The 144,179-nt window shown below is 45.1% G+C and overlaps 2 protein-coding genes across 2 annotated transcripts in view; one reads left to right on the top strand and one right to left on the bottom strand.

Annotated features, from left to right (window-relative positions):
• Positions 1-59,056: 59,056 nt before the first annotated feature.
• Positions 59,057-124,667, bottom strand: LOC142759125 (vomeronasal type-2 receptor 26-like). Its single transcript, XM_075861003.1, has 7 exons — positions 124,579-124,667; positions 119,043-119,207; positions 83,052-83,343; positions 79,745-80,566; positions 61,265-61,480; positions 60,990-61,113; positions 59,057-60,867 (listed from the first exon to the last, which is right to left on the bottom strand). Exons 1-7 carry the CDS (start codon positions 124,665-124,667, stop codon positions 59,960-59,962), a joined length of 2,616 nt encoding a protein of 871 aa, XP_075717118.1. The 3' UTR covers positions 59,057-59,959.
• Positions 124,668-141,338: 16,671 nt separating this feature from the next.
• Positions 141,339-144,179, top strand: part of LOC142759108 (vomeronasal type-2 receptor 26-like) — a 31,751-nt gene continuing 28,910 nt past the window's right edge. Inside the window, exons 1-3 of the mRNA XM_075860975.1 lie at positions 141,339-141,468; positions 141,586-141,712; positions 143,251-143,383. Of these exons, the coding sequence (XP_075717090.1) occupies positions 141,339-141,468; positions 141,586-141,712; positions 143,251-143,383 (390 nt within the window). The remainder of the gene's footprint in view (positions 141,469-141,585; positions 141,713-143,250; positions 143,384-144,179) is intronic.

Genomic DNA, 144,179 nt, shown 5'->3' with positions numbered 1-144,179 from the left:
AGGATATATGTAATATGTGAGGAGTACATCAGGATATGTGTAATATGTGAGGAGTACATCAGGATATATGTAATATGTGAGGAGTACATCAGGGTATATGTAATATGTGAGGAGTACATCAGGATATATGTAATATGTGAGGAGAACATCAGGGTATATGTAATATGTGAGGAGTACATCAGGATATATGTAATATGTAAGGAGTACATCAGGGTATATGTAATATGTGAGCAGTACATCAGGATATATGTAATATGTGAGGAGTACATCAGGGTATATGTAATATGTGAGGAATACATCAGGATATATGTAATATGTGAGGAGTACATCAGGGTATATGTAATGTGTGAGGAATACATCAGGATATATGTAATATGTGAGGAGTACATCAGGGTATATGTAATATGTGAGGAGTACATCAGGGTATATGTAATATGTGAGGAGTACATCAGGGTATATGTAATATGTGAGGAGTACATCAGGGTATATGTAATCTGTGCGGAGTACATCAGGATATATGTAATATGTGAGGAGTACATCAGGGTATATGTAATATGTGAGGAGTACATCAAGGTATATGTAATATGTGAGGAGTACATCAGGGTATATGTAATATGTGAGGAGTACATCAGGGTATATGTAATATGTGAGGAGTACATCAGGATATATGTAATATGTGAGGAGTACATCAGGGTATATGTAATATGTGAGGAGTACATCAGGATATATGTAATATGTGAGGAGCACATCAGGGTATATGTAAACTGTGCGGAGTACATCAGGGTATATGTAATATGTGAGGAGTACATCAGGGTATATGTAATATGTGAGGAGTACATCAGGATATATGTAATATGTGAGGAGTACATCAGGATATATGTAATCTGTGAGGAGTACATCAGGGTATATGTAATATGTGAGGAGTACATCAGGGTATATGTAATATGTGAGGAGTACATCAAGGTATATGTAATATGTGAAGAGTATATGAGGATATATGTAATATGTGAGGAGTATATCAGGGTATATGTAATATGTGAGGAGTACATCAGGATATATGTAATATGTGAGGAGTACATCAGGGTATATGTAATCTGTGCGGAGTACATCAGGATATATGTAATATGTGAGGAGTACATCAAGGTATATGTAATATGTGAGGAGTACATCAGGGTATATGTGATATGTGAGGAGTACATCAGTGTATATGTAATATGTGAGGAGTACATTAGGGTATATGTAATATGTGAGGAGTACATCAGGGTATATGTAATATGTGAGGAGTACATCAGGATATATGTAATATGTGAGGAGTACATCAGGATATATGTAATATGTGAGGAGTACATCAGGATATATGTAATATGTGAGGAGTACATCAGGATATATGTAATATGTGAGGAGTATATCAGGGTATATGTAATATGTGAGGAGTACATCAGGATATATGTAATATGTGAGGAGTACATCAGGATATATGTAATATGTGAGGAGTACATCAGGATATATGTAATATGTGAGGAGTACATCAGGATATATGTAATATGTGAGGAGTACATCAGGATATATGTAATATGTGAGGAGTATATCAGGGTATATGTAATATGTGAGGAGTACATCAGGGTATATGTAATATGTGAGGAGTACATCAGGGTATATGTAATATGTGAGGAGTACATCAGGATATATGTAATATGTGAGGAGTACATCAGGATATATGTAATATGTGAGGAGTACATCAGGATATATGTAATATGTGAGGAGTACATCAGGATATATGTAATATGTGAGGAGTACATCAGGATATATGTAATATGTGAGGAGTACATCAGGATATATGTAATATGTGAGGAGTACATCAGGATATATGTAATATGTGAGGAGTACATCAGGATATATGTAATATGTGAGGAGTACATCAGGATATATGTAATATGTGAGGAGTACATCAGGGTATATGTAATATGTGAGGAGTACATCAGGATATATGTAATATGTGAGGAGTACATCAGGATATATGTAATATGTGAGGAGTACATCAGGACATATGTAATATGTGAGGAGTACATCAGGATATATGTAATATGTGAGGAGTACATCAGGATATATGTAATATGTGAGGAGTATATCAGGGTATATGTAATATGTGAGGAGTACATCAGGGTAGATGTAATATGTGAGGAGTACATCAGGGTATATGTAATATGTGAGGAGTACATCAGGATATATGTAATATGTGAAGAGTACATCAGGGTATATGTAATATGTGAGGAGTACATCAGGATATATGTAATATGTGAGGAGTACATCAGGGTATATGTAATATGTGAGGAGTACATCAGGATATATGTAATATGTGATTAGTACATCAGGATATATGTAATATGTGAGGAGTACATCAGGATATATGTAATATGTGAGGAATACATCAGGATATATGTAATATGTGAGGAGTACATCAGGGTATATGTAATATGTGAGGAGTACATCAGGATATATGTAATATGTGAGGAGTACATCAGGATATATGTAATATGTGAGGAGTACATCAGGATATATGTAATATGTGAGGAGTACATCAGGGTATATGTAATCTGTGAGGAGTACATCAGGATATATGTAATATGTGAGGAGTACATCAGGGTATATGTAATATGTGAGGAGTACATCAGGGTATATGTAATATGTGAGGAGTACATCAGGGTATATGTAATATGTGAGGAGTACATCAGGATATATGTAATATGTGAGGAGTACATCAGGGTATATGTAATATGTGAGGAGTACATCAGGATATATGTAATATGTGAGGAGTACATCAGGATATATGTAATATGTGAGGAGTACATCAGGATATATGTAATATGTGAGGAGTACATCAGGGTATATGTAATATGTGAGGAGTACATCAGGGTATATGTAATATGTGAGGAGTACATCAGGGTATATGTAATATGTGAGGAGTACATCAGGATATATGTAATATGTGAGGAGTACATCAGGATATATGTAATATGTGAGGAGTACATCAGGGTATATGTAATATATGAGAAGTACATTAGGATATATGTAATATGTGAGGAGTACATCAGGGTATATGTAATATGTGAGGAGTACATCAGGGTATATGTAATATGTGAGGAGTACATCAGGATATATGTAATATGTGAGGAGTACATCAGGGTATATGTAATATGTGAGGAGTACATCAGGATATATGTAATATGTGAGGAGTACATCAGGATATATGTAATATGAGAAGAGTACATCAGGATATATGTAATATGTGAGGAGTACATCAGGGTATATGTAATATGTGAGGAGTACATCAGGGTATATGTAATATGTGAGGAGTACATCAGGGTATATGTAATATGTGAAGAGTATATCAGGACATAATAAGAGAGTATAATAATGGAGTAAATAATAAAACTATCCATAGATACGCTGTGAAGCAATTGCGTTATGCACAGGCCGGTGTCCCTCTGTTTATTCTTTCTTATCCCCCTATGTAACACTCTGCACCTTTTTGGGGACTTTTTATCACTTGTAGTTTGGGAAATGTTCTTGGGATTGTTGCGCTGGTATAACATGGGCGCCCTCGCTTCCAGCAGATGTGCTATGTATGTCCCTCCCCTTCCTAGTCCCTAAATACTATGGCCCTGAAACTGAAGGCATGTCTCCCTCCGGCCTGCACATCGGGATGTATTTTCATCACTGCATTTCTAGTGCAATAACTTTTTCTTTTTTTCGGTTGATGGAGCGGTGTGCCGGCTCGTTTTTTGAGAGACAAGCTGTAGATTTTATTGGTATTATTTTGGGACACATACGACTCTTTACTCACTTTTTATTTTTTTTGGAGAAGGGCATGATCAAAAACATGCAATTCTGGGATAGTTTTTTATTTGTTTTTCTTCGGCATTCATTATATATGACATGTTAACTTTATTCTGCGGGTCGATATGATTACGGCGATACCAAATTCACATCGTTTTTTTTTCATGTATTGCAACTTTTACACAATAAAATCACTTTTTTTTTTAAATATTTTTTTTTCTGTCGCCATATTCTAGGACCCATAACTTTTTTATTTTTGCGTTTACAAAGCTGTGTCAGGGATTTTTAATTGCGGGACGGTTTGTTGTTTTTAATTTATTATTTTGGCGTTTATGGGACTTTTTGATCACTTTTTATTCCATTTTTTGCGTGGAGATGTGACCTAAAAATGGGGATTCTGGCATCTTTCTTTTTTTATGTTTATGCCGTTCACCGTGCGGGATAAATGACATAATAGTTTTATAGTTTGGGTCGTTAAGAATACGGCAATACCAATTATGTATAGTTTTTTATATTTTTAAATGTTTTCCAATAATAAAAGACTTATTATGGGAATAAAGGCCGTTTGGCTTTTTTTTATTACTTGAAACTTATATCTTTTATTTTTTTTACAACATTTTTATTAACTGTTTTTTCACTTTTTTTTATTTGTCCCACTAGGGTACTTTAAGGCCTGAAGCCCTGACTGCTATTCTAATACACTGTACTACATACGTAGTGAAGTATATTAGAGCTGTCAGTTATTCACTGACAGCAAGCCAATGAGGGCCCGCTGCAGCGGGTCCTTAATGGCTTCCGTACGTACAAAGTATACATGGAGGCAATTATTTGGCAGACAAGGAGACCGTTATTGAACGTCCGATTTGCATAGCAACCCAGCGATTGCTGGAGTGCCGGTCGGGTATAAACCCCTCAGATGCTGTGTTCTCTATTGAGCGGAGTATCTGCGGGATTAATCGGACAGATCGGAGAATAGCTCCGGTCCTGGTCGTTACCAGGGGGTATCAGCTGTAATACACAGCTGACACCCGGTGGTGATGGTGCGGGCTCCACAACGTAGTGGTACTGTGGTTTGCGGGAACCCCTTCCCTAGAGTGCCGTATATATTAGGCGCATGTCGGGAAAAGGGTTAAATAGTATAACAGAAACTACATTTTAAACACACCCACAATGTACTTCTACCCCTAACATCTAACCTGGGCTTTAGCAACCAAGCCGGGGTATTTATTAAGATTTAATTTAGGAGATTTTATATATATGCCTGACGAAGACCTCAGGACGAGGATGAAACGCGTCGTACTTGTGTTTGTTTTATACATTCATGTGAATAAATTCCTATCATTTGGAAACTGACCGCGGATTTACTTAAACACCCGCACAAGAGCGCCCCACGAGGGAGTTTATTTTTTTATACCTTTCCACAAAACATATTTCAGGTTTTATAATCTGGTGTCTTGGGAGAATCAAAATTTTGAAATGATCCTTTCTATATTATGTTCTAAAGAGTTTGGGAAGAAATGAAACAGATATTTTCAATCAGTCACTTCTGTCCATTTCTCCTTGATGGAATAACTATAATCTTTCAGGGAAGTGAGATTTCAGAATTCTGGACAGAGAGGACTGATCGTTGTTGTAATGATAGGGGTAGGGAAACGGACAAGTGAGCCCTAATCTACCCGCCACTCTGTCCCTGCCTACTTGCAACGACCCGCCCTAGGCGACGGGGTACAACTGGGCGGCGGTCCCTACGCTCAGTAAGTGCACGAGACAAAACATACAAGGGAATATAAAGCAAAGGGAAAGGGGCGGTTGCCCACGGCGAACCGTGAGCAACAGAGTGGTGAACGAGCCAAGTCAAACCAGGAGAGCACGAGGTACCAAACGCAGAGCAGAAGAGTAGTCAGAAAGCCAGGGTCAGAATGGAGCAGGATCAAATTGTTAAGAGCTGTAGCTGGGCCAGGAAACCACACGGAAAGAATCACAAGCAAGGAGGAAAAGGAAAGGCAGGTATAAATAGACAGAGGGCGGGAGCTAGCTGAGTCTGGCCAGGCTGCGATAGGCTCTCCCACTCCTAAGCCTGCCAGCCTGAGTGGTGGAAGCTGGAGTCAGTCTCAGAGAGATAGACTCAGGTGAAGACTGATTACCTAAGGAAGTTAACCCCGAAGCTGTGCCTGGCAGATCCTTTACAGTACCCCCCCTTTTATGAGGGGCCTCCGGACCCTTTCTAAGCGGACCTGGTTTACTGGGGAAACGAAGGTGGAACTTCCTGACCAATACCCCAGCGTGAACATCCCGGGCGGGTACCCAAGTCCTCTCCTCAGGCCCGTATCCTCTCCAATGGACCAGGTACTGGAGGGAGCCTTGGACCATCTTGCTGTCCACAATCTTGGCCACCTCGAATTCCACCCCCTCAGGGGTGAGAATGGGAACAGGAGGTTTCCTCGAGGGAGCCAAGGACGGGGAGCAGCGTTTAAGGAGGGAGGCATGAAACACGTTGTGTATACGAAAAGATGGGGGTAACTCCAGCCGGAAGGAGACAGGATTGAGGACTTCAATGACCTTATATGGCCCAATAAACCGGGGAGCAAACTTCTTGGACGGGACCTTAAGACACAACTTCCTAGATGATAACCACACCAGATCCCCGACCATAAACAAGGGGTTAGCAGAACGTTTTCTATCAGCCTGAGTTTTTTGTACGCTCTGGGACGCCTCTAGGTTCTTCTGAACCTGGGCCCAGACTGTGCACAGTTCCCGATGAACGACCTCTACCTCGGGATTGTTGGAAATACCAGGTGAAACGGAGGAGTACCGTAGATTAAACCCAAAATTACAGAAAAAGGGGGAGACCCCTGACGAGTTACTGACCCGGTTATTAAGGGAAAATTCAGCGAGGGGAATGAATGAGACCCAATCATATTGACAGTCAGAGATAAAACACCTTAAATATTGTTCTAGAGATTGATTAGTCCTCTCAGTTTGGCCATTGGTTTCAGGATGGAAAGCAGAGGAGAAGGACAGATCAATCTCCAACTTCTTACAGAAGGCTCTCCAAAACAAAGAAACAAATTGTACCCCTCTGTCCGAAACAATATTGACAGGGACCCCATGGAGACGCAGGATGTGTTTGACAAACAAGGTAGCTAACGTCTTGGCATTGGGTAGTTTCTTGAGGGGCACAAAGTGGCACATCTTACTGAAGCGGTCTACTACCACCCACACCACCGACTTGCCTTGGGATGGAGGCAAATCGGTGATAAAATCTATGGAGATATGTGTCCAAGGTCTCTGGGGAATGAGCAACGAACGTAGTAAGCCCGCTGGTTGGGACCTGGGAGTCTTGGACCTAGCACAAACCTCACAAGCGGCGACGTAGGCCTTAACGTCTTTAGGCAAGCCAGGCCACCAATAGTTTCTGGCAATGAGGTGTTTGGTACCCAGGATGCCTGGATGACCAGATAGTGCAGAGTCATGATTTTCCCTAAGTACCCTTAGCCGGTATTGCAGGGGAACAAACAGCTTGTCCTCAGGAAGGCTCCCGGGGGCTGAACCTTGATCAGCTGCAATTTCAGAGACTAAATCAGAATCAATAGAAGAAATGATTATACCGGGAGGCAAAATACAAGTAGGATCTTCCTCCGAAGGAGGGCTGGCCATGAAGCTACGCGACAGTGCATCGGCCTTAATATTTTTAGACCCAGCCCTATAGATAACCAAAAAGTTGAATCTGGTAAAAAATAGCGCCCATCGAGCTTGTCTCGGGTTTAGCCTCCGGGCAGATTCTAGGAAAACCAGATTCTTGTGGTCGGTAAGGACTGTTACCTGGTGCCTAGCCCCCTCCAGGAAGTGGCGCCACTCTTCAAATGCCCATTTAATGGCTAAGAGTTCGCGGTTGCCAATATCATAGTTACTCTCAGTTGGCGAAAACTTCCTGGAGAAGTAGGCACAGGGGCGGAGATGGGTGAGGGACCTGGTACCCTGGGACAAGACAGCCCCCACTCTCACCTCGGATGCGTCAACTTCCACAATAAATGGCTCCATTTGGTTGGGATGAACCAGCACCGGGGCCGAGATAAAGCACTTCTTAAGGACCTCAAAAGCCTGGACAGCCTCTGGAGACCAGTGGAGGAGATCAGCACCTTAACGATGACCGAGAAGTTAGCAATGAATCTCCTGTAATAATTAGCGAACTCCAAAAAACACTGTAACGCCTTCAGGGAGGCAGGTTGGACCCATTCTGCCACAGCCTGAACCTTGGCGGGGTCCATGCGGAATTCATGAGGAGTGAGGATTTGACCCAAAAATGGTATCTCCTGTACCCCAAACACACATTTTTCGGTTTTTGCAAACAGTCTGTTTTCCCGAAGAACCTGGAGCACCTTCCTGACATTCTCAATGTGGGAGGGCCAGTCTTTGGAAAACACCAGTATGTCATCAAGGTACACTACAAGAAATATCCTCAGGTAATCTCTCAAAATCTCATTTATGAAATTCTGGAAGACCGCAGGGGCATTACACAACCCAAAGGGCATGACAAGGTATTCGAAATGACCATCGGGCGTGTTAAACGCAGTCTTCCACTCATCCCCCTCTTTGATGCGGATAAGGTTATACGCCCCCCGTAGATCAAACTTAGAGAACCATTGGGCCCCCTGAACCTGATTAAAGAGATCAGGAATCAAAGGAAGGGGATACTGGTTCCTTACAGTGACCTTATTCAGGTTACGGTAGTCAATGCATGGCCTAAGACCACCATCCTTCTTCCCTATGAAGAAGAAGCCAGCACCTACCGGAGAAGTAGAGGGGCGAATATAACCCTTGGCCAGGCATTCCTGGATATACTCTCTCATGGCTTCACGTTCGGGACAAGAAAGATTAAATATCCTACCCTTAGGTAGCTTAGCTCCTGGTACCAATTCGATAGCGCAATGGTATTCTCTATGAGGAGGTAACACTTCGGAGGCCTCCTTAGAGAAAACATCAGCGAAGTCCCGAACAAACTCAGGTAGCGTGTTCACCTCCTCAGGGGGAGAAATAGAATTAACAGAAAAACATGACGTCAAACATTCATTACCCCATTTGGTAAGCTCCCCAGTATTCCAGTCAAACGTGGGATTATGCAACTGCAACCAGGGAAGGCCTAAAACCAAATCGGACGATAATCCCTGCATCAACAGTACAGAGCACTGCCCCAAATTCATGGAGCCAACAAGGAGTTAAAAAACAGGGGTATGCTGTGTAAAATAACCATTAGGAAGAGGAGTGGAGTCGATACCCACTACCGGGACAGGTTTAGGCAAATCAATCAAAAGCATAGCAAGAGACATAGCAAATTCCACAGACATGATATTAGCAGAGGACCCTGAATCCACGAAGGCGCTGCCGGTAGCAGACCTACCACCAAAAGAGACCTGAAAGGGAAGCAAGATCTTATTACGTTTCATATTTACGGGAAATACCTGTGCGCCCAAGTGACCTCCCCGATGATCACTTAGGCACGGAAGTTCTCCGGCTGCATTCTTACGCTTAGGACAGTTGTTGACTTGATGCTTGTCATCCCCACAGTAGAAGCAGAGACCATTCTTCCTGCGGAAATCTCTACATTGATGGGGGGACACGAAGGCCCCGAGTTGCATAGGTACCTCTGAGTCTTCCGGGGAAGAACGAAGCAACGGAACCTCGGGAGGCATCATGGGGGAGTCGGAGGAGAAAACACATAAACGTTTGCGTTGTCGTTCCCTGAGACGTCGGTCAAGTCGTACCGCTAAAGCCATAACCTGGTCTAGAGAGTCAGAAGAGGGATAGCTAACTAGCAGGTCTTTCAGGGCATTTGACAGACCCAACCTAAACTGGCACCTTAAGGCAGGGTCATTCCACCGAGAAGCTACACACCACTTCCTAAAGTCAGAACAATACTCCTCAACAGGTCTCTTACCCTGACGTATAGTCACCAGCTGACTCTCGGCAAAGGCAGTCTTGTCAGTCTCGTCATAAATGAGTCCGAGAGCAGAAAAGAAAAGATCAACGGAGGAAAGTTCAGGGGCGTCAGGAGCCAAGGAGAAGGCCCATTCTTGGGGCCCGTCCTGGAGCCGGGACATAATTATACCCACTCGCTGGCTCTCAGAACCTGAGGAGTGGGGCTTTAAGCGAAAGTAAAGCCTGCAACTCTCCCGAAAGGAGAGAAAAGCCCTCAGGTCCCCTGAGAACCGGTCGGGCAACTTGAGGTGGGGTTCAGGAGTTGAGGTGAGGGGAACCACCAAGGTAGCCTCAGGCTGGTTGACCTTCTGAGCCAGGGCCTGGACCTGTAGGGAGAGACCCTGCATTTGCTGAGCCAGGGTCTCAAGGGGGTCCATAGTAGTGTCAGGGACCAGGGTAGACTAGGTATATGGGCTTGTGATTATGTAATGATAGGGGTAGGGAAACGGACAAGTGAGCCCTAATCTACCCGCCACTCTGTCCCTGCCTACTTGCAACGACCCGCCCTAGGCGACGGGGTACAACTGGGCGGCGGTCCCTACGCTCAGTAAGTGCACGAGACAAAACATACAAGGGAATATAAAGCAAACGGAAAGGGGCGGTTGCCCACGGCGAACTGTGAGCAACAGAGTGGTGAACGAGTCAAGTCAAACCAGGAGAGCACGAGGTACCAAACGCAGAGGAGAAGAGAAGTCAGAAAGCCAGGGTCAGAATGGAGCAGGATCAAATTGTTAGGAGCTGTAGCTGGGCCAGGAAACCACACGGAAAGAATCACAAGCAAGGAGGAAAAGGAAAGGCAGGTATAAATAGACAGATGGCGGGAGCTAGCTGAGTCTGGCCCGGCTGTGATAGGCTCTCCCACTCCTAAGCCTGCCAGCCTGAGTGGTGGAAGCTGGAGTCAGTCTCAGAGAGATAGACTCAGGTGCAGACTGATTACCTAAGGAAGTTAACCCCGAAGCTGTGCCTGGCAGATCCTTTACAGTTGTTTTTCAGATATATAACGGAGGGGTGATACTTTTTTTTGAGAATTTTTCTTAGCTAGCACAGATGTTTTTTAGATACAGAACTTACAAACTGCCGCTTCTTCTATTATCGACTCCAGCACAATCTTCACTTATCTTACACTTTCCAATTTCTCCTAAATCACGAAAGGTGGAACACGGGTGTCGTATAAAATAATTAATTCTTATGTCACTTCTAAATATAATTATAAGTCTATGATATGCTGGGAACACGATTTAGAGTTTCTGTCAGATGAGAGATGGCACAATATATTACCGACTACTCACATGTCTTCTCCTTGTGTTGACCACAGATCTATGTGAATGCACGGACTCTATTATTCTTCATCTTTTTTATATAGTATTGGGTTGCATCAAAGCTCTAGTTGTATGAGACATGGCTCTTTGAATGTTGATTTCATGGGTATGATCTTCACATGTTCCAGAATTGAGGGATATTAATGAATATGGTTGTGCTGTTTGACCCTTTTTGTTTGTCTCTCATGTCTGAAGTGTCCTTACACTCTACACATGAAAAGAGCCATAAGACTATAATTTCAGGCGAGGCTTCTGGTTGATGGATGTCCGTTCATGTAATAACTTGTGCAGCTTGGCCTAAATTGGAAAACAGATTTGTAATTATGAGGGTTCTTATAAACTCTGTGGTCAGTACAATCCTCAGATACGCGACCTTCACTGCGGTCCAAGTTATGGTTTTTTTCTCTCCATTACAATCCATGGGGTAGGAGGGAGGTGGAATAAGGTTTATATTTCCTTTTCTAGAAATTTGTAATGAATGCATTGTATAGTGTAATTACATTATGTAAAAGTAAAATAAAGATTATAAATAAAAATATATATGATGTTTGTGTAATTGTGGCTCTTTCTACTGTCAGTAGAGATGAGCGAACCGGGACAACCGAACCCGGTTTCGGTCCGAACTTCCGGAAAAGTTCGGTTCGCAGCGAATCCGAACTTCACCGGGTTCGGCCGAACCCGTTTTGACCGAACCCGGTCAAAAACATTATACAAATCGGCAGCCACTTATCTCTATCAATCACTGATAGAGAAAAGAGGCTGCTGATTAAAAATAAAATAAAAAGCATTTCATATGTACCCGGTCGTTGTCTTGATGACGAGTCCCTCTTCTTCCTCCTGTCCGACCTTTTCTGACGCGGCAGCCTGTGATTGGCTGCAGAGGCCTCTGCAGCCTGTGATTGGCTGCAGAGGCCGCGGCAGCCTGTGATTGGCTGCAGCGCTCACATGGGCTGCATCGTCATAATGGAATGTCGGGCTGGATATCGAGAGGGACGCGTCACCAAGGCAACGGCCAGGAGACCGGACTGGAGGAAGCAGGGAGTTCCCGGTAAGTATGAACGTCTTTTTTTTTACAGGTACTGTGATCGGTATTCACTGTCCAGGGTACTGAAACAGTTACTGCCGATCAGTTAACTCTTTCAGCACCCTGGACAGTGACTATTTAGGGTATGTGCACACACACTAATTACGTCCGTAATTGACGGACGTATTTCGGCCGCAAGTACCGGACCGAACACAGTGCAGGGAGCCGGGCTCCTAGCATCATACTTATGTACGATGCTAGGAGTCCCTGCCTCTCTGCAGGACAACTGTCCCGTACTGTAATCATGTTTTCAGTACAGGACAGTAGTTCCACGGAGAGGCAGGGACTCCTAGCATTGTACATAAATATGATGCTAGGAGCCCGGCTCCCTGCAGTGTGTTCGGTCCGGTACTTGCGGCCGAAATACGTCCGTCAATTACAGACGTAATTAGTGTGTGTGCACATACCCTTACTGACGTCGCCTAGCAACGCTGCCGTAATGACGGGTGCACACATGTAGCCACCCGTCATTACGGGGCCTCATGCACACGACCGTAAAAACACCCGTTATTAAGGGTCGTAATTACGACCCGAAATAGCGGGCCCATAGACTTCTGTTAGCCACGGGTACCTTCCCGTTTTCTCACGGGAAGGTGCCCGTGCCGTTAAAAAGATAGAACATGTTCTATTTTTTTATTTTACGGGCCGTGCTCGTAATTACGACTCGTAACTACGAGCACGGCCGGCCGGCCACGGGCAGCCGGCCGCTTTTGCGAACCGTGCTGTCATTATAATTATAGCAGCACAGCCTGTAAAATAGAAAAATAGAACATGTTCTATTTTTTTAACGGCACGGGCACCTTCCCGTGAGAAAACGGAAAGGTACCCGTGGGTAACAGAAGTCTATGAGCCCGTTATTGCGGGTCGTAATTACGACCCGCAATAACGGGTGTTTTTACGGTCGTGTGCATAATGGGAGCACGGCTCGGAAAAACGAACGGCTGCCCGTGCTCATCTCCTGAAATACTCTGTGGACAGGTCAGGATACTGTTTCTTTTAAATGCTGCTGGGGAACCCGCTCGATCCACTATATAAGGCTGCGCTACAGTGCAGCATTTAAAAGAAACAGGATCCTGACCTGTCCACAGAGTTTAAGGCAGCACAGAGTATTTCAGGAGATGAGCGTGCAGATTCAGTGCTGCTGTGAACTCTGCTCTTACCATTACGTAGCTCTCAGTCTGTTACCTCTCCTCCACTACTGTCCTCAATAACACCTTCATGATTGGCAAGTCACCATGTAACGGTAAGAGCAGAGTTCACAGCAGCACAGAGTATTTCAGGAGATGAGCGTGCGGATCTTGTGCGTGGTGGTGACTTGCCAATCATGTGAACGTGTTATAGAGGACAGGAGTGGAGGAGATGTAACAGACTGAGCTACGTAATGGTAAGAACAGAGTTCACAGCAGCACAGAGTATTTCAGGAGAGGAGCGTGCAGATTCAGTGCTGCTGTGAACTCTGCTCTTACCATTACGTAGCTCAGTCTGTTACCTCTCCTCCACTCCTGTTCTCAATAACACCTTCACATGATTGGCAAGTCACCACCCCGCACAAGATCCGCACGCTCATCTCCTGAAATACTCTGTGCTGCTGTGAACTCTGCTCTTACCATTACGTGGTGACTTGCCAATCATGTGAAGGTGTTCTGGAGGACAGGAGTGGAGGAGAGGTAACAGACTGAGAGCTACGTAATGGTAAGAGCAGAGTTCACAGCAGCACTGAATCTGCACGCTCATCTCCTGAAATACTCTGTGCTGCCTTAAACTCTATGGACAGGTCAGGATCCTGTTTCTTTTAAATGCTGCACTGTAGCGCAGCCTTATATAGTGGATCGAGCGGGTTCCCCTGCAGCATTTAAAAGAAACCGCGTTTGTGTATGTGTGTGTTTGTGTATATATGTGTGTTTGGGTATGTGACTTTGTCTGTTTTTGTTTTTATATGTGTGTTTGTGTATATGTGTGTGTATATATGGGTGTTTTTGTGTATATGTGTTTGTGTATATGTTTGTGTATATATGGGTGTATTTGTGTATATGTTTGTGTGTAGATGTTTGTGTGTGTTTTTGTATATGTGTGTTTTTGTGTATATGGGTGTGTTTGTGTGTATATATGGGTGTGTTTGTGTATATGTGTTTGGGTATGTGTGTTTTTGTTTGTATATGTGTGAGTTCGTGTATATGTGTGTGTTTGTCTGTTTATGTGTGTGTGTGTATATCTTGTTGTGTTTGTGTATATATGTGTGTGTCTGTGTATGGTTGTTTGTTTGTGTGTGTGTGTATATCTTGTTGTGTTTGTGTATATATGGGTGTGTTTGTTTATATGTGTGTTTGTGTATATGTGTGTGTTTGTGTATGGTTGTTTGTGTGTGCGTGTATATATGTGTGTAGGTGAGTAGAAGTATTGTTATTGTTCACATTGATAACTGTTTTTTTATGTTGTTGCAGATTTTGATGTACCGATTGGACTACATCTTCGATTCGTTGGACTACTGCGTAGATCTACGTTTTTTCAAATTTTAATAAAATGGTTAACGAGGGTTTTGTTGGGGATTTCTTATTTCAATAAAAAAGAATTGTCTTTGTGTTTTTTTTTAAACTTTATTAGTGCCTAGATAATGGCAGTTGGCTGATTGACAGCGTCCATTATTAAGGCGGTACTTAGTGTTAGCCGGTGCAGAGGCTAGCACTAACCACCCATTATTACCCCGGTACCCACCACCACCAGGGGTGCCGGCAAGAGCTTGGTACGATCCAGTACCCGACCATCTGTTGTGATGGTCGGGCTCTGGGGCGGCCGTAGGCTGGTATTATGAGGCTGGGAAGGGCCAAAAACAGTGGACCTTCCCACCCTTGTAATGCTAGGCTGCTGCTGCTGTGTTGTATCGGGCTGGTTATAAAAATGGGGGGGACCCCCACGTCGTTTTTTTTTTTTGAATTTAACAAATTTAGCAATAGACGGGTCCCCCACATTTTTAATAACCAGCCATATACAAGGCCGCAGCAGTCTGGCATTACATTGGTGGGAAGGGCCACTGGTTTTGTCCATTCCCAGGCTAATAACACTGTGTTGTATGTGGCTGGTTATGATAAATTGGGTGGAACCCCATGTCTTTTTAAAAAAAAAAAAATGTAAATAAATAAATAATTTAAAAAAATGACGTGGGGTCCCCCCCACTTTTATAACCAGCCAGATACAACACAGCAGCAGCAGCCTAGCATTACAAGGGTGGGAAGGTCCACTGTTTTTGGCCCTTCCCAGCCTCATAATACCAGCCTGCGGCCACCCCAGAGCCCGAACATCACAACAGATGGTCGGGTACTGGATCGTACCTGGCTCTTCCCGGCACCCCTGGTGGTGGTGGGTACCGGGGTAATAATGGTGGTTAGTGTTAGCCTCTGCACCGGCTAACACTAAGCCTCGCCTTAGTAATGGATGTTGTCACTCAGACAGCGGCCATTACTAAAGTGGTAGTAATAAAATTTGAAAAGAAAAAGACAAAGTCATAGATAAAATATTTTATTGAAATAAAGCACCCCCAACACAACCCTCATTAACCATTTTATTGTAGAAAAAAAAAACGTCATCGAAGTAGTCCTCGAAACCGACGTAGTCCAAACACTAAACCTGTAAAAAAAAAAAAAAATGAAATAAAACATGTCGTAGGCTTAGATTCAGTTTAATGTGTGATACTGACTGTTATACCATGTATAGAAGCCTGCCGCGAAGTTGACTTAGATACAGGGCGCCAGCAGACAGTATCATACATGGCCATACATACATATATACAAACAAACATACATGCAAACATACATACATACATATATACAAACATACATACAAGCATGCACATATATACATGCAAATATACATACATGCAAACATACACACATATATACATGCAAACTATCATACATACATGCATACACACACACATGAAAACATACATACATACAAACAAACATGCAAAGATACATACATATATACAAGCATGCACAAATATACATGCAAACATATATACATGCAAACATAATTACATACATGCACATATATATAAACATACATGCAAACATACATGCAAAAATAAAAACATGCAAACATACATACATGCACATATATACATACATACATGACAACATACATACATACATACATACATACATACATACATACATGACAACATACATACATGCAAACATACATACATACATGCAAACATACATACATACACACATGCAAACATATATACATGCAAATATACATACAAACATGCACATGTATACATACATGCCAACATACATGCAAACATACATGCACATATATACATACATACATACATACATACATGACAACATACATACATGCAAATATATACATGCAAATATACATACATACACGCATGCACATATATACATACATGCCAACATACATGCACATATATACATACATGACAACATACATACATACATGACAACATACATACATATATATATATATATATATATATATATATATACACACATGCAAATATACATACAAACATGCATACATACATACATGCAAACATACATTCATGCAAACACACATACATGCAAACATACATACATACATTCATGCAAACATACATACATACAAATATACATACACACATGCACATATATACATACATACATGACAACATACATACATACATACATGACAACATACATGCAAAAATACATACATGCAAACATACACACATGCAAACATACATACATACATGCAAATATATACATGCAAATATACATACAAACATACACATATATACATACATGCCAACATACATGCACAGATATACATACATGACAACATACATACATGACAACATACATACATACATACATACATGCCAAAAAATAATAATAATACATTCATACTTAGTTTCCTCCTGTCCGGCCTCCAGCGATGACGTTTCATCCGTGTCGCCGCTGCAGCCTGTGATTGGCTGCAGAGGCGGTCACGTGGGATGAAGCGTCATCCTGACGTGCGTGACCGCCACTACAGCCTGTGATTGGCTGCAGCGGCGAAAGGGATGAAACGTCATCGCTGGAGGCCAGACAGGAGGAAAGTAAGTACGAACGTATAATTTTTATTTTTTTATTACATTTAAATTGTATTTTCCGCGCGCCGAGCATGAACTGTCAAGGTTGCTGAAAGAGTTAGTGCAGCCCATTAACTCTATCAGCACCCCGGACAGTAGCATGCTCGGCGCACGTAAGTGACAGGTTCGGTCAGAACTAGTTCGGTCCGAACCGAACTTTTTTGTGAAATTCGGCGAACTAGCCGAACCGAACTTTTGATAAGTTCGCTCATCTCTAACTGTCAGTGTAGGGACTAGTAACGCTGGACACCATGGAGGAGAAAGCTAAACTGGCAGTATTGAGTAAGAGGCAAGGATGAAGCAGCAGTCGTCTACCACAGGTCACCACCAGCCGTCTCTGCGGGTATTTTTGTCCTATAAATGGCAGTACACCTCCAGCCTGCACCGGCCTGTCAATGGAACGCCAAACTAGCTGGGTTGCTGGTGGATCAGTTCCAGCATGTATACACCTTCCACAGATTGATGACACTGGCTTAGCCAACATGGAAGAGCCACAAAGGCCACTATTTATCTAACAAGCTCATTCTCTCTGTAGGGAATACAGTAAAGGAAATAAGTATTTGATCCCTTGCTGATTTTGTAAGTTTGCCCACTGTCAAAGACATGAACAGTCTAGAATTTTTAGGCTAGGTTATTTTTACCAGTGAGAGATAGATTATATAAAAAAAATTAAAAAAAATCACATTGTCAAACTTATATATATTTATTTGCATTGTGCACAGAGAAATAAGTATTTGATCCCTTTGGCAAACAAGACTTAATACTTGGTGGCAAAACCCTTGTTGGCAAGCACAGCAGTCAGACATTTTTTGTAGTTGATGATGAGGTTTGCACACATGTTAGATGGAATTTTGGCCCACTCCTCTTTGCAGATCATTTGTAAATCATTAAGATTTCGAGGCTGTCGCTTGGTAACTCGGACCTTCAGCTCCCTCCATAAGTTTTCGATGGGATTAAGGTCTGGAGACTGGCTAGGCCACTCCATAACCTTAATGTGCTTCTTTTTGAGCCACTCCTTTGTTGCCTTGGCTGTATATTTCGGGTAATTGTCGTGCTGGAAGACCCAGCCACGAGCCATTTTTAATGTCCTGGTGGAGGAAAGGAGGTTGTCACTCAGGATTTGACGGTACATGGCTCCATCCATTCTCCCATTGATGCGGTGAAGTAGTCCTGTGCCCTTAGCAGAGAAACACCCCCAAAACATAATGTTTCCACCTCCATGCTTGACAGTGGGGACGGTGTTCTTTGGGGCATAGGCAACATTTCTCTTCCTCCAAAAACGGCGAGTTGAGTTAATGCCAAAGAGCTCAATTTTAGTCTCATCTGACCACAGCACCTTCTCCCAATCACTCTCAGAATCATCCAGATGTTCATTTGCAAACTTCAGACGGGCCTGTACATGTGCCTTCTTGAGCAGGGGGACCTTGCGGGCACTGCAGGATTTTAATCCATTACGGCGTAATGTGTTACCAATGGTTTTCTTGGTGACTGTGGTCCCAGCTGCCTTGAGATCATTAACAAGTTCCCCCCGTGTAGTTTTTGGCTGAGCTCTCACCTTCCTCAGGATCAAGGATACCCCACGAGGTGAGATTTTGCATGGAGCCCCAGATCGATGTCGATTGACAGTCATTTTGTATGTCTTCCATTTTCTTACTATTGCACCAACAGTTGTCTCCTTCTCACCCAGCATCTTACTTATGGTTTTGTAGCCCATTCCAGCCTTGTGCAGGTCTATGATCTTGTCCCTGACATCCTTAGAAAGCTCTTGGTCTTGCCCATGTTGTAGAGGTTAGAGTCAGACTGATCATTGAGTCTGTGGACAGGAGTCTTTTATACAGGTGACCATGTAAGAGCTGTCTATAATGCAGGCACCAAGTTGATTTGGAGCAGTAACTGGTCTGGAGGAGGCTGAACTCTTAATGGTTGGTCGGGGATCATATAATTATTTCTCTGTGCACAATGCAAATAAATATATATAATTTTGACAATGTGATTTTCTTTTTTTTTTATATATATATAATCTATCTCTCACTGGTAAAATTAACCTAGCCTAAAAATTCTAGACTGTTCATGTCTTTGACAGTGGGCAAACTTACAAAATCAGCAAGGGATCAAATACTTATTTCCTCCACTGTATGTGTTGGTCCTGAGATGTTTTTTTCTTTCTATGCTAAGGTGAGGGCCACTGTTAACACCTGGAGCAGTCCTTATGAACAGAATCAATTCATGTTTGTATTGCCGTTAGGTTCAACTTAGAGAAGACCACTTGTGGGAATTCACCTCAAGGTCAAGGCTATGGAGCTGGTCATATGGCTGTAGATTGCTTGATAAGCCACTTCTGATATCTGTATATAAACACGCTTTGGGGTCCACAATTTCAAGACTGTAATTCCTTTGAAGAAGTCCCAAAAGCCCAGTAAAAAATGAATTATTTACTTTGAAAGGAGGGTGAAATAATTGCCCCACTCACTCTACCCCCAACTACAGCCCATGGACTGAGACATGTATTATTTTATAAATAGGATACCTTTATAAGTAGGAGGCTGTCTGGACGCCAGGTGTGGTGTAATATGTTTTTGTGTTTTTTTTCTTGTCTGTGTATGTCCTGGAAGGTGCAGGCCGTGATATTCTGCGGGGCTGAGCCCGGTGGTGCTGTCATTAGGAGGCAGGTGACTGAAGTGAGGACAGGGAAGAGGTGAGGCGCTGATAGGCACTGAAAGAGCCTGGTACTGGCAGAAGGGAACGTGGAGACGTGATACGCTGCACCACCACGATGTTAGGAAGGGAAAGTACAAGAGCACAAAAAAGGAAGGGGATTTTGTCACCCAAAGGGAGAGAGGACAGTGGAGCTCAGTAAGGAGTGAGCGCGTATTGAGACAGAGGATCTGGTGAACGAGGCGGCTTGTCTTGGGCCAGAGCAGTAGAAAGCTGGAGGCTGTGGATAAAGGTGGATGCCGGAGGGTGACCAAAGCCTGTGTGGTACTGAGACAGGGACTGTTGTGGTGTAAAGTGCAGTGAGAGGCAGAAGTCATGGGGTAGACGGCGTTCTGTCAGACTATTTCTAGGTGTGTAATAGAAAAATACTTTATTAACATACATAATATGAGACAATAGACAATGCATAAAAACAGAAACCATTTTATTTTATTTATTTATTTTCACTTTTTGGTTTTTACACACTCACATACATACACACACATTTTTGCCATATGCATTTTCTTATCCTTCACTTGTTCCATAGATATTTTTCCACTGCTTCATGTCCTTTGTATATATATGCACGCATGCCTTTTTCATACATGGGTGTGTATGTATATATATATATATACATATATTCTTTTTCACAATTTACAAATGTATAAATGCATTATTACACATGTTGTGTTCTCTCTTATTTTGACTAATTTGCAAAAGGAATGTGTATATATAAATTGCAGTGATGACCGTCTTACGATCTTGTCTAAATACTGATGCCTTTGATAGTTCTGATGGATTTGCGTCCACATTGGATGTATTAATTAAATGTAACAACACGGATGCTTTTTCCCTCATGACAGCATATTGTTTCCCCAAATCGCCTACGCTCTGAAGTATTCTACCTCACTGTGTCGCTCTTTCATTGGTTAGTGGTGACCGGCCCCTGTTTCTCGTCACCCTTGATGCGTCGGAATTCGCATTCACGTGACCGGGTCTTGTGACGCGGTGACATGCTTCCGATTCCGGCGCTTCGCGGCTGGCGTCTCTCGGGGGCGTGGCCACTTCACGGTCCAGGATACAGCGACCGATAATTAGGCAGTGAGATTGTTATCTACGGAACATCATGCAGGTGATGCAGGCTTTCTCCTATTGGCCCTGTCTCATTTAAATGGCCTTTGTTTATGTTCTAAACGCCACCCCCAGACAAAGGCATTTGCGCCAAAACGCGCGTTGGGGTGGACGTTGGCTGTGTGTCTCTCCTGGCATTTCATTATGGGTATGGTTTATCCTCTGTAAATACGCCACCTTCATTATGCATTTATTGACTTTTTCTTCTAGTCTATATTTGATGACATGCATGTAGACCACATTTGTACTATATATTGCTGTATCTCTCTTGCTGTATTTATTTACATTTTGACCATATTTATGGTCTATTTACCCTTTCTCTTTGTGCTTATGTAGTTTACTAACACTTTGCATAAATGGTTTGTCGCCATCTTATTTAGTGCTACATTTATATATGGCTTTTTGATAAACCACTTATCCTACTGTGGACCCCACCTGGATCCGCAAGCTTATAAGATATATACTTCCTATTTTTTGGTCTCATTATATATGCTACTTCCTGGAAGTCAAATCACAGATATTAATTTGCTATTTATGAGTATTTGACAGACACACAGCTCACTGTCCCTTTTTTAACTGTTGGTCTATGGATTATTTCTGTTTTTATGCATTGTCTATTGTCTCATATTATGTATGTTAATAAAGTATTTTTCTATTTCTTCATACATTACGTGTCTTTGCAGCATCCTTCTTTTTTAGGTTATATATTCTATTGTGATGCTCTTGGGTGAACACCCTTGGATCAGCCCGTGTGACTTTGTTTAACATTTTTCTACTTCGTATATATAGTGGGCTATATTGATCCATGCTGTATTTTCGGTTTGGTTATTTCAAGGTGTGGTAGCAATGGAGGGTCTGATATGGTGGTGGGAATAGTCAGCCCTCAGAAGAGGACAATGAACGGTAGAGTGTTCACACCCGGGGCAGTTCTGTAAGTGGCCTGGTAGGGAGAATCAGGGGTTTCCTATAGGTGGGTCTGGAAAGGAAGCTACAGTGGGTCTGGAGGTCTGGAACGTGGCCTGGTATTGGTAATCCTGGGAAAGGCTGGGTTACTGACATTTATGGGTGTAGTAGCAGTGGGTGTCCCTTCGAGAGTATGACCCTGGTGAGAAGCAATTAGATGATTTTGTGTTCAGTAAAAATTATTTTCTACATTTATTAGTAGCGATTCTATTTTTATTAAAGGGGAACCACTCGAGAAAACCCAACATTACAGCTTCACCTCCAAGTATCTTTAATGTTAAACAGAGTATATCAGGAGAAGATGTGGGAACCAGAGACAAACTCATCACTGCACCTCCAGGAGAATAACGAGAAAGAAATCTTATTGCATCTTTCTATCCACAATAGTAATAATTTCATACAAGACTAAAAAGCAATAACGATGTTACTGTAGTACTACAAGACCCAGGAGGACAGATCAACTTTATTGTATCAGGTCTATATCATGACAGAAAATAACAGCGACCTTGTGCAGTGCGGCTTTATATATACTACTTTATTACGGTCCTGTATACAACAATAACACGCGGCGCTCATTACTACAGATGTAGAACATAAAAAGGTTTAAATATTTCAAGATTTCAGACCAGACTCAAAAATGAATTCAAACCCCAAACCAGACCTTCAAATTAATTTAGACCCCAGTCCAGACCCCTAAATAAATGTATACCTTAGACTAGACCCCAAAATGAATCCAAACCCCAGACCAGACCCTAAAATAAATTTAGATCAGAGACCAGACTCTAAAAGAAATCGAGACTTCAGACAAGACCTCTAAATTAATGTAGACCTTACACTAGACCCCAAAGTTAATCCACACCCCAGATTAGACCCCAAAATGTATTTAAACCCCAGACCTTAAAATTAATTCAGACTCTAGACCAGACCCCAAAAATTAGACCTCAGGCCATTAACTTACTGTTCTTTACTGACTGAAAGTCTCAACCCCTAATTCTGGCCTTGATCTCTGCAATGGAGCTTTGGTTAGTTACTTTATTACAATGTATTAAGAAACGCGCATTGGGCACACGGTCACCCCTGGTTTGTATTTGTACTTTTTTACTAAGCTGTTATATGTATTAGACATGATTGTATCTTGCACTGTATGGATATATGTCAGTGGTCACACTTTATATGTCTGTATACATTGAGTTATTGACTCCAGGACGTGACTGCTTCCAGAGTGATATTTTATCTCCTGTTATAATTCCAGTATTTTTACTGCGATTTTGTGATTGATGTTATAATAAAGATTATGTGAAGACTTTGAACTGTGCGGCTCTTGTAGGTTGTTATTATTATTATATATAAGAGATGTAGAAAACAGAGTCCTCATCAGTGATCATCAGGAGACTGGAGTCCCGAGCTGCATGAGAGGCCCCCAGGGATGTCACCTCTCCTGATTCTGTAGAGCAATTATTATATAGAAGAGATGTAGAAAACAGCGTCCTCATCAGTGATCATCAGGAGACTGGAGTCCCGAGCTGCATGAGAGGCCCCCAGGGATGTCACCTCTCCTGATTCAGTAGAGCAATTATTATATAGAAGAGATGTAGAAAACAGCGTCCTCATCAGTGATCATCAGGAGACTGGGGTCCCGAGCTGCATGACAGGCCCCCAGAGATGTCACCTCGCTGCCGGATATTCCCGGTCTAGTGTCCAGAAAAAAGATTCCACCTGCGCAAATTTATTTTTATAGATAAACCTGCAGAAATACATCACAGAGAAACCTCGTAGAAAGAATCTCCAGATGAAATGATTGTAACAGAAATGTCAGCAGAAGCCGGAATATAAAGATGTCTGATGTCTGTCTATATTACTACTAGATAACAGTCACTAGTTACACACTATAGGGCCAAAAGTATGTGCACCCCCTCCTAATGATTGAGGTCAGGTGTATGAGACACAACCATTGCTTAGCACGTACATAAAATCCAGCACACAGTCATGTCATCTCCATAGACAGACATTGCTAGTAGTAGGACTGAACTACCCAGATTGTCTCTTTCCATAAACACAGGGTTATATACCAGCGTATAAGCAATTGAGAGGAATTTTCTTGAATCCTAACACAGCCTGAGAATCTGTAATGACAGTCGTGGAGAATTGCACGTCCAGCTCGCTCTCCTACGCCCTCACAAAATAAGGCTTTGCATTTGATGTCTGTAGTAGAAAAAGGGAATAAATATAAGATTTTGACTTAGCATTGGGGTAGATGGCAACAGCTTCTCTAACCAATCCGAGTTCCTTAGTGGCAATTTTTCATACCTCCCAACCGTCAAGGATTCAGCAAGACAGTCCCGGATTCTGTGTGCTTTAGAGAGTAAGAGGCAACTAATGGTACAGCCAATCAGTAAGTGTGGGAAGGTAGGTAAGATAATGTAATGCCCATGGCCACGGGCCACCAGGTTACTTACCTCCTGACGGCCGCAGCCATGGATCAGTGAGCGCTGGCCCCAATCTCCTCCTCAGGAGATGCCAGCGCTCACTTCCACTTCACTCTGCTGTGGTCCGTAGGATGCGCACACACACTCGTACCTGCTCTTAAAGGGCCAGTGTGCAACATAATTAAAGAACCGAATTAGCCCATGAGCACCCTGGACTATAAGAGGGGCCCTGCCCCATCCTGCATTGCCTGAGAGTTGTTGTCATTATCTATGTTCGTCTCTGCAAATGGTTCCCTAAGTGTCTTCCAGTTCTTAGTGTTCCCGTTCCTGCTACCTGTAACCTGTATCCCGTGCTATCCTGTTCCAAGTGCAGTATTGAGTTGGCGTTGTGCTGCGCTGAGTACCACGCCTGTCCTCCTACACCACGCCTGGTGCCTGCCTGCTGCCTAAGTCCCATCCGAGCCTGTCTTGCTACTGTCTGAAGCTACCACAGGTACACCTATACGAACTATAGACTTTGACCTGTGTCCTGTTGGCCAGCTGCCATACCGTTAAGGCGGTACAGCCCAGTGTATCCAAGCACCCTACATTACAGTACACTCAGGCCATGGACCCCGCTAGTTAATCTAAGACCATGATGACCTCACAAGTGATGCAGGCAGATATGCTAGACCTCCGGTCTCGACAGGACCAACTCCTCCTGGCATTGAACATTATTGCACATCGGCTGGATGTGCAAACTGCTGTTCCTCCTACTATACCTCTTGGCAGTACAGACCCTCAAACTACACATCCTGGCAGTGCTGATCACTGATTTTCTTTGCCGCTACCTCATCGCTATGATGGAGACGCGAAGACCTGCAGGGGATTTTTGAACCAGTGCCAGATCCACTTTAGTCTGTATGCAAGGGCATTTTCGACTGATGGCGCAAGGGTTGCATGGGCGTACCCTATCTGGGAGAGAAAAAGGACCAGCGACCCGTGACTTCCAGGGGTTCCAACGGACATTTAGTACAGTGTTTGAGGAGCCTGGACGAGTCTCTTCGGCAGCTGCCTCCTTGCTGAACCTACGCCAGGGAGACTCTTCCGTGGGCGAGTATGCCAACCACTTCAGCACTCTCCTAGCGGGAGAATTGTTGTAAAACAATGAGGCCTTGGTGGCTACATTATGGCAGAGACTGTCTCCTGAGATTTAGGACTAGATTGCCAGTCGAGATCTGCTGTCTACTCTGGATGACCTCATCCATCTGGCCGCCCGGATTGACATAAGGATCCGAGAACGGTTTCACGAGGCTCGTCGGGAGGGAGGACACCCTAGCCTGTTTCTACTTTGCAGCAAACTCTGCTGTCCTCATCAGATGTTTCTCCAACAGAGTTTTTAAGGTGGGACCGTTTCAAGCTGTCTACCCTGGAGAGACAACGCAGACGTACTTCGGGACTCTGTCTATATTGCGGCCTCGGAGGCCATCTTGTGTGTCTATGCCACCAGAGCCTAGGGTTGGTTGGAGAGGCAACCTTGGGTGAAGAAGGTCTCTCTTCTAAATTGTCCATTCCCAAGACCATAGTGCGCGGCAAAAAGACGCATCGGGACTCTGCCTATCTGGACTCAGGATCTGCAGCTAACTTCATTCGGAGAGACGTGTTGGATCTTCCCCAGTTGCCCACAACCCCTCTGAAGAGGCCTTTGATTGTTGCCTCAGTGAATGGACTACCTCTGCCAGACCCGGTTGTCGCTGTGACCAAGCCGCTGAAGCGCCAAGTGGGAGCCCTTAATTCCGAGCTCATCTCATTTTTTGTCCTGTCTAAGGCTGTCAACCCTGTGCTGCTGGGCCTGACCTGCCTCCCGACTACATGCCCCAGTCCTGGACTGGAATTCTGGAGAGGTTCTCCAGTGGGGTTCCGAGTGTCTCAACCGCTGCTGGGTACAGATTCATCTGGCTTAGGCTCCTCTGCCTCAGTCCTTGGAAGGATTGCCTTGTCATTATTCTACGTTCTCGGATGTCTTTTAAGAAGAGGCGGAGACGCAGCCCCCACTCCGGGCGTATGATATCCCAAACCTCACAAATGGAGAGAATATAGCACTAAAATAATTAACGGAGTTCAATCATATTAGAATTAGAAGTTCGAACAAAGGAGGATCAGTAGTGATTTTAGACTCTGGCCTCTATGAAAGGGAGATTATGTCCATGCTGAGTGACACACAGACATATACGAAACTGTCTACAGACCCCACAAATATTCTCAAAAAGCAATTAGGTGATATCCTACAAGAGGGGTTAAGTTTAGGAGTCCTGACAGATAAAGAAATTAAATACTTGAATAGTGATCATCCCATTATTCCAATATTTAATGCGTTGCCCAAGGTGCATAAGGACAGATTTCCCCCTCCTTTAAGACCTATAGTTTCTAGTATAAGATCACTTAACCCCTTAATGACCAGGTCATTTTGTGCGTTAATGACCAAGGATTACTTTTTGTTTTTTTCACAGTTTTTTTGCATTCTAAGAGTAACTTTTTTTTTATTCCGTCGACATAGCCGTGTAAGGGCTTGTTTTTTGCAGGACGAGTTGTATTTTTTAATTGAATCATTATATATTGATTAACTTTTATTTACTTTATTTTAGGAAAGAATTTAAATTACATAGTTACATAGTTACATAGTTAGTACGGCTGAAAAAAGACACATGTCCATCAAGTTCAACCAAGGGAAGGGAAAAGGGAAGGAAAAATTTCTACACATAGGAGCTAATATTTTTTTGTTCTAGGAAATTATCTAACCCTTTTTTAAAGCCATCTACTGTCCCTGCTGTGACGGCTCCTGCGGTAGGCTATTCCATAAATTCACAGTTCTCACTGTAAAGAAGCCTTGTCGCCTCTGCAGCTTGAACCTTTTTTTCTCCAGACGGAGGGAGTGCCCCCTTGTTTTTTGAGGGGGTTTTACAAGGAACAGGATTTCACCATATTTTTTGTATGTGCCATTAATATATTTATATAAGTTAATCATGTCCCCCCTTAGTCTTCTTTTTTCAAGGCTAAATAGGTTTAATTCTTTCAATCTTTCCTCATAACTTAAATTCTCCATGCCCCTTATTAGCTTCGTTGCTCTTCTTTGTATTTTTTCCAACTCCAGGGCATCCTTTCTATGAACTGGAGCCCAGAACTGAACTGCATATTCTAGATGAGGCCTCACTAATGCTTTGTAAAGTGGCATTATTACATCCCTGTCCCGCGAGTCCATGCCTCTTTTAATACACGACAATATCCTGCTGGCCTTTGAAGCAGCTGATTGACACTGCATGCTGTTATTGAGTTTATGATTTACAAGTACACCCAGATCCTTCTCAACAAGTGAATCCGCCAGTGTAGCGCCCCCTAGGACATATGATGCATGCAGGTTGTTGGTACCAAGATGCATAACTTTACATTTATCTACATTAAACTTCATTTGCCAAGTGGACGCCCAAACACTTAGTTTGTTTAAATCTGCCTGTAATTCATGAACATCTTCCATAGTCTGAACTATATTACATAGCTTGGTGTCATCTGCAAAAATAGAAATAGTGCTATTAATCCCTTCCTCTATATCATTAATAAATAAGTTGAATAATAGTGGTCCCAGCACTGAACCCTGGGGTACACCACTTATAACCGGGGACCATTCAGAGAAGGAATCATTGACCACAACCCTCTGGATACGGTCCTTGAGCCAATTCTCAATCCAATTACAAACTATATTTTCTAAACCTATAGTCCTTAATTTACCCATTAGGCGTCTATGGGGGACAGTGTCAAATGCCTTTGCAAAGTCCAAAAACACTAAATCCACAGCGGCCCCTCTGTCTAGATTTCTGCTCACCTCTTCATAAAAACAGATTAGGTTAGTTTGACAACTTCTGTCCTTAGTAAAACCGTGCTGGCTGTCACTTATAATGCTATTTATTGTCACATAATCCTGTATATAGTCCCTCAATAGCCCCTCAAACATTTTCCCCACGATGGATGTTAAGCTTACTGGTCTATAATTACCCGGGGAAGACCTAGAGCCCTTTTTGAAAATAGGCACCACATTTGCCCTGCGCCAGTCCCTTGGCACTATACCAGTCACTAGAGATTCTCTGAATATTTTGAAAAGGGGGACAGAAATAACTGAACTAAGCTCTTTAAGAATTCTAGGGTGTAACCCATCTGGTCCCGGAGCCTTGTGCACATTTATTTTATTTAATTTAGCTTGGACCATCTCTACATTCATCCAATTCAGTATATCAACTGATATATTAACAGCACTGGCACCGGCTACATCAGCTGCTCTTTCTTCTGTTGTATATACAGAGCTAAAGAACCCATTTAGTAACTCTGCCTTCTCTTGATCCCCTGTGATCAACTCCCCATTACCATTATCTAGGGGTCCTACATGTTCAGACCTTGGCTTTTTTGCATTTATATGCTTGAAGAATTTTTTAGGATTTGTTTTACTATCCTTGGCCACCTGCCTTTCATTTTGTATTTTTGCTAATTTTATTACATTTTTACAGATTTTATTAAGCTCTTTATATTTTACAAAGGCTACAGCTGTACCCTCAGATTTGTATTTTTTAAATGCCCTTTTTTTGTCATGTATTGCCCCTTTCACAGAAGGTGTAAGCCATGTGGGGTTTAATTTGAGTCGTTTATACTTATTACCTGTAGGAATAAATTTTGCACTATAATAACGCAAAGTAGATTTGAAAATCTCCCATTTATCATTTGTTCCATTATTTGACATTAGTTCTTCCCAGTCTATATCCTGAATTGCAGCCCTCATCCTGGGGAAATTGGCTTTCTTAAAATTAAATGTTTTTGCCCTCCCAGCCTGCGTTTGTTTTTTACAGTATAGGTAAAATGTAACTATATTGTGATCACTGTTACCGAGGTTTTCACGAACATTGACATTCCCAACAAGATCTGCATTATTAGAAATGACCAGATCCAACAGAGCTTCACCTCTAGTCGGGTCTTCCACAAACTGGCCCATAAAATTTTCCTGCAACAGGTTGAGGAAATGTCTCCCCTTTGCAGTTGAAGCCGAACCATGACACCAATTAATATCCCGGAAATTAAAATCTCCCATTATCACTACAGTACCCGCCTGTGCAGCCCGCTCCATCTGTTTATATATCTGACCTTCCATCTCCTCAGTTATATTGGGGGGTCTATAGATTACACCAAAAGTAATTTTTTCAGTGTTTACCTCCCTTTCTAGTTCCACCCACAAGGTTTCAACCTCCTCACAGTCTTCACCCACTATTGTCTCTTTCACACTCGCCTTCATATCACTTCTCACATACAGACATACACCACCACCTTTCCTATTTGTCCTGTCTTTACGAAAAAGTGTAAAACCCTGTAGATTTACAGCCCAGTCATGTGAAGAGTCCAGCCATGTTTCAGCAACACCAACTATATCTATATTTTCTTCCAGTATCAAGGCCTCCAGCTCCCCCATTTTGCTTGCTAGACTTCTGGCATTTGTGAACATACACTTTAACTTGCCTGTCAGTTTTTCACTTTTATTATCAGAAATGTGATTTGACATTAATCGGTCCTTTTTATTTACACTGATGTTTTGTAACGAAAGGATCTCCTTATCTTGTTGTCTAGTCCTCTCCCCACATTCTGTTTCTCCCCCCACCAATATAGTCTGACCCCTCTCTAACCTGGCTACCCCTTTTTTTTCTACATTGACCTCCCTCCTCAGCCCTAGTTTAAATACTCCGCCACCCCAGCTAGAATTCTCTCCCCCAGCACAGCGGACCCCCTTCCATTTAGGTGCAAATCATCTGCAGAATACAGTTTGTACCCCAATGAAAAGTCAGCCCAGTGCTCTAGGAACCCAAATCCTTCTCCTCTACACCAAGACTTCAGCCATGCATTTAACTCCCTAAGCTCCCGCTGTCTTTCCTGTGATGCGCATGGCACAGGCAGTATTCCTGAGAATACAACCTTGGAGGTCCTTCCCTTCAGCTTGTAGCCTAGTTCTTTAAAATTATTCTTAAGGCTCCTCCACCTACCATTTATTCTGTCGTTGGTACCGACATGGACCACGACAGCTGGATCATCACCAGCCCCTCCCAGCAATTTGTCCACCCGTTCCACCACATGCCGAACCCTGGCACCAGGGAGACAGCAAACCATTCGGTTGAGGCGGTCTTGGCGACAAATTATTCTATCCGTCTTCCTGATTATAGAATCCCCTACAACTATCAATTGTCTTGGCTTGCCTGCATTACCATCCCGCCGACTACTAGCTGGGCTGTTCTCCCGGCTGTTAGGGAGATCAGTATCCACTAGGGCTGCCTTTTCTGAGACTGACACCCTCGCATCATCACCCAACCTGGCAATTTTGCTTGGAATGCCAGAAACCGGATCGGCCTTCCTTGTCTTTGACCCCTTTCTATTGCCCCTAACTACATTAACCCAGCTACTTACCTGATCCTGCTCACCCATGTCTTCACCCTCCAGTTCTAACCCACTAACTGCATGCTCTGTGAGCAGCAAGCTCCGCTCAAAATTGTCTATCCTCCTCAGTGTTGCATTCTGCTCCTCCAGATCTCTAATACGAGCTTCCAGGTGAACAACATGCTCACATCTGCCACAGAGATATTCACCCTGGAACTCCGGCTCCAGTCGTGTATACATATGACAAACTGTGCACTGAAGAAAACCTCCAATCTTGCTATCCATTATCCAAGTTACACCAAAACAGCGAACAATTGTCAAAGAAAAAGAAGAGTACTTACTGGGGCTTCAACTCCTCTTTTCAACTCCGGTTTTAGAACTCCACTTAGTTCACAAGCCACTTAAACCACCAAGCTCAGAAAGAGCAAGCTCAAAATGAGGTCTGCTGACTAATTTATACCACCTGTGTCCAGTTAACCCCTTCCCCCTCGTCAGCTGTTCAGCTGGAACGAATCTGCAAGGGAAAAAAAAAAAAAAAAAATTTACAAATTTTTTTTTTTAAATTGTGTGAGTTTTTGCCATCTTCTATTTGCTAGCAATCAAAACAGATTCACAAACACAGAAATACAGCAACACAATACAGAAGTACAGCAACACAATCCGGTTTTAGAACTCCACTTAGTTCACAAGCCACTTAAACCACCAAGCTCAGAAAGAGCAAGCTCAAAATGAGGTCTGCTGACTAATTTATACCACCTGTGTCCAGTTAACCCCTTCCCCCTCGTCAGCTGTTCAGCTGGAACGAATCTGCAAGGGAAAAAAAAAAAAAAAAAATTTACAAATTTTTTTTTTTAAATTGTGTGAGTTTTTGCCATCTTCTATTTGCTAGCAATCAAAACAGATTCACAAACACAGAAATACAGCAACACAATACAGAAGTACAGCAACACAATCCGGTTTTAGAACTCCACTTAGTTCACAAGCCACTTAAACCACCAAGCTCAGAAAGAGCAAGCTCAAAATGAGGTCTGCTGACTAATTTATACCACCTGTGTCCAGTTAACCCCTTCCCCCTCGTCAGCTGTTCAGCTGGAACGAATCTGCAAGGGAAAAAAAAAAAAAAAAAATTTACAAATTTTTTTTTTTAAATTGTGTGAGTTTTTGCCATCTTCTATTTGCTAGCAATCAAAACAGATTCACAAACACAGAAATACAGCAACACAATACAGAAGTACAGCAACACAATCCGGTTTTAGAACTCCACTTAGTTCACAAGCCACTTAAACCACCAAGCTCAGAAAGAGCAAGCTCAAAATGAGGTCTGCTGACTAATTTATACCACCTGTGTCCAGTTAACCCCTTCCCCCTCGTCAGCTGTTCAGCTGGAACGAATCTGCAAGGGAAAAAAAAAAAAAAAAAATTTACAAATTTTTTTTTTTAAATTGTGTGAGTTTTTGCCATCTTCTATTTGCTAGCAATCAAAACAGATTCACAAACACAGAAATACAGCAACACAATACAGAAGTACAGCAACACAATCCGGTTTTAGAACTCCACTTAGTTCACAAGCCACTTAAACCACCAAGCTCAGAAAGAGCAATTCCAGCATTGTTTTTCACGTTATAAATTTACGCCGTTCACTATGCAGCATAAATAACATGTTACCTTTATTCAATGGGTCAGCATGATTATGGGGATACCAAATATGTAGAGGTTTTATGTTTTCCTACATTTGCAGAACAAAAACCCTTTTAAAAAAAATAAATACTTGTTTTTGCATTGCCGCATTTCAAGAGCCGTAACTTTTTTTTTCTCCTTCAATTTGACTGTATAAGGTCTTGTTTTTTGCGCAAAAAGGTGTCGTTTTCATTGGTAGTATTTTGGGGTACATGGAACTTATTTGATGAATTTTTATTTTATTTTTTATGGTGGGAATGGAAGAAAAAAAAGGAATTTTGCCATTGTTTTTTGTGTTTTTTTTTTACGCCAGTCACCCGGCGGTTTAATTAATGCGTTACATTTATTGTTCGAGTCGTTACGATCGCTGTGATACCATATATGTGTATGCATTACCTTTTTTTTACACATTTACTTAATAAAACAACTTTTTGGGAAAAAAAGTGGTTTTATTTACCAGGGGACTTCACCATGCGATCTACTGATCGCTTATATATACTTCGTATACCAAAGCATTATTGCCTGTCAGTGTAAAATTGAAAGGCAATCTATTAGGCTGTTACTATGCCTATATGAAGAACACCAAGAAAGCAAATGTAATTAATTAATAGTCCCCAAAAATATCTTAGGAATAAGGGGAAAAAAGGGCTTACAAACCCATAATGAGCATGGTGGTAGTGATGAAAACACCCTCCAAATGAAACAAAAACCTAAAGATCGGAGTCTGACACACAGAGAATCAATTAAAAAGTGAACATTTTATTGAAACAAATATACAAAAAATGACAAAGGACACATTAGAAATTTAGAGATGATTGCCACAGTGTGAGTAAATACCAGACAGTGATGTGTGCAAATATAATGCACAGGATGTATATAGAAGATACCATATCAATATTAGAAGGACAAAACTGTGATGCATAGTACCTTGCGTCTATATGTATTTGGTAGAGATCATAAAAGAGCAACAAAATATTAGTTGGATCTAAATGCAAAAGGATGCAAACACAGCAGCCAGATACATCCAATGGAAGGTAAACAGAAAAATTAACATGGTAGGGTAACAACAAGGAAGGCAAAGAGAGCCTATATTGTGATAACTCTAAATTAGAGCACCTTACCCATGTCACGGTCCACACTATCTGACATCAACCCCAACGAGCATTTCGGCCCTGGAGCCTTCGTCTGGGGGTGGTGTCAGAGAGTAACGATGAGCCATTTAAACCTCCCTAAACCAATCGTGGGTAAGGAGCTCAGCTGTGCCTGCTAAAAATTAGGCAATGCACCGCAGCCCGCGCGCCAGTCCAGCGTATCAACATCCGGGGCACAGAACCAGGAACCAGAAGATGCTGATCACGTGTTCCGCACTCCAGTCCGGCCGGGGATGCAGAGACCCGGACTGAAAAGCCGCGCATGCGCACCAGGGAGAAAGAAACAACATCAAAAACCGAAAAAGTGGCACAATACGATCACAGGTTAAGTTTGTACACAATACACTGTATACATCGGGATATTGAACCAGGGAGAATATTCTAAAAAATCAAATTTAGGGTAGTACATGAATGAGTATATGCATAAAAAATTATTTACACATACATCTTTTTTGTTGTTTGTTGTTTGTTTGTCTATCTCTACACTTTCCCTACTGCAATATTTAAATTATGCAAAATTCAAATTCCTCTCCATATAAACACATAGTCTGAATGACTGATGTGTACTGTATTGTTAGACAACTTGACACATAGGGTGACGTGCGCATGCGCTTGATTGGCCCTTCACATGTTGTGCCGGAAGTTGTCAGAGTGAGGGCGGAAGTGCAGATGATGGGGGATCCCACCACTGCACTGGACGCTCCTGATGTAGAAGACACACGTGGGAGGGCTTAATGAATGGCTATGCGCCATTGGTCACCGGTATACAGGTATAGTATTTAAATCACATTCTTTTACACTATCATCACCTCCTGATGAAGGGTGCGAAACGCGCGTCGAATGGTCTCTCTTCTGAGACCATCAACAGCCATCATGTCAGCCACAGGTAATAGATATGCAACATGCTCAATACTTACGTATGGTAGTTAGTACCACATCTTTGACAGACTTTACCTAGGTAGAGAGGAGGCAGATACTATGAGGACTTCATATCATTATTGTAGATTATATACTCTTCCCTGGTGCTTGTATTTACCTGCTGTATACTATGCATTATTAGAACATATAGGCTATTGTGGTTATTTGATGATCTCGGATTTTGTGTAATTTTAAATATGTTTTAATCCTGTATGTATTTGTATGGGTATCTTTGGGAGGGTATTCTATTTGTGGAAAAATAAAATTTATATCTTTGGACTAACATATGTCTAAAATACCTTTTTTCTGCATACATTAATATGAGGCGTATATACAGTGAAGGAAATAAGTATTTGATCCCTTGCTGATTTTGTAAGTTTGCCCACTGTCAAAGACATGAACAGTCTAGAATTTTTAGGCTAGGTTAATTTTACCAGTGAGAGATAGATTATATATATAAAAAAAAAGAAGAAAATCACATAGTCAAAATTATATATATATATTTATTTGCATTGTGCACAGAGAAATAAGTATTTGATCCCTTACCAACCATTAAGAGTTCAGCCTCCTCCAGAACAGTTACTGCTCCAAATCAACTTGGTGCCTGCATTATAGACAGCTCTTACATGGTCACCTGTATAACAGACTCCTGTCCACAGACTCAATGATCAGTCTGACTCTAACCTCTACAACATGGGCAAGACCAAAGAGCTTTCTAAGAATGTCAGGGACAAGATCATAGACCTGCACAAGGCTGGAATGGGCTACAAAACCATAAGTAAGACGCTGGGTGAGAAGGAGACAACTGTTGGTGCAATAGTAAGAAAATGGAAGACATACAAAATGACTGTCAATCGACATCGATCTGGGGCTCCATGCAAAATCTCACCTCGTGGGGTATCCTTGATCCTGAGGAAGGTGAGAGCTCAGCCGAAAACTACACGGGGGGAACTTGTTAATGATCTCAAGGCAGCTGGGACCACAGTCACCAAGAAAACCATTGGTAAAACATTACGCTGTAATGGATTAAAATCCTGCAGTGCCCGCAAGGTCCCCCTGCTCAAATAGGCACATGTACAGGCCCGTCTGAAGTTTTCAAATGAACATCTGGATGATTCTGAGAGTGATTGGGAGAAGGTGCTGTGGTCAGATGAGACTAAAATTGAGCTCTTTGGCATTAACTCAACTTGCCGTGTTTGGAGGAAGAGAAATGCTGCCTATGACCCAAAGAACACCGTCCCCACTGTCAAGCATGGAGGTGGAAACATTATGTTTTGGGGGTATTTCTCTGCTAAGGGCACAGGACTACTTCACCGCATTAATGGGAGAATGGATGGAGCCATGTACCGTCAAATCCTGAGTGACAACCTCCTTCCCTCCACCAGGACATTAAAAATGGCTCGTGGCTGGGTCTTCCAGCACGACAATGACCCGAAACATACAGCCAAGGCAACAAAGGAGTGGCTCAAAAAGAAGCACATTAAGGTCATGGAGTGGCCTAGCCAGTCTCCAGACCTTAATCCCATCTAAAACTTATGGAGAGAGCTGAAGATCCGAGTTGCCAAGCGACAGCCTTGAAATCTTAATGATTTACAGATGATCAGCAAAGAGGAGTGGGCCAAAATTCCATCTAACATGTGTGCAACCCTCATCATCAACTACAAAAAACGTCTGACTGCTGTGCTTGCCAACAAGGGTTTTGCCACCAAGTATTAAGTCTTGTTTGCCAAAGGGATCAAATACTTATTTCTCTGTGCACAATGCAAATAAATATATATCATTTTGACAATGTGATTTTCAGTTTTTTTAAATATAATCTATCTCTCACTGGTAAAATTAACCTAGCCTAAAAATTCTAGACTGTTCATGTCTTTGACAGTGGGCAAACTTACAAAATCAGCAAGGGATCAAATACTTATTTCCTTCACTGTATACGGGTAAATCTCATACTGTGTATATGGCTCCTCCTAAAAACCACCCTGGTGCCACGCACAACTCTGAAAGTGAGGAAGACTGGCTATGATTCAACCCAAACCTACCGGTATCAAGGTACTTCATCACCAGGGCCCTTACCAAAGCCCTTGATCCAGTGCTTAAAGATTTACAAGACATCAAACAAGAAGTCAAACAGATGGGAACCAGAGTTAAAAGTTTTGAGGCTACCCGGTCACGAATCATTTCCTACACTACAGCTTCTACTGAATCCTTCCGTGCCTGCCAAACGCATCTCAATTCTGTAATGGATCTCCTAGAGGACCAAGACAACATGGGCAGGAGGAAAAATCTATGCATTAAAGGTTTATCCGAGTCTGTCGAACCCGAATCCCTGTTCTCATCTGTCAAGCAATTATTCATCACAATCCTAGGGGACACTTACCCAGAAGAAATATCTATTGAAAGAGCCCACAAGGCACTCAGGGCCTCCTAGAGACATCATCTGCAGGTTATTCAACTCGAGAGTATGGGATGACATCCTGAGGAAGTTCAGAGACATGGAACACCTATAATTTGAAAACTTGAATGTCTCCATCTGCCAGGACCTTTCCAACATCACACTCTCTAAAAGGAGGACCCTGAAGCCGCTCACAGAGGCCCTTAGACGGCCAATATATCCCCTACAGATGGCTTTTTCCCTTTGGGATAACCTTCCATATCTCAGGAAAACGATTCCTCATTTGCCTCCATGTGGACCTTCCTGCAGCTTTAGAAGCATCGAACAAGCAAGACTTGTCCATTCCAGACTGGGCTGGAGTCCAAGACCTGGCCTCACTTCCCACGCTTCTGCCTCCTACCCCCTGGGAGGTTGCCAGCGTGGGCAAAGCTGGCAGATCCCACAAGAAATCTGGGAAACTGACCCCGAAGAGGTTGCACATGGACACTACCTGATTTTGTGAGACATATCTTTCACTAATTGATATTGTTATTTTAACTTTTGATTTACAGGTTGTGGCTGGAATAAGTGTCTCTTGCTAGTTCCTAGTTTATATTTGATGATCTTGCATTCATCCTGTCCTGACCATTGCTGCTCTATTTTTTCTGTTTATATTCACCGATGTACTATGTTACAGTCTATGTAGCCTTTCCTTTGGATTGGGGCTATGCTGACCTATCTTTAGATCTTTTAACATAAATGACAACCCTAGACATTTTTACCCCCCCCCCCTAGCAGTTATCTGCGCTCACCTCGAATGTGGGTAGACAAAATGGACCACCTATGTGGGATGGAGGAACTTGCCAGCTGGGAGGATAGGAAACACCCCAGATTTATCAGAATTTGGGGCTCCTGGAGGGAGGCTAGATGTGTTATTGTTGTAGATTGTAGACATCCCTTCAGGGGCGTAGCTAAAGGCTCATGGGCCCCGATGCAAAAGTTCTTATTGCCCCCCCCCCCCGCAAACTCATCATGGCCGACGGTCCGCAGCTTTCAGCTGCATCGCTGGGTCTCCTAAGTGACCCAACAATGCAGCACTAGCAGCCGGGGCATCACTAAGGCTGGGTTCACACACCCTATTTACGGATGTAGTTTGGGCGTTTTAGCATTGCATTACGTACGAAAATGCGGCTCAAAAGCATTGACAAACATCTGCCCATTCATTTGAATGGGTCTTACGATGTTCTGTGCCGACGGTCATTTTTTTTACGCGCCGCTGTCAAAAGGCGGCGCGTAAAAAAGACGCCCATGTCAAAGAAGTGCCTGTCACTTCTTCAGACGTAAATGGAGCCGTTTTCCATGGACTCCATAGAAAAACAGCTCCAATTACGTCCGTACTGGACGCAGCGAAAGACGCCTGCACATGCCATTATGGCTGAAATTATGGTGCTCTTTTCTCCTGAAAACAGCACCGTAATTTCAGCCGTAACAGACGCTGCCGTGTGAACAGACCCTCAGGGCTTAAAATGTCAGGGAAATAGCCCCAATACATATGTGTCCGCCCCAAAAAATGTGTGTATAGGAGACAGCATAGCTATATATAGCATATCTATAGCGCTACGACCCTATAAACTATGGATAGGATTAGATACATTGGCTGAGCAGACAGTATCACACATGATAGGATTAGATACAGGGCTCAGTAGACAGTATCACACATGATAGGATTAGATACAGGGCTCAGCAGACAGTATCACACATGATAGGATTAGATACAGGGCTCAGCAGACAGTATCACACATGATAGGATTAGATATAGGGCCCAGCAGACAGTATCACACATGATAGGATTAGATACAGGGCTCAGCAGACAGTATCACACATGATAGGATTAGATATAGTGGTTCAGCAGACAGTATCACACATGATAGGATTAGATATAGGGCCCAGCAGACAGTATCACACATGATAGGATTAGATACAGGGCTCAGCAGACAGTATCACACATGATAGGATTAGATACAGGGCTCAGCAGACAGTATCACACATGATAGGATTAGATATAGGGCCCAGCAGACAGTATCACACATGATAGGATTAGATACAGGGCTCAGCAGACAGTATCACACATGATAGGATTAGATATAGGGCCCAGCAGACAGTATCACACATGATAGGATTAGATATAGGGCTCAGCAGACAGTATCACACATGATAGGATTAGATACAGTGGTTCAGCAGACAGTGTCACACATGATAGGATTAGATACAGGGCTCAGCAGACAGTATCACACATGATAGGATTAGATATAGGGCCCAGCAGACAGTATCACACATGATAGGATTAGATACAGTGGCTCAGAAGGCAGTATCACACATGATCTGATTAGATATAGGGCCCAGCAGACAGTATCACACATGATAGGATTAGATATAGGGCCCAGCAGACAGTATCACACATGATAGGATTATATACAGGGCTCAGCAGACAGTATCACACATGATCGGATTAGATACACTTCTCAGCAGACAGTATCACACATGATAGGATTATATACAGTACAGCAGACAGTATCACACATGATAGGAATAGATACAGTGGTTCAGCAAACAGTATCACACATGATTGGATTAGATACAGGGCTCAGCACGGACCTGGCTGCAGCTTCTTGCTTTTGTGATATCTATATGGTATCCACTACCTAAGGTGAGCAATTTTCTTGGCCTATTATTGCTCACGTTTGCTCCATCTCGTTTATTGCACTATGTGGCGCCGTGTCTCTTTTTATCTCTTTATTTAGTGCATTGTGCTGGGCGATTCACACCAAGTCCGTAGGTGTTTCGTCTCGGGTTTCTCAAGGATTTCTACTATTGGATACAGTCACCGCTGTGTAGAACCTTGGACACAGGCTGCCTATTTGTTTCATCTACAGAACCCACAGTACTGTTGCAATAATTTTTTCTTTGACTCATAAGACTTTTGTGGTTACCTATCTGCATGGTCATGTTGGAATCCATTGCGATGAGGGGAAAATCCCGAGATTCGTTGATAACACAAATGACGAGTATAAACTCAAGCACTGTTGATGCAACATTATTGAACGAACCTATAAACTTGGAACAAACTAAGATCATGACTGAACTTTTCTTGCGTTTGGAAGATCTGCTCAAAGAGGAAGCACTGTGAGTATAGATTGCCATTTTTTGAATTTATATATATCCGAAAAAATGGCCCCTAGGGGTTTGAGATTACTTTTCAATTCACCTTATCTTGCTGACCAGGATTTTAGTGTAAATTGGTTTAACTATATTGAACATTGTAGTATGGGATTCATTGACCGCCTGGTATACAAAAGGTCTGAGTTATGTCTAGCACTTGCCTCTACCATTGAGGGTCTTATTAGTCAGTTTGATCCTTTTTGTCATCACCCCGATTTTAAAAAGCTAGAATATTCTACTTTGGATCGATTGAAAGTGTTTGAGAAAACACTTATCTCCAAAAAAATGCGTAAATTAGCAAGGGATAGGAAAGATTATTTAAATAATAAGCTTGGAGATTGGACCTACTCAAGTCCTATGACCACCAAACTATTCCCTCCTATCAACACTCCAAAAATGTCAAATAATACAATAGGCGTTCCTTTATTAACTAAAAGACCCTTGACAAAACTGCTAAACCAGGATAATCGTGCTACGGCACTATCCAAACTAGACCAAAAGCAAGGCACTAAGGAGTTTTTCTCTCCTAGGCGGCCCAAATCCAGACTTGATCACCCAGCTACAAGTAATTGTGCTCCTCCTCCTAATATTTCACTTTTGTCTAGTCCCATTAGGTCTGGTTCTTGTGTATTTCCTGCTTCGATGTCTAGTCCCAGTACATTGGTTCCTCATGCTAAAAATACACCTTACTCATTGCCTTTGGGCACAATTCCACAGCATGCATTTAGGTCTCATGATTTAGATGCGCATCTGAAACTACTTAATCTTATTCCAGATACACCTCCGGGTTTCTCAACTGACACATCTATTTTTAATGATTCCATAGACCTTACTGTTTGTTCCATTAATCCCTCTTGTTCCATTGAACCCACTCTCTACCCCATTCCATCTGCTTCACATACCCTCTCTCACACTGTTTCCAATCCTGATGATCTTATTTTCTTCCCTGATTCTACTAATCCTACGAGTTCTTTTTTAGGTTTGTCTGCTCACCTCACAATTCCCCCCATCACTCCCAGCCTTCCAGCTCAGGACGGCAATCTACTAACATCCAAATACCCAAAAACCCAGAATATCAGCACTTATTTCCAAAAAATTCAGAAACTCTCATCCAAAAGAAAACTAGAAGTAGATTTAGAGGTTGCAGAGGGGGTAGAAGTCATCACAAGGACCCTACCCCTATCACCAAAGAGAAAACACAGGCTGACACAGTAAAAATCTTTAATTTATCAAAACATATTTTTAATGACAATGAATTAAGTTTGCTCTCTAAAGGATTATCTTTTGCCCTACTTCTTCTCCTGACGAATTTGATTTGTTCATGGATCTTAATTTTAAATTTTTGCGTAAACTGACCCTACTACGCCATTTTTCAATATCTCCCTCTGTGCCCCCTCTGGCTACTACTCCATTGGACAATACTATGCCTGTGAGAACCAATGTACAACCTAAGTCTTGTTTTTATCCTCTACATCATCGTGGTCCGGCAATTGAAATCTTTTCAAATTTGATCAGTGACGAATTTAAGACTGTAGAGCACTGTTCCAATATTCCTGACAACTTGTCTAGGCCTCAGCGTACAGCATTGAAAAATTTACAAAAAATGCCTGAGATAGTTATACGCTCTGCGGATAAAGGGGGTGGCATTGTGGTACAAGACAGAGGAGATTATGTTAATGAAGCATTGAGATTATTATCGGACACATTATTTTATGAAAAACTAACCTTTAATCCCATTCCTAAATATGAGCTTGAATACAAAATCCTTATCGAGTCGGCTTTTAATGATGATCTATTATGCAAAAAAGAGAGGAGTTTTCTTACTGTTCCTTTCCCTGCTACTCCCTATATGTACCATCTCCCAAACATACATAAGTCCTTGTTTAACCCTCCGGGTAGACCTATCATCTCTGGAATAGGATCCCTCACTAATAATTTGTCCCATTTTATAGATATTCACCTCCAACCGTTTGTTTTGAAATGGCCTTTCTTTCTCAAAGATTCCACTCACTTGATCAGGGATCTCTTTGAATTACAATCCAATTGCGATATATCTGATTTTAGTTTTTTAACTGCTGATGTGTCCTCCTTATATACTAACAGTCCGCACACACAGGGTATGGAAGCCATCTCTTCGTTTCTCACATCAGACCCACGGTTTTCAAATAAGCAGCTTAATTTCATCATTGAATGTATTGATTTTATTTTAACACACAATGCTTTTACATTTGACAATCAATTTTACAGACAGATAAAGGGGTGTGCAATGGGGTCGCGTTTTGCACCCTCTTATGCAAACCTTTACATGGGTTGTTTTGAGGAATCTCACATTATGAATGTACATAATTTTGCCAACAACATCGTCTTTTATAAACGCTATATTGACGATTTATTTTTTATCTGGAAGGGAGACGTATCTGCTGCTAATGCTTTTATAGATTTTTTAAACAATAACAAGTTTGGTCTCATTTTTACGCACACACTTTCGGTGACCACTATTGATTTTTTAGATCTGACGATAAAGAATAATGGGAGTCACTTTTCTACTAATACTCATTTTAAAAGTGTTGATGTAAACAGCTATTTGGATTTTAAGAGTGCGCATTACACGCCTTGGCTGAAGAATGTCCCGTTTGGCCAATACCGCAGAATAAGGAAGAATTGTTCTGATGATTTCAGTTTTAATAGAGAGTGTGGGATCCTAAATAAAAGGTTTGTAGAGAAAGGCTTCCCTAGGAGTCTGATTAAGGGGGCAGAATTAAGAGCTAGGGGCATGACACAACTCGAATGCATCCAAACAATAACACCTACCGATGGTGACGATAAAAAAGTTAAATCCAGTAAGCATAATTTTAATTTTATTACGTCCTTTAATAAAGGTAGCAAACATATTAGGTCCATTTTTATGAAACATTGGCACATTTTAACCAGTGATCCTTTTGTAAAACCATTGCTTCCATTAAAACCGTTAATAACGTTTCGAAGATCAAAAACACTGAGGAACCTATTAGCTCCTAGCAAACTGTCTAATAATAAAAAGAAAACTTTAGATCCTCTAATAAGAAAAAAGGGGTCTTTTTTCCTGTGGGCATAAGAGATGCCTTTGTTTTGATAATATCTCTAATAAAGTTATGGAATTTTCCTCATTTAAAACTAGTGCAAAATTTCCCATTAAAAATCATCTAGACTGTGGTAGCTCTTATGTGGTCTATTTACTACACTGTGCATGTAATTTACAATATGTGGGTCGGACCACCCAAACATTGAGAAATCGGGTTAATAAACATCGTTTTAATGTTAGGCAGGGTTTCCTTAAACATAGTGTGTCCCGCCATTGTGCACTCAAACATGAGTGTAATTTTGAAAATATAGTCGTGACACCAATTGAACAAATTCCAGTGGATGTGCCCAATAGGTTCAATAGGCTGAAGCAAAGAGAAAATTTCTGGATTTTTAAACTTGAGACTTTACACCCTGGTGGTCTAAATGACCTTACCGAAACGTCATTGGAATAATAAATATCTGCATATGACATGGAAATGTGCTATTTCTCATATTATTTATTTAATATCCATATATACTTTGAATATATACGTTCTTGTCTGTTTCTTCCTACATGCATTTAGTTTATTCTTTACATAAAGAAAGATTTCATACTGTAAATATACTAATTTTATTGTCATTTTACATTCACATATATTTATCATTTACAAGTATTACACTTGTTATCAAGTTCTTTCTAACTTACATTCTTGTAGTACTTTCGTTTCCGTCCGCTTTGTTGGGGGAATTGTTCCGGCTTTGTTGTGGTTTCTTGCGTTTCATCTGCGACTCATTGCCCATATGATGGTGTCAGGTCAGCTATGCGGTCCATTATGCGGTTCATTATTCAAAATGTCCCAGCTCGGCCACCGTATTTTTTGCGTTACCTAGTTACTTAGGGACGCGATGCATTTCTTTTTGGTATTACGGTATTCCCCTTCTTTTGGAACATATCTCGTGTAATCCTTTTTTCCTTGCATCAACTGTTTATTTTCAGCGTGCGCAATGTGAGTAATAATACAAATAATTTTATACGTCCTTTTGCAGCATATATTTTCTAAACATGCCCTTTTAGTGTTTTTTGATTTGTCTTCTATCTTAATTATTCATGTGTTATTCATGTGTAATTTTATGTATATGTTTTATTGTTTTAAATAAGTTATGTGGTGTTTGTGTCTTTGCAAAAGACGCTTATTTAATCTGTATTGTCTGACCCCTGACCCGCCCGTATTGGCGTTTTTTTTCTCCCTCCTTTTTGTGTTGAATGCTAATCAGTCCTCATTTCACTTGTGTATTTAAACGTGCGTGTATCGCACAATGTGTATTGGCCTGATGAAGACGCCAGTCCGGCGTCGAAACGCGTAGCCCTGTCTCATTGGAAATAAATAGTCAATTCATCTCTCTTTTGCTTTGACATCAATTATAGCAGCGCCGGTGGTCTTTTTTCTGATCTACCAGATTCATCAGCGTTGGACCCAGGAAAGGTAAGAATAATAATTTTGCTTCTTTATGTGTTACTGATTATTTTTGTGTGTTTGTGTTTTTTTACAGGTTCGGTTGTTGGACTTCAGATACGAGGACTTCAATGACGGCGTTTATTTTATTCTCAATAAAATGGTTAATGAGGGTTGTGTTTTTTTATTTCAATAAAACATTTTTTCTATGCGCTTGTATCTTTTTAAACTTTATTATCACCGCCTTAGTAATGGCCGCTGGCTGATTGACAACCTCCATTACTAAGGCGGGGCTTAATGTTAGCAGGTGCAGAGGCCAACACTAACCCCCATTATTACCCCAGTACCCACCGCCACCAGGGGTACTTCGAACAGCCGGGGACGAGCCAGTACCCGACCATTTGCAGCCTAGCATTACCAGGGTGGGAAGGGCCACTGTATCTGGCCTTTCCCCTCCTGATAATACCAGCCTGCGGCCGCCCCAGTGGCTGGCCATCACTACAGATGGTCAGGTACTGGATCGTACCCGGCTCTTCCCAGCACCCCTGGTGGCGGTGGGTACCGGGGTAATAAAGGGGGTTAGTGTTCGCCTCTGCATCGGCTAACACTAAGCCCCGGCTTAGCAATGGATGCTGTCAATCAGCCGGTCGCCATTACTAAGGCGGTAGTAATATAGTTTAAAAAAAAAACACAAAGACATAGAAAAAATATTTTATTGAAATACAAAAAAAACCCACACAACCCTCATTAACCATTTTATTGATAATAAAAAAAAAGCCGTAATCGAAGTAGTCCTGGAATCCGCCGTAGTCCAACGACCGAACCTGTAAGAAAACACACAAAAAAAACGATTAGTAACACATATGTTAGGCTTAGATACAGGGCCCATGTGTGATACTGTCTGTGGGACCCTGCATCTAAGCCTACCACAAGGTAGGCTTAGATTCAGGGTCCAGCAAACAGTAATCTTATACAGTATAAGATTACTGTCTGCTGGGGCCCTGTATCTGAACCTACACTCATTTCTCCATGCTTCCTCCTCCCACCCTGTGCAGACAATACGTGCAGTACCAACGGGCCAGTTTCTGAGAATGAGGAGGATTTGTTCCTCCATTGAGGTCTTTGAAAAGCAGGCCTACGATCTTACAAACCGTTTTTTGGCTAGGGGTTATAGTAGAAGATCTATCAAGAAAGCCTACCATCGTGCTAAACATACCCCAAGAGAGCAGCTTCTTTTTCCTAAGCCAAAAGTCAAGTCTGAATTACAGGTTAGATTCACGACCGATTACCACTCACGTTGGTTCCATATGAAGGAAATAATGAAGCAATTCTGGCCAATTCTATTAACAGACCCTACAATTGGCAAATACATAACCAAATATCCCAGTATCTCTGCCCGCAGATCACGAAATCTTAAAGACTTCTTGGTCAAAAGCCATTACCAACGCGGAAATTCAAAATTCCCGTTTGGCACTAAGGGTCCAAAATGGGGCTGCAAGGCCTGTGGGCATTGCGTCGCATGCCCAAATATTGAAAGAGCGACCTCTTTTGTTGACTCGGTAGGTAAGAAAACCTTTACCATCACACACTCTATCTTGTGTTCTACAAAAGCCGTAATTTATTACGCTACCTGCCCTTGCCCCAAAATATATACTGGCTTAACAACGAGGGAGTTGAAAGTTCGGGTCAGAGAACACATGAGGGATATTTTGGGAGCAGCAGAGATAGATACATTAGAAATTTTAAAACCTATTGTCAGACATTTCAAAGTCCATCATGCATGTGATCCGACAAAATTAAAAGTGAGAGGCATTGACTGCATTGAACCCAATATCCAAAAAACTGGCCCAACATGAATCCAAATGGATATGGACTCTGGGGACTATGCGCCCCCTCGGGCTCAATGAAAATTTGAGTTTTGCTCCATTCCTCTGACCATTGACCTCCAGTGGGCCAATTTTTTAATAATATGTGATTTTTAGTTTTATTTGTATTGTTAATTAATGTTTTTAATGACCTTCATCTTCTTGCAGCTATATATAGATGCTAGTGTTTATACTACATGGAGACTTCGGAGACGATGGATGGTGGAGGAGAGGGGACTCTGGACAATTATATGGAATTTTACTTCAGAACAATAAACACATGGAAAACCCGGAGCCCACTTCCTCTACTTTCATCTTGTATTTTATTTTTTCAGATTCACGCACCGTGTGTGTCTACGCACACGTGGCGTATTTTTTGCCATATGGGCATGGACACACATACTTACAATATGAACAGCAATGTCGTATATATATGGATCATTTCTGTATTTTCTCTATATTTTTGTAATCACATCTAGATATTACATATGTTTGTTTTTCTGCATAGAGATTCAGATATTATATGTACCTCTTTTTACATATATATATACACATTTGGTTCTGCATGCACATATATCATTTTCATTATTCTTTATGGTTTTTATTTTTTATTATTTTTTATTATTTATTTGTTGACACCATTGTGACCTGTTATGATGTTTGATGCATTTGTACCAATTAATATGGGTTAATATGGGTTAATTTATTATATCACACATATGATTGCACACATATCTTCTTATTGCATTTATTCACATATGAGCAGGTCTCATATTTTACACATACTTATTAATGCACTTGCAATTATTTATTTATTCATTCATGTATTCACCATGAACCTATTTTAATATAGATATGTTTTTTCACTCACTTACTCATTGTTTCTTTTCACAATTTTTGCATATAAGCAAATTTTTTATTATTTATTCACATTTATTGTTTTTCATGATATATATTTGCCACATTATCTTTCATGTGTCCACAACTGCAAATTATGATATAGTATTCAGTCTAAAGTATATGTGCAGTAAAAGATCAATCTGTTTAAATAGTTCTTCTCACTAACCAATCAATCGGACATACTTCTATTTATACGTACCTTATATTCAGGCATGGTGACTGTGCGCTCACGCCGGGGGGAGTGGCTGGTTTGTGCTGCGGTCCGGGCGTCTGTATCTCGGTGGGCGCGGCTTGACGATGTCAGACGTCGTTGATCCCCGCCCTCGTTGATGACGCTCGGCCGGAGACACGCCTCCGGCAATCTCCACACCTGACGTGTGACGCCCTTAACAGCACACACATGACCGTGGATGGTAACGCCTTCCTTATGTCTGATTGGCTGTTTCTTTCTTTTAATGTTGGTCCCCATTGGAGAGACGCCACCCCCGGACGAAGGCATTTCCGCCGAAACGCGCGTCGGGTCTGGCGTCTCTCTCCAGCAGGTTTAACCACATGGGTATGTAATAGCAGCTTCAATGTTTCCATGCACTGTTGCATCTTGCACATGTTACTAGCAGTTGATATAGTTTGGGACTTGCTGCTGATATAATACATTTTGCACCTTGTGCTCTATTTACTCATTCAGTTTTTCATTCATGCCCATGTACTACATAGTCTTGTGTACATATTATTCCTGCAAAGAGCGACGCCTTGTTCATGCTCTGCATGACTCATCTTTTAATCAAGATTGTTACAGTTTTTTGTGAATAAAGTTTGTATTTTCTCCATAATATATTGTCATGTGTTAATTAAACCCCACACCCTGTAGGTTTTTATAGTGTGGTAGGCTTATATACAGGGCCCATCAAACAGGATCACACATGGGCCATGTATCTAAGCCTACCATGTGATTGGCTTAGATACAGGGCCCAGCAGACAGGATCACGCATGGGCCATGTATCTAAGCCTACCTTGTGATTGGCTTAGATACAGGGCCCAGCAGACAGGATCACACAATCTGTGATCCTGTCTCATGGGCCCCCTAAGCCTGCTACATCGTAGGCTTAGGGGTTGTGCAGTCCCTAAACATTGATGGCCTATCCACAGGATAGGCCATCAATAGCTGATGTGTCGGGGTCCATCTCCCGGGACCCGCCAATCAACTGTTTTGAAGGGGCCGCAGCACTCGTACGAGAGCTGCTTCCCCTTCATTTCACTACTAGCTCACACTGTGAATCGCAGACACCGATTCACAGTGTGACCGGAATGAAGGGGAGCAGCTCTCGTACGAGTGCTGCGGCCCCTTCAAAACAGCTGATTGGTGGGTCCCGGGAGTCGGACCCCACCAGTCAGGGCTAATCTTACCTTCCTCTTCAGCCGCGGCGGTAGTTCTGTCGTCTCGATGCTGTGCGCGGCGCATAGCGCTGTGTCGTCATGCGCTGCACACAGCGCTTGACGTCAGGAACTCCTCTGCGATCCGGAACCAGGAAGGTAAGTACAGTCTGTTACTATAGTAACAGGGGCCCGCGGCCCGAGTTACTATAGTAACTTTTTATTGATGTGGTGCGGGGGGCTGTGGGTCCCCCTGGCTTTGGGGCCCGGTCACAATTGCGACCGCTGCGACCCCTATAGCTACGCCAGTGCATCCCTTACATTGGTCTCCCTAGACAAGCACAGATTCTTCTCATGTAAATAGTTCCTGTCACTTTTTTTTTCCTTTCCTTTTCTTTCCTTTCATTTCTGTGTAACCACAGACATTTGCGATCTGACCTGTTGTACTCATGACATATTTTGTACTTATATATGCTTAAATATGTAATACTTTTATACAATTTTGGGTATAAATAAGCATGTTTATTGCTTTGTTTTAAGTGTTTATACTTGATAAACTTTGAGAAATAAAGAATTAAAAAAAATAAAAAAATAAAAACCTGCGGGGTCAAGATGCTAAATATACCCCTCAATAAATTCTGTCAGAGGTGTAGTTTGCAAAATGGGGTCACTTTTGGGGGGTTTCCACTGTTTTGGCACCACAAGACCTCTTCAAACCTGACATGGTGCCTAAAATATATTCTAATAAAATGGAGGCCCCAAAATCCTCTAGGTGTTCCTTTGCTTCTCAGGCCGGAGTTTTAGTCCATAACCGCACTAGAGTCACATGTGCACTACACTAATACTGACACCCATTTATCGCACACTTGTGAGCACTTAGTTTGCAACACCCCTCAAGACTAGTGGGAGTGGCTATCACTATTTAATGCACTCTCCTTCTGAAGCATTTTTGACCTGTCTGCGTCCTGCTGGGAACGGGTTTTCACCTACCCACTTAGTAAGTATGTCCCTTTCTGTGTTTTTGAAGTTTATCTATGTCCCATTTTTTCTGCTGGTCTGCTAATATAGGGACCAGGGCAGCATCCACATCAGAGATCAGACAGCAATAAGGAGCGGTCAGAAGGATGGACGTAGAGGAAACACCGGCGACCCCAGACACCAAACCAAAAGGCAGATACAGAAGCTCACAGTTCAGAGCTCGCAGTTCAGAGCTCGCAGTTCAGAGCTCGCAGTTCAGAGCTCGCAGTTCAGAGCTCGCAGCTTACAGTGAAAGACTACAGGAGCATAACAGCACAATACGTAAGTAATAGGTAAAGATCACCTATCGCACAGAAATAATGTGACAAAAAGACCACAATGGTGTGCACCACCAAATTGAGCAGAGAATTGAGTAAGGGGAGGGAAAGGGGAAAGTGTATGGTCTATTGATTACTAAATAACTTTTATTGATTCGTTTAAGATAGGGGTGACCCCTAGAAGAAGCCAGAATGCTGGCGAAACGCGCGTCGGGAGTATAGTCCTTTTTAAATCTACCTGAGTGCAATCTAATGGCTTTCCTGTCCTAACTTTCAATTGCAGTCTATACGTACCTGCAGTTGAAGCTGTCAGCCGCTCTGCCGGAAGACTAGCAAGATCCCGCGATACCTCATGGGAACACATGCTGTCCCGGTCTGTCAGCAGAGCGAGACCTGGCGCTCAGTGAGCGCACTGCTGTCTGTTTTCCCGGTGGGATGCTTTGTCCTTGCCGGGCAACTTGCAGGGCCTGGTTCTACCAGCTGAGAGATACTCGGAGATCCACAGCACTAACCAATTAAACGCTGCTCTTTCCCGAACGGGACAATTTCTTTGTCCCTCCCGATTTACAACCAGGGATCTCTCTGCTTCATTCTCTACCCTGACCGGGTGGAGTTAGTAGCACTCATACCCTGCTGATTTTTCAGGGTCTGTCTGCTACAAAGTCTATAATACATGAACATACCATAGTGACGTCCCAGTAACACACTTGGGCTTTGCTTTACTAAATCTAAGTGCCATCAGACACAGCACATGATAGACAGCTTCCCTACTTTTACATTTTATATAGCAGTTCAATCTACTTGGCAGTTTGACACAATTTGGTATATTCCTTATTGGCCCTAAGGTATGTGAGTTTGGGGGTCACTCACACATACCCACTGTAATGAAGGGGATGGAAACAGACAAGTGAGCCCTAATCTACCCGCCACTCAGTCCCTGCCTACTTGCAACGACGCACCCTAGGAGACGGGGTACAACTGGGCGACGGTCCCTACGCTCAATAAGTGCACGACAGACAAACAGACAAGGGTACACAAAAGCAAGGGAAAGGGTCAGTTGTCCACGGCAACACCGTGAGAAACAAGAGTGGTGAACGAGCCGAGTCAAACCAGGAGTGTACGAGGTACCAAACGCAGAGCAGGAGAGTAGTGAACAAGCCGAGTCAAACCAGGAGTGTACGAGGTACCAAACGCAGAGCAGGAGAGTAGTCAGTAAGCCAGGGTCCATATGAAGCAGGGTCAAATGGTTAAAGAAGCTGCAGCAGGACCAGGAAACAAAACGAGAAGAATCACAAGCAAGGAGGAACAGGAAAGGCAGGTATAAATAGACAGAGGGCGGGAGCTAGCTCCGTCTGGCCAGGCTGTGATAGGCTCTCCCACTCCTAAGCCTGCCATCGAGTGGTGGAAGATGGAGTCAGTCTCAAAGACATAGAAGCAGGTGCAGACTGATTATCTGTGGGCGTGGATACAGAAGCTGTGCCTGGCAGATCCTTAATAGTACCCCCCCCTTTTTTGAGGGGCCACCGGACCCTTTATAGATGGACCTGGTTTATTGGGGAAACGAAGGTGGAACCTCCTGACCAATACCCCAGCGTGAACATCCCGGGCGGGTACCTAAGTCCTCTCCTCAGGCCCATATCCTCTCCAATGGACCAGGTACTGGAGGGAGCCTTGGACCATCTTGCTGTCCACAATCTTGGCCACCTCGAATTCTACCCCCTCAGGGGTGAGAACGGGGACAGGAGGTTTCCTCGAGGGAGCAAAGGACGGGGAGCAGCGTTTAAGGAGGGAGGCATGAAACACGTTGTGTACTCGAAAAGATGGGGGCAACTCCAGTCGGAAGGAGACAGGATTGAGGACTTCAATGACCTTGTACGGCCCTATAAACCGGGGAGCAAACTTCTTGGACGGGACTTTAAGGCGCAAGTTCTTTGACGATAGCCACACCAGATCCCCGACCATAAACAAGGGGTTAGCAGAACGTCTTCTATCTGCCTGAGTTTTTTGTATGCTCTGGGACGCCTCTAGGTTCTTCTGAACCTGGGCCCAGACTGTGCACAGTTCCCGATGAACGACCTCTACCTCGGGATTGTTGGAACTACCAGGTGAAATGGAGGAGAACCGTGGATTAAACCCAAAATTACAGAAAAAGGGGGAGACCCCCGACGAGTTACTGACCCGGTTATTAAGGGAAAATTTGGCAAGGGGAATGAATGAGACCCAATCATATTGACAGTCAGAGATAAAACACCTTAAATATTGTTCTAGAGACTGATTAGTCCTCTCGGTTTGGCCATTAGTTTCAGGATGGAAGGCAGAGGAGAAGGACAGATCAATCTCCAACTTTTTACAGAAGGCTCTCAAAAACAAAGAAACAAATTGTACCCCTCTGTCAGAAACAATATTGACAGGGACCCCATGGAGACACAGGATGTGTTTGACAAACAAGGTAGCTAACGTCTTAGCATTGGGTCATTTTTTGAGGGGCACAAAGTGGCACAACTTACTGAAGCGGTCTACTACAACCCACACCACCGACTTGCCTTGAGATGGAGGAAAATCGGTGATAAAATCCATGGAGATATGGGTCCAAGGTCTCTGGGGAATGGGCAAAGAATGAAGTAAGCCCGCTGGTCGGGACCTGGGAGTCTTGGACCTAGCACAAACCTCACAAGCGGCGACGTAGGCCTTAACGTCTTTAGGCAACCCAGGCCACCAATAGTTTCTGGCAATGAGGTGCTTGGTACCCAGGATGCCTGGATGACCAGATAGTGCGGAGTCATGATTTTCCCTAAGTACCCTTAGCCGGAATTGCAGGGGAACAAACAGCTTGTTCTCAGGAAGGTTCCCGGGAGCTGAACCTTGATCAGCAGCCATTTTAGAGACTAAATCAGAATCAATAGAGGAAATGATTATACCTTGAGGCAAAATACAAGCAGGATCTTCCTCCGAAGGAGGGCTGGCCATAAAGCTACGCGACAGTGCATCAGCCTTAATATTTTTAGACCCAGCCCTATAGGGTAACCAAAAAATTGAATCTGGTAAAAAATAACGCCCATCGAGCTTGTCTCGGGTTTAGCCTCCGGGCAGATTCTAGGAAAACCAGATTCTTGTGGTCGGTAAGGACCGTTACCTGGTGCCTAGCCCCCTCCAGGAAGTGGCGCCACTCTTCAAATGCCCATTTAGTGGCTAAGAGTTCGCGGTTGCCAATATCATAGTTACTCTCAGTGGGCGAAAATTTCCTGGAGACGTAGGCACAGGGACGGAGATGGGTGACGGACCTGTTACCCTGGGACAAGACAGCCCCCACTACCACCTCGGACGGGTCAACCTCCACGATAAATGGCTTCATTTGGTTGGGCTGAACCAACACCGGGGCCGAGATAAAGCACTTCTTAAGGACCTCAAAAGCCCGGACAGCCTCATGAGGCCAGCAGAGGAGATCAGCACCCTTGCGAGTGTGGTCCGTAAGAGGCTTAGCGATGACCGAGAAGTTAGCAATAAATCTCCTGTAATAATTAGCGAACCCCAAGAAGCATTGTAACGCCTTCAGGGAGGCAGGTTGAACCCATTCCGCCACAGCCTGGACCTTGGCGGGGGCCATGCGGAATTTATGAGGAGTGAGGATTTGACCCAAAAATGGTATCTCCTGCACCCCAAAAAAGGCCATACTCACTAGGTAGGTGGGTGGGTGAAAACCCGTTCCCATCAGGACGCAGACGGGTCAAAGAATGCTGTAGAAGGAGTGTGCATTAAATAGTGATAGCCCCTCCCACTAGTCTTGAGGGGAGTGGCGGACTAAGTGCTCAAAGGTGTGCGATAAATGTGTGTCAGTGTAGTGCTAGGGTGTGAATGGATGGTAAAAAATAAATATGTATGTATGAAAGTGTCAGAACTGTGTAATAATGTAATAAAAATAAATAAATAAAATAAATGTGATGAATAGGGGTCAGTGCTGTGAATAGTACATGGGGTGTCAGTACTATGTGTAATACGTGGAGGGATAATGTGCTGGTCGTCAGGCATGGCGTATCTTGCCGAATAACAGCCTATTTGTAACGCCGCTAGTGTTAGCTAAAGCGGGCTGCTCTGCATTCCAAACCAAACGCCAGCACATCATGCCCTCCCAGCATATAAGACCCGGCTGCGTCCTGAAAAAAAGTGTAGTATACGTAGTAAGAAATATCCATGAAACATGGGGTATTAGTTGTTATTTTGGCCAAAATACGCAAAGCTCGCAACCCAACGTCAAGGGTCCCCAGTGCCTTGCGAGTCCCTAACCAGAACTTTTCGTTCCTAATTTAAAAACACAAACAGAAAAAATGGGACATAAATATCAAAACCACAAAAAAGGCCATACTCACTAGGTAGGTGGGTGGGTGAAAACCCGTTCCCATCAGGACGCAGACGGGTCAAAGAATGCTGCAGAAGGAGTGTGCATTAAATAGTGATAGCCCCTCCCACTAGTCTTGAGGGGAGTGGCGGACTAAGTGCTCAAAGGTGTGCGATAAATGTGTGTCAGTGTAGTGCTAGGGTGTGAATGGATGGTAAAAAATAAATATGTATGTATGAAAGTGTCAGAACTGTGTAATAATGTAATAAAAATAAATAAAATAAATGTGATGAATAGGGGTCAGTGCTGTGAATAGTACATGGGGTGTCAGTACTATGTGTAATACGTGGAGGGATAATGTGCTGGTCGTCAGGCATGGCGTATCTTGCCGAATAACAGCCTATTTGTAACGCCGCTAGTGTTAGCTAAAGCGGGCTGCTCTGCATTCCAAACCAAACGCCAGAACATCATGCCCTCCCAGCATATAAGACCCGGCTGCGTCCTGAAAAAAAGTGTAGTATACGTAGTAAGAAATATCCATGAAACATGGGGTATTAGTTGTTATTTTGGCCAAAATACGCAAAGCTCGCAACCCAACGTCAAGGGTCCCCAGTGCCTTGCGAGTCCCTAACTTAGCCCCTCCCACTTAGTCCGCCACTCCCCTCAAGACTAGTGGGAGGGGCTATCACTATTTAATGCACACTCCTTCTACAGCATTCTTTGACCCGTCTGCGTCCTGATGGGAACGGGTTTTCACCCACCCACCTACCTAGTGAGTATGGCCTTTTTTGTGGTTTTGATATTTATGTCCCATTTTTTCTGTTCCTGCACCCCAAACACACATTTTTCGGTCTTCGCAAACAGTTTGTTTTCCCGAAGGACCTGGAGCACCTTCCTGACATGCTCAATGTGGGAGGACCAGCCCTTGGAAAACACAAGTATGTCATCAAGGTACACTACAAGAAATACCCCCAGGTAATCTCTTAAAATCTCATTTATGAAATTCCGGAAGACCGCGGGAGCATTACACAACCCAAAGGGCATGACGAGGTATTCGAAATGACCTTTGGGCGTGTTAAACGCAGTCTTCCACTCATCCCCCTCTTTGATGCGGATAAGGTTATATGCCCCCCGTAGATCAAACTTAGAGAACCATTGGGCCCCCTGAACCTGATAAAAGAGATCAGGAATCAAAGGAAGGGGATACTGGTTCCTTACAGTGACCTTATTCAAGTTACGGTAGTCAATGCATGGCCAAAGACCACCATCCTTCTTCCCTACGAAGAAGAAGCCAGCACCTACCGGAGAAGTAGAGGGGCGAATATAACCCTTGGCCAGGCATTCCTGGATATACTCTCTCATGGCTTCACGTTCTGGACAAGAGAGATTAAATATTCTACCCTTAGGGAGCTTAGATCCTGGTACCAAATCGATAGCGCAATCGTATTCTCTATGAGGAGGTAACACTTCGGAGGCCTCCTTAGAGAAAACATCAGCGAAGTCCTGAACAAACTCAGGTAGCGTGTTCACCTCCTCAGGGGGAGAAATAGAATTAACAGGAAAACATGACGTCAAGCATTCATTACCCCATTTGGTAAGATCCCCAGTATTCCAGTCAAACTTGGGATTATGCAACTGCAACCAGGGAAGGCCTAAAACCAAATCGAACGATAATCCCTGCATCAACAGTACAGAGCACTGCTCCAAATGCATGGAGCCAAGCAGGAGTTCAAAAACAGGGGTATGCTGAGTAAAATAACCATTAGCAAGAGGAGTGGAGTCGATACCCACTACCGGGACAGGTTTAGGCAAATCAATCAAAGGCATAGCTAGAGACCTAGCAAATTCCACAGACATGATATTAGCAGACGACCCTGAATCCACGAAGGCACTGCCGGTAGCAGACCTACCACGAAAAGAGACCTGAAAGGGAAGCAAGATTTTATTACGTTTCATATTCACGGGAAATACCTAGCAGATCCTTAAAGAGGCTCTGTCACCAGATTTTGCAGCCCCTATCTGCTATTGCAGCAGATCGGCGCTGCAATGTAGATTACAGTAACGTTTTTATTTTTAAAAAACGAGCATTTTTGGCCAAGTTATGACCATTTTCGTATTTATGCAAATGAGGCTTGCAAAAGTACAACTGGGCGTGTTGAAAAGTAAAAGTACAACTGGGCGTGTATTATGTGCGTACATCGGGGCGTGTTTACTACTTTTACTAGCTGGGCGTTGTGTATAGAAGTGTCATCCACTTCTCTTCACAACGCCCAGCTTCTGGCAGTGCAGATCTGTGACGTCACTCACAGGTCCTGCATCGTGTCGGCACCAGAGGCTACAGATGATTCTGCAGCAGCATCGGCGTTTGCAGGTAAGTCGATGTAGCTACTTACCTGCAAATGCTGATGCTGCTGCAGAATCAAGTGTAGCCTCTGGTGCCGACACGATGCAGGACCTGTGAGTGACGTCACAGTGCTGCACTGCCAGAAGCTGGGCGTTGTGAAGAGAAGTGGATGATACTTCTATACACAACGCCCAGCTAGTAAAAGTAGTAAACACGCCCCGATGTACGCACATAATACACGCCCAGTTGTACTTTTACTTTTCAACACGCCCAGTTGTACTTTTGCAAGCCTCATTTGCATAAATACGAAAATGGCCATAACTTGGCCAAAAATGCTCGTTTTTTAAAAATAAAAACGTTACTGTAATCTACATTGCAGCGCCTATCTGCTGCAATAGCAGATAGGGGCTGCAAAATCTGGTGACAGAGCCTCTTTAACACCCACCTTTGCACTTCAGGCAACTTAATCCTATTTGTTTATTTTAATCTAACCAATAAAAGTTATTTATTAATCAATAGACCACACACTTTCCCCTTTCCCTCCCCTTACTCAATTCTCTAACAGCACAACACACAGCACACCACGATGCAGAGTGATGTGTATGGAGGGAGGAATCTGTGGCTTCTCAAAGTGACTAAAACACACCATATCACGTAACTCCGGAACCTTGGAACAGGAAGCCTCGGAACTCCGGTATAATTGGTTAATCATACACCTGACTGTAATCCTACAAAATCCATGACTGTGTGCATGTGTACCTCGTAGAAATTATGCTGTTTTAAAGGCAAAGGGTGGCCATAACAAATATTGATTTGATTTAGTTTTCTCTTATATTATTTCACTTAGCATTTTGTTAATTGATAAAAAAAACTATTAACACTTCTATATATGAAAACATTCTTACTTTACAGCATTTTTACACAACTGACGAAAACTTTTGCCACCACTGTAATGCTGCCTCCCTGGGATCATACAATATTCAGTCACCACTGCTGCCTCCCTGGGATCATACAATAATCAGTCACCACCGCTGCCTCCCTGGGATCACACAATACTCAGTCACCACCGCTGCCGCCCTGGGATCATCCAATACTCAGTCACCACTGCTGCCTCCCTGGGATCATACAATAATCAGTCACCACCGCTGCCTCCCTGGGATCACACAATACTCAGTCAACACAAAGTTTAATTACCGATAAAACATAACCAGCTTTAATAGAATATCCAATGCAAATACAGCAATCGAGCCAATACAATACACCCGAGTGTTCCCCATTTAGTCCCCATTACTCCCTTTCCGGTCCCTATATTCATTCTTCCTGCTGATTTACCTTCTGGCCGAGATCACAAACCTAGACCAAACTACAAGTCCCACATCAGCACTGTCCACTTCCCCTTTTTCATGTCCCCAGAGTTTTGACCTAGCACATAAATCTTTCCAGGAAGGGAGTCAGATATGGTCAAATTTCCTCATGAAAGGGTTTGCCCAGTCCCAAGAAAATTCACAAACTGACTTGTGGCAAAAGTGGCAACCTACAACAATGCCAAGTGTAAAGTCACTGATATCTACAGTCAGTCCTACTATTAGCAATGTCTGTCTATGGAGATTACGTGACTGTGTGCTGGATTTTATGTACGTGCTAAGCAATGATTGTGTCTGACACTCCTGACCTCAATCATTAGGAGGGGGTGCACATACTTTTGGCCCTATAGTGTGTAACTAGTGACTGTTATCTAGTAGTAATATAGACAGACATCAGACATCTTTATATTCCGGCTTCTGCTGACATTTCTGTTACAATCATCATTTCATCTGGAGATTATTTCTACGAGGTTTCTCTGTGATGTATTTCTGCAGGTTTATCTATAGAAATAAATCTGCGCAGGTGGAGTCTTTTTTCTGGACACTAAACCAGGATTATCCGTCAGCGAGGTGACATCCCTGGGGGCCTCTCATGCAGCTCGGGACCCCAGTCTCCTGATGATCACTGATGAGGATGCTGTTTTCTACATCTCTTCTATATAATAATTACTCTATAGAATCGGGGAAGGGGGGGGGCACTATAACAGTCACAACCGTCCTTACTGCATTGTAATAAAGTCTTAGCTGCACTGAGATACTGCCCGTACTGCCCGGGGTAATTAGGCTGCAATCACACATGCAGTTTTTGTGGCAGTTTTTTAAGCCAGACAGAGCAATGGAATGAACAGTAATGAAAAGTATGAGGCCAGGATCACACACACAGTTTTGATGCAGTTTTTGTGGCAGTTTTGAACCAAACAATGAAGTGAACATAAAAGAAAGGAGCTGCATCAGAGTTTTCTTTATTCCTTTTGTTTCTTATGGATCCACTTCTGGCTTTGGTTAAAAAAAACTGAGCTGAAAACTGCAATAAAAAAACTGTGTGTGATCCTGGCCTAATACTGATAATGATCCCTATTACATGTTATTATTGTGTTCCTAGTCTATACTATTAGGAGTTATTACATATTCTTATAGATTTACTGCGGTGGTTTAACCCCTCACTTATTACTCAACGCCTCACTGTTGGGTTATATCACCGCGTCTTTCTGACTATTGAGTCTAATGCCTCTATACTGATCTATCTATAGAGGGATGTGTCAATCTAATAAAGTCCATCATTTCCAGACCTCAGATCAGCCGGATTTTCATTGTTTGCCTTCTCTCTACACTTGATAAAACAATCTTGGCTTCCAACCTTGTATGAGCTTCATCAGCACAGTTGTGTTTTGTGGTTATTGATGTCATAGATAGTTTTGACTTTATACATTCCTATGGCATTAAACAGGCTCTGATAGATGAAGAATGACCTCATGTTCAGGGAAGTATAGGAAAACAACTGAAGCTGGAAGAATAAATGACCCCAAATATTGTCCAAAACCTTTCAGCCCCATCATAGAGAATATGTTTTAAGGGGTGAAGCCGAAGTGTTATATCTAACATAAGTAAACCACGTGTTCTTTATGTAGGATCATCATTGAACATAAAACAATAGTCTCATCTGGTTCCTCCCTCCAGTAAATGTGTTCTTGAGTTCAGTTCTGGTCTCCATAGGATAATGTAGCATTTTGGGAAGAATATACACCCTAAAAGTCCAACACTAGAGGTTAATATGGCAAATATCTCCACAGCCACCATGTATTTCCCTTTGGTACTCAGATAAGCCGGGATCATGGCTATCCAGACACTGCAGAACACCAGCATGCTGAAGGTGATGTACTTGGCCTCATTAAAACTGTCCGGTAAAGTCCGAGCTAAAAAAGCTGTAATAAAACTAACAGCCACTAAGACCCCCATATATCCCAGGACAGAGTAGAACCCAATAACGGAGCCCTCATTACACTGCACAATGATCTTTCCCTGATAGGAGTGTATGTCCAGCTCCGGGAAGGGAGGTGCTAGAGTCAACCAACCCATACAGATCATTACTTGGATGGACAAGCAGAACAACACCAGATAATTTGACCACTTGCTTCCAATCCAGCGTTTCCAGGCACTGCCAGGCTTGGTGGCTCTGAAAGCGATGCAAACCATGACGGTTTTGGCCAAGACACAAGAAACGGCTACTGAGAAGAGGATTCCAAATGAGACCTGACGTAGCAGGCAAGTGAGGTCCACTGGCTGGCCAAGGAACAAGAAGACACAGAGGAAGCTCAGCATGATGGAGACCAGGAGAAGGAAGCTCAGGTTTCTGTTATTGGCTTTCACAATGGCCGTGTCTTGGTACAAAATAAAAGTCACAAGAATCATGAATGTAAGAAAACAAAATATAATAGAAACCAGACAAATAACCAGGACGATTGCGTCATCTGTGTAGGAGAGAAATTCCAGCAATCTGGGAACACAACGATCCTTCTTCTCATTGGGCCATTCGAGGTCTGTACATTTCATGCAGCTTTCACTGTCTGGGAAATAGAAGAATAAAAAAACATCAATACTACAGCATATTCAGTATCCAAAATGTTGTTTAATATACCTTCCCTCTATAATGATCAGTGGAGAACACCTATTTCTCATGTCTGCATACCTGTCAAGTTGGAGATTTCTCCCGGGGAGCACTGGACACAATCATAGCAGCAGGAATAGATTCTGGACTTTGAGACTTTCCGGGTTCCTGGTAAACAATTCTCTGAACACTGAGATTTGGGGACCTAAGGAAAAGACAATCAGAACTTATTGTTTGCGTAGATATTTCTAAGATCCTTCTAAGATCCTGAGAACATAATACATTGATCATCTATGATGGAAAGATAAATAGTTTACTGCACATCCTACACTGACCCAGAGCCGCCTTCATCTCACCTTTTTGATGTTGTTCTTCCAGAAGATCCTCTGTACGTTGATATTAAATGTAGAATGGTTTTGTATTCTGTTTGTAGATCCAACATATATTAATACAAGCGATCCGTTTTCTAAAGTGTGCCAATTCACAATGGAATATTGTGCAGCGAAATCTCCATTTTCATAGAAGAGACGATTTCCATTAATATCTTTTTGGCTTCCCAGATAATGGTGAAGCTGTGAGAATGAAAGAAGGAAATGTGTCTTGTTACTCCCAGGAAACCATCAACATTCATGTTTAATGTCTATTTTTACTGAAGTGCAAAGAGTTACTGATAAACCAGAGGGGAACTGTACATGTCCCATAAGACTTACTGTAAAGTAACTGGACAATAAAGAGGCCACTGGTTTGTCTATGTCCATATATGAAAGTCAAAGAAAAAACTGCAATCAGAGGACTCGTCTCAGGGCAGCAAGTCTTAACATGGAAATAATAGGGGTACAGATCACTTCCAAGTCCTGGAAAAGTTTTGTTTTTCTCTTGGGATAAGAGTAAAATTGTCTTCTGTGTTTTGTCCCTAATCAAATGGACAAACCTCTTCAATGCTGCTTCTTCTCTGTTCTTCTTTGTGTTAACTCAACATCCACATGTTCCTGTTCCTGTGCCAACTATTTCTAAAGTGCCTGCAGCCAATTCTTCTTTGGGAAGTTTCCTACAAATCTGGCGACAAACTAAGTCCACGATCTTTCAGGCAGTTGATAGCATTAAGACAGATGCCACTAGGAAAAGCAAAGTTCCTCCTCAGTTTCCTCCAGGAGTCAGTGTCTGGTTGTCCTCAAAAAATATTTGTCTGAAGATCCCTTCCGAGAAATTTTCTCCCAGATTCCTCATTTCCTTCGAATTTTTGCAACAAATTAAACCTGTGTCCTATAAGTTTCGGCTACCTCCAACCCTGAAAACTCCTAACTCGTTTCAAGTGTCCCCCCTTAAAGCCTGTGGTCCTGAACCGATACAGAAAATCCTCTGGTTCTGCAGTTTCTCCATGTGGATCTTTTGACATCTTTCAATTAAAATAGATCCTGGACTACAAGAAGGTAGGAAGGAAGACCTTCTACTTAGTGGACTGGATAGGGTTTTGTCCTGAGGAGATGTCTTAGGAGCACTACTCCAGTCTGGAGCTCTAGCCTGTAGTTATCATCTTGCACAGACCTGCTTCCCCCTGGCTAACTGGAATTTACCCACTTCTGACATTCCAGGTACTTTAGCATTACTGACTCCCACAGACTCTGTTGATCAGCAGCTGCTCCGTTATAACAGAGTGACCCAGTGGGTCTACATACCTGCAAGTCATTGCATTGAGCTTTGTTCTGGTCTGTTTTATGTACTGAGCTTGGTTCTCATGCTGTATATATATGCTAAACTTTGTCCCGGTGCTTTATATATGTACTGAGCTTGGTTCTGGTGCTGTTTATATGTATTGAGCTTAGTTCTGGTGATGTATTTATGTACTGAGTTTAGTTATGGTGCTGTATGTGTGTACTAAGCCTGGTTCTATTGCTGTATATATGTACTGAGCTTCATTCTGGCGCTGTATGTATGTTCTGATCTTGTTCTGGTGCTGTTTATATGCATTGTGCTTGGTTATGGTGCTATATGTATGTACTGATATTGATTCTCTTGCTTTATATATGTGCTTCGGTTAGTTCTGGTACTGTATTTATGTACTGAGATTGCATCTGGTAATCTATAAATTTACTGAGCTTAGTTATATATATATATGTACTAAGCTTTGTTCTGGTGCTGTATATATGTACTGAGCTTCGGTCTGGTGCTGTATATATGTACTGAGCTTAGTTCTGGTGTTGTATTTATGTACTGAGCTTGGTTCTCTGTATAAATGTACTTTGCTTGGTTCTCTGTATATATGTACTTAGATTGGTTATCTGTATATATGTATAGAGCTTAGTTCTGGTGCTGTATGTATGTACCGAGCTTGGTGTAGTATATATGTACTGATTTTTTGTTCTAGTATATATGCGCTGAACTCGGTTCTGGTGCTATATATATGTATTGAGCTTGGTTCTGGTGTTGTATTTATGTACTGGGTTTGGTTCTCTGTGTATGTGTACTAAGCTTAGTTCTGGTGTTGTATTTATGTACTGAGCTTGGTTCTCTGTATATATGTACTGAGCTTGGTTTTCTGTATATATGTACTGAGCTTAGTGCTGGTGTTGTATTTATGTACTGAGCTTCGTTCTGGTACTGTATATATGTACTGAGATTTGTTCTGGTGTTGTATTTATGTACTGAGCTTAATTGTCTTTATAAATGCACTGAGCTTGGTTCCAGAGCTGTATATATGTGCTGAGCTTGGTTCGGTTGCTGTTTTTACGTACTGGGCTTTGTTCTGGTGCTGTTTTATATGTACTGAACTTTGGTTCTGGGGTTTTATATATTTAATGAGCTGTTTTCTGGTGCTATATATATGTACTGAGCTTGATCCTGGTGCTGTATATATGCACTCAGTCTGGTTCGGTGGATGTATATACATACTGAACTTGGTTCTAGTGCTGTATATATGTACTGAGCTTGGATCTCTGTATATAGGTACTGAGCTTGGTTCTGGTGCTGTATATATGTACTGAGCTTCACCCTGGTAATGTATTTATGTACTGAGCTTTGTTCTGTTGCTGTATATATGTACTGAGCTTATTTTTGGATATGTATTTATGTACTGAGTGTGGTACTGGTGCTATATATATGTGCTGAACTTTGTTCTGGTGCTATATATATATATATATATATATATATATATATGTACTCAGCTTGGTTCTTGTGCTGTATATATGTACTGAGCTTGGTTCTGGTGCTGTATATATGTACTGAGATTTGGTTCTGGTGCTGTATATTTGTACTGAGTTTGGTTCTGGTGTTTTATTTATGTACTGAGCTTAGTTCTCTGTATATTTGTACTGAGCTCTGCCAGGTGCTGTATATATGTACTGAGCTTTGTTATGGTGCTGTATTTAGGTACTGAGCTTAGTTTTATTGCTGTATATATGTACTGAGCTTTTTCTGGTGCTGTATAGATGTACTGAGCTTGGTTCTGGTCATGTATATATGCACTGAGCTTAGTTCTGGTGCTGTGTTTAAGTACTGAGCTTGGTTCTCTGAATATATGTACTGAGCTTAATTCAGGTGCTGTATTATTGTACTGAGCTTTGTTCTGGTGCTGTATATAAGTACTGAGCTTAATTTTGGTGATGTATTTATGAACTGAGCATGGTTCTGGTGCTACATATATGTGCTGAACTTTAATCTGGTGCTGTATATATGTTCTAAGCTTAGTTCTTGTGCTGTATATATGTACTGAGCTTTGTTCTGGTACTGTATATATGTACTGAGCTTTGTTCTGGTGCTGTATATATGTACTGAGCTTCGGTCTGGTGCTGTATATATGTACTGAGCTTAGTTCTGGTGTTGTATTTATGTACTGAGCTTGGTTCTCTGTATAAATGTACTGAGCTTGGTTCTCTCTATATATGTACTGAGCTTGGTTCTCTGTATATACAGTGAAGGAAATAAGTATTTGATCCCTTGCTGATTTTGTAAGTTTGCCCACTGTCAAAGACATGAGCAGTCTAAAATTTTTAGGCTAGGTTAATTTTACCAGTGGGAGATAGATTATATAAAAAAAAAATACAGAAAATCAGTTTGTCAAAATTATATACAGGGTGGGCCATTTATATGGATACACCTAAATAAAATGGGAATGGTTGGTGATATTAACTTCCTGTTTGTGGCACATTAGTATATGGGAGGGGGGAAACTTTTCAAGCTGGGTGTTGACCATGGCGGCCATTTTGAAGTCGGCCATTTTGTATCCAACTTTAGTTTTTTCAATGGGAAGAGGGTCATTTGACACATCAAACTTATCGATAATTTCACAAGAAAAACAATGGTGTGCTTGGTTTTAACGTTACTTTATTCTTTCATGAGTTATTTACAAGTTTCTGACCACTTATAAAATGTGTTCAAAGTGCTGCCCATTGTGTTGGATTGTCAATGCAACCCTCTTCTCCCACTCTTCACACACTGATAGCAACACCGCAGAAGAAATGCTAGCACAGGCTTCCAGTATCCGCAGTTTCAGTTGCTGCACATCTCGTATCTGCACAGCATAGACAATTGCCTTCAGATGACCCCAAAGATAAAAGTCTAAGGGGGTAAGATCGGGAGGCATTTCTTCTGCGGTGTTGCTATCAGTGTGTGAAGAGTGGGAGAAGAGGGTTGCATTGACAATCCAACACAATGGGCAGCACTTTGAAAACATTTTATAAGTGGTCAGAAACTTGTAAATAACTCATGAAAGAACAAAAGTAACGTTAAAACCAAGCACACCATTGTTTTTCTTGTGATAAGTTTGATGTGTCACATGACCCTCTTCCCATTGAAAAAACTAAAGTTGGATACAAAATGGCCAACTTCAAAATGGCCACCATGGTCAACACACAGCTTGAAAAGTCCCCCACCTCCCATATACTAATGTGCCACAAACAGGAAGTTAATATCACCAACCATTCCCATTTTATTTAGGTGTATCCATATAAATGGCCCACCCTGTATATTTATTTGCATTGTGCACAGAGAAATAAGTATTTGATCCCCTACCAACCATTAAGAGTTCAGCCTCCTCCAGACCAGTTACACGCTCCAAATCAACTTGGTGCCTGCATTATAGACAGCTGTCTTAAATGGTCACCTGTATAAAAGACTCCTGTCCACAGACTCAATGAATCAGTCTGACTCTAACCTCTACAACATGGGCAAGACCAAAGAGCTTTCTAAGGATGTCAGGGACAAGATCATAGACCTGCACAAGGCTGGAATGGGCTACAAAACCATAAGTAAGACGCTGGGTGAGAAGGAGACAACTGTTGGTGCAATAGTAAGAAAATGGAAGACATAGAAAATGACTGTCAATCGACATCGATCTGGGGCTCCATGCAAAATCTCACCTCGTGGGGTATCCTTGATCCCGAGGAAGGTGAGAGCTCAGCCGAAAACTACACGGGGGGAACTTGTTAATGATCTCAAGGCAGCTGGGACCACAGTCACCAAGAAAACCATTGGTAACACATTACGCCGTAATGGATTAAAATCCTGCAGTGCCCGCAAGGTCCCCCTGCTCAAGAAGGCACAGGCCCGTCTGAAGTTTGCAAATGAACATCTGGATGATTCTGAGAGTGATTGGGAGAAGGTGCTGTGGTCAGATGAGACTAAAATTGAGCTCTTTGGCATTAACTCAACTCGCCGTGTTTGGAGGAAGAGAAATGCTGCCTATGACCCAAAGAACACCGTCCCCACTGTCAAGCATGGAGGTGGAAACATTATGTTTTGGGGGTGTTTCTCTGCTAAGGGCACAGGACTACTTCACCGCATCAATGGGAGAATGGATGGAGCCATATACCATCAAATCCTGAGTGAAAACCTCCTTCCCTCCACCAGGATGTTAAAAATGGCTCGTGGCTGGGTCTTCCAGCACGACAATGACCCGAAACATACAGCCAAGGCAACAAAGGAGTGGCTCAAAAAGAAGCACATTAAGGTCATGGAGTGGCCTAGCCAGTCTCCAGACCTTAATACCATCGAAAACTTATGGAGGGAGCTGAAGATCCGAGTTGCCAAGCGACAGCCTCGAAATCTTAATGATTTACAGATGATCTGCAAAGAGGAGTGGGCCAAAATTCCATCTAACATGTGTGCAAACCTCATCATCAACTACAAAAAACGTCTGACTGCTGTGCTTGCCAACAAGGGTTTTGCCACCAAGTATTAAGTCTTGTTTGCCAAAGGGATCAAATACTTATTTCTCTGTGCACAATGCAAATAAATATATATAATTTTGACTATGTGATTTTCTGTTTTTTTTTTTTAAATATAATCTATCTCTCACTGGTAAAATTAACCTAGCCTAAAAATTCTAGACTAATCATGACTTTGACAGTGGGCAAACTTACAAAATCAGCAAGGGATCAAATACTTATTTCCTTCACTGTATGTACTGAGCTTGATTCTGGTGCTGTATATATGTTCTGATCTTTGTTCTGGTGCTGTATATATGTACTGAGCTTTTGTTCTGGTGATGTATATATGTACTGAGTTTGGTTCTGTTGTTGTATTTATGTACTGAGCTTATTTATTTGTATATATGTACTGAGCTCTGTCAGGTGCTGTATATATGTACTGAGCTATGTTCTGGTGCTGTATTTATGTACTGAGCTAAGTTTTGTGCTGTATATATGTACTGAGCTATGTTCTGGTTCTGTATATATCTACTGAGCTTTGTTCTGTTGCTGTATAGATGTACTGAGCTTGGTTCTGGTTTTGTATATTTGCACCGAGCTTAGTTCTGGTGCTGTATTTATATACTCAGCTTGGTTCTCTGTATATATGTACAGAGCTTCGTTCCGGTGCTTTTTTATGTGCTGAGCTTTGTTCTGGTTCTGTATATATGTACTGAGCTTAATTTTGGTGATGTATTTATGCACTGAGCATGGTACTTGTGCTATATATATCTGCTGAACTTTGTACTGGTTCTGTATATATATATATACTCAGCTTAGTTCTTGTGCTGTATATATGTACTGAGCTTGGTTCTGGTGTTGTATTCATCTACTGAGCTTAAATCTGTGTGTGTGTGTGTGTGTGTGTGTGTGTGTGTGTGTGTGTGTGTGTGTGTGTGTGTGTGTGTGTATATCTCTCTCTCTCTCTCTCTCTATATATATATATATCTAATGAGTTTAGTTCTGGTGATGTATTTATGTACTGAGCTTGGCTCTCTGTATATAGGTACTGAGTTTGGTTCTGGTGCTGTATAAATGTACTGATGTCAGTTCGGGTGCTGTATATGTGTAATAAGCTTGGGTCTGGTGCTGTATTTATGTACTGAACTTTGTGCTGGTGCTGTTTAAATGTGCTGAGTTGGGTCTGGTTCTGTATAAATGTACTGAGCTTAGTTCTGGTGTTGTATTTATGTACTGAGTTTGCTTCTCTGTATATATGTACTGAGCTTGGTTCTCTGTATATACATACTGAGATAGGTTCTGGTGCAGTGTATTTGTACTGAGCTTTGGTCTGGTGCTGTATATATGTACTCTGGTTTGTTCTGGTGCTGTATTTATGTACTGAGCTTGGTTCTGGTGCTGTATATATGTTCTGAACTTTATTCTGGCGCTGTATATTTGTACTGAGCTTAGTTCTGGTACTGTGTTTATGAACTGAGCTCTGTTCTGGTGCTGTTTATACAGTGCAGGAAATAAGTATTTGATCCCTTGCTGATTTTGTAAGTTTGCCCACTGTCAAAGACATGAACAGTCTAGAATTTTTAGGCTAGGTTAATTTTACCAGTGAGAGATAGATAATATAAAAAAAAAAAAAATAGAAAATCACATTGTCAAAATGATATATATTTATTTGCATTGTGCACAGAGAAATAAGTATTTGATCCCTTTGGCAAACAAGACTTAATACTTGGTGGCAAAACCCTTGTTGGCAAGCATAGCAGTCAGACTTTTTTGTAGTTGATGATGAGGTTTACACACATGATATATGGAATTTTGGCCCACTCCTCTTTGCCGATCATCTGTAAATCATTAAGATTTCGAGGCTGTCGCTTGGTAACTCGGATCTTCAGCTCCCTCCATAAGTTTTCGATGGGATTAAGGTCTGGAAACTGGCTAGGCCACTCCATGACCTTAATGTGCTTCTTTTTGAGCCACTTCTTTGTTGCCTTGGCTGTATGTTTCGGGTCATTGTCGTGCTCGAAGACCCAGCCACGAGCCATTTTTAATGTCCTGGTGGAGGGAGGGAGGTTGTCACTCAGGATTTGACGGTGCATGGCTCCATCCATTCTCCCATTGATGCGGTGAAGTAGTCCTGTGCCCTTAGCAGAGAAACACCCCCAAAACATAATGTTTCCACCTCCATGCTTGACAGTGGGGATGGTGTTCTTTGGGTGATAGGCAGCATTTCTCTTCCTCCAAACACGGCGAGTAGAGTTAATGCCAAAGAGCTCAACTTTAGTCTTTTCTGACCACAGCACCTTCTCCCAATCACTCTCAGAATCATCCAGATGTTCATTTGCAAACTTCAGACGGGCCTGTACATGTGCCTTCTTGAGCAGGGGGACCTTGCGGGCACTGCAGGATTTTAGTCCATTACGGCGTAATGTGTTACCAATGGTTTACTTGGTGACTGTGGTCCCAACTACCTTGAGATCATTAACAAGTTCCCCCCGTGTAGTTTTCGGCTGAGCTCTCACCTTTCTAAGGATCAAGGATACCCCACGAGGTGAGATTTTTCATGGAGCCCCAGATCGATGTTGATTGACAGTCATTTTGTATGTCTTCCATTTTTTTACTATTGCACTAACAGTTGTCTCCTTCTCACCCAGCGTCTTACTTATGGTTTTGTAGCCCATTCCAGCCTTGTGCAGGTCTATGATCTTGTCCCTGACATCCTTAGAAAGCTCTTTGGTCTTGCCCATGTTGTAGAGGTTAGAGTCAGACTGATTAATTGAGTCTGTGGACAGGAGTCTTTTATACAGGTGACCATGTAAGAGCTGTCTTTAATGCAGGCATCAAGTTGATTTGGAGCGTGTAACTGGTCTGGAGGAGGCTGAACTCTTAATGGTTGGTAGGGGATCAAATACTTATTTCTCTGTGCACAATGCAAATAAATATATATCATTTTGACAATGTGATTTTCTGTTTTTTTTTAATATAATCTATCTCTCACTGGTAAAATTAACCGAGCCTAAAAATTCTAGACTGTTCATGTCTTTGACAGTGGGCAAACTTACAAAATCAGCAAGGGATCAAATACTTATTTCCTTCACTGTATGTACTAAGCTTGGTTCTGGTTTTGTATATATGTAATCAGCTTGGTTCTTGTGCTGTATACAGTGAAGGAAAATACCAGCTACCTGCTTCTTCCCTAAATAGTTCTTGCATCATTTGGAGGTGGCTTTGGGTCATTGTCCTGTTGTAGGATGAAATTGGCTCCAATGAAGCGCTGTCCACAGGGTATGGCATGGCGTTGCAAAATGGAGTGATAGCCTTCCTTATTCAAAATCCCTTTTACCTTGTATAAATCTCCCACTTTACCAGCACCAAAGCTACCCCAGACCATCACATTACCTCCACCATGCTTGACAGATGGCGTCAGGCATTCTTCCAGCATCTTTTCAGTTGTTCTGCTTTTCACAAATGTTCTTCTGTGTGATCCAAACACCTCAAACTTTGATTCGTCTGTCCATAACACTTTTTTCCAATCTTCCTCTGTCCAATGTCTGTGTGCTTTTGCCCATATTAATCTTTCCCTTTTATTAGCCAGTCTCAGATATGGCTTTTTTTTTTTGCCACTCTGCCCTGAAGGCCAGCATCCCGGAGTCGACTCTTCACTGTAGACGTTGACACTGGCGTTTTGTGGGTATTATTTAATGAAGCTGCCAGTAGAGGACCTGTGAGGCGTCTATTTCTCAAACTAGAGACTCTAATGTACTTGTCTTGTTGCTCAGTTGTGCAGTGGGGCCTCCCACTACTCTTTCTATTCTGGTTAGAGCCAGTTTGTGGTGTCCTCTGAAGGGAGTAGTACACACCGTTGTAGGAAATCTTCAGTTTCTTGGCAATTTCTTGCATGGAATAGCCTTCATTTCCAAGAACAAGAATAGACTGTTGAGTTTCACATGAAAGCTCTCTTTGTCGAGCCATTGGGAGAGTTTAATCGAACCCACAAATGTAATGCTCCAGATTCTCAACTAGCTCAAAAGAAGGTCAGTTTTATAGCTCCTCTAAACAGCAAAACTGTTTACAGCGGTGCTAACATAATTGCACAAGGGTTTTCAAGTGTTTTCTAATCATCCATTAGCCTTCTAACACAGTTAGCAAACACAATGTACCATTAGAACACTGGAGTGAAGGTTGCTGGAAATGGGCCTCTATACACCTATGTAGATATTGCATTAAAAACCAGACGTTTGCAGCTAGAATAGTCATTTAGCACATTAACAATGTATAGAGTGGATTTCTGACTCATTTAATGTTATCTGCATTGAAAAAAACTGTGCTTTTCTTTCAAAAACAAGGAAATTTCTAAGTGACCCTAAACTTTTGAACGGTAGTGTATGTACTGATCTTTGTTCTGGTGCTGTATATATGTGCTGAACTTTGATCTGGTGCTGTTAATGTACTGAGCTTAATTCTGGTGCTGTATTTATATGCTGAGCTTGGTTCTGGTGTTCTATTTATGTACTGAGCTTGTTTCCCTTTATATATGTACTGAGCTTAGTTCTAGTGTGGTATTTATGTACTGAGCTTGGTTCTCTGTATATATGTACTGAGCTTGGTTCTCTGTATATATGTACTGAGCTTGGTTCTCTGTATGTATGCACTGAGCTTGGTTCTGGTGCTGTATATACATATGTATTGAAACCACAGAAAAAGCCATACTCACAGATTAGGAGAAGGGTAAAAAACACCATACGCAGTACTTTATTATTTTTTCCATTACACATTTGCTTCCATACCCAACACACCACTCTCCTCAGGGTTAGAGGGAGTGGCTATAATTATTTAAACACACCTGGGCACTTCCCTTCATCAGCATTCTCTGACCTGGTCGCGTCCTGTTTGGAACAGGTTTTTTACCCTCCTCCTAATCTGTGAGCATGGCCTTTTGTGTGGTTTAAATTACATTCTATGTCCCAATTTGTTTGCATTTTTTTTGTGTATATATGTATTGAGCTTGGTTCTGGAGCGGTATATGTCAAAGATTTTTTATGGAGCTATAGTTATATAGGATACATTTCTTATAAAATTGCAGGGCAGATGGAATTGTTTTCAATTCATTGTTTATTTAATGGAAATCTTTTATGGAAGTTTTAACCCCTTGATCTACCACCATGCTGTAATACTCGACCTTACAATATTTCCAAACATTTTCCTGTATGCAATCAGAGCCTTTCAACGACGCAAGCGACGCTATGACAGCAACGTGCCACTTGGGTGGTTGAATGGCACTGATTGGCAGGGTGCCTTGCTTTGTTATTCAATGATGCAAGCGGCGTGATGACGTCATTGCACCGCTTAAGTCATTCAAAGGCGCTGAATAAAATCCCGCCATTCAGAGCTTATGCATGTAATTGTATCTGCATCCTATAGACGCAGGAGGGTGTGGCGGTTGGCTGGTTTCAGTGGCGCAGCCGCCTTCTCATCCCAGGGGGATGTCAATCAAGATCTGGGGGCGCCATTTAAATTTTAGTGTCAGGCAGCAGAAAAGCTAGAATCGGCCCTTGTGTCCATTTACGTAGATAGTGCAACAGTGCTCATGGAGATAGTGGTCTTTGTAGATACAGTAGTACCACACAATGCACACTGTTGAAAGTGCCACAGTGTCCCCTGTAGGTAGTTCCATGAAAACGACTTTCCCCAAACCACGCCATCCTCTCCTGCGAGGCAGGACTGTTCTCTTCTAACCGAGCCTGCTCCAGTGGAGCGAGGCAGGCGGCAAGATGATGTCATCGCGCCTGTAAATCCTGTGGTCGCTGACTGCCGGCATCCCTCACTTACCGGCAGCAGCGACCAAGGGACTCTTAGATTCCGCCAGCGTCTCCTTCTCTAGAGATGCCGGCATACACTGCTCTCTCCTCCGGCCGATGCATGTTAAGCGAGTGTGCACGCTCGTCCCCGGTCTTAAAGTGCCAGCATGCACATTATGAATAGCCCCCCAAAACCAATCCTATCACACCTGGGACCTTAAAAAGAACTCTGCCCACTTCCTGATTGCCTGAGCAATGTTGTGTTTAACCCTGGGTTAGACACAACTGCATTATTCTGTATCCTGTATCCTATCCGGTGTACATACAAGTCCACTGTCCGTGACAAATTCGGCATCTGTGTCCGGTGTCCGTACCAAATCCAGAGTTTTAATGAGTTAATTATCCGTGTCTGGTCTCCGTGCTAAGTCCGGTGTCCATGACGACTTCAGTATTCATGTCCGGTGTCTGTGCCAAATCCAGTGCCCGTGACTAATAATGACAAAGGCATATCTCTTTTGTTGATATCTGTTTTTATTGTCCAATACTTGACAAACCTCTAATGAAAATAAAAATATAAATAACTTTCTGAGACCAAGAAGTGGAATCCTGTTTTTCATTGCTCTCTTTTTAAGACACTTCAGGAAAATATTTTCCTGGGCTGCAATTTGCCTCCTCCACAACCAGTGAATGTGCAAGGTGAAGAATATATTGTTGATAAGATATTATAATCCATAAATTATCTGAATAAATTAGATATCCTGTCTAGCCAGCCCCTGGAACGTCCAGAGGACATACTGGAAGAAGGGGAGTACTGTCAGGATTTAAACCTAAAGACTCCTTTGTCCCAGACACTAGCTCTTCTCATTGAGCCACTGGTGCTGCTGGACAGCTCTAGTGCTGGATTTAGTGTCTAGCTTTTCTATGATTCCTGCTTCTCTAGATTCCATTCCCTTGATTGCCTAATTGGTCTCCCTATTGTGGTTCCTATAAAAGCCTGGGCCTTGCAGTACCTCTTTACTAGACTATTAGGTTTCCTGCTTGTGGTCCAGTTCCTATCTGCCTTATGTTACTACAAATTGCCATATATTTGTGTACTAAACTTGGACTGTTTCCTGACCACGTCTCTGCCTCATGTAACTACCTAGTGCTGTTTATATGTGTACAGAAGCTGGACTGTTACTTGATAACTCGAGTTCTTTGCAAACTCCCGCCTGATTATTTCAGCCACTGGACTTTGAATCTGCTAAAGTCCTCGACACTAGCTGCAGGTTCCTTAACCCCTTCCCACTCCTGGACGTACTATTAGGTCATGGTAGCTGTATCGTTCGCGCTCCATGACCTAATAGTACGTCACGGGAGTAACGGCCGTTTGGCCGTCCTCCCGACACATACAAGAGCTTTGACAGATGCTGTCTCGTACAGCAGCTGCCGCAGCTCCTACAGCGGGGACCGATCGCTGTGTCCCCGCTGATTAACCCCTTAAAAGCCGCGTTCAATAGCGATCACAGCTTTTTAGGGGATAAACTGCAATCGCAGGCCTGCTACACGATAGCGGCTGGCGATTGTAACTATGGCAACCGGACACCAAACAATGGAGTTCGGCTATGCCATCGACGGAAGCCTAATGGGTTCTGACAAAGTCAGGACCCACTATGCTTGCTGTCAGTGAGTAGCTGACAGCTCTAATACACTGCACTACGCATGTAATGCAGTGTACTAGAATAGCGATCAGGGCCTCCTGCGCTCAAGTCTCCTAGTGGGACAAAGTAATAAAGTAAAAAAAAAAAGTACAAAAAAGATTTGTAAAAATAAGAAAATAAAAGTTTTAAAAGTAATAAAAGTAAAAGTCCCACTTTTTCCCTTATTAGTCTTTTATTATTAATAAAAATAGATAAATAAACAAATAAACTATACATAATTGGTATCGCCGTGTCCGTAACGGCCTGAACTACAAAATGATTTCGTTATTTATCCCGCGTGGTGAACGCCGTAAAAGAAAATAATAATAAACCGTACCAGAATCACAATTGTTTGGTCACTTCACCTCCCAAAAAATGGAATAAAAATAGATAAAAAATTTGCATGTACCTAAAAATGGTACTGATTGAAACTACAGTTCGTTACGCAAAAAATAAGTCCTCGCACGGCTTTATTGATGGAAAAATAAAACAGTTATGGCTCTTAGAATAAGGTAACACAAAAAGTAAATGATTTTTTACAAAACATATTTTATTGTGCAAACGCCATAAGACATAAAAAAAAACTATAAACATCTGGTATCGCCGTAATCGTATCGCCCCGCAGAATAAAGTGAATATGTCATTTATAGCGCACGGTGAACGCTGTAAAAAAAATAGAATAAAAAAACAATAGTAGGATTGCTGTTTTTTAGTCACAACGCCAGCTAAAAATAGAATAAAAACTGATCAAAAAGCCGAATGCACCCCAAGAAAACTGCAATGGATTCCTCAAGGGGTCTAGTTTCCAAAATGGGGTCACTTTTGGGGGGTTTCGCACCACTGTTTTGGCACCACAAGACCTCTTCAAACCGGACATGGTGCCTAATAAAAAAGAGGGCTCAAAATCCTCTAGGGGCTCCTTTGATTCGGAGGCCGGTGCTTCAGTCCATTACCGCACGAGGGCCACATGTGGGATATTTCTCAAAACTGCAGAATCTGGGCAATACGTATTAAGTTGCGTTTCTCTGATAAATCCTTTTGTGTTATAAAAAAAATGGTATAAAAAGGATTTTCTGACAAAAATAAATATGTAAATTTCACCTCTACTTTGCTCTAAATTCCTGTGAAACACCTAAAGGGTTCATAATCTTTCTAAATGCTGTTGTGAATACTTTGAGGGGTCTAGTTTCTAAAATGGGGTATTTCATAGGGGTGTCTAATATATGGGCCCCTCAAAGCAACTTCAGAACTGAACTGTAACCTAAAAAAAAATAAAAATGAGGCAATACTTCGCTTCTCCTAATGAGCATTGCCAACTCCAAGATGACCCCAGTTTTGACCGTTTGTATAAACGGAGACCCCTATTAGACCGTTTCAGTGCCCGGTTTTCCGAAGCATAAACCCCCGAGAAGTGTATTTCTATTGATGAGTCCCTGGTACATTTTAAAGGGAGGCTTCAATTCCGCCAGTACCTGCCGAGTCAGAGGGCAAGGTATGCCGTGAAGATGTATAAGCTGTGCGAGAGTGCATCAGGGTATACCTACAAATTTAGGATATATGAAGTGAAGGACACCAGTATTCAGCCCCCAGAATGCCCCCGCCCCCTTACTGGGAGTTAATGCAAAAATTGTGTGGGATTTGGTGCACCCACTGCGGGACCAGGGTTACCACCTCTACCTGGTCCAGAAGTCCTGCGGCATGCAGCATAGCTAGAAGAAATCTGAGAGGCCTCCCTAAGACTCTGCAGGGCAAACACTCAGAAGGGGTGAGAGCAGGGTACAATCTAGCAGCAACATATTGTGTGTCAAGGACAAGAGAGATGTCACACCAGTACCCATGTACCTGTACGAGGTACCAGTACAGAGACCCCCAAACCAGACTGCATCCTGGACTACAATAGGTACATGGGAGGGGCGGACTTGTCAGATCAAGCCCTGAAGTCCTACAGCGCCATGCGGTGTGGTATAAGAAGCTGGCCGGGCACATCATACAGATGGCATTGTACAATGTGTACGTGCTACGTCGATGTACAGGCCAGAGGGGAACTATCCTGAAATTTCAAGAGGTGGTTATCAAGAAACTAATTTTTAGGGACCAAGATGGGGGGGGGCACTCAGTACTTCTGGAAGCGGGGCCACACGCATCGTACCAGGGCAACTCTTTCCAGGAGAAGTTCCCCAAACTGTCAAGAAAGGAAAAAGTCAAAAGAGGGACAAAGTCTGCTATAAGAGGGGCATAAGGAAGGACACAATATAACAATGTGACACATGTCCCGAAAAACAAAGGCTCTGTATGAAATAGTGCTTCAAAATGTATCATACATCCCTTGATTTTTAATCTACCCCAGTTTTACTTACCCTGATGCACTCCGCACAGCTTATCCCCCCTCGTCTTTCCCTTCTGAGCCCTGCTGTGTGCCCAGGCAGCTGATAACAGCCACATGTAGGGTATTGCCATACCCGTGGGAACACACATTACAGTTTATAGGGTGTATGTCTCCGGTCAAAATGCTCACTACACCTCTAAATGAATGCCTTAAGGGGTGTAGTTTTTAAAATGTGGTCACTTCTTGGGGGTTTCAACTCTACTGGTACCTCAGGGGCTTCTGCATACATGACTTCGCACTAGAAAATCCCCAGTAGGCCAAATGGTGGTCCTTTCCTTCTGAGCCCTCCCATGGGCCCAAACGTCAGTTTATCACCACAAATTGGGCATTGCCGCACTCAGGACAAATTGGGCAACAAAATGGGGTATTTTATTTCTAGTGAAAATAAGAAATTTTCGGCCAAAACTACATATTATTGGAAAAAAATAATTTTGTTTGAATTCCCAGCCCAATTCAAATAAGTTCTGTGAAAAAACAATGGGGTAAAAATGGTCACAACACCAATAAATGAATTCCTTGAGGGGTGTAGTTTCCGAAATGGGGTCACTTCTGGTGGGTTTTCATTGCTTTGTTACCTCTGGGGTTCTGCAAATGCAACATGGCACCCGAAAACCAATCCAGCAAAATCTGGACTCCAACAAACACATAGCGCTCCTTTCCTTCTGAGCCCTCCAATGGGCCCAAACGGCAGTTTATCACCACAAATGGGGTATTGCCACACTCAGGACAAATTGGGTAACAAAATTAGGTCTTTTGTTCCCTGTGAAAATCAGAAATTTTGATAAAAAATGACATCTTATTGGAAAAAATTACATTTTTTTAATTTCACAGCCCCATTCAAATATGCGCTGTGTAAAAACTGTGGGGTCAAAATGGTAACAACAACCATAAATGAATTCCTTGAGGGGTGTAGTTTCCGAAATGGGGTCACTTTTGGGGGATTCCTACTGTTTTGGCACCTCAACACCTCTTCAAACCTGACATGCAGCCTAAAATATATTCTAATAAAAAAGAGGCCTCAAAATGCACTAGGTGCTTCTTTGTTCTGGGGCTTCTGTTTCAGTCCATTGGGACACTAGGGCCACATGTCGGACATTTCTAAAAACTGCAGAATCTGGACAATACATATTTAGTGGTGTTTCTCTGGTAAAACCTTCTGTGTTACAGAAAGAAATGTAATACAATTGAAATTCAGCAAGAAAAATGAAATTTGCAAATTTCACCTCCACTTTGCTTTAATTCCTGTGAAATGCCTGAAGGGTTAAATAAACTTTCTAAATGCTGTTTTGAATACTTTGAGGGGTCTAGTTTTCAAAATGGGGTGTTTTATGGGGGTTTCTAATACATAGGCCCCTCAAAGCCTCTTCAGAACTCAAGAGGTACCTTAAAAAAAATGCTTTTGAAATTTTCTTAAAAATATGAGAAATTGCTGTTTATGTTCTAAGTCTTGTAACGTCCAAGAAAAATAAAAGAATGTTCAGAAAACGATGCCAATCTAAAGTAGACATATGGGAAATGTGAGCTAGTAACTATTTTGGGTGGTATAACCGTCTGTTTTACAAGCAGATGCATTAAAATTCTGAAAAATGCTATTTTTTATAAATGTTCTCTACATTTTGCAATTTTTCACCAATAAACACTGAATATATCGTCCACATTTTACAACTAACATAAAGCCCAAAGTGTCACGAGAAAACAATCTCAGAATCGCTTGGATAGGTTTAAGCATTCCGACGTTATTATCACATAAAGTGAAATATGTCAGATTTCAAAAATGGTCTCTGAGCCTTAAGGCCAAAACAAGGCTGCGTCCTTAAGGGGTTAATAAATGTAAAGCTGCAGGTACCACTGTTATTACCAGCCACAGGTATCCCTGTTATAACCAGACATAGTTACCCCTACATTTACCAACCACAGTTCATACCACAATTCAAAATCACAGTTCAATATAATTACCAGCGCTGGGGACTGACTAGAAAAGGTGTGAGGAGGGGTGGGGACTGACTAGAGAAGGGGTGAGGAGGAGTTGGGTCTGACTAGGAAAGGGATGAGGAGGGTTAGAGCCTGATTAAAGGAGGGATGAGGAGGGGTGGGGTCGGCCTAGAGAAGGGGTGAGGAGGGGTGGAGTCTGACTAGAGAAGGGGTGAGGAGGGGTGAGGAAGAGTGAGGAGGGGTGAGGAAAGGTGGAATCTGACTAGAGAAGGTCTGATGAGTGGTGTGGACTGTCTAGCGAAAGGGTGAGAAGGTGGGGTCTGACTAGAGAAGGGGTGAAAAGGGGTGGGGTCTGACTAGAGGAGGGGTGAGGAGGGATGGGCTCTGACTAGGGAAGGGATGAGGAGGGGTGGAGTTTGACTAGATAATGGATTAGGAGGGTGGGGTCTGACTAGAGAAGCGGTGAGGAGGGGTGGGGTGTGACTAGAGGACGGGTGAGGAGGGGTGGGGATCTGACTATAGGAAACTCTTTGGCTGCTGGCTGGAGTTTTTTTTTACTTGATCAACTACCCATGATCAGGGAGAGGTTAGTGGAGAACATTAGTCTTTATATGTTACTTTTTACAACGTGTTGGTGTTTGTGTCAGCACCGAACTCAAACTTACTTTGACCTTACCAGGATTGTGCTACATGCTGACACTTCTAATAAGACATGTTGCCCTTTTCCTCACCCAAGTAACTGAAAATCTAAAATCCTAATACATGGTCAGTAAACACCTCAAACATTGACTACATGGTGAAGGTATCAACACCAAAACCAAACCAAGAGCATTGGGGTCTGTGCCCATCAATGTTATTACTTTTCAAAATCATCTTATTGCAATTTGTTCTATCAAGTAATTACCCGTTGTCTGTATTTCTGGAGAAGAGCGGTCTTATCATCAGATCGTCTGTCTGTAGACATGTGTAGATCGTGTAGAGCTTGAGCCAATAAGTAAACAGCTTTATACACTCGGTCAGAGAGTCCTTCGCCAGCAAAGCTAAACAAATCTTTTTTCAGTTGTGTCTCAGAACAGTTATGAAGAGATATATTGTATAAGGATTGATGAATTTCATTCATTTGATGATCTCTTGATAAACAGTGCAGAATAAACAACCATATATGAGCCAGTAACATATCTTCTGGATGACTTATGGTCTGGAAACTTTCATAGAAGCTTCTCATATCTGGTACAGGCAGTGGAGAAGGTTCAAGAGCCAAGCTCCCATTAAATTCTTCTCTGTATCTCTCCACAAGAAATTTCAGTGAAGCAAAAGCCGGACCAAAGACCAGAGTCTTATCATGGAGCACACCTTGTATTGCCTTCAACCGATCTGAAAGATGTGGAGTATATGTCCCACAGAGTATAATAACCCGGGCTGATGACTGTCTAATAATCTCAGAGGTACTTCTTCTAATATTATCTATAAAATCTAGGTGCACATACTGTACTTTTATGGTGTAGGCCACACAGATTCCATTCATGGTCAGATATTGTGTCAAAAGCTGCATCTCTTCAGTACCACTCTCATCATCTGAAAATAGGATTCCAACCCATGTCCATCTAAAGAACTGGATCATCTTAGATAACAGCAAGTAAAACTTCTGGTCACTTTGAATTGTTCGGTAAAATGTTGGGTAAAGATTTCGATTGTTTAGAACAGAACTTGTAGCTCCGAAGCTGATCTACAGAAGATGGTGACACGTAAGAAATCAATAGAAGAAAAGTTATATGATGTCATCGGTACAACAGCTAAAATATGTTTAGAAAAGGTCAGAAGAGTGAACACAATTTATATTAAGAAAAGGGTCTGGAACATAAGGATCGAACCAAGGTATATGAAATCCCGGGTGTACGGACAAAGACTAAGACTGTTCACATCTGCATTCAGAGCAGGTTACAACATATGTCACAACACAATGGTGAATGCAGTGCTACTTTTGGACAATGTGACGGAACCTGATGGACCCCATTATAGGTCAATGTGGGTCCAGTAATATCCTTGGTGTAAAGAGACATATAGGTATATATATAATCAATACCAGGATAAGTCATGCCGGCCACAGGTAAGTCATTCATCCTGGCAGTGATTATATAAATACTTTTTGGTCTCTTTACACCGAGGATCTTGTTCTAGACATTGAACCTCGTCTGATGGGCCACTAATATATAGACTGTGACTTGATATTTATGTGGCTGGGGCTGTGGTCGTCTTCATCTCAGGTTGTTTCTAAGTATCTTTTTTAACTCTTTGTATATACAGCTTTTGTAGGGGGGGTTCTCCAAATGTATGGAATAATAGAGATTGTTACTTTTGGACTATTTGGTCTGTGTGGTTTATAATTGTTTTGAGCTCTGATATATATTTTGGTCTTACTTGTGAAAATATTTTTGTGTCTTGCTTTTCAAGTGATGCTCCGGATATAAACAGTGGAGTCCCATTATTATGATCAGCAGCTAATATCCAGAGTAACCGCCGTGTGCAGCACGGACAGCAGCTAGACAGGCTGGGAGTGATCAATAAGGTGCTGGTCGGTGGTCTCAGGTATCTGGAGCCGTGCTGACTGCAGAGCATCCCGCATTAGCTGGAGGTTGCGTGGGGGAGGATCCATGGAGACGACAAGATGATAAAAGATACAGCCACCTTGTGATTCGTCAGTTCTTACCATGTGATCGGGACTAGTTACACAGCTCTTCTCTTTATGAATAAGCTCTTTATACGCTCTCCTTTTGGATGGATCACATCATGTGATCGGCTTTGGTTACATAGTTTCCCCTGCTTATGAATTAGTTCATCTTCGTTCCTTTCTGGATGGATCCTACCCCCCGATCCTCTTACTCTGGTATCGGGATATTTGTAGTTCTTTTTAGTGGCATTTACTTATAGAGGTCATTGCTTTGTACTATATGGATACATCATGTTTGTCATTTTGATAATATTTTGTACATTCATTTAGGGGATCTCTGAACATCAATTATGTTTCCTCTGCATATGTCGGTATTTTTATATTATTTTATATTGTTTTATATTTATTTTTTTATAATGTTGTTATACCGCACCTGTTTGTTAGGGGATAATACAATTACATTGAATTTTATTCATTTTTAAATGGTTTAAAAGACATCTGTGATACCCGCCTTACGTGCCCCAAAATAAGCCGATACAGTGAAACCCAGGGTCGGGCTGACTTGGCATGCCACGTTTTTTTACTACACGTTATTTTATAACTCTTGTTTGTGAGTACAAATAAACCTTCCATTTTTACACTTTACTGGCAGGATTACTCTATTGTGGGAGTGGCTATTATTATTTAAAGCACCTGCTCACTCCTTCATCAGAGTTTCTGACCTGGCTGTGACCATTTGTAAGTATGGCCTTTTTCGGTGGTTTTGTATATGTCCCCTTGTTTTTATCGGTTCTGTCTGTACATCAGGAACATTCTGTTCCATTTAAGGAGTTAGGGACTCGCAAGTCTGGGGATCCTTGTCGTGGATTGCGAGCTTGCGTCCTTTTGGCCAAAATGATTACTCATACCCCAGGTATTTTTCATTACTACGTATATTTGCTTCACTTGGACACAGTCGGGTCTTTGATGCTGGGAGAGCATGGTGTGTTGTTGTTTGGCATAGCAAGCAGGGTAGCCCGCTCTATGAACTATCAAGGCGTCACAAATAGGCTTCTACTTGGCTATACACGTTGTGCCTCATGACGTACACACTATCCCTCCATGTTTCACACACTTGCACCCCATTATCCATTTATTTCTATTGAGGCACTTCACTCATTACTGCCCCCTATATTTCACTTATAGTATTACACTTGCACACACACTATTCATTTATTATTTCTTACTACACATCCCATGCACCACACACCACTCCCCTCAAGACCAGTGGGAGTGGCTATTATTATTTAAAGCACCTGCTCACTCCTTCATCAGCGTTTCTGACCTGGCTGTGACCATTTGTAAGTATGGCATTTTTCGGTGGTTTTGTATATTACTCTATTGTTGTTGGCTGATTTGAAATATCTTAAAGGAGCCGGGACGGCTGTAGAACTATTGATCCCAGCAGTTCTTACAAGTGTTCCTTCATGAATCTCCAGGACCTGATCCTACCAATTCCTTAGTATTGACCAGTCATTATAATATGTAAGGGAATGCCACCTACTTGTGAGTATCCGTATAATGCCAGTATCTGAGCCATGGACACGGTAGTTTCTGAACTGTGATCTCCAATAAAACCAGCTACCTTTCTCTGCCCGGTACAGGAATAATTGGGGACAGTCGTTCTCGGTCCTGATAAAATCTGTAGGACACTTTTCACCGCTTTCTTGCTATCGGAGCACGAGTCGTATACGTGATATCCGAGGGAGATATTAGGTAAAATTGTCTGATCTCGGTTAATTTCCTCAATGGCGAAACGGAAAGTCAGAAGATACTTGTAATACAGAGGCACGGGTCTGTGGAGATGATAGAAAATGATATAAAAGGTGACTGTGATAGTGTAAGAGGTTCAATCACACACAGACCAGAGAAAAATAGAAATTAAGATCTGCGGTCAAGGATGATAGACACGGACTCTAATAACAGTATAGAAATCCTGGTAGATCACAATGTGACCCGAAAACTACCGGCTCCCCTAAGTAACCAACCCCCATGACCAATGTGTGTCCAGGAGTCAGTGAGACAGTCCCCAATACCTGGCACCTCCCAGAATGCAACACGTGTCCTGATAGATAGGATCAATCATAGATTGTTTGTGCCTGGACTTCAGTGCTGACCTACGACATGAAATTGGCACAAGATGGAGAACTAGACTGGAGTAGAGAACAGTGGAGGACAATGGGGAGACAACCTGATACATTTCACTGAGACGTCCTGACGTCTGCTGTAAACCAAAGCTCTAGAACTGCAGCAGCTCAGACAAGATGGCCGCCCCATAACCATGTAAAGACAATAGAATAAAAATAGCAATAAAAAAAAATACACAGATTAGAAATAAATTCTTCAATATAGATTCATAATTAGTAAATAAAAAATGATGCATCTCCTTTAAGATCAAGTTGGTATTGGAGGTGTGGCCAGAGTAATAATGGGTGGGGCCAGGCTGGCGCCTATGTCTGGTACATTTTCTGTAGAGTGTGTTCCTCCTCTGGCTTTTTGGTTGGGGCTCCTCCATAGCTAGTCATGATAGTGACCACTAGTGTAATAACAGGTGCCTCTAGCAGCGGCGGGGCGGCTACTTCTACTCCTTAGCTGGTATCTGGGTTTGTCTGTCTGCTGTATCCTCCATAGCTGTGGTTCTGGGTAGTCCTGCTGTTCCTCTCTGTTGTCACCTGCTGGTCCAGGCTTGTGTATATACAGGATCTCATGTCTCCTGTTGGCTCAGTAATCATGGCGTGTGCGGAGGTTCGTTGCTTTCAGCGACCTGCTTTGGTTTACGTTATATTCCATGATATTAAACAAGGCTAATACATAAATGAAAAATAAATTGTCTACACACTTCCAGGTACCAGTCATAGTCAGGAAACACACCGTGCCCAGGCAAGTCCTATACAAGAAGTACTAAACAACACACTGAACATTTCCTTAAAAAAGAAAGTGTGGGCATAAATGAATTTCCTGAAAAAAATGATGGTTACACTGACCGGTTACACTTAACACGCGTTTGATGGCTGATCGCCGTGCTGACATATTTTTTAAAAGGGGGTTGTATTCATGAGACAAATAGAGAGGAAATTTTGTCTGTAATGATCACTTGGATAATTTTGTCTAAACTTCTAATAATTAAATTACCCTCTTAAAAAAATGGTGTTTGGTCTGTATCTGGGTGGGATAGAAATGGGTTAAATACATTATAATAACAACAGTATTAGAATATGCACTAGAGGAGTGAAATATACCACAATGGAGCTGGGAATACGGAAAAGAGAGTACAAGTTTTTTTGTTTTTTAAACCTTCTTTTTCATCAATAGGTGTAAAATATTGTCTGCAGTTTCTCCCATCCCTTCCCTTTATCCCATCCCTTCCCTTGCTCCCATCCCTCCCCTTTCTCCCATCCTTTCCCTTTCTCCCATCCTTTTCCTTTATCCCATCTCTTTGCTTTCTCCATCCCTTCCATTTCTCCCATCATTTGCCTTTTAACCATCCCTTCCATTTCTTCCATCCCTTCCCTTTCTCCCATCCTTTGCCTTTCTACCATCCCTTATCTTTCTCCCATCCCTTCTATTTCTTCCATCCTTTCCCTTTCTCCTATTGCTTCCCTTTCTTCCATCCCATCCCTTTCTCTCAGCCTTTCCCTTTTTCTCACCCTTCCCTTTCTGCCATCCCTTGGTTGATCTTGCCATCTTTTTTTTACCGTACTATGTGACTATGTAAGTCCACAAATGTCCTCCCAATAGTAAAATGAAGACAATACACATTCTTACCGCTCAATGTTTGGCTTAAGAAATGCAACGTCCAGGTGGCATGGCTACGACGATGGTGGGTGCAGACTTGTCTTGCAGGAGCTCCGCCGAGCCAGACACGATCGGCTGCCATTCTCCCACTCATTACCGATGGAGGCGATATCGCCAGCTGGGTTGAGTTCCCCTCCCCTACGGGAACAAAAAGACCCCGGGTTGACACGAATCCGGGCTACTAAAGTGTTGGGGCCTAGTGAGGAGACTGGATCCCCGGCCTCAATTTTTGCAGTGGTTGCCCGCCGATTCCCATCGATACCGGCCTGCCTTCCACAGGTAACGGAGCCCGATGTAGAGGGGCGACCTCACCTCTGTGACCTGCTTCCACAGCAGCTGCCACACTCCGGGACGAATCGGAGCTCCAGTTCTTTGCGGCCTGGTAAGAGGGCCGAATGCCCGGCCTTGATTTTGAACCGGCGGCCGGCAGGAGCATACTGCAGCGGACCCAACCTGTACTGGGGAGTGATTCAAAGGAGGCTGCAATACCATTCTGCTCCTACAAGGCCTGGAAGTCCTCAGCATATGCTAGTAAGCCTCACCTGGAGCTGTGCCCCAGGTCAAGGGCCTTCATACAGCAAATACCCCATCTGCTCAGATTCCCTCTGCCTGCTAGCGACACCCCAAAGGGACTTCCACTTCTGCCCTTGTATGAACTTGGCGGTCCTCCAACAGGCACTACCTGTCAAACCCGGATCTCCCTATCTCACTCGCCGCTCCCTGCCTCACAACACCTGACTGACATGCCTTGCCTTCTACATTGGCCCCCGCACGCTGCATGGCTCTCCTGCCCCCTGGTAGCTGGACTACCCTCCCGCAATTCAAAACTGGCAATTCCAGGCAGATCCAGGCAATTGTACAACTGTATAACTTTGCTTTCCAATACCGTCCTAATTGTATAACTATCCATAGCTGTTCTTACTTCAACATACACGTCTAAACTTTTAACAAATGTGATTGCAACGCAGACTTTTCATACCCGGCTCACTCTGCGGTATCTACAAAGCAATATGGTGAAAATTGGTCAGGCAAAACACGGAGACCCTCCCTCTACCCCCAAACAGAAGAAATCCCTACCTGACATGGATAAATTCCTGAAAAGGCACTCGCCCCAGCGATCTATACCTTCCACTAAAAAGACATGTGTGTCCACTGAACACTGCAACACTTCAGATGCGCAGAAGAAGAGGTGGCGCCTGACCCACCTTCAATGATCTCCATTTCTACTAAAGTCATACAAAAGATTATTGAGAAAGCCCTACAACCCGTGATGCGGGAATTTGCCGATATTAAACAGGAAGTCCAACACATTGGAGCTAGGGTTGAGCTTCTTGAAGAAACCCAAACCACTCTTCTAACTCATGGCGATGCGACCTCTTCTGCTCTCATGGCGTGTCAGACTCACCTCAATTCTCTACATACCTATTTGGAAGATCAGGACAACAGGGGGCGATGCAAGAATCTCAGGATAAGTGGAATGCCTGAAAATTTCCCTCCGCATGAGACCTTGTCCATGACTAAGAAAATCCTGGACTTTGTCTTTAGCCCAGAATCACCCTCAGACCTACAGATTGAAAGAGCTCACAGGGCCCTCCGCCCACAACCAAAGGAAGGTGAACCACCAAGGGATATCGTATGCAAACTGCTGTCCTTCCATGTTAAAGAAGCAGTACTCTGCAAGGCAAGAGACATGCCAGATCTTATATTTGAGGGACATAAACTGTCTTTTTTTCAGGATATTTCCCCGACCACACTGTCCAAACGAAGGTTGCTGAGAGTTGTCATGGAACGAATACGGAACCTAAAAATACCATATAAGTGGCTCTCCCTTTTGGCCTATCCTACCATTTCCAAGGTCAGCTGTTCATTGTCCGTTCGCCTGAAGATTTAGAGCAGGCTTGTCCTCCACTTGACCTCAACCACACCGCCATCCCATTTTGACAACCATATACAGATATAGCTTCTCTTCCCTCTCTGCCTAAACCTGATGTCTGGATGAAACCCAGATCCCGCCCACGGAAGAAGAGACCGGCAAACAATCCATCATGATAGACTTGCTGCCCAGTCTATGAATGTCTTCTATTCGTATACATAATCTGTCTGTCTAAGGGGAGAGAAAAGACATGGACCGCACATCCACTGTATACAATGATCAATTGCGGCTAGGCAAAATATATAAATATGAACGAGAGGTTCTTTGTAACATTTTGATCAAATTGTATGCAAGCCCACTTGCCACTTCACGGCGGCCTCTGAAAGTGGGTCCCTACTCTAACGGTTGCAGCACCGCATGGCGGCTACCGCCACCGCAGCGCCGCTCCTGCAGAGGGAGCAACCCAGGGGCCCAAAAGCACCCATGCCTTCAGACCGTGCCAAGCCTCCTTGGCTCTGGGCCACGTCCCCCCACAAGTGCAGCACTACAGCAACAGACACCACCACACAGCACCACAACATGTGAACAGATGGAAATGAGCTCACCTTGCCATGCGCCCCCAGTGGCCAACTGAGAGTACAAGCAGGAGCAGGAACACTTATCAGGTCATTCCTAAATTAAAATCAGCTGGGCCAAAAATGTGGAGTGCTGGTACCAAGTAAAACAAAAAAACAGAGGGGATAGACTCTGTATAATGATATCCAAGGGGAGAGAAAAGACATGGACCGCACATCCACTGTATACAATGATCAATTGCGGCTAGGCAAAATATATAAATATGAACGAGAGGTTCTTTGTAACATTTTGATCAAATTGTATGCAAGCCCACTTGCCACTTCACGGCGACCTCTGAAAGTGGGTCCCTACTCTAACGGTTGCAGCACCGCATGGCGGCTACCGCCACCGCAGCGCCGCTCCTGCAGAGGGAGCAACCCAGGGGCCCAAAAGCACCCATGCCTTCAGACCGTGCCAAGCCTCCTTGGCTCTGGGCCACGTCCCCCCACAAGTGCAGCACTACAGCAACAGACACCACCACACAGCACCACAACATGTGAACAGATGGAAATGAGCTCACCTTGCCATGCGCCCCCAGTGGCCAACTGAGAGTACAAGCAGGAGCAGGAACACTTATCAGGTCATTCCTAAATTAAAATCAGCTGGGCCAAAAATGTGGAGTGCTGGTACCAAGTAAAACAAAAAAACAGAGGGGATAGACTCTGTATAATGATATCCAAGGGGAGAGAAAAGACATGGACCGCACATCCACTGTATACAATGATCAATTGCGGCTAGGCAAAATATATAAATATGAACGAGAGGTTCTTTGTAACATTTTGATCAAATTGTATGCAAGCCCACTTGCCACTTCACGGCGACCTCTGAAAGTGGGTCCCTACTCTAACGGTTGCAGCACCGCATGGCGGCTACCGCCACCGCAGCGCCGCTCCTGCAGAGGGAGCAACCCAGGGGCCCAAAAGCACCCATGCCTTCAGACCGTGCCAAGCCTCCTTGGCTCTGGGCCACGTCCCCCCACAAGTGCAGCACTACAGCAACAGACACCACCACACAGCACCCTGGGTTGCTCCCTCTGCAGGAGCGGCGCTGCGGTGGCGGTAGCCGCCATGCGGTGCTGCAACCGTTAGAGTAGGGACCCACTTTCAGAGGTCGCCGTGAAGTGGCAAGTGGGCTTGCATACAATTTGATCAAAATGTTACAAAGAACCTCTCGTTCAAATTTATATATTTTGCCTAGCCGCAATTGATCATTGTATACAGTGGATGTGCGGTCCATGTCTTTTCTCTCCCCTTGGATATTATTATACAGAGTCTATCCCCTCTGTTTTTTTGTTTTACTTGGTACCAGCACTCCACACTTTTGGCCCAGCTGATTTTAATTTAGGAATGACCTGATAAGTGTTCCTGCTCCTGCTTGTACTCTCAGTTGGCCACTGGGGGCGCATGGCAAGGTGAGCTCATTTCCATCTGTTCACATGTTGTGGTGCTGTGTGGTGGTGTCTGTTGCTGTAGTGCTGCACTTGTGGGGGGACGTGGCCCAGAGCCAAGGAGGCTTGGCACGGTCTGAAGGCATGGGTGCTTTTGGGCCCCTGGGTTGCTCCCTCTGCAGGAGCGGCGCTGCGGTGGCGGTAGCCGCCATGCGGTGCTGCAACCGTTAGAGTAGGGACCCACTTTCAGAGGTCGCCGTGAAGTGGCAAGTGGGCTTGCATACAATTTGATCAAAATGTTACAAAGAACCTCTCGTTCAAATTTATATATTTTGCCTAGCCGCAATTGATCATTGTATACAGTGGATGTGCGGTCCATGTCTTTTCTCTCCCCTTGGATATTATTATACAGAGTCTATCCCCTCTGTTTTTTTGTTTTACTTGGTACCAGCACTCCACACTTTTGGCCCAGCTGATTTTAATTTAGGAATGACCTGATAAGTGTTCCTGCTCCTGCTTGTACTCTCAGTTGGCCACTGGGGGCGCATGGCAAGGTGAGCTCATTTCCATCTGTTCACATGTTGTGGTGCTGTGTGGTGGTGTCTGTTGCTGTAGTGCTGCACTTGTGGGGGGACGTGGCCCAGAGCCAAGGAGGCTTGGCACGGTCTGAAGGCATGGGTGCTTTTGGGCCCCTGGGTTGCTCCCTCTGCAGGAGCGGCGCTGCGGTGGCGGTAGCCGCCATGCGGTGCTGCAACCGTTAGAGTAGGGACCCACTTTCAGAGGTCGCCGTGAAGTGGCAAGTGGGCTTGCATACAATTTGATCAAAATGTTACAAAGAACCTCTCGTTCAAATTTATATATTTTGCCTAGCCGCAATTGATCATTGTATACAGTGGATGTGCGGTCCATGTCTTTTCTCTCCCCTTGGATATAATCTGTCTGTCTGCCTAAAGAGATATTGCCTTAACCTTCTTTTTTTTCTCAGGTTGTTTGAGATGTGTTTTCTTCCACTGCTTTGCTACATTCTGTCTTGAAACATAGATGTCTGAGCGCCAGGAAGACACGAGTTCACAGGTGCATATCCTTATACACTTGTTCACACTTCTCCCCGCCACCTCACCTCTCCACCAGTTCTTAACTGACTGATATGGCACTGTAGATCAGTGCAAAGATTCTTACCTAAACATTTGGAAGTCGTTTATTTGTCATTGTTATTTTTTCTGTATTTCTCATTTTCATTTTTCCATTGTGTACTTATGTCACGTATTCTAATCACAACACTGAACGTCAAGGGCTTCAACTCACCTACTAAGCACTCCCAAGTTATCCACCCCCTTAAGAGAATGGATTTGTCTGTGCTCCTGCTGCAGGAAACCCACTTTTTGAAATGTAAAGTTCCAAACCTTCCTAAATCACCTTACACTACATGGTTCCACTCATGCAATGATAGTGGCAAACATAATGGAGTCAGTATAGCCCTCCGATCTGACATCCCCTTTGAACTGATTTCCCAGATTTCTCAGTTCTCCGAGGGCCTAACACTTCTGGGGGGGGGGAGACTTTAACATTACCCTTGAGCCTCTTCATGACTCCTCCACGGGAACCTGAGGGGCTATTGAGGGACTATATACAGGATTATGTGACAAAAAAATAGTATTATAAGTGACAGCCAGCACGGTTTTACTAAGGCCATAAGCTACCAAACAAGCCTAATTTGTTTTTATGAAGAGGTGAGCAAAAGCCTAGACAGAGGGGCCTCTGTGGATATAGTGTTTTTGGACTTTGCAAAGGCATTTGTCACTGTCCCCCATAGACGTCTAATGGGTAAATTAAGGACTATAGGTTTAGAAAGTATAGTTTGTAATTGGATTGAGAATTGGCTCAAGGATCGTATCCAGAGAGTTGTGGTCAATGATTCCTACTCTGAATGGTCCCCGGTATAAGTGGTGTACCCCAGGGTTCAGTGCTGGGACCACTATTATTCAACTTATTTATTAATGATATAGAGGATGGGATTAATAGCACTATTTCTATTTTTGCAGATGACACCAAGCTATGTAATATAGTTCAGACTATGGAAGATGTTTTTAAATTGCAGGCAGATTTAAACAAACTAAGTGTTTGGGCGTCCACTTGGCAGATGAAGTTTAATGTAGATAAATGTAAAGTTATGCATCTGGGTACCAACAACCTGCATGCATCATATGTCCTAGGGGGAGCTACACTGGGGGAGTCGCTTGTTGAGAAGGATCTGGGTGTATTTGTAGATAATAAACTAAATAACAGCATGCAATATCAATCAGCTGCTTCAAAGGCCAGCAGGATATTGTCGTGTATTAAAAGAGGCCTGGACTCGCGGGACAGGGATGTAATCTTACCACTTTACAAAGTATTAGTGAGGCCTCATCTAGAATATGCAGTTCATTTCTGGGCTCCAGTTCATGGAAAGGATGCCCTGGAGTTGGAAAAAATACAAAGAAGAGCAACAAAGCTAATAAGGGGCATGGAGAATCTAAGTTATGAGGAAAGATTAAAAGAATTAAACCTATTTAGCCTTGAAAAAAGACGACTAAGGGGGGACATGATTAACTTATATAAATATATGAATGGCACATACAAAAAATATGGTGAAATCCTGTTCCATGTAAAACCCCCTCAAAAATCAAGGGGGCGCTACCTCCGTCTGGAGAAAAAAAGGTTCAACCTGCAGAGGCGACAAGGCTTCTTTACAGTGAGAACTGTGAATCTATGGAATAGCCTACCGCAGGAGCCGTCACAGCAGGGACAGGAGACACCGCAGGAGCTGGTCACAGCAGGGACAGGAGACACCGCAGGAGCCGTCACAGCAGGGACAGGAGACACCGCAGGAGCCGTCACAGCAGGGACAGGAGATGGCTTTAAAAAAGGGTTAGATCATTTCCTAGAACAAAAAAATATTAGCTCCTATGTCAATGTGTAGACATTTTTCCCTTCCCTTTTACCGTCCCTTGGTTGAACTTGATGGACATGTGTCTTTTTTCAGCCGTACTAACTATGTAACTATGTAACTATGTAACCTCTGCTCACGGCTACTCAGGTCTGGGGAAAATCTGCAGACTGCTAACCTCTTTGCGACTGATAGATGTATGGAGATCCTATTACCCCAGTACTAGGGATTACACCTTCTACTCCCAACCCTAACATTCTTACCAAAGATTAAACTACCTATTTATCACGAATAACCAACTCTCTATAGTAGACTCTCCCTCTATAGGCAACATTCTCGTGTCAGACCACGCCCGGATGCCCATGTTTCTCATCATACACACTCTTTTGCCTAGGCAATATAACTGGAAACTTAATGAAACTCTCCTCTACTCTCCACGGAATAAGCAGCAAATTGAGTTAGCGTTGAGATCTTACTTTGCAGAAAATTATACGCCCAATGTCTCCTCCAGCACTATATGGGAAGCTCATAAACCAGTGATCAGAAGGACCCTCATAAGCATGGGTTCGTTTTTGAAGAGAGAGAGGAACAGGGAAATTGATGGCCTCCTTTCCCAAATATCAGACCTTGAAATTCAACAGAAACGCTCCGCAGCTCAGGGGGTTCTCTCCTCGCTTATACTTTGCAGGGAAAAGCTAAAACAATGTTTGAACTTACGCACGGCAAAGGCGTATACCTCTGCTACTCATAAATATTATATGGCATGTTTAGCTAAAAAGAGATGACTGCAAAGCTTTGTGCCCCAAATCCACTCCCCTACTGGAGCTATGCTCGAGCACACTAATGGCATTGCAGCTGAGTTCTGCTCCTTTTATCAACCATTGTATGATCTATGTCCTGAGGAGACACCCAAGGAGCTGGTGGACATAAGCATTATGATTTAGTCTTTCCTAGACTCCCACTCTCTTCGCACCTTATCTAATACAAAAAAAACACGATTTGAATCGCCTTTTACAAGAACTTTGTGACACGCTTTGAAGTATGCCTGCTAGTAAGTCCCCGGGACCTGATGATCTTCCCGCCTCATACTATAAACAGTTTGGAGACATCCTGCTGCCTTTTTTTTCTCAAACTGTGTAACTCGAAGCACATATTTCGCTTATACCAAAAGAGGGTAAAGACCCTTCGTTATGCGGTAGCTATCGCCCATATCACTTTTAAATGTGGATGTTAAATTGTACGCCAAAATCATATCTAATAAGATGCAACCATTACTACCATTCCTGATCGACTCGGAGCAAACTGGTTTTGTTAAGGGTAGAGAGGGTAAACACAACACTATGCGACTTCTCCATTTGATCCAGTACACCACACCAGGTCGAGAAAGATTCCATTAGTTCTGTTGTCTACTGATGCAGAGAAGCCCTTTGATCGGGTGGACTGAACCTATATGGTCTGAGCGCTTTCCCGTTTCAGCTTTCCACAACTCTTCATTCACAGAATCCTATCTCTGTACACTTCCCCACACGCCAAGGTTAGAGTAAATGGCCACCTATCGGGCCTCTTCCAAATCAGGAATGGCACAAGGCAGGGTTATCCGCTCTTTCCCCTGCTTTTTGTCCTCACTATTGAGACCTTGATCCAGAGCATGCGTCAGGAGCCACTTCTTCAAGGGGTCTCCATTGGTGACCGAGTGCACTCCACAGCTGCTTTTGCTGATGACTTGCTTATTTTCTTCACTAACCCCTCCATAGCTCTACCCCGACTTAAAGAGATATTTACCCAATTTGGTGATCTATCCAACTTCAAAATTAATTCTAGCAAGTCCGAAGGTCTTTGTGTCTCCTGCACTCCGGCTCTGTTAACGTCTCTGAAACTGAACTCCCCATTCTCACTGCGTTCGGTCAGCATAAAATACCTGGGAAATAATTTAACTCCCTCACCTGACCACTGGTATCACAATAACTACACACCCTTGCTCTCTGATATTAAAACCACCATCTTGTCTTGGCAAGTCCCATATATTTCTTGGATTGGTAGATCCAACTTACTGAAGATTCCCCTTCCAAAAACCTTTTTTTGCAGGCGTTAGACAACAGTTTTCTCAATACATTTGGAACAATACTAAACCAAAAATAGCATTTATCACCCTTGTCCTTCCTAAACGCTCAGGTGGGATAGGGCTTCCGGATATAGAATCCTATTATCACTCAATACAACTAGCCAGAATTACTGAGTGGTTTAACCATTCGTCAAGTGGACTTGGGGTTCCCGTGGAGGAGGCTACCATAGGCATCCCCCTTACCTTCCTTTTGGGGCTTGACATACATAATGCAGCCCCCTTTTTGTCTAGTAACTCACTTACCGCTGCTTCTTATCAGATGTGGACTAGGGGTGCAGGGATGAAATCCCTGCACCAAATTCCGTCTCCCCTGATGGCGGTTCGAGACCTTGTGCAGTCGCAGTCTGAGAGATTTGGGGAATGCTCTTCCCTTCCTACTGCAGCACATACGATTCCATACTGACTAATGGCTCCGTTCCTACCCTCCATGAATTGCGGTCTCAGCCTGGATTCTCATCCCTCAATTTCCTCTCTTACTTTCACCTCAGAAGATGTTACCTGGAAGCGCTTAGACAGGTACCACTTGACCGCCTGTCATCTTGGATGGAAACAACCCTCCTCCTTTGCTTTTCCTCCTTTTCTGACAAAGACGCCAAGGACATTTGTAGAAACTCCCTTGGGACCTCTAGATGTATTAAACTACAAAAATACTCGTATAAACTGACCTCTAGATGGTAAAAGACTCCTTGGATATTCAATAAAATATGTAGCAACATCTCCCCTGATAGTTGGAGGTGTCATAAAGCCCCGGGAACCTATCTGCATATATGGTGGGACTGTGAAAACATCTCCCCCTTTTGGGATCAGATACAAAATACCCTTAACGCCATTACTCATTCCCCGGTTGTTATTTCCCCTCGAGCAGTGTTTCTCAATCACTTGCCAACATTCCCTAGGGGGGCTCCCAGGGAGCTGTGGTTGCAACTCTTTGCAGCAGCCAAATCTTTGATTCCACTGTATTGGAAAACCGAAGCTGCGCCACCAATAAGCCACTGGCTTAGGAAGGGAGCCCAGCTTTCGTGGATGGAGGAGCTCTTACATCTTCAATATCATTCTCATGCCAAATACCAAAATAATTGGGAACCATGGTTTGCGTTCTGTAAAAATGACTCATTTAACTCCTTCCCGCTATGTGACGTAATAGTCCGTCACAGGAGTTGTACTGTTAATGAAAATTGATGGACTATTACGTCATGTGGTTAACAGGCACCTGTGTCTACAGACACAGGTTTAAGCAGTGATAGCTGCTGTCCTGGACAGCAGACTATCACTGCTCAACGCTGAGGGTCCCTCAGCGGCAATCATCGTGACAGGTCAGTCATTACTGACCGTCGCCATGTTGGAGGTGGCAATCATGCCTCGAGAGGGATGGTGACAAGTGATTGGCTGCTGTCATGGACAGCAACCAATCACTATACATCACTGAGGGACCAATCAGACTAGTTCCTCCTCGGCGATTGCTATGAATGGTCTGTCTATCGTGGCAGACCAATCATATTACACTGGAGGCCATTTTCATTATGAAACCACCCTGTATCCCTCATTGCTGTTGCTGGGAGGGAGAAGAGCGTTTGTGTTGTAGAAAGCTGTGTGCATAAATATATATATATATATATATATATATATATATATATATATATATTTATCACATACTACTACCCCCATCTTCCACCCTTTACCCCCTGATCACTCACCCTAGTGATTACTTTCACTTTGCTGTGATTTTTTTGCTGCTGTTGATCAGTAACTGAATAAGCTGCTGATCACTGTTCAAAACCCTTGCTACAGGGTTTTTCTTTCTTTTACTTTACTTGTAAACCCCTGGGATGAGTATTGCTGTCCTGTGTTCTGATCAGTGACTTAGTTGTCACCGATCGCTTAATACAAGCCTTGCTCTAGCACTTTTTTTGTTTGTTATAAAACAAAATCTTGCTAGTGACGCAAACTCGCCGTCCCCTGGCGGATCAGTGACATCGCCATAACTGATTGCCTAATACAAGCCTTGCTCTAGGTTTTTTACGAGCACTTGTTTTCTTTCTATTGTTATAAAAAAATATATATATATAGAGGTTTCGTTAGGTTGGTTTTGCTAGTGACGCAAACTTGCCTTCTTGCATCCCCTGGCGGATCAGTGACATTGCCCTAACTGATTGCCTAAAACAAGCCTTGCTCTAGGTTTTTTGCGAACACTTTTTTTCTTTTGTTATAAAAAAAACTCCAAAAAACTCCCCAAAAAAAAAATCAAAAAAATATAAAGCTCAAAAAAAGATATAGGAGTTTATTTAAATACATATCTGATAAAGAGCATAATGGCCCATAAAGTATTTACGGCTGAGGAGGCATAAGCCATTATTGCTTCAGACAGCGAGTCCGGGAGTGACCCAGAAGCCCTCTTCTATCTCTCCTCTTCCTCCTCTTCCTCATCAAGTGAGGATGCGGAACCGCCAAGAAGGCGCCCCCGGTCATCTAGTACACCAGCCCCTGAGAGTAGTGACCCCATGTGGATCGCAATCCCCGAGAACTACGAGCCCCAGGTCCCTGAGTTTAGAGGCACCCCAGGGATTCAATTTGAAACGGCAGGGTTACAGGAAATATACTTTTTTAAAGTTTATTTCACTGACGAATGTATTGACCTAATGGTGACCCAAACTAACCTCTATGCCCAACAGTTTATGGCCAGAAAGCCTCATCTAGTTACGCCAAGCCTAACAGATGGACCCCTGTAGACACCATGGAAATGAGGAAGTTCTGGGGTATTGTGCTCAGTATGGGGCTTCTGAAAAAGCCATCCATAAGAACATACTGGAGCACAGATATCTGTACCACACCCCCATGTACCGCATGGCGATGGCCAGGACTCGTTTTGAGATAATTCTCAGATTTTTGCATTACTGCGATAATGCACAGTGCCCACCCCAAAGGGACCCCAGCTTTGACCGCCTATTTAAAATTAGACCACTATTAGAACATTTCAGTGCCAAATTTGCCCAGGTATACTTCCCCAAGAAGTGCATTGCTGTTGACGAGTCCCTAGTTAGTTTTAAAGGGAGGCTTCGATTCCGCCAGTACCTGCCGAATAAGAGGGCAAGGTATGGCGTGAAGATGTACAAGCTGTGCGAAAGTAAATCAGGGTAGACCTACAAATTGTAAAATATATGAAGGGAAGGACACCAATATTCATCCCCTAGAATCCCCCCCCCCCCTTCATGTGAGTTATCGGCAAGATAGTGTGGGATCTGGTGCATCCACTGCTGGACAAGGGCTACTACCTCTACCTGGATAATTACTATACCAGCGTACTACTTTTCAAGAGCCTCGCTTCCAGACGTACAGTGGCATGCGGCACAGTTCACAAGAACCAGAGAAACCTCCCTAAGTCATTGCTCGGGCAAAAACTCAGAAGAGGTGAGAGTTGGGTACAATGCAGCGACAATCTATTGTGTGTTAAGTATAAGGACAAAAGGGATGTCCATATATTGACAACAATACATGGTCATGGCAGCACACCTATCCCTGTATGAGGTACCAGTACAGAGACCCTCAAACCCAATTGCATTATTGACTATAATAAATACATGGAAGGGGTTGATCTCTCAGATCAAGTGTTGCAGCCATACAATGCCATGCAGAAATCAAGGGTGTGGTACAAGAAGCTGGCCGTGCACATCATGCAAATAGCATTGTATAATGCTTACATGCTATTCAGATCTTCAGGCCAGCGGGGAACTTTCCTGGAATTTCAAGAGGTGGTAATAAAGTCCCTTATATTTGGCGATCAGGAAGGGGAGGGACCCAGTAATTCTGGAAGCGAGGCCACGCGCATTGTACCAGGGCAACATTTCCCCAGTGAAGTTCCCCAAACTGGCAAGAAGGGAAAGAGCCAAAAACGGTGCAAGGTATGCTTTAAAAACAGCATAAGAAAAGATACCATCTATCAGTGCAACACGTGCCCTGAGAAGCCAGGACTGTGCGTGAAGGAGTGTTTTAAAATATACCATACGTCTCCGAAATTCTGATCTTGTTGTTGAACCGCCTTTTATATTTACCCTGATTTACTTCGCACCTCCACAGTAGTATTATGCCGCATGCCACTCCTTCCGTTCTTAGGACTGCCGAGTGCTCAAGCCGTACCTGGCAAGACTAGCTGAACACAGCTGCACATATATCAATCCTGCAGATGTTGCCAAGACTAATTTTTAATCCAGGACTTTCTCCCCAAAATGTTATCCAAACTTTCTAATAAAATGTCTTCTTAGCTCTGGTGTGTGCCTAGGCCATACCCAGAAAGACCAGCTGAACACAGCTGCACATATATTAGTCCTGTATTCCTGTGGCTGATCAGTGACATTCATCCAAATGATTCAGATTTCCAACTTTATCCAAATTTGATGCAAATTTATACAAAGTTATATACATTTTTCAGTATAAATGAATACAAATTTTTATACTTAAATCCATTCCAGCAAAATCTAAGCTCCAAAAGCTAACTGGTGCTCCTTCCCTTCTGAGCTCTGCCATGTGCCCAGGCAGCGGATAATAGCCACATGTGGGGTATTGCCGTACTAAGGAGAACCTGCGTAACAATTTATGGTGGAAGTACCTCCAATAATACAAGCTGGGCACAAAATATTGGGCACTGAAATGGCATAATTGTGAAAAATTTGTACTTTTTAATTCTTTGCATCAAATTGTGTAAAACTCCAGTGTAGAGATGAGCGAACCGGGACAACCGAACCCGGTTTCGGTCCGAACATCGTGAAAAGTTCGGTTCGCAGCGAATCCGAACTTCACCGGGTTTGGCCGAACCCGTTTTGACCGAACCCGGGTACATTTTGGCGCCTGCCACATGTAAGATGTAAAATGGAGGATTTCACAATATCACCTGACATCAGGCTACCCCATAATGCCTTGCAAACGGCTCTCCCAGCCAATCGGGAGGCAGCACAGGGGCGGGCTCAAGCCTGCAATAAAAGTCTACGCACGGAGCTCAGCGGCCATTTTACAGACAGGAGCTGTAGGGATAGCATCTCTGTGCAGTTAGGGAAAGCTTTAGGAATCCAGCAATCGAAGGGGCTCATCCACTACAGCGGGAGTCTACTCTCAACATCAAAAATGCAATACAAATTCTCATTTGCCAAGTCAGTGTGTGAATAAGCTTTTAGAAGGGGCTCATCCCCGTTACCGTTAACATAATAATCCAACTTGCAATACAGGCAGCCTTTGTAGTACTACAACACCCAGCATTCCCGGAGTGCACCGCGGCGTGGCTGATAGAAATTCTCATTCATTGCCATTTGCCAAGCCAGTGTGTGAATACGCTTTTAGAAGGGGCTCATCCCGGGCCGTTGCATCCAGCTTGCAATACAGGCAGCTGAGGCAGCCTTTGTAGTACTACAATGCCCAGCATTCCCTGAGTGCACCGCGGCGTGGCTGATAGAAATTCTCATTCATTGCCATTTGCCAAGCCAGTGTGTGAATACGCTTTTAGAAGGGGCTCATCCCCGGCCGTTGCATCCAATTTGAAATACAGGCAGCTGAGGCAGCCTTTGTAGTACTACAACACCCAGCATTCCCTGAGTCAGTGCAGTGGCTGATAGAAATTCTCATTCATTGCCATTTGCCAAGCCAGTGTGTGAATACGCTTTTAGAAGGGGCTCATCCCCGGCCGTTGCATCCAATTTGCAATACAGGCAGCTGAGGCAGCCTTTGTAGTACTACAACGCCCAGCATTCCCTGAGTCAGTGCAGTGGCTGATAGAAATTCTCATTCATTGCCATTTGCCAAGCCAGTGTGTGAATACGCTTTTAGAAGGGGCTCATCCCGGGCCGTTGCATCGAACTTGCAATACAGGCAGCTGAGGCAGCCTTTGTAGTACTACAGCGCCCAGCATTCCCTGAGTCAGTGCAGTGGCTGATAGAAATTCTCATTCATTGCCATTTGCCAAGCCAGTGTGTGAATACGCTTTTAGAAGGGGCTCATCCCCGGCCGTTGCATCCAGCTTGCAATACAGGCAGCTGAGGCAGCCTTTGTAGTACTACAATGCCCAGCATTCCCTGAGTGCACCGCGGCGTGGCTGATAGAAATTCTCATTCATTGCCATTTGCCAAGCCAGTGTGTGAATACGCTTTTAGAAGGGGCTCATCCCCGGCCGTTGCATCCAATTTGAAATACAGGCAGCTGAGGCAGCCTTTGTAGTACTACAACACCCAGCATTCCCTGAGTCAGTGCAGTGGCTGATAGAAATTCTCATTCATTGCCATTTGCCAAGCCAGTGTGTGAATACGCTTTTAGAAGGGGCTCATCCCCGGCCGTTGCATCCAATTTGCAATACAGGCAGCTGAGGCAGCCTTTGTAGTACTACAACGCCCAGCATTCCCTGAGTCAGTGCAGTGGCTGATAGAAATTCTCATTCATTGCCATTTGCCAAGCCAGTGTGTGAATACGCTTTTAGAAGGGGCTCATCCCGGGCCGTTGCATCGAACTTGCAATACAGGCAGCTGAGGCAGCCTTTGTAGTACTACAACGCCCAGCATTCCCTCAGTCAGTGCAGTGGCTGATAGAAATTCTCATTCATTGCCATTTGCCAAGCCAGTGTGTGAATACGCTTTTAGAAGGGGCTCATCCCCGTTACCGTTAACATAAAAATCCAACTTGCAATACAGGCAGCCTTTGTAGTATTACAACGCCCAGCATTCCCTGAGTGCACCGCGGCGTGGCTGATAGAAATTCTCATTCATTGCCATTTGCCAAGCCAGTGTGTGAATACGCTTTTAGAAGGGGCTCATCCCCGTTACCGTTAACATAACAATCCAACTTGCAATACAGGCAGCCTTTGTAGTACTACAACGCCCAGCATTCCCGGAGTGCACCGCGGCGTGGCTGATAGAAATTCTCATTCATTGCCATTTGCCAAGCCAGTGTGTGAATACGCTTTTAGAAGGGGCTCATCCCCGTTACCGTTAACATAACAATCCAACTTGCAATACAGGCAGCCTTTGTAGTACTACAACGCCCAGCATTCCCGGAGTGCACCGCGGCGTGGCTGATAGAAATTCTCATTCATTGCCATTTGCCAAGCCAGTGTGTGAATACGCTTTTAGAAGGGGCTCATCCCCGGCCGTTGCATCCAATTTGAAATACAGGCAGCTGAGGCAGCCTTTGTAGTACTACAACACCCAGCATTCCCTGAGTCAGTGCAGTGGCTGATAGAAATTCTCATTCATTGCCATTTGCCAAGCCTGTGTGTGAATACGCTTTTAGAAGGGGCTCATCCCCGTTACCGTTAACATAACAATCCAACTTGCAATACAGGCAGCCTTTGTAGTACTACAACGCCCAGCATTCCCTGAGTCAGTGCAGTGGCTGATAGAAATACTCATTCATTGCCATTTGCCAAGCCAGTGTGTGAATACGCTTTTAGAAGGGGCTCATCCCGGGCCGTTGCATCCAACTTGCAATACAGGCAGCTGAGGCAGCCTTTGTAGTACTACAATACCCAGCATTCCCTGAGTCAGTGCAGTGGCTGATAGAAATTCTCATTCATTGCCATTTGCCAAGCCAGTGTGTGAATACGCTTTTAGAAGGGGCTCATCCCCGGCCGTTGCATCCAATTTGCAATACAGGCAGCTGAGGCAGCCTTTGTAGTACTACAACGGCCAGCATTCCCTGAGTCAGTGCAGTGGTTGATAGAAATTCTCATTCATTGCCATTTGCCAAGCCAGTGTGTGAATACGCTTTTAGAAGGGGCTCATCCCCGTTACCGTTAACATAACAATCCAACTTGCAATACAGGCAGCCTTTGTAGTACTACAACGCCCAGCATTCCCTGAGTGCACCGCGGCATGGCTGATAGAAATTCTCATTCATTGCCATTTGCAAACCATTGTGTGAATACGCTTTTAGAAGGGGCTCATCCCCGGCCGTTGCATACAACTTGCAATACAGGCAGCTGAGGCAGCCTTTGTAGTACTACAACGCACAGCATTCCCTGAGTGCACCGCGGCGTGGCTGATAGAAATTCTCATTCATTGCCATTTGCCAAGACAGTGTGTGAATACGCTTTTAGTAGGGGCTCATCCCGGGCCGTTGCATCCAACTTGCAATACAGGCAGCTGAGGCAGCCTTTGTAGTACTACAATGCCCAGCATTCCCTGAGTCAGTGCAGTGGCTGATAGAAATTCTCATTCATTGCCATTTGCCAAGCCAGTGTGTGAATACGCTTTTAGAAGGGGCTCATCCCGGTTACCGTTAACATAACAATCCAACTTGCAATACAGGCAGCCTTTGTAGTACTACAACGCCCAGCATTCCCTGAGTGTACCGCAGCGTGGCTGATAGAAATTCTCATTCATTGCCATTTGCCAAGCTAGTATGTGAATACACTTTTAGAAGGGGCTCATCCCCGTTACCGTTAACATAACAATCCAACTTGCAATACAGGCAGCCTTTGTAGTACTACAACGCCCAGCATTCCCTGAGTCAGTGCAGTGGCTGATAGAAATTCTCATTCATTGCCATTTGCCAAGCCAGTGTGTGAATACGCTCTTAGAAGGGGCTCATCCCGGGCCGTTGCATCGAACTTGCAATACAGGCAGCTGAGGCAGCCTTTGTAGTACTACAGCGCCCAGCATTCCCTGAGTCAGTGCAGTGGCTGATAGAAATTCTCATTCATTGCCATTTGCCAAGCCAGTGTGTGAATACGCTTTTAGAAGGGGCTCATCCCCGGCCGTTGCATCCAATTTGCAATACAGGCAGCTGAGGCAGCCTTTGTAGTACTACAACACCCAGCATTCCCTCAGTCAGTGCAGTGGCTGATAGAAATTCTCATTCATTGCCATTTGCCAAGCCAGTGTGTGAATAAGCTTTTAGAAGGGGCTCATCCCCGTTACCGTTAACATAAAAATCCAACTTGCAATACAGGCAGCCTTTGTAGGACTACAACGCCCAGCATTCCCTGAGCGCACCGCGGCGTGGCTGATAGAAATTCTCATTCATTGCCATTTGCCAAGCCAGTGTGTGAATACGCTTTTGGAAGGGGCTCATCCCCATTACCGTTAACATAACAATTCAACTTGCAATACAGGCAGCCTTTGTAGTATTACAACGCCCAGCATTCCCTGAGTGCACCGCGGCGTGGCTGATAGAAATTCTCATTCATTGCCATTTGCCAAGCCAGTGTGTGAATACGCTTTTAGAAGGGGCCCATCCCCGTTACCGTTAACATAACAATCCAACTTGCAATACAGGCAGCCTTTGTAGTACTACAACGCCCAGCATTCCCGGAGTGCACCGCGGCGTGGCTGATAGAAATTCTCATTCATTGCCATTTGCCAAGCCAGTGTGTGAATACGCTTTTAGAAGGGGCTCATCCCCGGCCGTTGCATCCAACTTGCAATACAGGCAGCTGAGGCAGCCTTTGTAGTACTACAACGCCAAGCATTCCCTCAGTAAGTGCAGTGGCTGATAGAAATTCTCATTCATTGCCATTTGCCAAGCCAGTGTGTGAATACGCTTTAGAAGGGGCTCATCCCCGTTACCGTTAACATAACAATCCAACTTGCAATACAGGCAGCCTTTGTAGTACTACAACGCCCAGCATTCCCGGAGTGCACCGCGGCGTGGCTGATAGAAATTCTCATTCATTGCCATTTGCCAAGCCAGTGTGTGAATACGCTTTTAGAAGGGGCTCATCCCGGGCCGTTGCATCCAGCTTGCAATACAGGCAGCTGAGGCAGCCTTTGTAGTACTACAATGCCCAGCATTCCCTGAGTGCACCGCGACGTGGCTGATAGAAATTCTCATTCATTGCCATTTGCCAAGCCAGTGTGTGAATACTCTTTTAGAAGGGGCTCATCCCGGTTACCGTTAACATAACAATACAACTTGCAATACAGGCAGCCTTTGTAGTACTACAACGCCCAACATTCCCTGAGTGCACTGCAGCGTGGCTGAAAGGAATTCTCATTCATTGCCATTTGCCAAGCCAGTGTGTGAATACGCTTTTAGAAGGGGCTCATCCCCGGCCGTTGCATCCAATTTGCAATACAGGCAGCTGAGGCAGCCTTTGTAGTACTACAACGCCCAGCATTCCCTGAGTCAGTGCAGTGGCTGATAGAAATTCTCATTCATTGCCATTTGCCAAGCCAGTGTGTGAATACGCTTTTAGAAGGGGCTCATCCCCATTACCGTTAACATAACAATCCAACTTGCAATACAGGCAGCCTTTGTAGTACTACAACGCCCAGCATTCCCTAAATGTGCACCGCAGCATGGCTGATAGAAATTCTCATTCATTGCCATTTGCCAAGCCAGTGTGTGAATACGCTTTTAGAAGGGGCTCATCCCCGTTACCGTTAACATAACAATCCAACTTGCAATACAGGCAGCCTTTGTAGTACTACAACGCCCAGCATTCCCTGAGTGCACTGCGACGTGGCTGATAGAAATTCTCATTCATTGCCATTTGCCAAGCCAGTGTGTGAATACTCTTTTAGAAGGGGCTCATCCCGGGCCGTTGCATCCAACTTGCAATACAGGCAGCTGAGGCAGCCTTTGTAGTACTACAATGCCCAACATTCCCTGAGTGCACCGCGGCGTGGCTGATAGAAATTCTCATTCATTGCCATTTGCCAAGCCAGTGTGTGAATACGCTTTTAGAAGGGGCTCATCCCGGGCCGTTGCATCCAACTTGCAATACAGGCAGCTGAGGCAGCCTTTGTAGTACTACAACGCCCAGCATTCCCTCAGTCAGTGCAGTGGCTGATAGAAATTCTCATTCATTGCCATTTGCCAAGCCAGTGTGTGAATACGCTTTTAGAAGGGGCTCATCCCAGTTACCGTTAACATAAAAATCCAACTTGCAATACAGGCAGCCTTTGTAGGACTACAACGCCCAGCATTCCCTGAGTGCACCGCGGCGTGGCTGATAGAAATTCTCATTCATTGCCATTTGCCAAGCCAGTATGTGAATACGCTTTTAGAAGGGGCTCATCCCCATTACCGTTAACATAACAATTCAACTTGCAATACAGGCAGCCTTTGTAGTATTACAACGCCCAGCATTCCCTGAGTGCACCGCGGCGTGGCTGATAGAAATTCTCATTCATTGCCATTTGCCAAGCCAGTGTGTGAATACGCTTTTAGAAGGGGCTCATCCCCGTTACCGTTAACATAACAATCCAACTTGCAATACAGGCAGCCTTTGTAGTACTACAACGCCCAGCATTCCCGGAGTGCACCGCGGCGTGGCTGATAGAAATTCTCATTCATTGCCATTTGCCAAGCCAGTGTGTGAATACGCTTTTAGAAGGGGCTCATCCCGGGCCGTTGCATCCAGTGTGCAATACAGGCAGCTGAGGCAGCCTTTGTAGTACTACAACGCCCAGCATTCCCTGAGTGCACCGCAGCGTGGCTGATAGAAATTCTCATTCATTGCCATTTGCCAAGCTAGTGTGTGAATACGCTTTTAGAAGGGGCTCATCCCCGGCCGTTGCATCCAATTTGCAATACAGGCAGCTGAGGCAGCCTTTGTAGTACTACAACGCCCAGCATTCCCTCAGTCAGTGCAGTGGCTGATAGAAATTCTCATTCACTGCCATTTGCCAAGCCAGTGTGTGAATACGCTTTTAGAAGGGGCTCATCCCCGTTACCGTTAACATAACAATCCAACTTGCAATACAGGCAGCCTTTGTAGTACTTCAACGCCCAGCATTCCCTGAGTGAACCGCGGCGTGGCTGATAGAAATTCTCATTCATTGCCATTTGCCGAGCCAGTGTGTGAATACTCTTTTAGAAGGGGCTCATCCCTGGCCGTTGCATCCAATTTGCAATACAGGCAGCTGAGGCAGCCTTTGTAGTACTACAACGCCCAGCATTCCCTCAGTCAGTGCAGTGGCTGATAGAAATTCTCATTCATTGCCATTTGCCAAGCCAGTGTGTGAATACGCTTTTAGAAGGGGCTCATCCCCGTTACCGTTAACATAACAATCCAACTTGCAATACAGGCAGCCTTTGTAGTACTACAACGCCCAGCATTCCCTGAGTGCACTGCGACGTGGCTGATAGAAATTCTCATTCATTGCCATTTGCCAAGCCAGTGTGTGAATACTCTTTTAGAAGGGGCTCATCCCGGGCCGTTGCATCCAACTTGCAATACAGGCAGCTGAGGCAACCTTTGTAGTACTACAGCGCCCAGCATTCCCTGAGTCAGTGCAGTGGCTGATAGAAATTCTCATTCATTGCCATTTGCCAAGCCAGTGTGTGAATAAGCTTTTAGAAGGGGCTCATGTCCGTTACCGTTAACATAAAAATCCAACTTGCAATACAGGCAGCCTTTGTAGTACTACAACGCCCAGCATTCCCTGAGTGCACTGCGACGTGGCTGATAGAAATTCTCATTCATTGCCATTTGCCAAGCCAGTGTGTGAATACTCTTTTAGAAGGGGCTCATCCCGGGCCGTTGCATCCAGCTTGCAATACAGGCAGCTGAGGCAGCCTTTGTAGTACTACAACGCCCAGCATTCCCTCAGTCAGTGCAGTGGCTGATAGAAATTCTCATTCACTGCCATTTGCCAAGCCAGTGTGTGAATACGCTTTTAGAAGGGGCTCATCCCCGTTACCGTTAACATAACAATCCAACTTGCAATACAGGCAGCCTTTGTAGTACTTCAACGCCCAGCATTCCCTGAGTGCACCGCGGCGTGGCTGATAGAAATTCTCATTCATTGCCATTTGCCAAGCCAGTGTGTGAATACGCTTTTAGAAGGGGCTCATCCCGGGCCGTTGCATCCAACTTGCAATACAGGCAGCTGAGGCAGCCTTTGTAGTACTACAACGCCCAGCATTCCCTCAGTCAGTGCAGTGGCTGATAGAAATTCTCATTCACTGCCATTTGCCAAGCCAGTGTGTGAATACGCTTTTAGAAGGGGCTCATCCCCGTTACCGTTAACATAACAATCCAACTTGCAATACAGGCAGCCTTTGTAGTACTTCAACGCCCAGCATTCCCTGAGTGCACCGCGGCGTGGCTGATAGAAATTCTCATTCATTGCCATTTGCCGAGCCAGTGTGTGAATACTCTTTTAGAAGGGGCTCATCCCCGGCCGTTGCATCCAATTTGCAATACAGGCAGCTGAGGCAGCCTTTGTAGTACTACAACGCCCAGCATTTCCTCAGTCAGTGCAGTGGCTGATAGAAATTCTCATTCATTGCCATTTGCCAAGCCAGTGTGTGAATACGCTTTTAGAAGGGGCTCATCCCCGTTACCGTTAACATAACAATCCAACTTGCAATACAGGCAGCCTTTGTAGTACTACAACGCCCAGCATTCCCTGAGTGCACTGCGACGTGGCTGATAGAAATTCTCATTCATTGCCATTTGCCAAGCCAGTGTGTGAATACTCTTTTAGAAGGGGCTCATCCCGGGCCGTTGCATCCAACTTGCAATACAGGCAGCTGAGGCAGCCTTTGTAGTACTACAGCGCCCAGCATTCCCTGAGTCAGTGCAGTGGCTGATAGAAATTCTCATTCATTGCCATTTGCCAAGCCAGTGTGTGAATAAGCTTTTAGAAGGGGCTCATCTCCGTTACCGTTAACATAAAAATCCAACTTGCAATACAGGCAGCCTTTGTAGTACTACAACGCCCAGCATTCCCTGAGTGCACCGCGGCGTGGCTAATAGAAATTCTCATTCATTGCCATTTGCCAAGCCAGTGTGTGAATACGCTTTTAGAAGGGGCTCATCCCGGGCCGTTGCATCCAGCTTGCAATACAGGCAGCTGAGGCAGCCTTTGTAGTACTACAATGCCCAGCATTCCCTGAGTGCACCGCGGCGTGGCTGATAGAAATTTTCATTCATTGCCATTTGCCAAGCCAGTGTGTGAATACGCTTTTAGAAGGGGCTCATCCCGGGCCGTTGCATCCAACTTGCAATACAGGCAGCTGAGGCAGCCTTTGTAGTACTACAATGCCCAGCATTCCCTCAGTCAGTGCAGTGGCTGATAGAAATTCTCATTCACTGCCATTTGCCAAGCCAGTGTGTGAATACGCTTTTAGAAGGGGCTCATCCCCGTTACCGTTAACATAACAATCCAACTTGCAATACAGGCAGCCTTTGTAGTACTTCAACGCCCAGCATTCCCTGAGTGCACCGCGGCGTGGCTGATAGAAATTCTCATTCATTGCCATTTGCCGAGCCAGTGTGTGAATACTCTTTTAGAAGGGGCTCATACCGGGCCGTTGCATCCAACTTGCAATACAGGCAGCTGAGGCAGCCTTTGTAGTACTACAACGCCCAGCATTCCCTGAGTCAGTGCAGTGGCTGATAGAAATTCTCATTCATTGCCATTTGCCAAGCCAGTGTGTGAATATGCTTTTAGAAGGGGCTCATCCCCGGGGTTTTGATTCAACTTGCTGCACTCCAGCAGTGAAATGTCTGGTAAAAAAAAGGTTGTGAAAGGAAGGGGTAGAGGAAAAAACACCCATGCCGTGTCCTCTACCAGTCCAAATGTTGGATTTGTTGGTGTCAGACCCAGTACCAGCATTTGTGGCACAAGACATGTGCCCAGTTCCACTAGTAGCAGCAGCCATGTGCCTGCTGGTAGTAGTAGCAGTATCAGCAAGCCAGACTTGTCCATCTCCTCCGGTGGGCGGCTTACTTTAGACAATACGGCCACTGTGGACTGGTTGGCTGGCTCGCGGTCATCTCAGCAGGAAGACTCTGACGATCTGGCTTCAAGCCAGGTTTCGTTGGATTCCAGATCCTCTACAGTTCCTTGGCACAGTGACAGTAGTAATATAGGTATTTCTAGCGTTTCCATTCCATCATCTATGTCTTCACTAACCCCTTCCTAGCGAGAAGCCATCTTTCCTAAGAGACATCTCCTCGGGTGCGAAGGAAGATACTGAACAACATAGTGATGAAGATTTGTTTTCCGCGAGTCAGCCAACGGAGTGTGTTGCAGCGGTGGTGGAGGTGGAAGCGGTGTCCGAGACGCATAGCTGTGGTAGTGGGGGAGTTGGTGGTAGCCGTGGTGGCAGACGCAGTTTAGAGGGGGGGCATGGAGCCCGCGATGATGTCACAACACAGTGCCAGAAGTGGCGGGGATGATGAGGAGGGCTATGATGATGTTGTTTTAGACAGGACGTGGGAACCAGGTGACGAGGTGATGACGGTGTCAGAGGAGGAGGGTAGTAGTGGCGGCACTGGCAGTAATAAACAGCCAAGCCGAGGTAGGGGCAGAAGTAAATCTGCAATACGTTGCAGCGGTAGGGTCAGCTCAGAAGCCGGTGACGGCGACACTGCTGCTACTGGTGTAGGCTCCCGAGAAAAGCCTACCAGACAATGGGAAAGCTCGGGTGGTGGTGGTGGACGTGGTACTACCTCTTTACGGTACTCTGCCGTGTGGCAATTTTTCTGTACCTTCCCGGAGGACGAAAACATGGCACAGTGCCGTATCTGCAAGCAGAAAGTAAGGCGTGGGCAGGGCAGCAATGTAGGATCTACCGCTCTACGTAAACACATGGAGCGGCATCACAAGGCCATGTGGGACAATCGACATGCCCCACCATCATGTACATCTAATGAAGACCCCTCTGCCGCTGCTGCTGCTGCTCGAGTCCCTGTCATCTAAGTAGTAGCCAGGCCTTATCCACCATGTCGTTGTCATCAACATCATCACTGTCATCTAGTGCTCCTCCTACGTCCCATCAGTTATCCATTACGGAATCGTTGTCCAATAAGCAACAATATATACCCAGTCATCCACTTGTCGTGCGGCTTAATTCACACCTGGCTAAGTTGTTGGTGGTGCAGTCGCTGCCGTACCACCTGGTCGACTCCGCCGGCTTCAAGCAATTGATGGCGTGCGCTCAGCCTAGGTGGTGAATACCTAGCCGCCATTACTTCTCCAAAACAGCTGTCCCTGCCTTGCACAAGCACGTGGAGGAAAAGGTGGGCCAGTCCTTGCAATTATCCGCGTGCAGCAGGGTACATGCCACCGTCGACACGTGGAGCAGCAACTATGGGCAGGGACAGTACATGTCTTTCACGGCCCACTAGGTCAATATTTTGCAGTCCGATGCACCACCGCAGCAAAGCCAGGCATTACCACCTCCACGCTTGTATATTTCTGGTTCAACTCCGGACACCAGGCGCCTACCATCCTCCTCCTCCTACTCCTCCTCCTTGCCCTCCTCAATGGAGGTCTTCCCGTCCCCGACAGGACATAGCGTATCTTACACTCCTCCTCCCTCCTCTTTTCATAGGTGCAAGGTGAAGCGCCACAACGCTGTCTTACACCTGCTGAGCCTGGGCGAGAAAAGCCACACAGGGCAGGAGCTGCTGCTGTGCATCAAGGAGGAAATCGCATGCTGGCTGTCTCCTCTGAAACTCACACTGGGCAATGTTTTTCTCTGACAACAGGAAGAACGTTGTGGCTGCACTGCGTCTAGGTCACCTGACACACGCTCATTGCATGGCACATGTGATCAATCTGGTCATAACACGATTCTTAAAGTCATATGCTGGTTTGAAGGGTGTGCTGGCCATGTCCAGGAGGGTTTGCGTTCGCTTTAGACGTTCGTATGCATTTAAGCACGCCCTCCTGGACTTGCAGCGTCAAAACAATCTCCCAGAACACAGCCTAATTTGCCACGTTCCAACACGCTGGAATTCCACCCTGCACATGTTGGACCGTCGGTACGAACAGCGTAAAGTCGTGAATGATTTCCTGATGCAGCAGACGGGCAGCGTTTGGAGCCAGTGTAATTTCGAGCTCAGGCACTGGCAGCTGGTTAGAGATGCATGTCGCGTTTTGAGGCCCTTTGAAGAGGCCACACGATTTGTGAGCCGTGACGCTAGCGGAATGAACGATGTTATGCCGCTGATATTCATTATGGAGCAAACGCTCACAGCGATGATTCAGCAAAGGATGGAGGAAGGATCACATCTGGCTATGGATGTTGAGGAGGAGGATGAGGATGAGAATGAGGAAACAGGACCTGAAGAGGAGCTGGATTTGGAGATGGAATCACAGGAAGGGATAGGGGACGAGGCAGCCGCACAACATGACAGTGATGGTGATGACGAGTCTGATGACGACCTTGATGATGGACAACCATGGCAGTATGGGGCGGAGATGGAACCAACCGGGCCCTCTGAAACGTTGGCCAGGATGGCGAGCTGTATGCTTCGTTACTTGCGCTCTGACTGTCGTATTGTTAGCATGAAGCAAAGAGATGAGTACTGGATAGCCACACTTTTAGACCCTCGGTATAAAGCCAGAATGGGGGAGTTTTTTTGCACCTTCCGAGAGGGAGGCAAAATTGGCTTATTATCAAGAGAAGCTATGAAGCCAGCTTGTCACGGCTTTCAAACGGCAAACACCTGCTGCAAGCATGTCTGACCAGGGGGCCATTCTCCGCTCCCCACTGTCTCATCGTTCCACCGCCTCTGGCAGAGCTACCTCTGCAATAGGCGGCAGCAGCGGCAGCAGCAGCAGCAGCAGCCAATTCAGTTTGGAAAATATGATGACAACATTTTTACATCCAATACCCCGACCTGACAAACATCGTAGTCACCAAAGGGATGTTCACCATCACCAGCACCTAAACAACTAGGTTCACTCGTACCTGGACTGTGCCCTTTCTCCGTCAGAAATCCTGATCCCAGACTCCATGGACTTCTGGGTCAGCAGATTGGATGATTGTCAAGAACTGGCCCAGTTTGCCATGGGTGTACTGCCTTGTCCACCCTCCAGTGTAGCGTCAGCGCGGCAGGGGGCTTCGTCACCCCTAAGCGAACAAGATTGTCCGCCAACAGCTTGGAAAATCTCACGTTTCTGAAAATGAATCAAGCGTGGATCGGTGAGGATTTTAAAACCCCTGTGCCTGATGCCACTGATTAGATCTGACATTGCTGCTGCTGCTGCCGCTGCCGCCTGCTACTGCCGCCTGCTACTACGGGATTCTGTCCTGTCCACTCTTTTTTTAATGTGCCGCTGTTGGTGCTGCTACTACTTCTACCAATCCACCCCCGGTGCCGTCTGCTACAAGCAGGCCAGCCCCACCACAGGGCTTTGTCTGTGACTGTCCAGTCTTTTTTAATGTGCTACTACTACTACTACCACCACCCGTGCTGTCCGCTGGCTACCTCTACTACCACCAATACACCTCCACTGCCGTCTGCTACAAGCAGGCCTGCCCCACCACAGGCCTTTGTCCTGTGACTGTCCAGTGTCTTTTAAAGTGCTGCTACTACTACTACTACCACCACCCTTGCTGTCCGTTGGCTACCTCTACTACCACCAATACACCTCCACTGCCGTCTGCTACAAGCAGGCCTGCCCCACCACAGGCCTTTGTCCTGTGACTGTCCAGTTTCTTTTAATGTGCTGCTACTACTATTACTACCACCACCCGTGCTGTCCGTTGGCTACCTCTACTACCACCAATACACCTCCACTGCCGTCTGCTACAAGCAGGCCTGAGGCCAGCCCCACCACAGGGCTTTGTCCTGTGACTGTCCAGTGTCTTTTAATGTGCTGCTACTACTACTACTACCACCACCCTTGCTGTCCGTTGGCTACCTCTACTACCACCAATACACCTCCACTGCCGTCTGCTACAAGCAGGCCTGCCCCACCACAGGCCTTTGTCCTGTGACTGTCCAGTTTCTTTTAATGTGCTGCTACTACTATTACTACCACCACCCGTGCTGTCCGTTGGCTACCTCTACTACCACCAATACACCTCCACTGCCGTCTGCTACAAGCAGGCCTGGAGGGCTTGTGAAAAGCCATTGCTTGTTGCTTTTACATCCATGTATGGAAGAACCCCGGCAGGCATCTGCCAATAAAAAGGGTACATTTTTGGAGGGCTTGTGAAAAGCCATTGCTTGCTGCTTTTACATCCATGTATGGATTAACCCCAGCAGGCATCTGCCAATAAAAAGGGTATATTTTTTGAGGGCTTGTCAAAAGCCATTGCTTCTTCTTTTACCACCTTATATGTATGAAACCTGGCAGGCATCTGCCGCCAAAAATGGTTAATTTAAGTACCTTTTTTAACAATGCATTAAGCATACAACATGCACAAGTGCAATGGTTTCTGTTAGTTATCACCGTGTCCCATCCGTTTTCCTATAGCCATATATGTTGGCGTAACTTTGACACTAACTTTGCCTTAAAGACAGCTCAAAAGTACTTGGATACACTCATTGGTGACCTAAGAGTGCTATACAGGGCTTCTAGGGCTTTTAAACAGTGTTATACACCATTTTTAGGGGCTTTCTTGAATTACAGGTTCGGTCAGAACTAGTTCGGTGCGAATCAAACTTTTTCATGAAATTCGGCGAATCAGCCGAACCAAACTTTTCATAAGTTAGCTCATCTCTACTGATAATAAGCAGCACCCACCTTGAGATGACCCCAATTTTGGCCGTTTGTATAAACGGAGACCCCTATTAGACCGTTTCAGTGCCCGGTTTTACCAAGCATACACCCCTGAGAAGTGTATTTCTATTGATGAGTCCTTGGTAGATTTTAAAGCGAGGCTTCAATTCCGCCAGTACCTGCCGAGTAAGAGGGCAAGGTATGGCGTGAAGATGTATAAGCTGTGCGAGAGTGTATCAGGGTATACCTACAAATGTAGGATATATGAAGGGAAGGACAGCAGTATTCAACCCCCAGAATGCCCCCCCTTACTGGGAGTTAATGCAAAAATTGTGTGGGATTTGGTGCACCCACTGCTGGACCAGGGTTACCACCTCTACCTGGATAATTTTTATACCAGCGTCCCACTGTTCAAGTGGCTCGCTTTCAGAAGTCCTGAGGCATGCGGCATAGCTAGAAGAAATCTGAGAGGCCTCCCTAAGACTCTGCAGGGCAAACACTCAGAAGGGGTGTGAGCAGGGTACAATCTAGCAGCAACATATTGTGTGTCAAGGACAAGAGAGATGTCACACCAGTACCAATGTACCTGTACGAGGTACCAGTACAGAGACCCCCAAACCAGACTGCATCCTGGACTACAATAGGTACATGGGACGGGTGGACTTGTCAGATCAAGCCCTGAAGCCCTACAGCGCCATGCGGTGTGGTAGAAGAAGCTGGCCGGGCACATCATACAGACGGTATTGTATAATGTGTACAGGCCAGACGGGAACTTTCCTGGAATTTCAAGAGGTGGTTATCAAGAACCTAATCTTTAGGGACCAAGAAGGGGGGCACCCAGTATTTCTGGTAGCGAGCCCACACGCATCGTACCAGGGCAACATTTTCCAGGAGAAGTTCCCCAAACTGGCAAGAAGGGAAAAAGTCAAAAGAGGTGCAAAGTCTGCTATAAGAGGGAGATAAGAAAAAACAGAATATATCAATGTGACACGTGACAAGCGTTTTAAAATTTATCATACATCCCTTGATTTTTAATTTACCCCAGTTTTACTTACCCTGATGCACTCCGCACAGCTTATCCCCCTTATCTTTCACTTCTGAGCCCTGCTGTGTGCCCAGGCAGCTGATAACAGCCACATGTAGGGTATTGACGTACCCGGGAGGACCCACATTACAGTTTATGGGGTGTATGTCTCCAGTTAAAATGCTTACTACACCTCTAGATGAATGTCTTTAGGGGTGTAGTTTTTAAAACGGGGTCACTTCTCGGGGGTTGCAACTGTACTGGTGCCTCAGGGGCTTCTGCATACATGACTTCGCACCAGAAAATCCCCAGTAGGCCAAATGGTGGTCTTTTCCTTCTGAGGCCTCCCATGGGCCCAAACGGCAGTTTATCACCACATATGGGGTATTGCCGCACTCAGGACAAATTGGGCAACAAAATGGCGTATTATATTCCTTGTAGAAATAAGAAATGTTAAGCTAAAACTGCATCTTATTAAAACAAATTAAGTTTTTTTTTTTAAATTCACAGCCCAATTCAAATAAATTATGTGAAAAAACTGTGGGGTCTAAATGGTCACAACACCCATAAATTAATTCCTTGAGGGATGTAGTTTCCAAAATGGGGTCACTTCTGGTGGGTTTCCATTGCTTTGATACCTCTGGGGCTCTGCAAATGCGACATGGCACCCAAAAACCAATCCAGCAAAATCTGGACTCCAAGGAACACATAGCGCTCCTTTCCTTCTAAGGCCTCCCATTTTTTTTTATTTCACAGCCCAATTCAAATACGTGCTGTGAAAAAACTGTGGAGTCAAAATGGTAACAACAACCACAAATTAATTCCTTGAGGGGTGTAGTTTCCAAAATGTGGTTTCCACTTTTGGGGGATTCCTATTGTTTTGGCACCTCAACACCTCTCCAAACCTGGCATGCTGCCTATAATATATTCTAATAAAAAAAGAGGCCCCAAAATGCACTAGGTGCTTCTTTGTTTCTGGGGCTTCTGTTTCAGTCCATTGGGACACTAGGGCCACATGTCGGATATTTCTAAAAACTGCAGAATCTGAACAATACATATTTAGTAGTGTTTCTCTGGTAAAACGTTCTGTGTTACAGAAAAAAATAAACTAAAATTGAAATTCAGCAAGAAAATGAAATTTGCAAATTTCACCTCCACTTTGCTTTAATTCCTGTGAAATGCCTAAAGGGTTAAAAAAAACTTTCTAAATGCTGCTATGAATACTTTGAGGGGTCTAGTTTTTTAAATGGAGTGTTTTATGGGGGTTTCCAATTCATAGGCCCCTCAAAGCTACTTCAGAACAGAACAGGTACCTTAAAAAAAGGCTTTTGAAATTTTCTTACAAATATGAGAAATTGCTGCTAAAGATCTAAGCCTTGTAACATCCAAGAAAAATAAAATAACGTTCAAAAAAATGATGCAAATCTAAAGTAGACATATGGGAAATGTGAACTAGTAACTATTTTGGGTGGTATAACCATCTGTTTTACAAGCAGATGCATTTAAATTCAGAAAAATAATATTTTTTCAAAATTTTCTCTAAATTTTGCAATTTTCCACAAATAAAGACTGATTATATCGACCAAATTTTACCACTAACATAAAGCCCAATGTGCCACGAGAAATCAGTCTCAGAATCGCTTAGATAGGTAAAATCATTACAAAGTTATTACCACATAAAGTGGCAGATGTCAGATTTGAAAAAAATTGGCTGTGTCCTTAGGGCCAAAACGGGATGTGTCATTAAGGGGTTAAACATCTTCGGTGTGATGACCCATTCATGTCTGATAATGTCAATTGATGTTTTTTGTTTTTTTTGTTGATTCCCTTCTCTCCTATTCTGGACTAAGTTCTGACAGACCTACCAGACCTGGTGTTTGTTGGAGACTTCTCTCCTTGTACGTTTTCTCTACCCCCCCCCCTGATGTTCGGTGATTGTGACAAGACCAAACACCATATCGTTATAATACATTATTGAAATGTTTTTATTGTTTGAATTGTCTATTGTAGAGATTCCGCTTTGTACATGAATGTCCTCTAATTGTGAGTCCTAACAATTATCTGTATATTATGTACACGGTTGCTCTTGTACATGTTGTAATTGCATTATTGCCTGTAAGAAAAACCTCAATAAAAAAGTTATTGACAAAAAAAGAAATGAAATGCTGCGTCCAGTATAGAATAATCTCCGACCTTCCACCTGAGGTAAAGCCGTCGATGTCGCAGTCAATGTTGCGATGTCGCAGAAGAATCCACAGTTTGCACAGCTAAAGAACGGAAAACCTGGGACTTTACATCTCACTTGTCGTTCCACAGGAATGTCTGAGCCTCCTGTACACGGGGCAGGTATTTATAACTGCAGATAATTGGCAGAGCCCAACATTGTGTAAGACTGTAACACTTTATCCATAAAAGGAAGCTCTTACTGTACCCACAAATTGTTACTCAAATAAAGCGTTCTAACTGGAATTCTTCATCCTGTTTGTTTTCATTCTCACACCTAACATGTGCCACCAGCAGATGTGGGGTCACGATGTTCTTCTTCCTTAAGTTGTTGTTAATGTTTCCATCTCCCCCTCTTCCTCATCCACCTCCTGATAAACCAGCAGAGCTGTCTCCGCTTCCAGTCCCTCCAGCCCAGAGGTCCTGACCTGCCTCCTGCAGCAGCACATGGTACAGAGCAAGACTGACCAACAGATCTGCCCATCATGTGTGGCATGGAGATGAGAGACGCCAACCAGAGGAGTCCAGCACAGGAACTCCCTAACACTTGTGGGGTTAAGAAGGATTTTTTACTTCTGTGAGACAAGCTCGGTCTGAGAAAGACTGAACCTGAAGGACATCATATAACTGTGTGGAAGCCCAAGAAGATTTATAGCATCAGAAGATCTATAAAATGGGATGACCCTCTACTGGACAGTGTCAGGAGCCGTCATCTCACTGGGTAGACTGCTCTGGAGCCTCTGTCATCACAATGATGACTTGTCATATGAGCTGACATCCACTGCTGAGTAATAGTAAATGTGAGAGACTGCAGCATGTCAATGAATGAATCTATTATTCCATTATAACTCATTCCCCCCATCATAATATATAACGGACATCAATGTAGGTAACGAGAAAACCTCCTTTATGCTGTAAACAGTGTAAACATCTCAGCAATTTTTGGCCACAAATTGAACTGACTGACTGGATTCCCATAAATGACACTACAGCACATCTCTGCAAATAATGGAGTAAGGGAGCGACAAGTGTAGGTTCTTACATAGTTACATAGTTACATAGTTATATAGTTACATAGTTTGTACGGTTGAAATAAGACACATGTCCATCAAGTTCAACCAAGGGAAGGGAAACATTTCTACACACAGGAGCTTATATTTTTTGCTCTAGGAAATTATCTTTGCCTTTTTTGCAGCATCTCCCGTCCCTGCGGTGACTATTCCACAGATTCACCGTTCTCACAGTAAAGAAGACTTGTCGCCTCCGCAGGTTGGACCTTTTTTCTCCAGACAGAGGGAGCGCCCCCTTGTTTTTGGAGGGTGTTTTACATGGAACAGGATTTCACCATATTTTTTGTATGTGCCATTAATATATTTATATAAGTTAATCATGTCCCCCCTAAGGCCTCATGAACACGACCGGAAAAACTCCCGAAATAACGGGCCCATAGACTTCTATTGGCCACGGGTACCTCCCCGTATGCTTACGTGAAGGTGCCCGTGCCGTTGAAAAAGATAGAACGGCACGGGCAGCCCATAGAAGTCTCCCAGCACGACATCCCTGGATGATGTTTCAGCCCATGTGACCGCTGCAGCAAATCACAGGCCAATCACATGCTGCAGCGGTCACATGGACTGCCGCGTCATCCAGGGATGTCGGGCTGGATGTCAAGAGAGGGACGCGTCACCAAGGCAATGGCCAGGTAAGTATGAATTTCTTTTACTTTTACCTTGGAAAGGGCTGCTCCTTCTGTCTATTCTGCACTAATAGAGAGAAGGGGCTGCCGATTAGTGCAGTGCAATTTTGCATCAAAAACGTGCCCGTAAATACGGGTGGAATACTGGTGACACCGGAACCGTATTTACGCCAGTATTTACGGGAGGGAAAAAATACGTTCGTGTGCATGAGGCCTTAGTTGTCTTTTTTCAAGGCTAAATAGGTTTAGTTCTTTTAATCTTTCCTCATAACTTAGATTCTCCATGCCCCTTATTAGCTTCGTTGCTCTTCTTTGTATTTTTTCCAATGCCAGGGCATCTGTTCTATGAACTGGAGCCCAGAACTCAACTGCATATTCTTGGCTGCCTACATCTCCTAATACTGACTGTACATGAGGGTCCTGGATATTGATCCGTTCACACTTACCCCGCGCAGATGTAACTATGAAAACTGCCACCCCACCTCAATCCATTCATAAAATAGTTGACAGTGAAAACTCCTCCGATAATGATGTCTCCATCCTGAAAATATTCATAATCCTCAACAGTCCTGGATAGGAGCAGATGACAGGCTGGTGGAGGATTCTGGGATCTACAATGTGTCACATACAGAATCAGTACAAGTAACAGGGCAGTCCTGGTGTGTGCTGAGAGTAGAGGTCTGTGCATGAGGCTCCCAAATAACACAGAGCGCCCCCATATAACACAGAACAGGAGCGGGTGACTGTAGAGCGCAGGGTCATGAAGCATGGTGTAGGACAGGGGACAATGTACTAGATGTCAGCATCTCCCCCCCCCTTTTATACACTTCAGTATAATACATCTCAGTGTGGCCTGGATTTAGCTGCAGCCGGGGTGTCATATGTTCTTTATATATAATAGTTGTTATCTGCTTCTTATTTCCATTACCAGAAATAAGGGACAATCATTTATAGCAGAGACTCGTTACAGAAATATTACACAGCATTTATTGTCCAGTAGATAAGTGCCCCAGTCTCCGGTGTCCAGTGGATAAGTGACCCAGTCTCTGGTGTCCAGTAGTTTAGTGCCCCAGTCTCCGGTGTCCAGTGGTTTAGTTCTCCAGTCTCTATTGTAAAGTGGTTTAGTGCCCCAGTTTCTGGTGTCCAGTGGGTTAGTGCCCCAGTCTCTGGTGTCCTTTGGTTTAGCTTTCCAGACTCTGGTATAAATTGGTTAGTTCTCCAGTCTCTGGTGTCCATTGGTTTAGTGCCTCAGTCTCTGGTGTCCAGTGGTTTAGTGCCCCAGTCTCCGGTGTCCAGTGGTTTAGTTCTCCAGTCTCTGGTGTAAAGTGGTTTAGTGCCCCAGTTTCTGGTGTCCAGTGGGTTAGTGCCCCAGTCTCTGGTGTCCTTTGGTTTAGCTTTCCAGACTCTGGTATAAATTGGTTAGTTCTCCAGTCTCTGGTGTCCATTAGTTTAGTGTCCCAGTCTCTGGTGTCCATTGGTTTAGTTCCCCAGTCACTGGTGTCCAGTAGTTTAGTTATCGGGTCTCTAGTGTTTAGTGGTTTAGTGCTCCAGTCTCTGGTGTCCACTGGTTTAGCTCTCCAGTCTCTAATGTTTAGTGGTTTAGTTCTCAATTCCTTGGTGTCCAGTGTTTTTTTTTTTGTCCCAGTCTCTTCTGTTCATTTGTTTAGTGCCCCAGTCTCTTGTGTCCGGTGGTTTAGTTCTCCATTATCTTGTGGCAATTGTTTTTTTTTATTCTCCAGTTTCTGGTGTCCAGTGGGTTAGTTCTCCAGTCTCTAGTGTCCATCAGTTTACTTCTCCAGTCTCTGGTGCCCCGTAGTTTAGTGCTCCAGTCTTTGGTGTCTATTGGTTTAGTTCTCCAGTCTCTGATGTCCAGTGTTTTAGTTTTCTAGTCCCTGGTGTCCATTGTTTAATTCTCCAGTCTCTGTTGTCCAGTGGTTTAGTGCCCCATTCTCTGGTGTTCATTAGTTTAATGCCCCAGTCTCTGGTGTCCATTTATTTAGTTCTCCGGTCTTTGGTGTACAGTGGTTTAGTCCCCCAGTCTCTTGTGTCCAGTGTTTTTGTACTCCAATCTCTGGTGTCCAGTGGCTTAATGCCTCAGTCTCTGGTGTCCAGTGGTTTAGTTCTATAGTTTATGATGTGCATTGGTTTAGTGCCCAAGTCCCTGGTGTCTAGTGGTTTAGTGACCCAGTCTCTGGTGTCTATTGGTTTAGTTCATCAGGATCTGGTGTCCAGTGGTTTAGTGCCCCAGTCTTTGGAGTCATGTGGTTTAGTGCACAATTATCTGATGCCCAGTGGTTTTGTACTCCAGTCTCTGTTGTCCAGTGGTTTAGAGCCCCAGTCTCTGGTGCCTAGTGAATAAGTGTCCCTTTCTCTGGTGTAGAGTAGTTTAGTGCTTTAGTCTATGGTATCCAGTGGTTTAGTGCGCTGGTACTTGGTTTCCAGTGGTTTAGTTCCCCAGTCTCTGGTGTCTAATTTTTTAGTGCCCCAGTCTCTGCTGTCCAGTGGTTTAGCGCCCTTGTTTCTGGTGTCTAGTGGTTTATTGCCCCATTCCCTGGTACCCAGTGGTTTTGTTCTCCAGTTTCTGGTGTCTAGTTTTTTAGTGTCCCAGTCTCTGGTGTCCATTGGTTTAGAGCCATAGTCTCTGGTGTCCAGTGATTTAGTTCTCCAGTCTCTGATGTCCAGTAATTTAGTTCTCCAGTCTCTGGTGTCCAGTGATTTAGTACTCCAGTCTCTGTTGTCCAGTGATTTTGTTCTCTTGTCTCTGGTGTCTAGTCAATAAATGTCCCTTTCTCTGGTGTCCAGTGGTTTAGATAACTAGTCTCTGGTGTCCAGTAGTTTAGAGCCCTAGTCTCTGGTGTCCTATGATTTAGTTCTCTGGTGTCCAGTGGATAAGTGCCCCAGTATCTTGTGTCCAGTGGTCTATTTCCCCAGTTTCTGGTGTCCAGTGGTTTAGTGCCCAAGTCTCTGGTGTCCAGTGGTTTAGTTCTCCAGCTTCTGGTGTCTAGTGGTTTAGTGCCCCAGGCTCTGGTGCCCAGTGGTTTTGTATTCCAGTCTCTGTTGTCCAGTGGTTTGGAGCCCCAATCTCTGGTGTCCAGTGGTTTAGTGCCCTATTTTCTGGTATCTAGTGGTTTAGTGACACCTTTCCACATTCTGCTATTTCTCCCGTGTATGGTGATACCAAATATGTGTGTCTAATCTATTATATGGACCCGTTATAGGGCATATCATAGAAAGAGTCCATTTTAGGCTTTGGAGGCTTTTTTACGCCAGAGCTGATTTTAGGGAACCCCGCTATATTTGCCGTGGTACTGCAGGTCATTTTGACAAGTATAAATGTCCTGCTAATATTCATCTAGGGGTAAAGTGAGGATTTTTAATAGGCGGAAAGAAATAAAAAATAGTTTTTCCCAGAAAATACAGTATTGATGAATTTTTACAGTGAAACATTATCCAATAAGTAACCTTCCCTTTTGGTTCTCCCTACAAAAACAGTGTGAAAGTAAATGAGTTAATAATGTGGGTAATATCACGGTCTTTGCTGTCATAGATTCTAAAGGCAGATGTGTAGCCTGTACCGCTCTCACAGAGCTTGTAGATTTTAACCCCATATTTTGCTCTTTTTGAGGGGATGTACTGGCGGAATGAGAGCCTTCCTCTGTAACTCATCAGCGATTCATCCACCGCTAGGTTTTATTCGGGGTTGTACACCGGCATAAATGACGCCTTCAACATTTTTATCAGGGGCCTTATTTTATACAGGCGGTCACGGCCTGGATCACTACGGGGGGAGGGGGGACCCTGGTGATTGTGGTTAAAATGAGGGAAGCGCATTAGCACCTCATATCTGCTTATGATCATAACGGCTGGAAAAACGGAAAAACAGGTGTGGCATGTGTAGGGCTTGTTGCTCAATATGTCCGGATTGAGGGCTTTTTCACTAACCCCGTGTTGAGGATGAGCCCCAAATTTTTTTTAAGTTCACCAGTATTTGTGGGGTGCCACTGCTTTGCATAGGACGTTGGCTTTTCAGCAAAGAATTGGCGAACGTACGGATTGGTTTGGTTGACAACCAGCTCCAATAGTTCATCTGTAATGAATATTTTAGAAAAAATTGGGGGCTGTGAAATTTTCCACATTAATATTTATCCCTGGTGTGGCAATAAATTCTGGGATATTAGGGGAAAATGACTCTGTGGGTACCCACTCAATATATTCTGGGGGAATATAGTGGGCCTTTTTTTGTGGTACTCCTGCGACATGCCCTTGAATTGCAGAAAACGTATCACTGTCGTCGCTATCACTGGCAGACATTTCTACCTTCTGTATCGCTTTCATCAGAGTCAGAAATTAACATGGCGTATACCTCTTCCACCGTGAACCTTCTATGGACCATTTTAATTACACACAAGTACGACAAAGACTGTAACCAGACGCACACGCAGACAAATGTTATTATTTTTTCTTTAACTTTTTTTTTTCACAAAAATACACGGATATCACAAAAACACACTTTACAAAAAACTGATGTCGAACAAACACGTAGACTATAAAACTTTTTTTTTTTACATATATTTTTTATTACTTTTTTTTTTGCACAAAAAAAAATACACAGACGTCACACACGTATGCTACACAAAAAACCCTAGGCTAAACCTGGTCTAAACCTAGGCTAACCCTAGACTAAACCTAGGCTAACCCGAGACTAAACCTAGGTTAACCCGAGACTAAACCTAGGCTAACCCAAGACTAAATCTAGGCTAACCCGAGACTAAACCTAGGCTAACCCGAGACTAAACCTAGGCTAACCCGAGACTAAACCTAGGCTAACCTGAGACGAAACCTAGGCTAACCCGAGACGAAACCTAGGCTAACCCTAGACTAAACCTAGGCTAACCCTAGACTAACTCTAGAATAGAACCTAGAATAACCCTAGACTAATCTTAAGGGCACGTTCACACGTGGCGGAATTGCTGTGGAATTCCGCTGCGGACAGTCCGCAGTGGAATTCTCCAGCAGCCATTTTTTACATTTGATTCTATCCATTTTTAGGAAAGTTAGTTCAGACATTGTTGAAAACTCAGCTGCGGACCATAGGCTGTGGTGCGGAATTTTCCCTCCCAGCATGCACTGTCTGTTGCGGAGAAGAAGCGGAATTTCACTGCGGATTTCAACCTTCAATGCAAAAACTGAAATCTGTGGCAAGTCCGCTGTGTTTTCTGCAACGTCTGAATTACCTGTCAAATATGCAAATGTTGGTGCAGATTCATTGCGTAAATCCCCCAAATCTGCACCAACATTTGCAGCAGAAAAACTCTGCCACGTGTGAACGTGCCCTAAGGATAACCCTAGCCTAGGTATACAATTGAAGTTTATATAAAGTTTATGTATTAGATGTTTTGTAATTTTGTGTCTTTGGTGTCACAGTAACATTCTCTCTCCGTCTCTTCTCATACAGAGAGTGTGAGGAGAGACAGAGGGACAGGTAGGAGAAACACTTTGTTTTTCATTTTGTGATCACTGTTAATGGTTCTCACAGTGAATACATGAACAGAGACCACTGTTATTGGTCTCCGATCATCACTCTGAAGCCAAGGTTGTTGCTAACATGCGGCCGGCACTTGCTATTGAATGCCGCATCTGAGGGGTTAAATACGATCGGAGACCACTTCTAGTGGTCTCCAATCATTGCCCTGAAGCCCGAGGCTGTTACTAACTGCCCGGTCTTCAGGAGATCCCAGCGAAAACCGCTCCGATGTGGCCCCCTCCCTCGCAAACCACTCAGATGCGGCACTTGCTATTGAGTGCCGCATCTGAGGGGTTAAATACAATCGGAGGACACGACTTCCGGTGGGCGGGACATCCAGGATGGCCACATTTTACTAATGCTCCGGAGCAGAGTATCCAATCTGACCTAAATAAACGGCATCACGGCACAGACGAACACAGGGGATACACAGGAGTCGAGGGCAGTGAGAGACCTACCCTTGGAGCACCATATTAAGAGACCGGAGTCCGCTCTGACAGAGAGCACACGGATAGCCGCCGGAACAACAAGGACAGGAGGCCGCCATCTTGCCACCATAGTCTGCCGGGAGCAGAGCCGCTCTGTAGCGCGGGAAAGCGAGGTGTGGAGGCTCGGATTGTGGGAGAGTGAGGAGATCGGGCGTTCTCCTGAAGCACCGGGGGAGCTGAGACACGCGGCGGTGGAGCGCGGCCCTAAAGCCGACAGACACGTGGTGCAGGGCAGCGCGTGGTCCAGACAGGGGCTGTTGCATAGCTGCAAAGGAGACCATTGGGAACACCTCCCAGAAGCACCGGACGACACAACAGCGTGGGACAGATAAGTACCACACCGATACATAACTGTGGAATGCTTTAAAAGAACCCTGAAGGGGGGATAGCTTGCCGGGAGCAGCGGTCGGAGAGGACAGGCTGTGAAGTTTTGAAGGAGGGCCGCTGTCGCTTGTACCCCGCTTTCACATAGACGCGGCAGGACCGGCTGTGGAAGGGGGACGTACAATAGCTTAAAACAGAACTGTCTGGACATATGGTGCATAAGGTGCGCAAGTTATCAGAGTGTCACTGACTTACTAGCTACGGGCTTAAATGCAAGAGACTGTTTTCTCTCCTTTGGACGCTGCCCTGTTGATACGTATGTGAAAGCATAATTAGTTCCTCCACAGATTATACATACCTAAACCGCCTCATTACAAACCGCATTGTCGCGGGTCACTGAGTTCATGGACAAATACCTGCATACCTCTGGGACACCTAGGTCTACATGCTCCTCTGCAATGCCACACACATCTGCTGGTCACTCTTCTGCTGCCGCCTCCACGCAGAAGAAACAGGGGAAAGGACTGTCTAAGGGCACAAACATAGATAACTCCTCACAAAAAAGTGACTTATCAGCGGCAGTTTCAGCATCCGGAGACATAACTCCACCAAACCTTTCCAGCCCACCTAGCCCGACATCCGTGCATCTTGCAATACAGTCTCAGGAGGCAGAGGTGGCACAGGAGGTTTTGCGTCTTATTGTACCGATCTTTTGAGAGGCGTTTGGATCTTATACAAACCTCTATAAATACCATGCTGGCGCAGCTGACCACAAATTCACAGAAAATTGGGGAGTTGGAAAACAAATCTGTGTCGTGTGAGATGGAGGTTACCCGTTTGGAAACACTAACGACGGAACAAGGCGGACTAATACAAACGCTACGGGAGAAATTGGATGATCTTGAAAACCGGGAGCGGCGCAATAATTTGCGATTTATGGGGATTCCGGAGGATGTCACAAATGAGGCACTTACCACATATCTGTCTACAGCCCTACCTTGGGCTTTGCATGTACAGCTACCAGAGGACCCGCTATCCATAGAAAGAGCTCATCGCTTGGGAGTCCGGAGAGAAAATGAAAATGGCTGGAGACCTAGAGCAGTCATAGCCAAATATCATAATTGGACGGTGAAGGAAAAAATTCTGAAGGCCTTCAGACAAATCCCGGAGCTTAGGATAAATCGGCATAAGATCTTGCTGTTCCAGGATTTTTCCATACAAGTATCCCAAAAGCGTAAAGCTTTTACGCTAGTATGCAAGTACTTGCATGAGAATAACATCCGATTCCAATTGCTGTACCCGGCGAAGCTGAAAGTCACGGAGAATGGCCGAACCAGACTGTAATGACGGGGTAGGGAGTCAGAAAGGTGAGCCCTAATCTACCCGCCACTCAGTCCCTGCCTACTTGCAACGACCCATCCTAGGCGACGGGGTACAACTGGGCGACGGTCCCTACGCTCCGTAAGTGCACGACAGACAAACAGACAAGGGTACACAGAAGCTAGGGAAATGGGGCAGTTGCCCACGGAGACACCGTGAGCAATGAGAGTAGTGAACGAGCCGAGTCAAACCAGGAGTGTACGAGGTACAAAATGCAGAGCAGAAGAGTGGTCAGTAAAGCCAAGGTCAATAACAAGAAGAGGATCAGTAGTTCAAGCAGCAGCAGAGCCAGGAAACAAGCAGAGCAGAATCACAGGCAAAGGAGGAACAGGAAAGGCAGGTATAAATAGACAGTGGGCGGGAGCTAGCTCCATCTGGCCAGGCTGTGATAGGCTCTCCCACTCCTAAGCCTGCCATCCTGAGTGGTGGAAGATGGAGTCAGTCTCACAGACATAGGAGCAGGTGCAGACTGATTACCCACGGGCGTCGACACAGAAGCTGTGTCTGGCAGATCCTTTACTCCAGGAGCAGGAGGTTAGTGTTAGTGGGTTCCCAGAGTCCATTCGTCCTAGGTCTACCACATTTCCACCCTTGTCACTGAATCCATCTGTGGAGATGTTTGTCAGAATGGTAGTGGATGAACTCTGCATGCTACCACAACAACGTAGTTTTGATAACTTGTCATGGGCACAGCGCAAGGCACTGCGTGAATTAAAACAAATGTGTGACATTGTGTTTAAACCAGCTGACAAGTGTGGCAATGTGGTACTATGGCCCATTGGTATGTATGATTTGGAGGCATACTGGCAATTACGGGATGCAGATTGCTATACGCGGTTAATGCATAACCCTACCAATTTGTTAAAGGGCCAGTTGGATACGTTATTGTCGGAAGCCTGCGATAATAACATCATTGATAAGAAAATCATGGATGGTCTCATTGTAAAATTTCTGATCACTCCAACACTATATCTTTTACCTAAAGTGCATAAGGATTGTAAGAAACCACCCGGACGGCCAATTGTGTCAGGATGTGGTAGTTTATGTGAGGCCACCTGTCGCTATCTTGATTATTATCTCCGCCCCTGTGTCGAGAGTCTTCAATCTTATGTCAAAGATTCTACTGATGTATTGAAGCGTCTTGATGGGGTTACCATTAAGCAGGATATGTATCTTGTATCCTGCGATGTGGAATCCCTGTATACCTGCATCAACCACGAATTGGGTCTCCATGCTGTCCAATATTTTTTGCGCTCATGCAATCTTGACCATGAATTGGTCGAATTTTTGATTCTTCTCATGCGTTTTGTCCTTGAGCACAACTACTTTGTGTTCAGGGACAAACATTATTTACAACTACGTGGGACCGCAATGGGCGCGACCTGTGCGCCATCATATGCTAACTTATTTTTAGGCTTCTGGGAACAGGAAATTGTACGGGAGGCTATGGATATGGTGTCGGGTTGTGTTGTAGGTTGGATACGCTTCATTGATGACATCCTTTTCATCTGGCAGGGTACTCGTATAGAATTGGATCGATTTCTATCTATCCTGAATACCAATACACTTAATATCAAATTAACAAGCGTTATTAGTCAAACCACCATGGATTTCCTGGACATTAAAATAACAGTACAAGATACAGGTAAGCTGAGCACTACTATTTCTAGAAAGTTGACAGCTGTCAACTCTCTTCTACATGCATCGTCTTTTCACCCCACCCATACAATACGTGCTATTCCAACTGGGCAATTTTTAAGGGCAAGACGTGTATGTGACTCTGACTCCAATTTTGAAATTGAATCCCAATGTTTGAGGACTCGCTTTTTACAACGCGGGTACCCTAATTTTGATATTGAGAAGGGATACCAGAGAGCACGCCATACTAATCGCAACAATCTTCTGACCCAATATAAACACAAAAGAAAGGATGACACGGTGAGACTCATTACTCCCTATAAAACACAATGGGTGGAGATGAGAAAGATTGTGACCCGTTTTTGGCCCATACTTCTCAGTGATCCTGATCTTAAGAAGTTTCTACCCTCTAAACCTCAACTCACCGCCAAAAAAAGTAAAACTCTGGGTGACCATTTGGTCCGTAGTCATTATAGTATTCCTAATCCAAAGACCTTTTTGTTTGGGTCCAAAGGGCCCACATGGGGATCTTTCTCCTGTGGCCACTGCTCAATCTGCAAATTAATTTTAAGAACTGACACATTTTCTGATTCTGAAAATAAAAAAAGTTGCAAAATTGTCCATTTTATAAATTTCAGCACAACGGGGGTGGTCTACATGGCTACTTCTCCATGTGGTCTCTCTTATGTAGGTATGACTACAAGAGAGTTGAAAACGAGAATCCAGGAACATGTCAGGGACATTAAAAAGGCTGGACTTATTGAGAGAAATAATTGGGATGAAATAGACAAACTGAAGTCCATTCCCAGACATTTTCGCGAGTTCACAATAGTAGTTGGCAAGATCTAAAGGTTCATGGAAATTGACAAAATCATTACCAGATCACATGGAGGGGATACTTTTCGTATTTTGTATGATATTACTATCGGTTTTACAAGCAGATGCATTACAATTTAGAAAAATCATAGTTTTTGCTAATTTTCTCAAAATGTTGGTGTTCTCAGAATCGCTTGGATAGGTGGAAGCATTCCAAAGTTATTACCACATGAAGTGACACATGTCAGATTTGAAAAATAAGGCTCTGTCAGGAAGGTCAAAAGTGGCCATAGCGGGAAGGGGTTAATATATACTAGATTTAACCCGGTCACTTGTAAGTGTAATTATTATCTTATAAATCAGCCCTTTTAATCTTTAAGTGTTTTTATTATCTGCTAGATTTGCCCTGTCACCTGTAAGTGCTTTTGTTATCTGCTATATATGCCCCGGTCAAATTTCAGTCATATTAATATCTGCTAGGTCTGCCCCAGTCACCTGTAAGTGTTATTATTATCTGCTGGATCTGCCCCGGCCACCTTTAAGTATTATTACTATATGCTAGATTTGCCCTGATTACATGTAAGGCTCATTAATATTTGCTATATCTCTCCCAGTCACTTATAAGTGTTGTTATTATCATCTGCTATATCTGCCCTAGTCACCTGTAAGTGCTGTTAATATCTGCCAGATTTGGCTCGGTCAATTGTAAGTGTTCTTATTTTATGCTAAATCTGCCCTAATCACATGTAAGTGATATTTTTATCTGCTAGATCTGTCCAAGTTATCATTGAGTGTTATTATTATCTGCAAGATCTGCCCTGGTCACCTGTAAGTTCTGTTATTATTTGCAAGATCTGCCCAAGTCATCTGTAAGTGCTATTGTTATGTGCTAAATCTGCCATGTCACCTTATTATATGCTAGTTCTACCCTGGTCATCTGTAAGTGATATACTATATGCTAGATCTGCCACAGTCACCTGTGTTATTATTATTATCCTGGTTACCTGTAAGTGTTATTACTATATGCTAGATCTGCCACAGTCACTTGTGTTATTATTATCCAGGTTACCTGTAAGTGCTATTATTATCTGCTAGATCTGTCCTGGTTACCTGTAAGTGCTATTGTTATCTGCTAAATGTTCCCGCTCACATATAAGTGTTATTATTATATTCCATATCTATTCTGGTCACCCTTAAGGGTTGTTATTATCTGCTATATCAGCACCGGTCACCTGAAAGTGCTAGTATTATCTATTAGATCTGCCCCAGTCACCTGTAAGTGTTATCATTATCTGCTTGATGTGTACTGGTCAACTGTAGGTGTTATTACTATCTGCTAGATCTGACCTAGCATCTGTAAGCGCTATTGTTATCTACTAGCTCTGCCTCTGTCACCTGTAAGTGTTAATATTATCTACTAGATCTGCTCCATTCACTTGTAAGTGGTATTATTATCTGCCAGTTTTATACCGGTCACCTGTAAGTGCTATAATTATCTTCTAAATCGGCCCCGGTAACCTGTAAGTGATATTATTATCTGTTAGAGCTGCCAAGATCAGCTGTAAGAGTTATTAATATCTGTGAGAACTAGCCCGTTCACATGTAAGTCGAATTATTATTTGCTACGTATGCGCTAGTCATCTGTAAATATTAATATTATTTGCTAGATCTGGCCCTTGTCACATGTAAGTGTTATTATAATTTGCTAGATTTGCACTGGTCACCTTTAAGTACTATCATTGTCTGCTAGATCTACCTCCGTCATCTGTGTTCTGTGTTATTGTTATCTTCTAGATTTGCCACGGTCATCTGTATGAGTTATTATTATCTGCTAGATGTGCCCTGACCACCTGTAATGATTATTAATAAAAAAATCATTTTTTTTTTAATGGTATTTTCTGAAGTCCCAAGCCGACCTGCAGTTGCAGGAGCTCGGCCACCTCGGCGACTCCTACTGAAAGAGGCGGTGAGCCAGCTCCTAGTATGAGCGGTGTGTGCCTGCCTGTTGCACCCGTGGGGGGATAGAGGAGCCATGGGGAAGCTGTGCCAGCCCGGGGGCAGCCGTGTACGAGCTCCACAGCGCCCGCGGCGACTCCCGTTCTGTCCACCCGCCTGACAAGCACTTCCAGTCCGCGAATGATGCATGTCAGCGGCGGTGAGCCAGCTCCGAGTATGAGCGGCGTGTGCCTTCCTATTGCACCCGTGGGGGGATAGAGGAGCCATGGGGAAGCTGTGCCAGACCGGGGGCAGCCGTGTACGAGCTCTGCAACGCCCGCGGCGAGTGCCGTAATCCACCCGCCTGACAAGCACTTCCGGTCCACGAATGATGCATGTCAGCGGCGGTGAGCCAGCTCCGAGTATGAGCGGCGTGTGCCTGCCTATTGCACCCGTGGGGGGGATAGAGGAGCCATGGGGAAGCTGTGCAAGACCGGGGGCAGCCGTGTACGAGCTCCGCAACGCCCGCGGCGAGTCCCGTAGTCCACCCGCCCGACAAGCACTTCCGGTCCGCGAATGATGCATGTCAGCGGCGGGGAGTCAGCTCCGAGTATGAGCGCCGTGTGCCTGCCTATTGCACCCGTGGGGGGATAGAGGAGCCATGGGGAAGCTGTGCAAGCCCGGGGGCAGCCGTGTACGAGCTCAGCAGCGCCCACGGTCCTCGGCGGACTTCCAGGGCAAGAGCGGTAGGCGCGGCCACCTCATGCTGACCTCCTGGAAGTCCCCGTCGGCCTCGCTCGCGGGTCGGTCCCACTGTTTTTTTTTTTAACTTCTAAATAAAAAAAGCGGCGGTGAGCCAGCTCTGAGTAAGAGCGGCGTGTGCCTGCCTATTGCACCCATGGGGGGATAGAGGAGTCACGGGCAAGCTGTGCAAGCCCGGGGGCAGCCGTGTACGAGTTCCGCAGCGCCCGCGGCGAGTCCCGAAGTCCGCCCGCCCGACAAGCACTTCCGGTCCGCGACGGACTTCCAGGGCTCGAGCGGTAGGCGCGGCCACATCATGCCGATCTCCTGGAAGTCCCCGTCTGCCTCGCTCGCGGGTCTGTCTTCATTGACGTTTTGGAGAAAAAACCCTATGAGGTTTTTATTTTGGCCTTCAGCCGAGCAGCCGTTCCAAATTTTTTTTATGGTATTTTCTGAAGCCCCAAGCCGACCTGCAGTTGCAGGAGCTCGGCCACCTCGGCAACTCCTACCGAAAGCCGTGAACGAGGAAGTACAAACGGGAGCTGCTCCCGTTCCAAGTCGAGAAGGACTTCCATGGTGTGACCGGTATGTAGTGGCGCCTCCTGCCGGCCTCCTGGAAGTCCCCGTTGGCCTCGCTCGCAGGTCTGTCTTCATTGACGTTTTGGAGAAAAAACCCTATGAGGTTTTTATTTTGGGCCTCAGCCGGGCAGCAGTACCAGGAGCCCGGGTACTTTGGCACCATACACCGGTGTATTTGAGCAGGTGACCCCTTTTAGGGTATTGAATATGTCCTCCACCTGAAATACTGTGAGGGGGCAGAATGATCTCCAATAGAGGTCAGGACGGGAGGTGGACCCGACCCTAGTCCGACGGTGGGTTCCAGGGCGACAACGGTATGTAGCGGCCCCCTCATGCCGCTTGCCTGGAAGTCCACGTCGGTCTCGCTCGCTGATCGGTCCGATGCTGCGCCTTACTTTCTGAAAAATACTTTGATGATTTTTTCTGAAGTCCCAAACCGACCAGCAGTTGCAGGAGCTCTGCCACCTCGGCGACTCCTACCGAAGTAACGATAAAGGAGGACGTGCTGCACGTCCTAGCGGGTGCAACTCCCCTCCCAAGCCCAGAAGGACTTCCAGGGAGTGACCGGTAGGCACCGGCCCCCTCATGCCGGCCTCCTGGAAGTCCACGCCGGCCTCGATCGCTGGTCGGTCCGCTGCTGCGCCTTACCTTCTTAAAAGACTTTGAAGTTTTTCTGTAGTCCCAAGCCTACCAGCAGTTGTAGGAGCTCGTCCACCATGGCGACTCCTACCCGAAGGAACGTTGAAGGAGAACGTGCTGCACGTCCTAGCGGGAGGTGCACCCGTTCCAAGCCGAGAAGGACTTCCATGGTGTGACCGGTAGGTAGTGGCGCATCCTGCCGGCCTCCTGGAAGTCCCCGTCGGCCTCGCTCGCAGGTCTGTCTTCATTGATGTTTTGGAGAAAAAACCCTATGAGGTTTTTATTTTGGGCCTTAGCCGGGCAGCAGTACCAGGAGCCCGGGTACTTTGGCACCATACACCGGTGTATTTGAGCAGGTGACACTTTTAGGGTATTGAATATGTCCTCCACCTGAAATACTGTGAGGGGGCAGAATGATCTCCAATAGAGGTCAGGGCGGGAGGTGGACCCGACCCTAGTCCGACGGTGGGTTCCAGGGCGACAACGGTATGTAGCGGCCCCCTCATGCCGCTTGCCTGGAAGTCCACGTCGGTCTCGCTCGCTGGTCGGTCCGGTGCTGCGCCTTACCTTCTGAAAAATACTTTGATGATTTTTTCTGAAGTCCCAAACCGACCAGCAGTTGCAGGAGCTCTGCCACCTCGGCGACTCCTACCGAAGGAACGTTGAAGGAGGACGTGCTGCACGTCCTAGCGCGTGCAACTCCCTTCCCAAGCCCAGGAGGACCCAGGGAGTGACCGGTAGGCACCGGCCCCCTCATGCCAGCCTCCTGGAAGTCCACGCCGGCCTCGATCGCTTGTCGGTCCGCTGCTGCGCCTTACCTTCTTAAATACTTTGAAGTTTTTTCTGTAGTCCCAAGCCTACCAGCAGTTGCAGGAGCTCGTCCACCATGGCGACTCCTACCGAAGGAACGTTGAAGGAGGAAGTGCTGCACGTCCTAGCGGGAGGTGCACCCGTTCCAAGCCGAGAAGGACTTCCATGGTGTGACCAGTAGGTACTGTCGCCTCCTGCCGGCCTCCTGGAAGTCCCCGTCGGCCTCGCTCGCAGGTCGGTCTTCATTTAACGTTTTGGAGAAAAAACCCTATGAGGTTTTTATTTTGGGCTTCAGCCGGGCAGCAGTTCCAGGAGCCCGGGTACTTTGGCACCTTACCCCGGTGTATTTGAGGTGGTGACACATTTAGGGGTGCGAATATCTCCTTCACCTGAAATCCTGTGAGAGGGCCTTTCTGTTTTGCGTTCCAAGTCCCAACGGTTCTTCCTAGCGGGAAGTCCTAACCGTTTGTGGCCGAGAGTGACTTCCAGGGTATGAGCGATAGGTACCGGCCCTCTCACGGTGTCTCCTGGAAGTCCTCCTCGGCCTCGTTCGCTGGTCGGTCCGCTGCGCCTTAACTTCCACGAAAGAACTTTGGTGCATTCTTTCTGGAGTCCCAGGCCAACCAGCAGTTGCAGGAGCTCGGCCACCTTGGCGACTCCAACCGAGTACCATGAAGGAGGACGTGCTGCACGTTCTAGCGGGAGCTGCACCTGGTCCAACCCGAGAAGGACTTCCATGGTGTGACCGGCATGTAGTGGCACGCCATGCCGGCCTCCTGGAAGTCCCCGTCGAGCTCGCTCGCTGGTCGGTCCGCTGCGCCTGACCTTCCATGAAAGAACTTTGGTGCATTCTTTCTGGAGTCGAAGGCCGACCAGCAGTTGCAGGAGCTCGTCCACCATGGCGACTCCTACCCGAAGGAACGTTGAAGGAGGACGTACTGCACGTCCTAGCGGGTGGTGCACCCGTTCCAAGCCGAGAAGGACTTCCATGGTGTGACCGGTAGGTAGTGGCGCCTCCTGCCGGCCTCCTGGAAGTCCCTGTCGGCCTCGCTCGCAGGTCGGTCTTCATTGACGTTTTGGAGAAAAAACCCTAAGAGGTTTTTATTTTGGGCTGCAGCCGGGCAGCAGTTCCAGGAGCCCGGGTACTTTGGCACCTTACCCCAGTGTATTTGAGGTGGTGACACTTTTAGGGGTGCGAATATCTCCTTCACCTGAAATTCTGTGAGAGGGCCTTTCTGTTTTGCGTTCCAAGTCCCAACGGTTCTTCCTAGCGGGAAGTCCTAACCGTTTGTGGCCGAGAGTGACTTCCAGGGTATGAGCGATAGGTACCGGCCCTCTCACGGTGTCTCCTGGAAGTCCTCCTCGGCCTCGTTCGCTGGTCGGTCCGCTGCGCCTTAACTTCCACGAAAGAACTTTGGTGCATTCTTTCTGAAGTCCCAGGCCGACCAGCAGTTGCAGGAGCTCGTCCACCTTGGCGACTCCAACCGAGTACCGTGAAGGAGGACGTGCTGCACGTTCTAGCGGGAGCTGCACCTGGTCCAACCCGAGAAGGACTTCCATGGTGTGACCGGTATGTAGTGGCACGCCATGCCGGCCTCCTGGAAGTCCCCGTCGACCTCGCTCGCTGGTCGGTCCGCTGCGCCTGACCTTCCATGAAAGAACTTTGGTGCATTCTTTCTGGAGTCCCAGGCCGACCAGCAGTTGCAGGAGCTCGTCCACCATGGCGACTCCTACCCGAAGGAACGTTGAAGGAGGACGTGCTGCACGTCCTAGCGGGTGGTGCACCCGTTCCAAGCCGAGAAGGACTTCCATGGTGTGACCGGTAGGTAGTGGCGCCTCCTGCCGGCCTCCTGGAAGTCCCCGTCGGCCTCGCTCGCAGGTCGGTCTTCATTGACGTTTTGGAGAAAAAACCCTAAGAGGTTTTTATTTTGGGCTGCAGCCGGGCAGCAGTTCCAGGAGCCCGGGTACTTTGGCACCTTACCCCGGTGTATTTGAGGTGGTGACACTTTTAGGGGTGCGAATATCTCCTTCACCTGAAATCCTGTGAGAGGGCATTTCTGTTTTGCGTTCCAAGTCCCAACGGTTCTTCCTAGCGGGAAGTCCTAACCGTTTGTGGCCGAGAGTGACTTCCAGGGTATGAGCGATAGGTACCGGCCCTCTCACGGTGTCTCCTGGAAGTCCTCCTCGGCCTCGTTCGCTGGTCGGTCCGCTGCGCCTTAACTTCCACGAAAGAACTTTGGTGCATTCTTTCTGAAGTCCCAGGCCGACCAGCAGTTGCAGGAGCTCGTCCACCTTGGCGACTCCAACCGAGTACCGTGAAGGAGGACGTGCTGCACGTTCTAGCGGGAGCTGCACCTGGTCCAACCCGAGAAGGACTTCCATGGTGTGACTGGTATGTAGTGGCACGCCATGCCGGCCTCCTGGAAGTCCCCGTCGACCTCGCTCGCTGGTCGGTCCGCTGCGCCTTAACTTCCACGAAAGAACTTTGGTGCATTCTTTCTGAAGTCCCAGGCCGACCAGCAGTTGCAGGAGCTCGTCCACCTTGGCGACTCCAACCGAGTACCGTGAAGGAGGACGTTCTGCACGTTCTAGTGGGAGCTGCACCTGGTCCAACCCGAGAAGGACTTCCATGGTGTGACTGGTATGTAGTGGCACGCCATGCCGGCCTCCTGGAAGTCCCCGTCGACCTCGCTCGCTGGTCGGTCCGCTGCGCCTGACCTTCCATGAAAGAACTTTGGTGCATTCTTTCTGGAGTCCCAGGCCGACCAGCAGTTGCAAGAGCACGTCCACCATGGCGACTCCTACCCGAAGGAACGTTGAAGGAGGACGTGCTGCACGTCCTAGCGGGTGGTGCACCCGTTCCAAGCCGAGAAGGACTTCCATGGTGTGACCGGTAGGTAGTGGCGCCTCCTGCCGCCCTCGTGGTAGTCCCCGTCGGCCTCGCTCGCAGGTCGGTCTTCATTGACGTTTTGGAGGAAAAACCCTATGAGGTTTTTATTTTGGGCCTCAGCCGGGCAGCAGTTCCAGGAGCCCGGGTACTTTGGCACCATACACCGGTGCCAAAGTACCCGGGAAAGTAGCGGGAGTAAAGTAGCTGCACGCTCTAGCGGGAGCTACACCCGTTCCAAGCCGAGAAGGACTTCCATGGTGTGACCGGTATGTAGTGTCGCCTCATGCCGGCCTCCTGGAAGTCCCCGTCGGCCTCAGCTGCCTGTCGTTAAGCTGTGAGAGGAGCACGTGCTCCCGCGCCGTTTGAGTCTTTGGAATTTGTCCAAGACTCCTCAGATCGATCTGGCTCCCCGCGACCCGGCGGCGGAGGGACCACTCGCTCGGCAGTGCTTTGGAGCGCGTCTTCCTCCCACACCGTCCGGGTCTGTTTCGCCCCCGGCCACCTACAGCCGGTGTCCCAAAAAGCCCGGCGGTCCTGCTAAGGCGGGCGCCGGTACCTCTCGCTCCTGCGAGGTGCGTTTGCTCAGTGCTGCTTCTATCACTCTAAAAGGCGTCCGAGAGCGCGCTGGTGTCGCCGGAGCCCGAGGCGCGAGAGAAAGCTTTAAGCGACGGGGAGGCAGTGACCGCCCCCGTATGTCCGCTGCTCGCAAGGGCCTCTCTAGCCGAGGTGCTCCCAGGCGCACCCGCGCATGGGGCACGGTTGTTTCTCGCAAGTAGTCCAAAGCCGTCTTCCGCCTCGCCCGAGGCTGGAAGTGTTGGCGTGGCGCTCCCATGCAAGCCACACGCGGCTCCACGGTGGCTTCCCTCCCCCCCTCTCCGGAGGAGGGCGGCCCCATCCCATGTGGAGCCGCTAAGCCGCCGGGAAAGCGGCCTCAGTTCCCCCTGGGCGACAAAGGCTTCCTCCCCGGCACTTTGCGAGCTGGGCCGCCGGAGAGAGCAGTTAACCCGGATTGTCGAGGTTGTCGTTGCCGTTGTCCCATATTACCTAAGCCTGGTCCTTGTTACCTTACTGGTAAGGGTTAGGGACGCTGAGCGCGCTCCATCTCTCGGCTCTATGTTGGGCTCTCTCTAAACAGGTACTCGACTTACGATGCTGCCACGACCGATCAACCGGTCTTCATAGGCGTCCTCCATCTCGGCAGGTTGCGAGCTGGGCCGCCGGTGAGAGCAGTTAACCCGGATTGTCGAGGTTGCCGTTGCCTTTGTCCCATCATACCTAAGCCTGGTCCTTGTTACCTTACTGGTAAGGGTTAGGGACGCTGAGCGCGCTCCATCTTCTCGGCTCTATGTTGGGCTCTCTCTAAACAGGTCCTCGACTTACGATGCTGCCACGACCGACCGACCGGTCTTCGTAGGCGTCCTCCATCTCGGCAGGTTGCGAGCTGGGCCGCCGGTGAGAGCAGTTAACCCGGATTGTCGAGGTTGCCGTTGCCTTTGTCCCATATTACCTAAGCCTGGTCCTTGTTACCTTACTGGTAAGGGTTAGGGACGCTGAGCGCGCTCCATCTTCTCGGCTCTATGTTGGGCTCTCTCTAAACAGGTCCTCGACTTACGATGCTGCCCCGACCGACCGGTCTTCGTAGGCGTCCTCCATCTCGGCAGGTTGCGAGCTGAATCGCCGGTGAGAACAAGTTGCCCCGATTGTCCTGTGTTGGGTCGTTAGCAGTAACACCTCTCCAGCTCCCACCTCAGTCGCTTGGCGCAGTTTAGGTGTTGTGTAGCAGGAATCAGGGCGAGAACCTAACACAGCCAGCGGGGCTCTTGGGTGACCTCTCTCAATGGGTTCTCGGCTAACGATGTTGCCGCGACCGGTCTTCGTAGGCGTCCTCCTGCTCGGCAGGTTGAGAGCTGGCCAGCCGGTGAGAGTACGTAGCCCGGATTGTCCCGAAGCGTCGCAGTGGCATATTGAACCCCCCGATTGACCTACTTAAATGATGGTCGCGAAACCTGGTTGCTGGAATTAGTGCCATTCTGCGTCCAACAACGGGGCTCTTGGTTGATCTCTTTCCATCCGTCCTCGAATGTCTTCCGATGCCTTGTAAGGGTCGGTTGTTTGAAGGCATCCGCCTCCTCGGCAGGTTGAGAGCTGGCCAGCCGGTGAGAGTACGTAGCCCGGACGGTCCCGAAGCGTCGCAGTGGCATATTGATCCCCCCGGTTGACCTACTTAAATGATGGTCACGAAACCTGGTTGCTGGAATCAGTGCCATTCTGCGTCCAACAACGGGGCTCTTGGTTGCTCTCTTTCCATGTGTCCTCGAATGTCTTCCGATGCCTTGGAAGCGTCGGTTGTTTGAAGGCGTCCGCCTCCTCGGCAGGTTGAGAGCTGGCCAGCCGGTGAGAGTACGTAGCCCGGACTGTCCCGAAGCGTCACAGTGGCATATTGAACCCCCCGGTTGACCTACTTAAATGATGGTCGCGAAACCTGGTTGCTGGAATCAGTGCCATTCTGCGTCCAACAACGGGGCTCTTGGTTGCTCTCTTTCCATGTGTCCTCGAATGTCTTCCGATGCCTTGGAAGGGTCGGTTGTTTGAAGGCGTCTGCCTCCTCGGCAGGTTGAGAGCTGGTCAGCCGGTGAGAGTACGTAGCCCGGACTGTCCCGAAGCATCGCAGTGGCATATTGAACCCCCGGTTGACCTACTTAAATGATGGTCGCGAAACCTGGTTGCTGGAATCAGTGCCATTCTGCGTCCAACAACGGGGCTCTTGGTTGCTCTCTTTCCATGTGTCCTCGAATGTCTTCCGATGCCTTGGAAGGGTCGGTTGTTTGAAGGTGTCCTCCTGCTCGGCAGGTTTCGAGCTGGGCCGTCGGTGAGAGCAGGTAGCCGGGATTGTCCTGGGGCGCGTCGTAGCAGTTATGCCAACCCATGTCCTGCAGACCTGGGCCGCTTCCGAGCGGTGACAAGGTTGTACCGGTACCAAGTTGGCAGCCAGCTGCGACCTCCCAAAGGGGGTCTTGGTTGTCCTCTCTGCAAAGGTCCTGGACTTTCTCTGCTGCCTTGGAAAGTCGTCTTGTCCCCCTGGCGCTGCGAGGCCGCCCACCTCCCGAGCGCAATAAATGAAGGTAGTCTCAGCACTTCGATGGAAGAGAGGACTACCTGGTTGATCCTGCCAGTAGCATATGCTTGTCTCAAAGATTAAGCCATGCACGTGTAAGTACACACGGCCGGTACAGTGAAACTGCGAATGGCTCATTAAATCAGTTATGGTTCCTTTGAGCGCTCCAACCGTTACTTGGATAACTGTGGTAATTCTAGAGCTAATACATGCCGACGAGCGCTGACCACCTGGGACGCGTGCATTTATAGAACCAAAACCAATTCGGGGGCTTGGGCGGTGGGGTCGGGCTCCGGCCCTCCCGCCGCTCTCCCCGGCCCCTCTGGTGACTCTAGCTAACCTCGGGCCGATCGCACCTCCCCGTGACGGCGACGATACATTCGGACGTCTGCCCTATATACTTTCGATGGTACTTTTTGCGCCTACCATGGTGACCACGGTTAACGGGGAATCAGGGTTCGATTCTGGAGAGGGAGCCTGAGAAACGGCTACCACATCCAAGGAAGGCAGCAGGTGCGCAAATTACCCACTCCCGACTCGGGGAGGTAGTGATGAAAAATAACAATACAGGACTCTTTCGAGGCCCTGTAATTGAAATGAGTACACTTTAAATCCTTTAACGAGGATCCATTGGAGGGCAAGTCTGGTGCCAGCAGCCACGGGAGGAGGAGGAGTTTGTGTGTGCTGGTGTCAGAACGGGCTTGCTCTCTGAGGGGAGAGGTGTGTGAGCAGTGTGTGAGGTGCTTTCACATTTGAAGCCGAAAAACCCTTGCTGGATCCGGCTGGAGTTGTTCCAGGCAGGGTCCCCACTCCTTTTCTAGGAGGAGTGGGGTCCTGGGGAGAGACCCACGAGCCGGGTGTAGGAGGAGAGGAGGACGTATGGGCCGCCGAGGTCGGGCGGGAGAGCGGCCGTAAGATGGAGGAGACAGCCGGCATGCTGCGCCGGTCTGAAAGGTGCCGGAGGAGCGGCGGCTCTAGCGAGGATCTGAGCCTGCTGAGCCGGCACGGCCGTGAGGATGTGGAGGCTTCTTTAGCTGCCTCAGATACAGTGAGTTCGTCAGGAGGAAGAACGGAGAGGTCCGCAGCGACAGCCGGCACAAAGGCGGGAGCCGCTGCAGGAGGAAAACTCGCGGCGGTGGATACTGCCGGAACGAGTAGACGAGGAGCGCCGGGTAAATCCGGTGAAACAGCTGGATGTATCGTGGTGAGGCTCGGGGAGCTAGGTCTAGGTGAAATCCTGGACCTAGACGAGCTCGAGTGCCTGCTCGAAGATTGGGCGGCACTAGCCCCGAGGGAGTCGACAGAGCAGTTCCGCCAGAGAGTCATGATCGTAACGGGTCTCTACAAAAGTTCGGAAGAGGAGAGACTGACCCTAAAGCAGTCTCTGGCGGAACAACGATACCGAGCAAACCACGTCTCACGTAACAAGAGACCAGCTATCTCGGAGCGGATCAAGGAACTGAGGGACCGGACAAGTTTCCCAGAGTCCAGGATGGACACAATACTCCGGTTGTCTGGGAATTTCCGCAAAAGGCTGACAAGCTGGAAAAAGGCTATGGCAAAAATCACGTTAAAGCAGAGCCAGGAATCAAGCCAGGAGACGAGTCAGGAGGTGACCGAAGGGTTAATCCCAGAACCAACAGAGGGAGGAGACACCCAGGCGGCTGAGTGCAGCCAGACATCTGAAGGCAGCCTCCCCTGTGCCCAACAGGAGCGAGCTGCAAAGCATGGATTAAAATTGAAAGTGGAGAGAGGCACCGTCCATCGGGTGTGCTCGTGTCCCTAAGCAGTTTGGAGGGTTCAGGAGAATCGTGGTCGGAGTCCGAGGAAACCAGGCGCAGTGGCGGTCCCGGGGGTCTCCTGATGGCCGAGATCAGGCAGGTACAGTCCCCGCCGGTGAACCTCGGGGATTTTACGTTCGGAGAGGATCCGGCGGCGGACGACCTGTCTGACAAGGCCGAAAGGAGAAGGAGGCGGAAGGCATTGAAGGCAGGTAAGGCTCCAATATTGGAGGAAAGGCTGATATATGTACCCCTTAAGCCCGACGTACTGCCGCTACCCCGGGATGCCACTGTAAACCCCTCTTGTCAGCCTACTCCTGATCCTGCAGTGGATCGGGGGTCTGACGGAGGGGAGATTATGCGTAGTCCCCCTGCACAGCAGGTCCCGGAAATCGATGGCACTGCTGCCGCTAGATCTAGTGGCGGTATCAGTGCGGTGGCAAGACTGGCCGAAAGGTCGGATAGTGTTGCGAATAGTGTGGTGGAAAATGTTGCGGCTAATATGACAACTGTGGAAAATGTTGCGGCTAATACGTCAATTGCTGGAAAGATAGTGCTCGGTCCCAGGCAGCTGGGCTCGGGAGCTGTATGTATCCCCTTGGGGAAGATAAATTGGTGCCCAGAGTGGTGCTATCGTCTGCAGAATGTTGTTTGGAGGAAGAAGCAATTCAAAAAGTGAAAAATAAGATTTTGGCTAGCCCAGTTAGGGTGAATGAAGCCTGCAGGCAAAAAAAACGCACCTGCAGACAAAAACGCACCAAAAAACGCAACTTGTGTGAATGCGGGTGTAGAAGAGAAAAATGAAATTGTGATGGAGGAAGGTGGGGTTAATGTTTCTGGGGAAGAAATAGTGGTGGGGGATGGGTTGGGGGAGGTAAATGACGCAAATGGTGTGAATGGTGGTGCAAATGGGGGTATGGGTTTGAATGAGAGTGGGGGTGTGGAGGGCATGGAATTTCAGGAGGTGGATGCAGCTCCCGGAGGTGGCCCCAGTGTGCCGAGGGAGAGTGTGATGGAGGTCAGTCCAGAAAGGGACCCGCTGGAAAGTGGGGTACCCATTATTACTGCGCCAACTGGGGCCCCGGGAGTTGTAGAGGCGGGTAGGTCATACGCTGCAGCCGCAGCAGGCCCAGGTGTCCCTTTGTCCGCTGGTGCCGTGCACGGTAGCTTGCAACGGCGCCTTGCGGAGGCCTTAAGGAGGGGTGAGAGCTCTGTCCAAATAGGGGGTGAGCAGGTCGACCTGTCCTTCTGGTACGAGAAGTACGGGCAGGCCGCCTTCTGAGAAAACAGAGGGAAGGGACCACCAGTGTTGTCCCTTCCGACAGGCGGACCCGGGGGTGTCCGCAGGAATGTGGCCCCTCTCCTGTGGGTCAGTAAGGAAGCAAGCCCCCCAAGATCTAAGGTTGTGGAGCTGCTCCTGGAGATGGGATTTAGGGCTAATGACATCTATGCCCTAATCCATCCCTACGGCACCTCAGTGTTCGATGTCAGTTTCATGACGGCGGAGGGGTTGGAATCCTTCTGGTCCCGTCATGAGCTGGCACGGGCATTGCCCCAGTGGCAGGGTTTCGCCGTACAGGCCATCTCGAGGCAGAATGAGGTGATCAAGAGAGTGACCATTTTGACCAGTAATGAGTCACTCTCTTGTATCGATATAATGACCTGGGTGGAGAGGTTTGGCGAGGTCAAGGGAATGCCCCAGAAGAACCGGGATGAGCATGGGATCTGGTCTGGGGCCTGGACCTTTTCCGTAAATTAAAGGTCCAGGGGAACTCGTTGTCCCACATGCCCTCCTCTGCTTTCCTGGGGAGGGACAGGATCCTGGTTTTCTACCAGGGGCAGCCGAAGGTCTGTCACAAGTGCGGCAGCCCCACACACTTTAGCGCCCAGTGTAAGGAGATGAGGTGTGCGCTGTGTGGGGCTTTGGGCCATCTTGCCGCCACGTGTAAGGACATTAGGTGTAACCTGTGTGGTGACCTAGGTCACCCCTTTAGCCGCTGTCCGCGCTCCTTCGCCAACCTGGTCTTCAACCCGGTGGCGTCTAGCCTGGCCAGTGGTAGTGGTCGAGGTGATGGTGTCGCTGTGGAGGGGGCTGGTGAGGAGGGAGGGGTGATAGGGTCGAGGAAGGTAAGGACCCTGCCTCCTTCTAAACTGAGGAGGCAGGAGTGCAGTAGACTTGAGAGGGAGCAGGGGGGCCCAAAGCCATGGGGTTCAGTCTGTCGTCCCTCAGGAGACTGGCATGTCTGCGGAGGTCCTTGGGGACAGTGAGGTCGAGGAGGAGATCAGGAGACTGGTTAGGAGGAGAGGAGAAGCCCCCTCTAGTGGATCCTCGTACTATGGTAGTTTGGACGAGGACGAAGTGAGGGGGCAAGACAAGAGAGAGGACACTGGCAGGAAGGCCCTGTGCAAAACCAGGGGGGCTCCGTTAAAAACATCTAAGACCGGCCAGATCCCAAAGGAGGGCTTGACTGGCTCCCCCCTGATAGGGCTCTCCAACCGGTACCAGGCCCTTCGGGAGGACATCTCCTCCTCTTCGGAAGAAGAGGAGGGCGGAGGTGAGGTACCGGTGCGTAGGTCGGGTCCTTCGGGAGGTGCTGGACCCTTGAACCAGGTAGTAGGCCAAATGCCTGGGGAGGGGGTCGTCACGGCACTGGTGGACAAAGGGGGAGGTGGGGAAATGGGGGTGGTGGTGGGGGAGGGGGATGGGTGTGTAAATAATGTTGTAAATAATGTTGTGGACTCACTTTTTCTTTCTCTTTCGGTTCCAGACTCTGCCAAAGACATGGATCTCTCGGGTGTAAGTCTCAAGAGAGGCAACGAAGACTCCCCGGACCCAGATAGCGACGGGCTAACTGGGGGAGGGAAGAAGCTAGCAGTCGACCCCGATCACTCTTGATGGCGGTACCTACTCCGTTGACCCTGG

The sequence above is a fragment of the Rhinoderma darwinii genome, chromosome 4 (assembly GCF_050947455.1).
Source record: "Rhinoderma darwinii isolate aRhiDar2 chromosome 4, aRhiDar2.hap1, whole genome shotgun sequence".
In the NCBI taxonomy this organism is placed as follows: domain Eukaryota; kingdom Metazoa; phylum Chordata; class Amphibia; order Anura; family Rhinodermatidae; genus Rhinoderma; species Rhinoderma darwinii.
This window is presented reverse-complemented; position numbering and strand designations above follow the sequence as displayed.

Excerpts from the sequence above, each read along its gene's own strand:
- LOC142759125 (XM_075861003.1), bottom strand. The coding sequence starts at position 124,667 with ATGGCGGCCTCCTGTCCTTGTTGTTCCGGCGGCTATCCGTGTGCTCTC. Across the intron at positions 83,344-119,042 it reads CATAGTTACATCTGCGCGGG|ACCCGTGCCTCTGTATTACA; the intron begins GTAAGTGTGAAC and ends TCATCTCCACAG. Across the intron at positions 61,114-61,264 it reads GGAAGAACAACATCAAAAAG|GTCCCCAAATCTCAGTGTTC; the intron begins GTGAGATGAAGG and ends TCTTTTCCTTAG.